This window comes from Myxocyprinus asiaticus, chromosome 50 (genome assembly GCF_019703515.2).
Source record: "Myxocyprinus asiaticus isolate MX2 ecotype Aquarium Trade chromosome 50, UBuf_Myxa_2, whole genome shotgun sequence".
NCBI lineage: Eukaryota > Metazoa > Chordata > Actinopteri > Cypriniformes > Catostomidae > Myxocyprinus > Myxocyprinus asiaticus.
In genome coordinates this window covers 17,615,836-17,742,237 of record NC_059393.1, presented here as the reverse complement: position 1 = coordinate 17,742,237, position 126,402 = coordinate 17,615,836, and the positions used below count along the sequence as shown (strand labels likewise).

General features: G+C 38.3%; 6 protein-coding genes across 9 annotated transcripts; 1 reads left to right on the top strand and 5 right to left on the bottom strand.

Moving 5' to 3' along the window:
- Positions 1 to 1,463: 1,463 nt before the first annotated feature.
- zbtb37 (zinc finger and BTB domain containing 37) lies at positions 1,464 to 9,075 on the bottom strand. Of its 2 annotated transcripts, XM_051694324.1 has the most exons (4): positions 8,445 to 9,075; positions 4,501 to 5,501; positions 3,016 to 3,115; positions 1,464 to 2,573 (listed from the first exon to the last, which is right to left on the bottom strand). In XM_051694324.1, exons 2-4 carry the CDS (start codon positions 5,445 to 5,447, stop codon positions 2,058 to 2,060), a joined length of 1,563 nt encoding a protein of 520 aa, XP_051550284.1. In that variant the 5' UTR covers positions 5,448 to 5,501; positions 8,445 to 9,075; the 3' UTR covers positions 1,464 to 2,057. The 2 variants fall into 2 exon arrangements, with proteins under 2 accessions (XP_051550284.1, XP_051550285.1); XM_051694325.1 differs by lacking the exon at positions 8,445 to 9,075 and having other exon boundaries at positions 4,501 to 5,569.
- Positions 9,076 to 11,412: 2,337 nt separating this feature from the next.
- LOC127438629 (sphingosine 1-phosphate receptor 1-like) lies at positions 11,413 to 14,365 on the bottom strand. The gene is made up of 2 exons (XM_051694330.1): positions 14,203 to 14,365; positions 11,413 to 13,440 (listed from the first exon to the last, which is right to left on the bottom strand). Exon 2 carries the CDS (start codon positions 13,240 to 13,242, stop codon positions 12,154 to 12,156), a length of 1,089 nt encoding a protein of 362 aa, XP_051550290.1. The 5' UTR covers positions 13,243 to 13,440; positions 14,203 to 14,365; the 3' UTR covers positions 11,413 to 12,153.
- Positions 14,366 to 39,894: 25,529 nt separating this feature from the next.
- Positions 39,895 to 55,504, top strand: LOC127438630 (diphthine methyl ester synthase-like). 3 transcript variants are annotated; one of them, XM_051694332.1, is made up of 7 exons: positions 39,895 to 40,158; positions 45,268 to 45,392; positions 48,265 to 48,373; positions 50,433 to 50,553; positions 52,586 to 52,625; positions 54,144 to 54,247; positions 54,455 to 55,504. In XM_051694332.1, the coding sequence occupies exons 2-7, from the start codon at positions 45,292 to 45,294 to the stop codon at positions 54,685 to 54,687; spliced, it is 708 nt and encodes a 235-aa protein (XP_051550292.1). In that variant the 5' UTR covers positions 39,895 to 40,158; positions 45,268 to 45,291; the 3' UTR covers positions 54,688 to 55,504. The 3 variants fall into 3 exon arrangements, with proteins under 3 accessions (XP_051550292.1, XP_051550291.1, XP_051550293.1); XM_051694331.1 differs by lacking the exon at positions 39,895 to 40,158 and adding an exon at positions 44,066 to 44,427; XM_051694333.1 differs by lacking the exon at positions 39,895 to 40,158 and adding an exon at positions 44,502 to 44,846.
- A 140-nt stretch (positions 55,505 to 55,644) lies between these two features.
- slc30a7 (solute carrier family 30 member 7) lies at positions 55,645 to 95,807 on the bottom strand. Its single transcript, XM_051694328.1, has 11 exons — positions 95,631 to 95,807; positions 95,020 to 95,121; positions 84,218 to 84,331; positions 83,777 to 83,864; positions 83,545 to 83,674; positions 83,238 to 83,384; positions 82,998 to 83,048; positions 69,149 to 69,284; positions 57,880 to 57,970; positions 57,239 to 57,388; positions 55,645 to 57,142 (listed from the first exon to the last, which is right to left on the bottom strand). Exons 1-11 carry the CDS (start codon positions 95,708 to 95,710, stop codon positions 57,095 to 57,097), a joined length of 1,137 nt encoding a protein of 378 aa, XP_051550288.1. The 5' UTR covers positions 95,711 to 95,807; the 3' UTR covers positions 55,645 to 57,094.
- A 15,255-nt stretch (positions 95,808 to 111,062) lies between these two features.
- On the bottom strand, positions 111,063 to 121,076 carry LOC127438624 (vascular cell adhesion protein 1-like). The gene is made up of 10 exons (XM_051694323.1): positions 120,923 to 121,076; positions 119,608 to 119,880; positions 118,499 to 118,804; positions 116,424 to 116,684; positions 115,823 to 116,098; positions 115,032 to 115,301; positions 113,919 to 114,230; positions 112,798 to 113,073; positions 112,296 to 112,556; positions 111,063 to 111,850 (listed from the first exon to the last, which is right to left on the bottom strand). Exons 1-10 carry the CDS (start codon positions 121,068 to 121,070, stop codon positions 111,693 to 111,695), a joined length of 2,541 nt encoding a protein of 846 aa, XP_051550283.1. The 5' UTR covers positions 121,071 to 121,076; the 3' UTR covers positions 111,063 to 111,692.
- Positions 121,077 to 122,964: 1,888 nt separating this feature from the next.
- On the bottom strand, positions 122,965 to 124,717 carry LOC127439064 (probable G-protein coupled receptor 88). The gene has a single exon (XM_051695098.1). The coding sequence runs from the start codon at positions 124,641 to 124,643 to the stop codon at positions 123,594 to 123,596; it is 1,050 nt and encodes a 349-aa protein (XP_051551058.1). The 5' UTR covers positions 124,644 to 124,717; the 3' UTR covers positions 122,965 to 123,593.
- Positions 124,718 to 126,402: the final 1,685 nt, after the last annotated feature.

Genomic DNA, 126,402 nt, shown 5'->3' with positions numbered 1-126,402 from the left:
GATACAAAAAGGCAGAAGGTTATGCCATGTGGGAGATCCCTTCCCCCTGTTCTAACACATTCTACAAACCAAAAATCGTCAGACCAGTATAACAAGTTGGAGAGACTTGGGAATCTCCTAACGATGTACATGAAAAAAAAAAAAACAGTGAACAAATTCGGTTGAGTGCATCCACTTATCTGCGTGTGACAGATCGGTATTGCGTAGCGATGAGAGAGAGGTAACTGTGCGGTATTGTAGCTTATCTGAGGTTGAAAATTTTTTATATCACTGTATCATTAACATTCAGCAGCTGGGCTTACGAAGGCCTTTATGGGAAGTAAATTTGAATAAATACATTTGTTACTGCTATATTCTACCATCGTTTTTCCCCAGCATGCCTATATCACAGTATTACCACCAATGTTAAAGGAAAAGTTCACCTGAAAATAAGAATTTTGTCATAATTTATCCCCCACGCCCCCCAAACCCATAAGACTTTCTTTCTTCCGTGGAATACAAAAGGAGAAATGTTGAATGGTGTAAATGGGGGCACGGGCCCTGAAGATTTACTTTCATTATGTGGAAAAGAGCGGCTTCTGTTACACGAAAGTCATTTGAGTTCGGAGGGACATCAGGGTTTATAATCAGAATTTCTATTTTGAGGCGAACTGTTCCGTCAAATCAGGAAAATTATATGCTGTGAGTGTTTCTTAAACTGAGGCCATGTCCACACTTCTAACTTTTTCGTGTGAAAACGAAATTTATTTTGCTACGATTGCACCTCTCATCCACACTAGAAAGACGTTTTCCGCCACCAAAAATGGAGCATTTCGAAAACGCTCTCCATTACCAAATATTTAGTGAAACAATGACGTTAGGAAACTGAAAACAGTTTTCAGACAAAAACAGATTTGTGTGGACATGGCCTTATGAACCCGAAATTATACGGCTATTTTCCATGCATTCTCTTTGAGGCCTTTAGGATAAGTGTGTTCAATACGTTTTGATTTTATGGCAGGCCGTATCGGCACTTAATACAAAAACAAAAAACAAAAAAAACTAAAAATCTGGTGTTGGGTCAGACCTGAGGGTCCCTAATAAAAACTGAACCCGTTTTTCTAATCTTGCCATGGCAGGGGAGCGTGATGTCTAGCTCCGGATTGATTTATCAAGATTGTCTCAAGGCAGAGAAGCGAAGGACTACGACGTCCTTTCGTTTTTATAATTCACCATCTGAAACAAAGTAGTTTGGCAATTTCAATGCAATTTGACCAAATCGTAGCTAGAGCTTCTCTTTTGTTTGTCCTGAATTGACGTTCTGTAGTAGTACAAAAATATAAAACAATGTAACATATATATATATATATATATATATATATATATATATATATATATATATAAGACAGGAAAGGCAAAAAAAAAAAGAAAGAAAACTGAAGAAAAAAAACTTAAAAAAAAAAAAAAACAAATCACTGCATCCAGTGGTGTGTGAGGTTGTTGGAGTGTGGCTTGTCTTCATTTGCTGACGTCCTGTTCAGTTTGTATGGTGAAGGTAGATGCGGTTTAAAGCGGAAATACCATTTATAAATCCCTATAGAATACTAGTCCAAGCAAACAGTTCTTTGCATTTTTGCTGTCAATGAAAAAAAAACATTTGTCCAAAACTTCGTCCAAGTATAATGCAGAAGATTCTCCCTTTTTTTTTATCCGTTCCTTGTTGACAGCAGCAAAGAGAACGTTCTAATTCCAACTCTACTGCGATTTCTCAGTGTGGATGGTGGAAGCCAGGGGACATAGGGGTCTCTGAAGACAAGGTCCTGTTGGACCCCATTGTCCTCTGTCTCCATGGACTCTTAAGGCTAGGGTATACTTCGTTTTTACATGTGCTGTTCCATCTCTTGCACAGTTGAGCACTCAGCCTTTCAAAGTATACGCGTGTAAGCATACGGCCAATGACGCAAAAAGACAAGGACTGTCCTGGTGTCTAGGAAAACTACGCACTGTGCGCAAGACATATCGGCACGCAGAAAACTGAAGTATACTTTGGCCTTCAATATTTTTCCCCTCAGAAGCCATCAATCTGGCCCAGTTGTGGAGACTGAAGGTTGTACCCCTTCTCCAAAGGTCGAACCGGCTCCTCCACCGTTGCCCTCAGGCTCCTCCTGGGTGGGTGACTCATCTTCGTTCTGGCCTCCCCGGGAGGTGACTGTAGTGGTCTCGGGCGAGGCACTGTGGGACACCTCCTGTGGGGCGCATCCTGGATGGTTCTTACGGAAGTGCTGGTTGAGAATGGCTTGGAAGGGGAAGCTCTTGCCACAAACGTGGCAGTGGAAGGGCTTGTTTCCCGTGTGCTTCCGAATGTGGTACTCGAGCTGGTCCTTGCGGGTGTATTTCTTCCCGCAGATGCGGCAAACAAAGGGGGTAATGCCCATGTGCAGGCGCATATGGCGATCTAGGCTACCCTTCTGGTTGAAGGACTTGCAGCAGTAGATGCAGGTAAGACGGGGGTTGTAGCGGAACCACCGATCACCTACCTGTTCTCGGAGGTACTCCTCGTATCCTCCCATGTCAAACACAGCTTGTTCTTCTCCCTGTAGGGAAAAACTGATTGGTTATGGTCTGTTTCTTGATCGTGCAACTTTAAAATTAAACATGAAAACCCAATTGAAAAATGCTGTAGTAACTTTGCCAATACTGAAGCTGAGAAAATGGCTTCAAGGTATGCCTTTAGAAGAACTGGAATATACCATGTGAGCCACATTGTCTACTTTTACGATACTTTTGGATCCTTTCTAAGCTTTAAGGTGAGACGTTGTACACTGCAGCTGTATTGAAAAAAATACTAACGATATTCATTAAAACATCTCCATTTGTGTTCTACATAAGAAAGAAAGTCATACAGCAAGATGAAGGTGAGTAAATTATTACAGAAATGTCCTTTCTGGGTGAACTATTCCTTTAAAAAGTGAAACGAGGGATATAAGTGTTAACGTCAAGTCTTGATCTATGTCTTCTACATCTAGGATGGGTTACCTGTGAGGTGGGATGTCTCTGGTCATCAACTCTTCCTGGAGACTCACTCTTTGCTCTTTGTCGGTCAGCCATCACCACCACACTTCCTGTTGGACTAAACCTGATGATAAAACACAACATGGCTTAAAATTAAACATTTTAAACTGAGCTTGTATGCAGAGGTAAATGGGGTATTATTGGGGTAACAAAATGTTGCGTCACACCTGGATTATCCAAACCTTAAAGTCAACGTGAAATGAAGTTTGTGACACATTTTACATCCATAATATGACACATTTCAAAGTGAAATGTAGGGCCGGACTTGATTTTATCCACCTTGAATTGAGAAAAAGTGGTCTTTAGACAGGTGGTTGGAGGGGATGAGTTGGAAAGGAGAGGGCTTGGTGACAACAGTCGAAAAGGAAAGTTGTTTTAGGGGCAGAGAAAGTTATTACATTTTGATGAATGATTACTAAGGCAAACATTGTTTTTCTTTAGAATAACATGCACCAATGACTCATATTAACCTCTTGCGACCCCCGTCCACATGTGTGAATGTTGTATTTTGGCATAAGTTCAATTAATTTAAACCGAATTTATACTGTTCACAAGACTCTACACTGTCATTTAATGGTTAAACTTTTGCTGCACTGCGACACGTGACACAACAGCATAACGTCGATTTCCGTTAAGCTCTACCATGGGCGCAGCACCAACAAAAGTGCCTCTGGTAAGAAACCTCAAGTTTTTTCATTGAAACTTGTTTGGTTGAGTAGCGTCTCTAGTTTTGTTTGATATTCTGCTTTAAAAATTCATTCATTTTTCGCGCATCAGCGCGCTGATAAACATGATGTCCACATATGTGGAAATTGGGACCTTATTCCCTCAAAAGTTGAAACAGCATGTTAGTTACTTTGATTAACTTTCAACATTAAAGGGATAGTTCACCAAAAAATTACAATTCTCTCATTATTTACTCACCCTCATGATATCCCAGGTGTGTATGACTTTCTTCACCAGAACACATTTGAAGAAAAATAGAAACATTTCTTAGCTCAAAGGGTCCTTAAAATGCAAGTGAATGGCGATTTCTCGCCATTTGAAGGTCCAAAAATAACATACAGTCAGCATAAACTTCATCCATACGACACCAGCTGTTAAATTAATTTCTTCTAAAGTGACACAATTGCATTTGGTGTGAAAAAGATAAATATACTAAAGAGAAAGTACTTTTTTTTTTTTTTTTTTTTTTTTACTTTAAATCGTGCTTCCGGCCGGCAGCGGTACGCGCGTGACGTAATTGAATTGGCATTTGAAACACGTGAGAACTGACGCACGTGTGTCACAGCTGGAAGAGCAGTAACATTAGACCAGGAATGTGCATTAAGAAAGTAAATGGTGTTAATTTTCATTTCAACATTTTCATTTTGACTTTATAATATAAGCTATATAAATGTTAACATAATAGAGAAATAATAAACCATACTTCTGTAAGATTTCACACACCTCTCTGTCTCACTGAAGCTACTGGAAGGCTGGGAACTTTTCCCCCCTCTTCCCCCATCCTGCACCAGTGTGCTACGTCCTGAGGTTTCAATCATCACCGTTGGCCCCTCCTCTGCCCCGCTGCCCTCTTCTGCCGACGCCCGAGTCTCTGCCCCCATCCACTCCTCCATCCTTTCCGTCTTAATCCGAAACCCATCCACTACCCTCACGGTCTCCTCTCCGCCCCTGTCCACTTCAGTCCCTGTCTCCACATACCACTGCCCGGCTCGATTGATACGGAGAATGGGCACTTTCCCAGATCCCACCTCTTCTGAGCCAATTCCACTGTGCTCCACGATCTGAGGGCTCATGGACTCACCAGGAGGACTGATTTCTCGGACTTCCCTCACATCACGGATGTTGATCACCCCTCCGGTGTTGCTGATCAACCTAGAGCTGCTATGTCTGGGACTTAGGGTACGGGACCCCGCTAGTGCCATTCCGCCTTTTCCTGACTCGATTGTTTGGTTGGTGGTTCTGTGGGCTCCGCCCCCAAGCTCTTCCTCCACATCCGATAGGCTGATCTTAAAGTGGATGCCCTCTAAAATCTGGGTGCAGCGATCAATAATATGCTGCATTTGTAGGAAGCTGGCTGCCGTCAGGTAACTGATTATATCCGTGAGTTGCAAGCACAACCGACCCGTGTAGCAGAACGAAAGTAGCTGCTCGAAAACGGAAGGATTACGGATAACCGAGATGGACACAGTGCTCATCTCACTGAGCGACATGTGGTCCCGGAAGTAGGGGGAGCTGGCGGCGAGGACCACTTTGTGGGCACGGAAACTGTGGCCCTGAACGTTGACCACGATGTCGCACAAGCGGCCCTGCATGCGCAACTGGTTCAGGTGCGACAGGACGGAGTTGCTGAAGTCCGGAATATCAAGTTGGATGTTCCCTGCTCGTTCCATGCGGGCTGCCTATTCTGCTGCAGTTCAAAGCTGTTGACAACAAACAAGAAAAGTCTGTTGAAACACAGCGCAACAATATACATTACAACTCCACACAGAAAAAACAATTGGCAGAAGTTGAATTTTCCAGGCCTTCGCTACTATTTCCAGGTTTTACGTGACCATGGGAACCCTACATTTTGGTAACACTTTACAATGTTACTTGTTGAATAACTTGAATAACATACATAAATTATAATAAACTACAGTGGCAATAACAATAACAGTGTGGAATTTGAAGCAGTTCTACAAACTAATTTTACATCAACCCTCTCATGCAAATATAAAGGTAATTTTTACTTTCCAGGCTGTGATGTTACATCCAAACCACCACTGGTTATTACATTTGGCACATTTTCACAATTCTATATGACCATCCTATTTAACTGTCTTCGTGTTTTTTATTTGTTAAACCATAAATATAAAATGGCTGATGAATATGATGATGCACCAATTACATATTTGGAATGTTTATCACTATCTTCTATTGCAATGGACAGATTTGTAACTCTCTCAAAATACTTATAAAATAGACAGTACTGTGCAAAATTGTTAGGCACTTAAGATGTATCACAAAAACATTTGTCTTAAGATGGTTATTTATATCTTCAGCTTTAGTGTGTCAATAGGAAAAATACATTTTAGACTCCTAAACATTACTTTTGCAAATAGAAAAGATTAGAATAGGAGAACAGGGCGCTCTGTAAGAGATAGCATTGCCCCCATAAAGCCCCCCACTGAACATTGTGTCAGTCTGGGATTACATAAAAATACAGAAGCAATTGAGACAGCCGAAATAGATAGAAGAACTGTGGTGAATTCTCCAAGAAGCTTGGAACATCCTATCTGCCAACAACCAAGAAAAACTGTGTCCAGGTGTACCTAGGAGAATTGGGGCTGTTTTAAAGGCGAAGGTGGTCAAACCAAATATTGATTTAGATTTTTTTTATGTTTACTGGACTTTGTATGATGTTAATTGATAAATGAAAACTATTTGTCATTATTTTTGAAGACATCCTCACTATGCAACATTTTTCACAAGTGCCTAAAACTTTTGCACAGTACTGTATATATGTGTGTGTGTATATACACTATATTGCAAAAAGTATTCGCTCATCTGCCTTTAGACGCATATGAACTTCAGTGACATCTCATTCTTAATCCATAGGGTTTAATATGACGTCGGCCCACCCTTTGCAGCTATAACAGCTTCAACTCTTCTGGGAAGGCTTTCCACAAGGTTTAGGAGTGTGTTTATGGGAATTTTTGACCATTCTTCCAGAAGCGCATTTGTGAGGTCAGACACTGATGTTGGACGAGAAGGCCTGGCTCGCAGTCTTCGCTCTAATTCATCCCAAAGGTGCTCTATCGGGTTGAGGTCGGGACTCTGTGCAGGCCAGTCAAGTTCTTCCACACCAAACTCGCTCATCCATGTCTTTATGGACCTTGCTTTGTGCACTGGTGTGCAGTCATGTTGGAACAGGAAGGGGCCATCCCCAAACTGTTCCCACAAAGTTGGGAGCATGGAATTGTCCAAAATCTCTTGGTATGCTGAAGCATTCAGAGTTCCTTTCACTGGAACTAAGGGGCCAAGCCCAGCTCCTGAAAAACAACCCCACACCATAATCCCCCTCCAACAAACTTCACAGTTGGCACAATGCAGTCAGACAAGTACCGTTCTCCTGGCAACCGCCAAACCCAGACTCGTCCATCAGATTGCCAGATGGAGAAGTGTGATTCGTCACTCCAGAGAACGCGTCTCCAATGCTCTAGAGTCCAGTGGCGGCGTGCTTTACACCACTGCATCCGACGCTTTGCATTGCACTTGGTGATGTATGGCTTGGATGCAGCTGCTCGGCCATGGAAACCCATTCCATGAAGCTCTCTACGCACTGTTCTTGAGCTAATCTGAAGGCCACATGAACTTTGGAGGTCTGTAGCGATTGACTCTGCAGAAAGTTGGCGACCTCTGCGCACTATGCGCCTCAGCATCCGCTGACCCCGCTCTGTCATTTTATGTGGCCTACCACTTCGTGGCTGAGTTGCTGTCATTCCCAATCGCTTCCACTTTGTTATAATACCACTGACAGTTGACTGTGGAATATTTAGTAGCGAGGAAATTTCATGACTGGACTTGTTGCACAGGTGGCATCCTATCACAGTACCACGCTGGAATTCACTGAGCTCCTGAGAGCGGCCCATTCTTTCACAAATGTTTGTAGAAGCAGTCTGCATGCCTAGGTGCTTCATTTTATACACCTGTGGCCATGGAAGTGATTGGAACACCTGAATTCAATTATTTGGATGGGTGAGCGAATACTTTTGGCAATATAGTGTGTATATATATATATATATATAATATTGAATTATTACGTTTAATGAAAATGACCTCTTTTGTTTCAAAGTAAAAAGAAACATCAAGACACTTTTTTGGTGATTCAATAATTCATGCAACAGAGGGTTAAAATGGTAAGTAGTACTCAATACCTAGTTATGTAATATTGTAACACTGTAATGTAAATTACATTTTCATTTAAAATTAACTTACTTTTGCATTTATATGTTGTAGAAATATTTGTACACTGAACATGTTTTACCTCTCTTTTTTTAAATTATTAGTAGTACCCAATACTAAGTATTTAATATTGTAACACTGTAATGCAACACTGAAACATTGTAACAATGTAACACTGCACTCTACATTGTGGCCCCCATTTTCCTTTAAGAAAGTTGCATTTGGATGTTGTGGAAATTTTTGATCTCACATTTTTTACACAATTAGTAGGACTAACTGCTGAGCTGCGTAATACTGTAACAATGTATTGTAAATTGTGACATATTCAAGATAGTTACTGTATAATAAGGTACTTATTATTAATGCCCCCTATCCTTTTAAGAAAGTTACATTTGCGTTGACATGTTGTTGACATTTTTGAAATGTTTCCATTTTGACCTCACCTTTTTAAAATCGGGCACAAACACCACTCCAAAACAGTTGTCTGCACACTTGCACTTCTTTGTGGCTACAAAACACAGCCGTCAGAGACCAAAGTTGCCATTTTTTCATTGCATAGATCAGCAGGATTGATTCGCAGTGTTACTTTGTCTCTGTCTGTTTTTGACATAGTATCGGCCGACGGCGCAGCTGTAGCCGGCGGCGTGGCACCTATGCACGGTTACAGTAACGCACTGCAGCGCGGTGATGCGATGAAGCCTTCCCGAAAAACACGCACACACCGCGGCGCAGGGCAGGCAGGGAGGTGCCTCCACGCCAAATTTATACCAAAAAAAAAACTATAACACCTAAACAGATTTGTCCTGTCTTTCGCGACAGCCAGTTTTTAGCGATCTGGCATTACACTTCGCCCGTTTCGCAGTCATTATTTATCGTTATACTTATAGCCAGGGCTGCTGCTGTCGCTTTCGGTTCCTCCGCCGCTCTCATATTCCCCCATGTATAACATGAGCCAATGTACAGAAAACGCGAGTCGTTGTGTGAACTGTAGTTCTACAGCGCCGCGGCCATTGCAACCAGCAATGAGGTGCATTGGCGAAAAGGACTCATGCTCCCATAATGCACTTGCGTTACCCTTACGGTGAAAGTGGGAGTTTGGTTGCATTTTTTTGGGAACAGTTTTCCCCCCCATTGTATGTACAGTAAGATTTTTTTTACAAAATATAAATGGAGATATACTGGCTTAAATATATTGCATGGATTCTTAAACAAACATTGGTTGCACTTCTGAAAAATAAATAATGACATAAATATATAAGAAATGTAGTCTTGTTGCATGGCAATGCAGGCACATCTCATGACATCAGTAACACTGAAACCACGAAACAATTATCACATGCCCTTAACAATAAACTATTTACATAGTTACCGCGTTAATCGTTGAAATATTATCCGTCATTTGCAATGCATTAACACAATATAATAGCCTTGCACCATATAGCACATATGCGAGTAATTGCACTACATGGGAGTAACACTATACTTTTTTCATGGTAGGCTATATAGGCTTAAAATAATTGGAAAGGGATTGCAGTTTGCATTGGTGGAGATAAATAGAACAGCTTGCTATTAGCCTATTGTGCAATTCGCTGTTGACTACTAATAATAATAATAATAATAATAATAAAATGATTCATATCGTTGAGAGCTTTAATCCCAAACTATAATAACACATATTAAAGCTTAATTATGTATTTTAAACTTGCAGAATTGTCAATGTACGTTTACACCCATAGCAGTGTCTCCTCTCTGCCCAGTAGGTGGCGATATACTCGATGAATGTGAATCGGCAAAAACAAAAGAAGAAGAAAGTGAAAGTGGAGATTGATATTAAAAAGGACTTAAAGAAATAATTCACCCAAAAAGGAAAATTCTCTCATCATTTACTCACACTTGTGCCATCTCAGATGTGTATGACTTTCTTTCTTCTGCAGAACACAAATGAAGATTTTTAGAAGAACTTCTCAGCTCTTTTGGTCCATACAATGCAAGTGAATGGGTGCCAACATTTTAAAGCTCCCAAAATCACATAAGTCAGCATAAAAGTAATCCATAAGACTCCAGCAGTTAAATCAATGTTTTCTGAAGTGATTTGATAGGTGTGGGTGAGAAACTGATCGATATTTAAGTCCTTTTTTTTTTACTATCATTTCTCCTCCATGCCCAGTCTATCTCACTTTAACATTCTTCTTGTGTTTTTGGTAATTCACATTCTTCATCCATATTGCCCTCTACTGGGCAGGGAGAAGAATTTCTTGCATAAAAGGACTTAAATATTGATCTGTTTCTCAACCACACCTATCATATCACTTCTGAAGACATGGATTAAAACACTTGAGTGTTATGGATTACTTTCATGATTCCTTTATGTGCTTTTTGGAGCGTCAAAATGTTGGCACCCATTCACTTGCATTGTATGGACCAACAGAGCTGAAATATTCTTCTAAAAATCATAATTTGTATTTTGCAGATGAAAGTCATATACATGTGGGATGACATGAGGGTGGGTAAATGATGAGACCATTTTCATTTTTGGGTGAACTATTTCTTTAATAGGACACAGTAGTTGTTTTTGGTTATCTAACTTTTGTTTTTTTATATACTTTTGTTAAAATAAGAAATGAAACCATGTGCATTAGGAAACTGTATTTTGATGTCATCTTTTTTTATAGGTAAATTTGTGTTTTCCATACTGCATGTATTTTTCAGCATGAATCCTATTAGATGCAAAGCCATTTCCACATTTTTGTGACCATAATAATAGGATCAGTTTATAAGAGAAATGAAAGACAACCATTTATATGACATGTACACTCCCACAAAAAAGGAAAAGAAAAAGAAAGTTATGTAAAGATCTGAGATAAAGGCCATAACATTTCTCTTTTTCTGATTTGGTAGAAATCTTACTGACAGTTTAATAATCGAAAGTTATTCTCTCTTCTCTCCCTGCACCTTTTTGCCTGTGCATTTTTCATATTTATTTTAATAATGCATGTGAGAGAGAGAAAATATCTTCTGTATTTCACTTCTATGCAACAAAAAAATAAATAATAAAAAAGGAAAACATCTTTTGTGGAACATTTTACATCTGTGAAAAGACTGTGTTCATACATTTTAAAATGTTTAATAATAATCCAGTAACTGGATTATTATTAATGCAAGTCCGCATCAGAATAGATATGAAATTATGGAAACGCCATTCCAGCAATTGTCCACCAGGTGGCGCTCCTTGCACAGAAATGAAAAAATAAATAAATAAATAAATAAATAAATAGATAAATAACTTTTCTAACCTGGCAGTAGAGTAGATCCATGTGCACAAGCTATAATACTTCAAAGTAAAATAACAAAATGCTTTGTTTATGTTTTTTTTTTTGTTTGTTTGTTTTTTACAATAAACACAACACTTCATCCAAGTTTCAAATTTATTGGAACAGTTTCAAAGATAAATTAATATTGACAGCTAATGTACATGCACAACTTCTACAACAATTGTTTATTTGTCAAAAGGTGAAGAACAACAACTTCATTGAAAAAATACATTCTCGATCAGGGGCAAAACAATATCCTAATACCGCAGTGTTAAGTCAAAGAAACACAAGTACCTCTCGACAGCATTTCTTTAATTTAATTTCCATAATGTAGTACAAACGACCATGACAAGCTAGTATGTTTCAGATCAATGCATTTTAGAGAGTCAGTAATGCCAATTTCATGAATAGTGCTTCTCTAAAGGTTTCTCAAACTGATACATGGTTTTCATTTGACAGGGATCAAAAAAAAAGTTGATGAATAACACTGAATAATGGTTGGTTAAGTGCTTTCCTAGCTTGCTCTGATACCAAAGGGTGGAAAAGTTTCAACACTGGAGGTCCATCAGAAATTGCAAAAGAAAAAGTCACGAATGCAAGCGCTATCTAGAGCAAGAGTGAGACTTCAACAAATCTTTATTTCTCCCAGTTCGCCTCTTTACAGCTGGCCCTCTAATTCCATTACGGTTTGCTGACAACCAGTTCAGACAAAGAGGACACTTAAGACTTCAAGCAAACACACTGGTCACAAACTCATTCAAGCAAACATCCATATAATGTGCACACCAACTCACAAACATTCACTATGTATGTGAAGACAAAAAGTAGTCTGCAAGGCCCTTTAAGAACAAGAGGTGATATTTCCAGAAGACACTATGGTTTCCCTGGGTGAGTATTCGGGTTCTTCTTTGTTGGGGTGGGAGGAGTTATCCGACTTGCTTCGGCTGAATTCGGCACCTATGATTGGTCTTGAGAACTTGCCAACCTGATGGCCACAGATTCCACAGTTGAGCATCTTGATGAAGGCCCGGCGCATCTCGTTGCTGGTCAGGGTGTAGATCAGAGGGTTCATGGCGGAGTTGAGGACGGCTAAAGCCAGGAACCACTCAGCCTTGTAGAGGATGGCACAAGTGCGGATCTGGCAAGCTACATCGAGAAGTAACAAGATGAAGAGTGGAGCCCAACATGCTATGAAACAGCTCAGTACGATGATGACGGTCTTCAGCAGGGCCATGGACTTCTCCGAGCTCTTGTTGGAACCACGGCCGTTGGCGACCTTGCGGAAGACCAGCTTGCTGCTCCGTGTACGCACCAAGGCGTAGATGCGGGCGTACAGGATGACGATGGCCATGAGGATGACGCTGAATACGGTGGTGCAGAAGAGGATGTAGGTCTTGTGGTAGAGCGGCAAAACTGTGGAGCAGTTGTTCATGCGCTCGATACAGTTCCAACCCATGATGGGCAAGCCACCCAAGATGGCAGCGATGAACCACACGGTGCTGATCAACATGAAGACACGACATGTCTTCCCGTTATTGTGGAGCTTCATCTTCAACATGGTCAGGTGTCTCTCAATGGCGATGGCAAAGAGGCTGAACACGGAAGCAGCCAGGGCCACAAACATACTTCCTTCCCTGAAGAACCACTGCGTGGGAGTCAACTTATACGTGTTGGCTCCCGACAGCAATATGTTCGCTGTGTACACCACTCCAGCCAGCAAGTCTGACAAGGCCAAGTTCCCAATGAAGTAGTACATGGGCTTGTGGAACTTCTTGGTCCTCCAAATGGTGAGGAGGACCAGAACATTTTCAAGAATGATGAAGCAGCAAACGATGATGAATACAACAGAGTCCGCTCTGAGTCCAGGGTCTTTATCGACCTTGCGAAATTTCCCAGTGAAGTTGTAGTGTCTGGCTATTAGGTCATCCATGGTTCGCACTGGCTTGGTACTTTTAAATCCAATGTGCAATCCACCACAGGACACAGAGGGGTGCTGGTGGACTTGGGAAGCTGAGTATCCAGTTCCCCTCTTAGGATGATGTCATTACCAACGTTTTTTCAAGTCAGGTAAAAATCCTTACAGAGGATGAATGCCTTCCACAAATCCAAAAACTGCATCGCGAATAAGCTGGAATAACCAAATAAGCATTATTAGCAAAATTAGGATGAGTGAGAGTCGAAATATATAACTTTACTCAGAAATGCATGTTATGATATTAAAAATATGAAAACAGTGTTCTTCAATTATCTAACCTATTCAGTCTTTTAAAAATGCTAAAAATTATTAGAAATAGAATCTAGAAACTAATGATCGATTTTAAAATAAAATAAAAATCCAAATAGATGAAAACTTTGACATAAAAAAAAAAAAGTTTTGGTAAACCAGAAAACATAATGAACACAAGAGTTGCGATAATTTAGTTTATTCGCTACGCGAAAGTCAATTTGCCAATATATTGTATAAAATAATGTTTGATATAGTTTTATATAAGAATTTAATCTCGGGACATTTTTTTTTTAAATGATGGAACCATGAAAAGAATTGCGATAAAGAAGTTTAAATAATCGCGGCAAATTATAACCGTTATATTCGCTATGCGAAATTCAATTTTCAAATATACTGGCTAAAAGAATGTTCGATATCATTTAGTGAACAAATTTCATCACTGTTAGCCTAAATTTGGATGATGTGCAAAGAGATGCCACGATCGAAAAACAGACCTATTTGTCGCTAAACGTATTTGATTAAATCGTACGCTAAAGTCTGTCGCGATATTGCGAACTTTCGCAATATCGCGACAACTTCGTAAGAATTTTTGACGGTCAAGATCACTGACGCTTGACATTCAGAAAGTTAGAAAAGGTGGAAAAGAAGGGAAAAAGTTCTTACCTTTAAACTCCAGACCAAACAAGTAATCCTGCAATATTGGTGCAATATGTCCAGATATCAATGGTATAATATTTATTGCATCCCGCTTGAGTCTCGTGTCAAGGATTGTAGAGGTATTTTCTTCTCTGACTGGAGAGATCTGCTCTGGCCAATTCCACCTCTTCTGTTCAGCCCACCAATTTCATAGCCCTCCTCCTTCGCTCAGTCTCATTGCCCTCTTATTATTCCACAATATCCAAACCTCTCCAAAACATTCCAAGACAATATGCTGCAAACAGATTAGCAACAGAATTTCACACACAGAATAAAACAACATGGATATCCAAGGGCCACTGAAAAGGATAATAAAATAAATTTAATCATCTATTGGAAATGTATTGTCTTTTATGACATCTTTAGTTAGTATTTTTGTTTGTTGTTATGTTGGCAATTGTTACGATATAGTGTAATGTTTTATTTAGTTTTATATGTACTTTTAATTTTATTAGCTGTATATAAATTATATAAATATTGCAATTAAGTGATATATTTTATTAAAAAATTGTTTAGAATTGTAACATTATTATGAATTAATTGAAATATAAAAAGTAATTTATAATGTATTAAAAACTGTTAAATAAATTATCACTATAAAAAATAATTAAATTATTATTAATTATATATATTTATTATTGAGTTAGAGTTGATTTGTATTACTTCAAATTAAAATTTGTGTGCATTCAACTGATCACAAAGTATAGTCAGGACATTACTGATGTAAAAAACAGCACCATCACTATTTGAAAAAAGTCATTTTTGATCAAATCTAGACAGCAGCCATCACTCCAACACCTTATCCTTGAGAAATCATGCTAAATTGATAATTTGGTACTAGAAAATCACTTGCCATTATATCAAACACTGCTGAAAGCTATTTGGTTCATTAAATGAAGCTTAGTGGAAGGCCAGATGTACAACTAAACAAGAGGATAAGTACATCAGAGTCTCTAGTTTGAGAAACAGACATCTCACATGTCCTCAGCTGACAGCTTCATTGAATTCTACCTGCTCAACACCAGTTTCATGTACAACAGTAAAGAGAAGACTCAGGGGTGCAGGCCTTATGGGAAGAATTGCAAAGAAAAAGCCACTTTTGAAACAGAAAAACAAAAAGAAAAGGTTAGAGTGGGCAAAGAAACACAGACATTGGACAACAGATAATTGGAAAAGAGTGTTATGGATCTTAACCCCATTGAGCTTTTGTGTGATCAGCTAGACTGTAAGGTGCGTGAGAAGTGCCCGACAAGACAGCCACATCTATGGCAAGTGCTACAGGAAGTGTGGGGTGAACTGTCATCTGAGTATCTGGACAAACTGACAGCTAGAATGCCAAAGATCTGCAAAGCTGTCATTGCTGCATGTGGAGGATTTTTTGATGAGAACTCTTTGAAGGTAGTTTCTTTTCCATGTCCTGACTATACATTGTGATCAGTTGAATGCCGCTTTGGTGAATAAGAGTACCAGTTTCTCTCCATAAGAGCAAAATCTGTCCATTATTCTAAACTTTTGGCCACCAGTATATATATATATATATATATATATATATATAAATTAATTAATGATCTTTTTGAGTTTCCTGTAATTATGAATGTTGTGTATTATTATTATGATTATAAGTTTAATATGTGTATTTTTATTATACATGTACAAAATATATAATTATTATGTATTATCATCATTATAAATGTAGAGCTGATTTGTCAAACTCAGATTAACCCCATCTCCCAAGTTCTTTTGTTTCTTCCAATGGGAATGTCTCAGCTGTGGAAAGACTCACCCCAAACATCACAACCTGAGCCGGGTGGGCAGGCCAACCGTGATCGATCCTCTACACTCCATTTGCCCTAATTTCTCTTCTGCATTACTCACATGTGCTGCCTGGTCTGTTCAGGTCTGCTGCACTCGATGGCCCATGCCCCTAAAGCACTATGGCAAGTTCAAAGGCCAAATTAGGCGCTATGTCTCCCAGCGCAAGGAATAGGGTGAGTGAAATGGTAGGTGTGTCTGTGTATGTGTTAGCGATTTACACCATCAATGGACATCTTTAAAGTTGGATTGATAGTGTGCAAAGGTAAGCATTTTGATCACTATCAAGGATAGTCTGCAGTCCTGTGAATTTACTGCAAACTGAACTGAGGACAGCCAATCAGAAGAAAGTAGTAGCACTGAACACTTAAAAAAAAAAAAAAAAAAAAAAAACTACAGGAATTAACTGAAAGGGAAACCACAAAACAGCCTTGAGGCTCTTTAAATAACAGAACATCCTGCCCACTGAGACAACCTGTGTTTAAGACTTTTGAATGAAACTCTAATATGATGCAGTACATCTTGAACCAGAGAATGGTCACTCATCTGATTCTTGGGTGTGGTTTTTATTTATTTTTTTTTTGACCACTGCTACTTTGAAGTAATTCATACACCCATAAAACCCTCCATTCATGTGTGGCAGGCCAAGCAAAGGTTAAGAAAATAAAATACAAGAGGCTGTGAACACTTTAATGATCACAATTGTTTGGACAAGAATAAGCACAAACTACATTTTTAGTGGCGTTTGTCATTTTGAAACTCGTCCTCAGTTATGTTAGGGTGTTCTGTGCGGTTTCCAGTGCATTGCTAAGCAGTTGCTAAGGTGCTCTGGTTTTGTTAGCAGGTTGCTATATGGTTGCTTGTGTGGTCCAATCAAAGGAGCCCACCCCAAGTTATTCTGATATTCTTGTACCCAGAAATGGAGTCCCTTCTTCAATTTTTTTGCCCATTTTATCATCCACCAGGCAAAAATCGAAGTCTGATCGCTTAGAAAAATTATTGCACACCTTTCCTTAACAAGCTGCACGAGTATAGATATCATTATGTCAGTAGCACAAAGAGTTACGCACTGAAATGTACAAATTACGGTTATGCATTTTTTAGAAACCACTAATGAAGAATTTAACTGTGATATGAGCATCACAGTTGCAGAATCTAAAAGACACGCCCTCAATAGCGATTGTTCATGTTAGAGCAACTTCTTCAAAGATTCGACTGAGAGGTCAAGGTTGCTGAGGTCAAATATTACACGCCTGTAGCTGAATATATATATTTTATTTTTTTTGCCATCTGGCACCAACAATCCTGCAATGGTAGAAATCACTGAGATCACATTTTTTCCCCATTCTGATGGTTGATGTGAACATTAACTGAAGCTCCTGACCCGTTTCTGCATGATTTTATGCACTGCACTGCTGCCACATGATTGGCTGATTAGATAATCGCATGGATGATTGTTGGTGCCAGACGGGCTGGTTTGAGTATTTCTGTAACTGCTGATCTCCTGGGATTTTCACACACAACAGTCTCTAGAATTACTCTGAATGGTGCCAAAAACAATAAACATCCAGTGAGCAGCAGTTCTGTGGACGGAAACCCCTTGTTGATGAGAGAGGTCAACAGAGAATGGCCAGACTGGTTCAAACTGACAAAGTCTATGTTAACTCAGATAACCACTCTGTACAATTGTGGTGAGAAGAATATCATCTCAGAATGCTATTCTGAGATGTGGGTTGGTGCTGTTTTGGCGGTACGAAGGGGACCTACACAATATTAGGCAGGTGGTTTTAATGTTGTGACTGATTGGTGTATACAGCAGGGGTTCTCAACGGGGGTGGTATCGCCCCCAAGGGTGCTGAGAGCAAATTAGTAGAGGAGGGCGTTTATCACTCATAATAATCAAATCTATCCTCAAGTTCCTCTTTGCATTAAAACGTTTATCTAGACTTTGAGTATATCAGTTGGTTCTCATTTATACAGGTTGGTACGCATTTGTACCGCAGTTTATCTGATTTTGAAGTCTAGCAACGCATCTGAAGTATCTGGTTTAGCAGCGTCAAATACACAGGTGGTGTATTTTATGTCTTCGCATTTTCATTTTTATAGGCCCCAGATATAGCCATCCATCTGCTTGAATTCAAGAAACACAAGGATTGGTGTCACATTCATGATGCGTAAGCCTGATGAATTTATTAACAAAACTTTACAATTATGCAATGCATCGAAGTTGCATTGAGCAAATAACACAAATATAGATTTTTGTGTTTTAACGTTTTTTTCTTCTTCTTTTTTTTTGGTACAACAAAGTCTCCGCTTTCAAATTATGTCACATAACTGGGGGGGCTGGGGTAAGGGAATGATGTGGGGGGCGTTCATCCAAAAAAGGTTGAGAACCACTGATATACAGTATAGACTTAAATAATTATACTGACAAATATAGGAAAAGTGACTGATAAAGAGATATGTTGTTCTTAGAAAGAAGGAAAGAGGAGAGAGTTATATGCAGTTTCTGAGGTCAACCTGCCTGCCCTGAAAACACTGCACAAATAGCTCTTCTTTCTGTTATTCCAGACAAATTTGTTTGAAAATCAGTTTAGGAAAATTAAACAGCTCGACAAAGTCCGCAAGCATGTCAGGTCAGTGACATTTCAAACGATGAGAGTGGAATCTTTGTCAATCGATTAATCAGAATGTGCTCAGATTTGCCAAAACACCAAAGTCTGCAATTAAAAGTCAAAGATTTCAATATAAATGCAAACTCTTGCAGGATCGATAACAATTGTCTCATTTGCTTCTATTTTCATTTATCCAAAGGAATTTTAAGAGAAACATCTGAGACAAAGTGGATACTTAAATAAAACTTAACTGAGAGCTCAATTAAGCCTCGTGAGATCTGAAAACTTTTGAGCCATACAAATTTCCATTTTTCCATTGTCCAAAAAGCCTGCACCTTACTTCCTTCTGGTTCTCACTGTGACTATAGCTAGATCCCATGAACAACACATCCCCCTTCCAGCTAAGCTAGTACATCACATCGACATAAACCATATTAGCACTCATGCAATAGTGGCTTCGTTAGTGCATTGGCTTCATCCACTTTCTTTAAGTCATTAATAATCAATACACAGCAATCAATATGTCTTTACTGTGCACAATTGTTTGCTTTGATGGCGCCAAATTAAGCTTAGCATCCAATAAGCCTGAGACAAGAAAACGCTCGTAACAATGTTAGCATGGCTGCCTCAGTGATTCGTATACAAGCTCTCTGACACGCAGCACATGTTCTCGGTTTCACTTTCTGTGTAAATTCCTTGCGAGTAATTAGTTCCACATGCCCAGCTGGTGCAGTAAAGGAATTTGACTAAACGTTTTCCAAATAATGACGTTTTTTTTGCATGCTCTTGTTGAGGTTGACTTGACAAGATAATTGCTAAACTTCGATTGAAATGCATTTACTGAATGCAGAGAATATGATGCTAAATGTAGAGATGGATACTTCTGCAAAGTGTGAAAGAATGTATATTATCAATATGTTTGTAAATATCCTTGTGTTCATGTGAGCAGTTTTTAAACATATTTCAAGATAATCGACAAAATGTCAAATAATTATATGAGTGAATCTCACGAAATCTGTCCAGAGCATGTCCAAATCTCAAACATTGCCAATAAGCAAAAAAAAAAGAAAAAAAAAAAAAAATTCTTTTTTTTTTCCCTTTTAATTTTGGGACAATACACAACATACAGTACACAAATTTTCATGTGATTCACCTATATAAAACTCTAAAGCAAAACCAGTAAAAGCTATACGGTATAAAAATTGCTGTATTACAGTAATGATAGTCAAGTGAAAATCACCACCAATATTAAGAATGCCAAAACAAAAACACACACACACACACACACACACACACACACAAAAAAGAAAACTCAAAGGCAAAATGCCTGGATGCATTATGGTAATTAAATTTAAAATTACAGTTATTTTACCTCATTACCATAATGGTTCTTTAGTATATGCAAAATATAATATAATATAATATAATATAATACAAAAATAGATTTTGGGGTGAAATGTGACATGGACATATTTTTGTGTGATTCACCCATAAAACTCTTAAGTAAAACCAAAGACAGTAGCCTATATATAATATTTAAATACTCAATCAAGACATCACAGAGGACAGAACTCTCATCAAACCCCACTGAATTCTGAATGACAAAAAGCATGTAAAATCATATTGGTGTCACTTCATGGTTATCAACGCAAACACACCCATAGCTATATGGGCCAGACAAAAAGTGCAACATGCGTGGAGATCGGAGTCTAGAAAGCCACCCGCATGGTCTTTGTTGTACAGGCTAAATCCGACCGCAGCATGATTCAGCTCAGTCTAAGCCTTTCACCGGTCCTGTTTATTAGAAAGGCTTTGAACAATAGAGGACTTTGTATTTTAAGCACTGAACAAAACATACACACATGATTTGGGCAATGTTATGTAAGGAGATATTGTACACTAGTCAGTGTACAGTGAAGGAGCAGGGCAAATTACAGTAAAATACATTGTTACATTCTGAATATACTGTACAGCAGAGAAGTTTCCCACGTCCTCTCAAATTTCAATACAAATCTCAGGTCAGGAAATAAGGAAACGCTTTAAAACCACTAAAGGTCAACCAAGGTAACCATGTTATCACCCTGCACAATCCAGTTGCCAAATCTAGTTATGATTGTAAGCATCTACATTTTGAAAAGGCAAGATTAAAGAACAACTCTGGACTTTTACTCTAAACAATTTAGGCAGGTTATTAATAATTTAAATTTAGACCGATAACTTCTATAATTTATCAGTTTATAGGCACATTGAAGAATAAACTTTATGCTTTGTCCTCATTTCTTAGGTCAGAACCATACCCTACGCAAGAATGCAAACATAGATGCAAATATTTGGCCAATGCACTGCATGCATCTATCCCAGTGTGCATTCTTATTGTGCCGGTTCCTTTTGAAATGTTTTATTATTCTGGTAGCTGTCTTTAATATGTGAAATTGCAAGCAAGATTCTCTTTAAATTTAATTGTCTTGCAATTATTATAGTTGACTTGTTAGAGACCGCCACAGGTGCCTTGAGATGCAATTTTAACAGTTGAAAGTCCTTTTAACTTGTCATGGCATCTAAAAATCACAGCAATGCTATCGCCCCCTTAAGTAACACAAGGAACAGAAGAACGCATGTTAGATGTGTTCAGCCGGACTGTGTGTTGACCAAGCGCTAGCATATGCCTATGTCCACTTGTGTAAAGAATGTTCTGGCTTTATAATTTTAATGCGTTGTGTTATGAAATGCGTCAGAACGCAATTCATAATGCAATGACACGTAAAATCAAGCTTGCGCAGTTAGAAGCTCCTGAGTTCATGCTTTTGTGACTGCAGGGCACATGGAATAACACTGAAATAACAGAGGTCCGAACACTGAACCTTGTGGCACATCTTTTACGGATTGTACCAAAAGAAAGATTACAAATTTTTTATCAAGTGCAACACAAGTGCTGGGCGGACACTGAGCTAATATTACAAAAGACTAAGTAAGTAAATGACAATAGGCTAGTGTCTTGAGTTAATCTAAATAGTTGTTGAAACAGCTGAGTCAGTTCATTCATGTCAACTGCCAGTCCGGTTGGTGATTACAGGGAGAAAACAAAACCAGTGAATGTATTATGAATGGAGATGACAAAAGAGGGATGCTGTGGTTTCATTTTGCCAATAGTTCCCATAAGCCAACCCTCCCCTGAGACTGTGTCCTTTTGGAGATATCACAGCTGTTTATTTTATGACTTGGATTATTCAGAGGGGGAAAAAAAAATATCACTCTGAGTTTTCTCTTTCATAGCTCAGGAAACTTAATGAAAATGCCAGTCATGTTCCATTTAAGTATCAATTTCATCTCAATGCAGTCATTTTTTGGTGAACTATCCCTTTAAGCAAAAGGCTGCATTTGCTTTCCATTTATTCCCATTACAGTCTAGGTGAAACAGATCAAAGAGATTTAATTTGTGATTATTCTTTCCTATGGATAACTTTTAGGAAGGAGAGGCTGAACCAGAATCAACATAAAGGGGAACGGACATATTCTCGAAGTACCTCATTTGGAACTACAGGGTCGGTGAGACACAGAAGCAAAGGCTGGTGCTTAGAGATCTCAGTGCTCTAGTCTATAGACTGGTTGTCATGGGGAAGGGAATTCTATGCAGGGTCTACACTCTGTTCCCTCTCTTTTCTTCCCCTCTCATCTCCATTTGAGATCTCCCATAGTCCCTCAAAAGACTGAGTCATGTGTCTTGGTGTATGGTTGACTACATAGAACTCTACAATGATTTCAGACAACTTTTTGAATGTCACTTGTTTGTGAATATTGTATTATATCCTACAACAATTTTTGCTAAATGTTTTTCATGTGGCTTGTTGTAAATATCCTGGCAGTTTCATGATTAAATTAGCACTAGAGGCACTAAAACAACAATGACTTTTATTCACTTTCACAGAAATCACAAGTAAAACGGCAGATAATCAGTGCATAAAAACATACTTTTTGCCCTGTTCCTCACACAATACTATCTTAAGACATCAAAATACTTTTACTGTAGCACATGGCTTCAAGTGAAGCTGGGTAATGTACCCAGTCTGGCATGGACACCACATGTCTGTGCAAAACCTGATGGTCTATATACATTTTTCAAAGAGCATATCTAACTGTGTCATAAACACAAAAACAATATGACTCGCTTTTAGCGCCACACAGTTGACATTTCGCCTCGGAACTGCCTCGATATGTGTAGGGAATCACGCAATATCATTTTGCAAAAATGTCAACACAGTCACGTAATTTGTGTCAAATTTTATTTCTTCTTTTTAAATACTTTGTATTTATGTAATTATGATGACTAACAATTACCTAAAATATAACTTTCATCTTCATCTCAATACAATTTTATTTTCTGAAGAAAGTGGTGCTTGCCCATGAAAAGTTTGTCAGCGTGATGCTAGGGTGTTTTTATATGCCATATGCTGTAAGTGTTCCGAGTATTTTTATTTTTTTGGCACATTATTATGTGGTTGCTAGGGTGTTTTGGGTGGTCTCTAAGTGGTTGCTTACTGTCCTTTGTTAAAAAAAAACACACCTTTAAGTCTTTATGATAGTCCAGTCCATAAATATGGCTCAGCTCCCTCTTTCAATGTAAGTATATGGGGTGTTTTAGCCTGTTTTATCATCCGCCAGTTGAAAATGTAAAGTCTGATCATTTAGAAAAGTAATAGTACACCTTTAGCAAACAATCCGCACAATTTGAGGCATGATTCGTGTGCACAAATGGTCCAATATGTACACACCTTCACAGTTACCTTCTAGAGGCCCCATGCTGTCACCATCTTTCCCTTTACAATGACTCATTCCTTACACTTATCTGTCACAACTCCCGAACCGTTCCAATTGATATTCTGCCACACTTATGAGGATGTATAAACACAGCATCCATTCTATCAACAGTTCTGACTCATAGTGAGTTGTCAGGGTTGTGTTATTAGGAGGAAGTTAAAGTAACGTAACAGCCACTGCTGGATGGGACAATGACCAACCAATGAGCAAATGCTGCAGTTTCAGCCAGGGTTACTCAGGCCATTCTATCTGGCTTTAAATCTTATAATCCACAAACCTGGGTGTCACATAAGGACATAACCAACACTGATTGATTTTTCATGCTCTCTGCCGAGGTCAGCTAAGGTCCTAATCTAGGGCTTCCCAGACCCTGTGCCCTCCAGTTATGCATTGCCATTTCAGAGGCTTAGATTAAAGACTTGCAACATATAACTAGAATAAAACCAGTTCGCTGTCCTGTAAATGTGAATTTGAACATTTTGGTTATCTCTTCAGTCTCATCGACAATGCCAGCTGGACCATATGATTATTTGGACCTTATAATATCAGACTTCATTTTATAGAACAAATGAAACTCACACTTGCGACCACACATTATTTGAATGGTATATTAATGTACCCATTCTGGCATGGACACCACATGTCTGTGCAAAACCCGATGGTCTATGTACATTTTTCAAAGAGCATATCTGACCTTTTGTATAAAGGTGTTAACATTGTCATTTTCATAGGTTTGGTCATTTGATTATTAAACCTTGAAATCGTGCAGACTCTTACATCTTTCTAATTCATTTTACATTGCTCATAAAACATTTTTTTTAATTTTTTTTTTTTAATCTTAAATCGTTCTTTTATTTCCAGGTCTAAGAGTTTGAGTCCCATATTTTCAATGTGGTCTCATACTCATACAGTCTCTTAGCTACGGAAAACCCCAAATCCCATTATTTTAAACCTCACAAACATGCAGTTCTCAACCAATTGTCTAATTTCCTCCTGCAGATTGACTGTTCAGATAATAACTTTAGCCCCCCTGCTGAGACTCTAAAGCTTTCCTTTAGTCACAGACATGGTTGTTACAGCTGCAGATCTCCACTTACCCAAATCTAATACTACACTCAAGCCATAGGTTAAAAAGCCAGTACACTTAAATGCAACACTGTATGCATTATAATCCTATGAGTCTGAATTCTTGAGTTTTGCTCATTAACGGATACATGTTCCAGGATGTACTGTAAGTATACGACTAAACCATTACCCATGGTAGTAATGAGTGTCTTGTTGAGGGATTTGGTGTCATTTTCCAAAATCCTGTTTCCTACACTTGGTTCCTTTGGTATCTCCATCCAGAATAAAAGCGCGCCACTGTCCCATCAGCCCTTGTAATCATGTAGATAGTACCATATACCAAGTGGAAGAGGGTTCACATCCCAGTCAACAGTCGGGGAGTGTTCAGCAGGTAAATATGTGCCAAAAAGACTTATTTTGGAAGAACCATCAGCCACACGGTGTCCCATCAAACCATTATAATACGAGGGACACAAGTGCAATCTTTCATCCCAATGAGCACATTAAACCTGTTTTGAAGTCTGGCTGATCCTATAAATCTGACTGCCACAATTCCTTTCAATTCATTTATATTAGAGAACAAGTATAAATAGAGACCAAAAGATGAGCATATAACTAACAATTCCTATCCGGCAAAAGGTGCTGGTAGAACAAATGGTCCTGACTTCATTATTACACAAACAAAATATCAAGTTATTTAAAATAATTTGCCAGGGTTGTTTTGATAAATGTGTGCTTAATTCATTAGATGCCAGTGGGCATGATACAGCAGCTCTCTTAATGGATAATACTTGTGAGATAATTTACATATTTTTGACATTTGTTTGAAGGGAAAGCTTATTATAATATGAAAGAGTGCACTTGACACAGAACGCTTGGGTATGCAATCATCAGCGCTTCAAGTTGAAGCAAAAATGTCAATGCTCACAAAACACATATGCTGTGTATGAATTGAGCATAAATCATCTATACAGCCATCAAAGTTTCATTTACATTGCACAGAGGAGGTCTGACATACAAAGAGAACAAGTTTTATTTTTTTTAATGAGGCACGCGGGAGGGATCCTGCATGGGGAGAATATAGGAGAAACTAGAAGTTTGTGAACAAAGGAACCCAACTGACTTGAACTCCAATGTTTTTCCTTCCAAACTTCAGTTAAGTTGTATTATTTATTATACTAATCTGATGGTTTGTTTTGTTTTGTTTTGTTTTGTTTTTTGTTTTGTGTTTGTTTTGTTTTGTGTTTGTTTTGTTTTGTTTTGTGTTTTGTGTTTTGTTTTGTTTTGTGTTTTGTTGTGTTTTGATTTGTTTTGTTTTGTTACAAGGGTTGTATTTCAGGAACTATAAGGTTTTGAGTAAAAGGTCCAGAGTACATAAATAGGTGTTTTCTCTAGAAGTGATTTTCTATGTAGCTTTCAAATACATTATTCAATACTGTCTAAAATTGGAATAAATTTGGTAAACTGTATAGCTAACACTTTAAAATAAGGTTCCAGTAGTTAATAACATTAGTTAACATGAACCAACAATGAACAATACTTTTACAGCATTTATTAATCTTGGTTAATGTTCATTTCAATATACTGTATTTGCAACACTAAAAGTTGTTTTCGTTAACATTAGTTAAAGCACTATGAAGTAAAATAAAATTCCAAATTCATCATATATTTGTAATAGCTTTTTTTATGGTTTTATGGTCCTACTTTTTTGGTTTTATGGTTTTTTATGGTTTTATGGAGTTGACAAGAATATATATATATATTCTTTGACTGTTTTAGAGAGTGACATTAGGTATGGAATGACGGCATGGTATGGGAATCTTTCTGTTAAGTCAAGGGTTAACTTTGTATGAATCGCTATGAAATTGACAGGTCAGAAATATAATAACAATACCCAGTCTCTTTGGAAGCAAGAAGAATTTTGTGTGATCCTTCCCATGTACTTCATCCTTGTTATGAACTGTTACCTTCTGGTAGATGCTAAAGGGTTCCGCGATGCAAATTAAATAGGTTTATGAACTCATTTGTGCCTGCATCAGTTAGAATGCTTAATGATAATTTTTTTAACATACTGTAGGTTATTGTATTGGATGCTTGCATGTTTACATTGTGTGTATTGTATGTTGGTACTGTATGGTATGTAATTTTATGTTGGTGATGTAAATTACTGTAACTTTTAACGGGTGTCTTGGAAGTAACAAACACTCTGTCCAAACCAAATTTCCCCATTGGGACAATAAAGTATATTCCATTCCATTCCATTCCATTCAGGATAATCAAGTGTTTTGTTTTTTGGTTTTTTGGTTTTTAATATACAACATCATCTAAAATCTGACCTTTGCACAAACCTATTTGATACTTCCGTCTCTTTTGTTTAATTAGTCCTAATCTCAGGGCACCAGCCATCATTATTCTATTTCAGTTCATTATGAATTTAGATTAAATCACTGCATAATCAATGATGGGCAAATCTAATCAGCCACACTCCAAATAGAAGCAGGCAGATGGCCAGATGTACTGCACCTTCACCTGTTCTACAACATCATCGAATCCTGTGTATCTGTCATCTTTGGTGATGCACAGTGACAACAAGCTCATCTGATTACTGTGGCTCACTTCAGAGAATGACAATGATTCAAGCATGCCTTTGGAAAATTTACAAGACTTAGACTTAGCTTTAGATGCTTTGAACGTGTCTTTGGTTGAATTATAAGAATTGATGGAATGGCTCTATATCCAATCAAAGGCAGGCTGTTTTTTATACTTCGCTTTAGGCTTAACTTTAGACTTAGCTTAAGACTCCACTTTAGACTTAGCTTTAGAGACTATGAACATGTCTTTGGATGAATTACTATAATTGATGGAATAACTCTGTCCAATTTAAGGGAAGTGTTTTTTTCTTCAGACATAGCTTTAGATGCTTTGTACATGTCTATGACTGAATTACAATAAATGTTGGAAATTCTCCATGTTTAATCAAAGGCAATTGTTTTTTAGACTTAGCTTTAGACTTAACTTTAGACTAACTTAAGACTCCACTTTAAAATTAGCTTCAGATGCTTTGAACATGTCTTTGGCTGAATTTTAATAATTTATTAAATAACTGTGCAATTAAAGATGTGTTTTTTTTTTAGACATATCTTTAGGCTTAACTTTAGACTTAGCTTTAGGCTTAACTTTAGACTTAGCTTTAGGCTTAAATTTAGACTTAACTTAAGACTCTTCTTTAGACTTAGCTTTAGATGCTTTGTACATGTCTTTGGCTGAATTACAATAACTGTTGGAAATTCTCTATGTTCAATCAAAGGCAATTGTTTTTTAGACTTAGCATTAGACTTAACTTTACACTAACTTAAGACTCAAATTTAGAATACGTTTTAGATGCTTTGAACACATCTTTGGCTGAATTATAATTATTGATTAAATGACTCCATATCAAATTAAAGGCAGACTGTTTTTAGACCTAGATTTAGGCTTAACTTTAGACTTAAATTTAGACTTAGCTTAAGGCCCCACTTTAGACAATTTGAACATGTCTTTGGCTGAATTATAAGAATTGATGGAATGACTCTACATCCAATCAATAGAGGACAAAACGTTTTTTAGACTTCACTTTATACTTAGCTTTAGACATAACTTTAAAATTAACTTTAATCTTACCTTCAGATCTAATTTTAGATTTGTACTATAGACTTAACTTTATACTTAGCTTGAGACTTAAATTTAGACTTTGATTTAGACTTTTTTTAGACTTTTCTCTAGACTTACTTTTAGACATAGGTTTAGAATTAACTTAAACTTAATTTAATTAAGACTTCACTTTATGTCCATTTTTACACGGTATTTTCTTTATTAATTTTTCTCTAGTCTGGTTGAGTATTCCTGCAGCTGTGGGACCCAACTGCTAGGTCTAGTCTAATAAAAAATCTCATACTCTCCAGGGGGAAGGAAACAGAATGAAGGAGGGACAAAAAAGGGAAGATGTGGGAAGGCGGAGGACATCGAATGGAGTCTTGTATCCCTTTGTGAGTATATGCATGTGTATTTTTCTGTGTTTGGTTATCAGAAGGCTGTTAGTGAAGGGGCACTTGGAGTGGGGCTCCTTTAGGGGGAAATTGAGGGTGGCTGGGGGGATTGGTGTGCCTTTGAATGGGTGGTGTATTAAGGGATCCAACCAAATGTGCTGTGGGAATAGAAATGGGATTTTGCTGAAGTGGAGCGAGCAGAGCACACCCACTGGGAGGAGATTCCCTCCTAGCTCACTTGGAACTGGAGCCAGTAATTTACTAATGAGCTATCCACACTGCGGGAACCCACAGACACAAAGTGAAACATGCTTTCACTCGTAAGATAATGCATTGCATCTCTATTAATCACTATGCCAAAATTTTCACTCAAAGCAGGGATGGCTTTCCTGAGAATCAGAATCATGGTTTTTCGGATGTGCCAGACAATACGTGCCTTGTAGACATGAACGCTGAAGGACAGTGGTGATGTAAGCCATGATGTGTATTGTGGCTCTGAAGTCATCTATAGATAGTTCCTCTCAGCTGCATGGTTCTTGGTTGACAGAGGAAAAATGGCTTAACTATAGTTTTGCCCTTTAAATGGTCATTTCCTGGTGGCCTCCCTGAGAGGCACTTCTGGAAAAATGGTGGACGCAAGAGAGGCAACTTTTCTTTTTTTCTTTCCTTTTTTTCTAAAGAAGACATAAAGGATGCAGACATTAACAGCTCAGAGAAAGTGAAAGAGATAAAAAGCGAGAGGCAGAGAGACTGAGTTATGGTGGATGAATAGTGGATGGTGGAGTTATGTACCAAGGTGTACCAATGAAAATGTTTTTTCCCAAACTGTAGAACAGTGAAAAGGGAAACAATCAAGGGATGTAAGTCTGGTCATTAATGATTGCGGAACAGATTTTATCATTTATTTGTCCTTCTTTTTCCTGCATACCGAATTGAAAGGGGTCTCCTTAAACAAACAACTGCAAAGCAGCTGAATTCCACATTGTACTGCAATTTATGAAAGAAAGAGTTGAAAATCAAGAAAAGCAAAAGTAAATCAGGTACAAAGGGAACTCTTTGAAAAAATGTAAGAGAATTGGAAGGGAAATCTCTGAGATCCAAGACGGGACTCCCCATTCATCCCATTGCAGCAGCTTGCCCATTTCTGGGAAAAGGGCAATTTAAGTGAAAAAAACAACTCCACTTAAAAACAGGACTGAGGAAGTTCAGAACTGCTACAAGTGCCTTCTGATCGAAATTAAATTTAATAATGGTTCGTGTATTTTGCCGGGTTGTCTGGAGTTTCTGTGAAAGTATAATCAAGCAAATCAACGGAAACCTTTCAGACAAATAAACAAACAAGAGAGAGGGGTGTGGCCAGTGCAATGCTATTTAAACATGCCATAATTAAAGCATCTCATTGGTCGTTAAAATTCAATCCACTCTTACGACAGCGGAAAGCACTAATGGCCAGATGTTCATGGTGGAAAAGGAAAGGATATCATTTTTTTGACAATGTTACGAGCTAATGATAGTCATAGCCAGCGCTGGGAATGCATTGCTTCTTTACCGTTGAGAATGGAAAGATAATGAGATTAATAGATGAAATAGAAGATAATTAGAATGTAATAGACAATTATAGAGGAATATCTAACTGATGAAAAAACTGGTTCAAAAGATGTAATTTAACAGATTATTGTTCGGAAGGTAGCATGTTCATATCAGATGGACACTCTCAGGTTTCATGTTCCACTCCAAACATCACACACTTATGACATGGCAATAAGAGGCCTACTGTATTATATTGATCATATAACACTGCAAAGCTTATAATTCAAGGAACAGTTTTTCAATTGTTTTTCTATGTTAACTATGTATTACTTCAAAAGTTCAGGGCAGTATAAAGTGACTAGGAGAAAAAGTCATTCCCAGTTAAATTACAGACAGCTTTTCAGTGCATCAGATAACAATGATCAAGGCATATTTCGGAGCAATACTGCTTCCTGTTGCATACTTTGTTAAGCCTTCCTGTAGCATACTATAGGAAACCCTGCAGAGGGTTTTTTCCATTTCAACTTGATATCTGTAGTGATTAAATTCAACAAGATGCAACTTCTTTTCAAATATTAATGCAGAATTGCCCCAAAAGGTATTTGGACACTTAAGCCACACTGTTAGATAACAAAATATAAAAACCAAGTGGCATCTGCAAATAATTGATGCAACAAGAAAACTCGAAATCTCAAGACAACTTGTAATAAATTGTATACGAGATTGCAAAATTTTGAGATATCGTACAAATTGCCTCGTACGAAATGATACAACTTTTCGACCAACCAAAACAGACTTTCAAATAAATAATATTTTTCTCTATGCACTGAAAACCCTAATAAGTTGACTTAAGTTTCAACGTTACTCTAAGTTCAAAGAACTTGACATTTCAAGTAATGTTTAATTACAGTAAGACAGCTTGACTTTTCCTGTAATGACAACATTAGGGTTTACAGTGTGGGAGTAAAAGTAGGACTAGCTTGAATTTAATTGGTTGTCCATAAATAAAAGTTACCATAAATTAAGGCTGAGCAGTCTATTGTCTAGTATTCTTCTGCACAGTTGGCTAGCTCAAATGCCCTGTTGATTCAACAAACTAATGGCATAATCCATTGTTGTGGCTAAATTAATGTTCATTCATTGCTATTTAACACTCACGCATATCAAATTGCCTTTGTCATTCTACATGACACAGGTAGTCAAGGTTTCTTAGCAGTTTCCTGGACATTGAAAGATGACTTCCACCCTGAACTTAAATATTGAAACATAAACATAAAATGTATATTTGTTTAAGGAATTGTCCTGCTGTCTGTTATCAGTCATCTCAGTTTAATGTGGACACTGTCTGGTGGGAGATGTACACACTAACTGGCTTGTAGGTCTCAAAGTATTCATAACAAACAAAAAGAAGTTTAATCTGTGCAGACATGCAGATTTGTACAAAGTGCTGTCGAATCTCTCTGCAAAAAAATAAATAAAGTTATATGGTGCAAAGTGCACCAATAAAGACAAATGCATATCATTTAGATCCTCTGAAACTGTTAAATCTACATGTTATATTCTGATACACCTGTAATTTTGTAATTGCACTTGTAGTTTTAAAGGGATAGTTCATGCAAAACTTAAAATTCTGTCATCATTTACTCATCCTCATTTTTTTTCAAGCAGTATGAAAGTGAAAGAGGGGCTGCTAGTAGTTATGTCTTTTGAACCGAATCTTTAAATGACTCGATCAAACTGTTTTACAAAGCTTTTCTAGATAACCCAACTGTATGGGTGTGTGAAATGGGAATGGTGTTGTTGTTCTGTAAAAAAACATAGTTATTTAGTTTTATGTAGATCAGTGGTTCTCAATTTTTCTTTGGTCACGCCCCCCTTTTAATCCGCCTCAGCATTTTCTATAAAAGCATTTTTAAACTCCAGTAAACTTCCAGTAATAATAAATGACTGTGATTGGCCCATCCTGGCCAGCACTAAGAAAAGTAACAGGTACCACGTGACAGTGCCATCTTCACGCTGTTTCGTAAGTGGACCTCTGGACAATAATTTATCCTCATGGTGGCATAGTGACTTGCCTCAATCTGGGTGGGGGATGATGAATCTCAATTGCCCCCATGTCTGAAACCGTCAATCCGCACATCTTATCACATGGCTTGTTGAGCACGTTACCACGGAGACATAGCGCGTGTGGAGCTTCACGCTATTCTCCGTGGCATCCACGCACAACTCACCATGTGCCCCACCGAGAGCGAGAACCACACATTACAGCGACCACGAGGAGGTTACCCCATGTGACTCTACCCTCCCTAGGAAACATGCCAATTTGGTTGCCTAGGAGACCTGGCTGGAGTCACTCAGCACGCCCTGGATTCGAACTCACGACTCCAGGTGTGGTAGTCAGCGTTTTTACTCGCTGAGCTACCCAGGCTCCTACCCCTGATTAATGATACTGATAAACTCTAATAACCACTGAAATAAAAACGGACCTGAGACCAAAGCCGTCATGTGGTGTCTCTGGGTACGTGCCTAAGCCCACACCAAAAGGTCCACCAACTGCCCTTCTTCTCACGTTATATGTTATTGAAGGGCCTATAGCGGTCATGGAACACACTCTCTGCCAGACGGTCGACCGCCCCTGCACATCTCCCCGTCAGAAAACTGCTTCACGCACACTCACACCCATCTCAAAAAAGTAATTCAAATCTCTCGTGCCTTAATTTAAATTCTTCTGAAGCCATTCGATAGTGTTGTGTGAGGAACAGACCAAAATTTAAGTATCAGTTAATCTTGTCCCCCATTTGAAACTGGTGCGCGCGAGACATCTTTGTTTACATAAGTGCAGCTGTGAGCACACCTGACACTGACTATGTGCTTTGGGCTGTGGAAAGTTCCATGCAGGAAGTGCTGCGGTGCCTGGTGAAAGTTTAAACAAGGCAGGAAAAAATGTAGAGGAGAAGAAATCACGCACATTGGTTCTTGCGTGTATTGTCACTAATTTTGATGAATGTGTGTGAAATGATTTGAGAATGGGTCAGTCTTTCACAGCCCCCCTACAATACCTCCGCACCCCCACCCCTACGGGGCACACCCCACACTTTGTGAACCACTGATGTAGATGACCTAAAGACCATGCAACCTAAAGTAACAGGAAAATAAACTTTTAAAACACATTGTTTGAGACAGTATGCAATGTTACTGAGACACACTGCAGTGTTTGTTTACAATGTGCTTTTCTTAATTTCCTTCTAACAGATTGTCCTGAAATTCAGGAAACTTTCAAGTCATTTAGGATTTCAAATTCTCTGACCGCCCTAGCAAAAACAAACAAACACAAAACATGCAGCGATTAAGCATAAACGAGGACAAAAGGCTGTATGAAATAAAATTAAAAAAAGTTTGAAACACAAAATTCCCTACAATTTTTCAGCTGTTGGTAAACAATAATCTTTAAATGATTGTTAGTGACATTCATTGGATGGTTTTTTTATGACTTCTGACAATAACAGACTCTCTTATCAGTTTAGCTGCTACCAGCTGAGAATTTCCTAAATTATGTTGCGAAACTATCTACATCCATATGGACACAGTATAATTTATGGAGGATGATCAAAAATAGGGTCAAATTTGAGCGGTATGTCTACAGGTGGCCCTTTTGAAGACAAAGTAACATACTGTAGATACCGGCCCGTACAGATCAAGAGGAACAGTATGTTACTGTGGCAGCCTCATACTCCGTGGCTGAATGACTCACTGTAATGACTTCATGGGGGTTGAGAGATGATTGTCAGGCATGGCTTAATGATTATAATGATTGTGAATAAGAGGCATGGGGAATATCAGATCGAAACTATCTCAGGCAGTGTCTGAAGCAGTGACTGAGAAAGTAAGATAATGGCTACATGCTCGCTGCAAAGTTATTTGCAAGAGTGAATCCCCTCAAGTTATTTTTTGTATGGGTCAGTGGCAGTCTGCAAATGAGTTAACCGGAGAGGGTGATATGTTAGTCGTTGTTAATGAAATCAACAAATGATTGCAGTATGGTTTTATTTGTAACTTTTTTTCTGAGAATTATGCTCCCAACATCAGTTATATTTATTGTCTTATAATTGGAATTCCTATCTGTCTATTTGTATATTTAAAAGTTGGTTCAGGGGGTACTGTATTTTGCAGATTTTCCATTGTCTTATCCATGGTCAGATCAGTACCAAAATTATGTATTTTAAACAGAGAAACCTCAATGTCTGGGACTCAGATTAACCTCCATACAAGGTCTGTAAAACAAACATTAGATAGGAACGGACAGGGACTTGAGCATAATGCGAACAGCTTTTCCTTGTGTTTGGTCAGCTGGGATTGTGGAATTGCATAGTCTCCAACTGAAACTGCAGAAGCCCGTCGATTAAAGCAAATGGGGGAAATGGTGAACCACAAAAACAGTGCATGGATCCAATAAATGCTATGAAAGTATTCTGACATGAAGATTGCAAAGCCACTCTAAATGACCTCCTCGAACAATACAAAACAGATCACTTTAAACTTGCAACAGGGTAATTATAGTTTTCAATTTTTAACTTAAATCCTATTTAATTTTTAATCAGTCAATTTTAAATTTAATTTAATTCTGACTCTTAAGTCAGTTTTAGTTTATTGTTTTATTGCTTTAGTTTTAGTTCTTAGATTTTATTTTAGTTTCTTCCAACATTATTTTGTTATTTAATATCGTTTGTTCAAAAACAACAACAACAAAAAACAAACAAACAAAAAAGCAAAACAACTTAAACCAGCCTAGGACAGTTGTCTGGTCTTAGCAGGTTCAAGTTGAGCAGTCTATCAACCTGACTTGCTAAGTGACCCAAAACCTTCTCAAACTAGCTAAATGATTATCTAAGACCAGAAAACCAGCTAGGAACGGTTTTAGCAGGTTTTTTGCCACACAGGGCATGTAGATGTTTAACTGCGTTAAATTTCTCAGTGTCCTCTGGCATTATCACTATTTAGTGGCATTTTTATGAATCCTGTTTAAAGAAGTTTCAAATTTTACTTGTGGTCATTTTTGTTTTATTTTAGTTAGTTTTAGAGCCATAAAAGTGTATTTTAGCTAAGTTTAGGTTTCCCCATTAAGTAAAACGAAAATATTTTCATTTAGCTTTGGTTTGTTTTCATTTTCGTTTTTTGTTTAGTTTTCATTTTTCTTCAGTGTTCATTTTCGTTTTCGTTAACTATAATAACAGTTGTCTTTATATCAGTTAATTAAAATGTTTTTGTATAGTTTTTGGTTTAGTTTAGTTTTTTTTTTAGTTTTCATCTAGTGTTCCTTTTAGTTTTCGTTAACGATAACACTTGCCTTTTTTCAGTTAACGAAAATATTTTCGTTTAGTATTCATTTTAGTTTTCATTAACTATCAAAGCACTTGTCTTTATATCAGTTGATGAAAATGTTTACATTTTGTTTCCTGTTTTAGTTTTCATTAACAATACTAAAGTTTGTTTTGCACACATGCATATCTTTATGCAATACATTACACAAGAGATAAGAGACCGAGGCGTAATGAGGAGGACAGGGGTGAAAAAGATGGGAGGAAAATAGAGAGTGGGTCAGAGAAGAGAGGCCCAGCAACTCTTTGTTAACCACACAGAACGATCTCCAATTACAGCACAAAACGAGCTCATTCAGGAGGCATGGACTTGAACACTAGGGCTTTGCATGGGAATGAAGACTACACAGAATGCTAAAAAGAGCTCTCCGTGCAGGAAAACACTCACACATACACATCCACTATGCAATGTGATGCCACTATGTCCCGCATCTCAATGACATTTATTAATTTGTTTACCATCCCCACCAAAATCAGGTGTGGTTTATTTCCTAAGGAGTTTCCCCGTTAAGTTAATAGTTGACCCAAAAAAGGAAAATTCTGTAATCATTTACTCACCTTCATGTAAACAATAACAGAATTTTCATTTTTGGGATGAACTTCCCATTTAAATCTGAATATTTCATGCTGCCTTCAGCCAAAAAGTCTACCATGGGAATTTCCAACAGTGCTGAACCAGCATCCTGCACCTGGCAACCCAAGTATATACTTGGCACGGCATTGAAGGTGTTCTCTTTGTTGTTTAGATATTTAAGGTGTTGACACATCCGAAATATTAGCCAACTCTTAAATCTCACTTTTACTTTGGATCTGGCGGGTTACAGTGGAAGGATGTGTTGATGTCTATGGCATTTATAGGGCACACTTGACGGGACAAAGGTCAGCTACTGAGGAAGTGACTTATTTTATCTAGCGCATCCCTTGACTGGAAGTGGACGTGCATTCCACAAGTTTTTTCTGGTCACTTCATACTGTTGTTTTCTAGCCCACTCTGGCAAAATTGAAAAAGATGTTGTCGAATTGCACCACGGGCATGACCTTACATTGTTTATACATGCGGCATATCCATAATGATGGATTCTCATTACTCTTGAGGAACTGAATTGCTGCCTTATACTTGGTTTTGCAATGTATAAAAATTCTCAGATTCCCGCAGGTCTGATTAAAGCAGGACTTGTCCATTTACACATGTGATGTTATCGGAACCGAAGTGAAATGACTCGATTTGCCATAAGTTCCCACAGTAATTGTAGCTTTCCATATTAGGTTTTATCAGCCAGTTATCATGTGATGACACTGAGTGCATTAACATGCACGTTTCTAAAACTGATTATGCTTAATAAGCCGACAACGTGCATGTGAAGTCACATAAATAATCAGCACACATAGATTTTTGCCTATCGCTACGATTTCGTGTTGCATGTAAACACCTTTAACGCCGTTCTTACTGGTTTATCCAAAGTGGACGTCAAAAGCAGAGAATAACCAGACTAATGAGTTCGGAAACAGCAGATTGACTTTTCTTGAGTTAAACTCAACCTGTGCTTACCAAAGTTTGAATCACTACCCCCAGTGGAAGTAGCGGGAAATGTTTTTGAACTTAAGGGAATGTGTGAGCTCCAGTTTCCAGGTGAAATCTCCACAGAGGGGTGCCGAAAAAGAGTTGCAAAATGAGTTGTTTTTAGCTGTAAATGAGTAATAGAGTGAAGAGGAATGCATATTTTATTAACTCTTACCCCAAACCTGACCCTAAACCTAACCGTCAGCGGAGTAAAAATGTAATCTTAGTGGGAAAATGGAATCGCTGAATTGCGCACGTAACTGGTTAAGCGATTTGATTACTTTTTGGTTCTATCGTCTGATGCAGAAATGACAAAAGAGTTCAGACACTTGGTCATATGACCCACATTAATGACAGTGAACCTTTACAACTTCACAGTGGAAAGCACATTCAAATGTTTCTCTTCCTTAAACTTGGTATTCTGGTCCTACTTGTTATTAGCGGCTATTCAAAACTCCATGTTGTCAACCATGTGTATCCTAGGGGGAGCATTATGAAGAAAAGGTGGGGAGTAAAACACAACAGACCCCCAAAAAAGACATTCTTTAACATTCCCCTGACACATCTGCCTCACAGCGATGACATATGCAGGGGACCAGATACTGCCCACTGAGAATCGTGGGAGAAGGCGGTGGACACTGGGGGAATATTCTTGCCTGAAGCACAGGAATAGGAAACAGGGGTGGTCTTCCTGTGGGTAGTTTATTTGAACAGATCTAGGCATTATCAGATATTTGTAGTTTGTGGTTTTATATTGTTGTCATCTATGAGGCAATAAACTTGACTAAATATTTTCATGAGTCGTCATATAAAACAGTGACTAGGACTTCAAATGTATGATCAGAATTGCTTGACACGTGCTACAAAAAGCAGAAATTTGAGAACCCGTAGGGACAGATACACAAATGAGTTCATAACCTCCAAAGAATTCCAATTGTTTCTCAAGGACACCAATGAGATTAAATGGAGGGCAAATGGAAACATTTACTGAAGTCTCCTGCTTCTCAGATTTTTCTCTCAGTAAAAAGACCCTAGGAACCTTCTCTGGTGTTTCAGAAGAGATCTCAACGATGTCTCAAACTGTGTTCAGACTTTCTAAGATACCACAGTCTGCAATCGATATTCAGAGATTTCAATATTATGAACTCAATGTAATTTCAAATCAAATTCTTTCAAGACCAAATTCTCTGAACTATGCATATTAATTTGACTGCTTTGTACTAGGCCAACAATTGTCTTCTTTGTGTCTAATTATATTTCTCCTAAGGATTTTTAGGAGGAATATCTAAGACAAAGTTGATACTTAAATTAAACTGAAAACTCAAAGTCTTCAGAACAATAAAAAAGCAATACATTTTTCCTTGGGGATGGTACAAAAAAAACTGAACATTTGTGCAAAGAATTGTTGAAAGAAGAAACAGAGCAAGGAGCTCAATGTGGTGAGTCTCACGAAACATGTCACGAACATGGTCATATTTCACCCCAAGAAATTATATTCTGATTTTAAAAAATTAACCTATTTTTGGAGCTATTAATAATTGTTTTCATGTCAATCAAGCACCCCCACCATTCTCAAATAATATAATTATTAAAAGTTAGCAGTTATTAAAATATATATTATAAAAATTTTACAAATACTTATATTTCTCGGTAAACCTTTAATTTATGCTAAGTTAAATAAGAAAATAATTACCATATTTTGTTTAATAGTACAACAGTTTTTTTTTTTTTTTTTACAAAAATGCATAAAAAAATAAAATCAAAATAAATAAATAAAAACCAATAAAGATTCATTCTCATTAACATATTTGTTTGTAATGTAATAAATTCAAATTTGATTAATAATAATTATTGCATTATATTGTTACATAATTATTTAAAAAAACTAAATACATATTACAACTGATCTTATTCAAAATGTAAAATATTTATATATCTTTAATTTATGCTGATTTAAAAAAGGTATTGCAGAATTTTATTTTAATAGGCTACTGTAAAAAAAAAAAACTGCAAAAAATATTAACTAACCTAAAGTTTTAAAAAGAGGTTTCTTAGTTATGCTAATAAGTGTGAAATGTGGTCCAATAAATATATAAATAAATACACATCTATCTCAACCTCTCCTCTTCTCCTCTTCTTGTGCCAGGTCCTCAGAGCTGGTGTAAAAGTAGTTAGACCAGTCGCTGGCAGTGAGAAACAGTGTTTTTTGCTGTAAGGTCTTCTCCTAACACAGTTCAACCAGATTGGCTCTTGCTGCTGGGACAATTTGCTACTGGCTGACTGGACTCAAACAAAACCAGGGAAAAGAGAGTAGGGGCACAAAGGGGGATCCCAGGAAGCTGGCATAATTTCCCATCCAGCAGAGAGCTGAATGCCCCTCATACACAGAACCATTACATAATATTGGAAACTAACTTGGAATTTTTGTCAAAATGTATCTAATTTTTCAAAATGTTTTTTTTTTTTTTTTTTTTTTTTCACAGCTTAAGAATACAATGAGGGTTTTCTGGAGAAAATCCTTAACTGGTTTGCTGGTCTACCAGTCAGGTCATGCTGGTCTGTTTGCTGGTTCTAGAGTGGTTTTGGGCACTTGTCAGCTTTGGCTGGTTTAAGCTGTGTTTATTTATTTTTTTCCAGCAGGGAAAAAAGAAAAACACCCCCTATTAAAGTGGGGATATTCCTCTAGCATGCCTGGCAAGTGCGCAAGATCCATGGCAAGTATGCAAGTTCCAGGCACTTCATTCCTTCCTTCTTTTTTTCCTTTCGTCTCTTCCTCTCTTTCACCCCCAATTTTCCCACCATTTGCGGAAAGTAAATTCTCATTAAGAACCAGCTTGTTTTCAGATGCTGGCCTGGTCTGGTTGCCCCAGCAACAAGCTGAGAGGCAACGAGCAGCCCTGGCAGTGGAATGGACAGTACCGGATCCAGAGCCCACAGCGTGAAAAAAAAAACCTCTCTTTGCCAGGCTCCACTAAGCCCATTCTGCATGGCACAATCGGGCTGACGAAGTCCATTCTACTCTTTATAAATGATGAGGAAGCGCAACTGGAGAAGGCCAGGGACAAGTCATTCATTCCACACACACCTCGAGCTGAGATGCACTTAACGCGTCAGTTTAAGCTGAGGTACTGTAAACAACTACGCCTCAATGCATGGCCTACTGTTGTGTTGTCTGCTGTTTTGTTAGTGTAACGAGAGATCAATGTGCAATAGAACTGCAGTGTACTTGTACACATGGCAATAAAGTACTGTATTCTACTCTATTCTACTCTACCATACTCTTTTGTACTCTCCATTACTCTGTTCTACACTCTGTTTCTCTATTCTACTCTACTTCATACTCCATCGCTCTGTTCTACTCTATATTTCATTTCTATATTCTACTCTACACTCTACAGTATTTCTCTATTCTACTCTATTTCATACTCCATTACTCTATTCTATTCTACATTCCATTTCTATATTCTATTCTTCTTTATATTCCATTACGCTACTCTAATCTACTCTACACTCCACTACTTTGTTCTACTCTACATTTCATTTCTATATTCTATTACAATTTCGCTATTGTACTTTACTATATACTCAATAACTCTATTCTACTCTACCCTACTCTACTCTGCACTCCATTTCTCTGTTCTACTCTACCTTACAATCCATTGCTCTAATGTGCTCTACCTTCCTCTACACACCATTTCGCTATTTCACTCTACTTTCCTCTATTCTACACTCCATTTCTCTATTCTTCTCAACTCTACACTCCTTTATTCTACTCTAATCTATAATCCATTTCTCTTTTCTACTCTACTCTATAATTCATTTCTCTGTTTTACTCTACTTTGGACTCCATTACTCTATTCTACTCTACTCAATACTCTTATTTTCTGTTCTACTCTACATTCCACGTCTATATTCTACTCTATACTCCATTTCTACTCCATTACTCTACTCTATACTCCATTTCTCTGTTTTATTCTACATTGCATTCCATTACTCTATTCTACTCTACTCTACACTCCAATTTTCTGTTCTACTCATTACTACAATCCATTTCTATATTCTACTCTACTTTCCTCTACTCTAAACTCCATTACTCTACTCTACTCTACACTCTATTCCCACCCTACTTTACACTCAATTACTCTACTATACTCTATACTCCATTTCTGTTTTAATCTACTTTGCACTCCATTACTCTATTCTACTCTACACTCCAATTTTCTGTTCTACTCGACTCTACTTTCCTCTGCTCTACACTCCGTTACTCTACTCTATATTTCCACTCAACTTTCCACTCAATTACTCTACTCTACTCTATACTCCATTTCTCTATTATATTCTACTCTATGCTCAATGTCTCTATTCTACTCTACACTCCATTACTCTTTTCTATTCTACTCTACGCTCAATTTCTCTATTGAACTTTACATTCCATTACTCTATTTTACTCTAATCTCCATTTCACTATTTTACTCTATACTCTATTTCTTTATTCTACTCTACTTTATACTCTATTACTCTATTCTAGTCTTCTCTTCATTAAATTTGTATAATGTATTCTACTCTATACTCCATAACTGTATTTTACTCTCCTCTCCATTTCTCTATTCCACTCTACTTCACTCTACACTCCATTTATCTATTATATTCTACTGTTCACTCCATGTCTCTATTCTACTCTATATTCCAATTATATATTGCACTCTTCTCTACACTCCTTTATGCTCATCACTCTACTTTGCTCTACCCTCTATAACTCTATTCAACTCTATTCTACATTCCCTTACTCAGTTATACTTCACTTTACTATACAGTCCATAACACTATTCTACTCTACTATACTCTACATTCCATTTCTCTAATCTTCTCTACTTTGCTCTGATCTACTCTGCACTCTGTTACACATCTCTACTCCATTCAACAGTCCATCACTCTACACTGCCCAACTCTACTTTAACCTACCTTACTTTACTATATGTTGCCCTACTCTATTATATTCTACACTTCTCTATTCTACTCTACACCACTCTTTTCCAATCTTATTTACTCTAACCTATCTTACTCTATTCCATTCTACTTTATTCCACTCAACTCTGTCCTACTCTACTTTATAATACTCTATTCTACTCTACTCCTCCGTGCCTTCTGTAGAACACCATTCTAGTCTAATTAACTCTTCCATACTCTATTTGAATAGAAGAGAGTAAATCAACTGAACCAGATAGACATAAATAATTATGATTATGTGTTTATCAGCTAGTCGTAAAAGCCTGGTGAAAAATCAGAAATCTGTTTGTTTGACTTCTCAGTGTAAGTTCAATGGGGTGGAGACCAGATGGTCCACAAGCCTTAAGGGCTGGTAAGCCTTATATTTAGATTAAGGACCTTTGACTGCAGTCTGTGTTCATTCATTACAGGTATCAGCTGCGTCTAACAAAAGGTCATCACCCTAATTCACAGCATATTAACCTGCAAATAAAATAGGTCAAGCTCAAGGTCTGCTAAACCATGATTATTAAGTACCATGGATTTACCCTGACTCACATTATGAGTCACAGTTGAACCCTGTGGTTTTACAATTGTCTTCTCTTTGCCTTCACTTTTTCTCTTCCATTCCATGGGTGGTCTTTTCCCAAATACAGGCACTAATTATCAAGACTGTTAAAACTCAATTAATAATCACTTAGTGTGAAGCAAACAGCATTAGACAATCTTTCCACTCAATACCATGGTGGCTTCAAACAGTCCCACTCACATAAGTTCATTATTTGCCCATTTGGCTTTGTCTCAATACTAACAAAGCCAAATGTGCATTCTACACATTGTTTAAAATCTGCATGACATTATTTCTTCCATGGAACATAAAAGGGGATGTTAGGTAATATGTTAGTCTCGGTCACCATTCACTTTCATTGCTGTTTATCCATACAATTGTGTGTTGTCTGAAAAAAAAAAAAAAAAAAGTAATATGGGTTTAAAATAATATGAAGGCAGGTAAATTACGACAGAAATTAAATTTTGAGGTGAACATTTTTTTTTTTTTAGGTCTTTTTTTATTTATCACTATATTTAATGCTTTATAAAATAAACTCTGTATTGTAGCTGTGTTCTTTCTGATGGTCTTTATACAGAGCGTTATTAAGGTTTATGCTAGTAGTTCCCCATTCCAAGTTATCCAAAGAATTATGATAGGGTCAATAAATTATCTTGAAAAGCATAATGGAATCCATAACATCCAAACATGCCATGTGCAATGCTGCATATTATATAAATCAAAAACATAGAAAGTCATAAATAGTTATATGGTATTTGGGAAAGACTGCACATCTATCCTCATAATGTTTCTCTGCAACTTGAGATTGAAATTGATGGATTTACAGCGCTAATACACAGCAAACAGTTAAGTAATCAAGGAAACAGTTAATATAACTCTGTGAACACACCAGTGACCCACACTTTTGCATGTAATTAAGCAATATGACTGAACTTGCATAATGTCTAAACTTATTGTTTTTGGTTTAATGAGGCTTAATCCTTAAAAATGGAGGAAGCAAGAATTTATTCTTAATCAATGTAAAACATTTGAGGTATGTGGCAACAATAGATCAAGCAAAGACATGAATGTGTTAATTGAATGTGCTAAAAAAACAAATGCAGCAGAGAAACACAAACAGAACATAATATAAACATAATAAATTATATATTACAATACACACACACACACACACACACACACACACACATATATATATATATATATATATATATATATAATATTATATTATATTTAATAAAAAAAAATTTTTTTATATTATTTGTAAGTTTAAATGGGTTCTTAAGCAAATATGAACTGTCCAGAGCTTCGTAATCACAATTGATTGAGCTTCTGAATGTGTACTCCTTGTTCACCCCAGCCAGTTACAATTGGTAACTGCTTGTTTTGTTTCAACGGCAACCACTCAGTTAAAAACCGCGACATTGTCGTAAATTACTCTACAATTTACGGCAACCGGTTGTCAGTTCCTCCTTATGGTACCACATGAGTGCAGCTGACAGCTATCAGTGATGCATTTAATTCTGCAGCCTGAATAAGATATTTTAGGAACTACTTTTGTTTTAGATAAAACAAAATAAACAACTGTATTGACAGACATTTGTTTTACATTTCTTTAAAGGGTTTATAAATGCCAGTAATATTGTGATTAGCTTTTTTATAGCGAGGTGTAACTGTGCAGTCTGGTCTCTTCGGTGATTTAAAGATGTTGTATTTTATCGGTCTTGGTCTCGGTGATGCTAAAGACATCACTGTCAAGGGTTTAGAGATCATCCGACAGTGCAGTCGGGTTTATTTGGAGGCTTACACGTCCATAATGACCGTCGGGAAAGAAGCGTTGGTATGTGGATGATCAAACAGATAGTATCTAAAGCATGACAGTTACAGTTTAGATCCATGTTTTGATGAGGATCATAAAAATGCATGTTGAAATATTGCAGTGTTTTGTGATAAGACTTCAAATGCAAAGACAATCCAAATCTGAAATCTGTATTAAAATAACAGTTCACCACCCAAAATGAAAATTCTCTCATCATTTACTCACCCTCATGCCATCCCAGATGTGTATGACTTTCTTTATTCTGCTGAACACAAATGAAGATTTTTAGAAGAATATTTCAGCTCTGTTGGTCCATGCAATTCAAGTGAATGGTGACCAGAACTTTGAAGCTCCAAAAAGAACATAAAGGCAGCATTACAGTGATCAATAAGACTTCAGTGGTTTAATCCATGTCTTCAGAAGCGAGATTATCGGTGTAGGTGAGAAACTGTTCAATATTTAAGTCCCTTTTTTGCTATATATTTTTTTACTACTTCCACATTCACACTTCTTTTGTTTTTGGCGATTCACATTCTTTGTGCATATCGCCACCTACTGGGCAGGGAGGAGAATTTATAGTAAAAAAAGGACTTAAATATTGATCACATATTAAATGGGTGCATGACCGGTGCTGGAGCTTTGCCCACCTAGATTTTCCTTGTTTTTCCACCCTAAAGATCAAAATGCCTGCAAAAGACCACATCCTAGTTCCGGCCCTGTAAGGAAAGAGAGCGCATATACTAACAAAACAGTCAGTACAAAACTGAATTACATTTGTACAGTCTGTACTGACTCTAGTCACGTTATCATCTGAGATATATTGCACTCAGGTTCATGGTGTCATTGTGTTCTTGATGTTAGGAAGAGTATTATGGGCGTGAGCTTATGCTGGCAGACAGAGACATGGTGGAACAACAAGCAGATGAAATCCTAAAAGGAGCAGATGTCAGTGATGTGGCATTTCTGGTGGTGGGCGATCCTTTTGGGTAAGTGAGACTTCAGTAGCCAGTCTCCAGTTTCTTTGAGTCTTATATAATCCATTTTTAATTTTGGCTAACTATCCCTTTAACTATAATGTAGTCACAATATAGTCTTTTCAGACTTTAATTTATGAGGTTTCTGTGCATAATTGTGCTGTTTGGTTATGTGCTATAATAATTAATTATTATTTGTACTATTTAAAGGGATAGTTCACCCAAAAATGAAAATTCTCTCATCATTTACTCACCCTCATGCCATCCCAGATGTGTATGACTTTCTTTCATCTGCTGAACACAAACAAAGATTTTTTAGAAGAATATTTCAGCTCTGTTGGTCCATACAATGCAAGTGAATGGGTGCCAAATTTTTAAAGCTCCAAAATCCACATAAGGGTGACATAAAAGTGCTTCAAAGGTTAAATCCATATCTTCTGAAGCAATATGACAGGTGTGAGTGAAAAACAGATTTTTCCTTTTTCCTTCACTTTTACTTTCTCCTTCTTCAGTTTTTGACGATTGACATTCTTCGTGCATATCACCCCCTATTGTGCAGGGAGGAGAATCCATGAGAATAAAAAAAGGCTTAAATATTGATCTGTTTCTCACCCACACTTATCATATCATGTCTGAACACTATGATGCCTTTATGTGGATTTTAGAGCTTTAAAATTTTGGCACCCATTCACTTTCATTGTGAGGACCTACAGAGTGGATCTGTTACGTATTCTTATACGTAGCTCAGGCTTTTAGGAAAGCTGTAGTATTGCTGGCCTGTAACTTTAAATATATATTAGAGAGGAAAGATAATAAGTGGGTGAGTCTCAGAAATGTAACCGCATCAGCTCAATTTGAAAAGAAAAACATTATTTTTATGACAATAAAACAACATTTTAAAAATGCCCTGATTCTTGTTAATGTAATGCAAAAAAATCTAATTCTTATTACGGTAATTAGAGACAACAATGTTTTAAATTACATCAGTGTACTTTTTTTTTTTACATTTATACTGAGTTCACCAAAAAATGAAAATTATCGCATCATTTACTCACCCTCATGCCATCCCAGATGTATATGACTTTCTTCTGCAGAACACAAATTAAGATTTTTAGAAGAATATTTCAGCTCTGTAGGTCCATACAATGAAACTGAATGGTGACCAAAAATGTTGAAGCACCAAAAGCACATAAAGGCAGCATAAAAGTAATCCATAAGACTCCAGTGGCTAAATCCATGTGTTCAGAAGTGATATGATAAGCGTGGGTGAGAATCAGATCAATATTTAAGTTGTTTTTATACATTCAATCTCCACTTTCACTTCCACATTCTTCTTTTAATTTGGGCAATTCACATTCTTCATGCATATCGCCACCTGCTGGGCAGGGAGGAGAATTTATAGTAAAAAAAAATTGGACTTAAATATTGATCTGTTTCTCACCCACATCATATCACTTGTGAAGATAAAGATTTAACCACTGGAGTCTTATTGATTACTTTTATGCTGACTTCATATGCTTTTTCTAGCTTTAAAGTGCTGATCACCATTCACTTGCATTGTATGGACCTTCAGAGCTGAGATATTCTTCTAAAAATCTTCATTTGAGTTCTGCAGAAGAAAGAAAGTCATACCCATCTGAAATAGCATGAGGGTGAGGAAATGATGAGAGAATTTTCATTTTTGGGTGAACTATCCCTTTAACTCGACATTGACTTGACAGGAAATTTAAACCTATATGTAGCTCAGGCTTTTAGGAAAGCTGTAGTATTGCTGGCCTGTAACTTTAAATGTATATTAGAGAGGAAAGATCATTTTTGGGTGAACTATTCCTTTAAATATATGTATCACTGTCATTACTTTTACTGTTGTTAAATACAAAAATACTGTAATACAGTAAATAGAATCTAATGAGAAACATCATTGAGAATAATGTTAATTACAAATAAATCTAAAAGAAAAACTCAATGTCCGGATGCATTAGAGTAAGGAGAATTGAGGGGAATATATGGTTAATTGTCATGAAAATAATAATAATATTTTTATTGAAAATAATGTTTTCTTTTTGAGATTCTCCCCTGTAGAGTATTTGTATGCATAGAACAATTCACTCTTACTTAAAGTTCCTCACAAGTTCAGAGTTACTTGGCCAATACACTCTTTTCTGATTTTGATAATGCCCTCAAGTTGAGTGAAGTCCACTTAAAAGCATGCATACCGCAAAGTAACCACAAGTGTAATGTATCAAAAACAAACATTTATCAGAAACCATATCTACAGTCTAATAGACGGGAAATAATGGAATGATTCCCATCACTCTGACTATTTGTGCCCGAGGAACCACTGAGAAACACCACAGTGTGGTTGAGTGGCGATGTCCCGGGGTTACAAGATATCGGTCTTACGAGAAGTTGGATATGGACGTCTGGTACTTTGCAAATGCTCCCGAAGTGATGAGCTGATTACGCCATGCTTTCACGTCTGGGTCACTTCATTTGTAGTCACTGTTAAGCTTTGCACAGCATTCAGCTCTAGCGTTTTTTCCATCCAAACCAATGAAACCCACATAGCGGGAGGGGGAAGGGGCTCCAACAACTCATTTTCCCTCACTTAAGAATGTGCGGGTTTAATAAAGTTGAATGATTTACTACAAGATCGCAAAGATAACCCTTTTTGGTGCAGTTTGGACCACTTCCATGTTATAAACAGTGCAGCACAGTAAGAATTATGATGTAGCATTTTCGATAAGTAGTCTTTCTAAGACATTTTTCTGCTTATTTACATGTTTTTTAGCCTATAGGTCATTTCAATGATCTGTGGTTGGAGCTTGGGTTGGACGATAGACCGCTATGTGTGCATAAACTTGCCTTTTTTGCTTCTCTCCAGTGCCACAACTCATAGTGACTTGGTCCTTCGAGCGTTGAATGCTGGGATACAGTATCGCGTTATACACAACGCCTCCATCATGAACGCGGTAGGCTGCTGTGGATTACAGGTAGGCTTAGGCTAAGAAACACCTCCCTAATAGCTCTGTTCCAAGATCTAGTGTAACAATTAAGATACATACCTTTTGGAGTAGCCTTCAAGTTGTGAGGGCACTTAAAATGCTGCTTTTGTAGGCAGCTTACTAGATTTGGAATAGGGTGATTGTCACCATGAACAATAACCTTTTCAGTTCTTCACTGAGCTTTCAGGAGAACGTACTTCTCCTTTGCCTGCTATTGCTAGGCATTCATGGCTAGTCTCTGGTGAGAATGATCAAACAGCATTATGGCCTTTGTGCCAAAGATGTCCCAATGGAATCTATCAACGAAGCCTAGTGGCCATCAATAACAGCCCCCTGTATTGACCTGTCAGGGCATCTTTGTGTACCCAGAGGCCCCAGCTGCCCGCCATGCACACCATGCTGCCCCAGGCCCTCGGGGGCCTCTTCAACAGATCTCAGACCAGCGATGCCCTTTCTAATGGGTATTATTTAGATGGGGAAAGCAGATCCTAAATCAGAGCAAATAGAAAACTTTGGCACATCTACCACAGCTGCCACTCTCAGCTGTAGACGGATTTGGTAGGTTAACACACACTTAGCAGGACGGTCATTAATGTTACTGTTTGGGTGCAGATCGAGACACACTAATTGGAAGCAATCAACAACCTGGGCTGCCACAAAAATGTTACCAGTAAATAATAACACAGACGAGACTTTCCCCGCCCCAAGCGCGTGTTTTTCTTTGCCACCATCTGTTGCCTACAACACATCTGATTTTGTTTTCAGAGACAAGGGAACAAAAATGAAAGTTCTATCATCATTTAGTCACCCTCATCTATTATATTCACTCATACAACTTTCTATCTTTTGTGGAACACAACAGGAGAGTTTAGGCAGATTGACAGTTTTAGTCACCATTGACTTTCATTGTATGGAAAAAAGATGCAATAAAAGTGAATAGTGACTGAGGCAAATATCTCATTTTGTGTTCTATGGATAAAAAAAAAAATCCATACAGGTCTGGAACAACAGTCTCTGTACATTGCATTCATTTACTTTTGTTTCAAAGTTATAAAATGAAAAAAATGAGATTATATTTTGAATGTTGTTGAGATCACATTTTTTCCCCATACTGATGGTTGATGTGAACATTAACTGAAGCTCCTGACCCATATATGTATGATTTTATGCACTGCAATGCTGCCACATGATTGGCTGATTAGATAATCGCATGGATGATTGTTGGTGCCAGACGGGCTGGTTTGAGTATTTCTGTAACTGCTGATCTCCTGGGATTTTCATGCACAATAGTCTCCAGAATTTACTCCGAATGGTGCAAATTTTATTTTTTTTAAATCCAGTGAGCGGCAGTTCTGTGGACGGAAATGCCTTGTTGATGAGAGAGGTCAACAGAGAATGGCCAGACTGGTTCGAACTGACAAAGTCTACGGTAACTCAGATAACCGCTCTGTACAATTGTGGTGAGAAGAATAGCATTGCCGCTGTTTTGGCGGCACGAGGGGGACCTGCACAATATTAGGCAGGTGGTTTTAATGTTGTGGCTGATCGGTGTAGGCCAATAACTGAAAAACATTTCAGACTGAAATACAGTAAGTTGCATCTTAAATTCATCCCCTTTAAAGCACTGTTGCTAAAAAACTAAATCTGCATAAACTCATTAGCTGAACTTACTAACTGACTAATCAACCACCCTGACCTGTGTTGGGGCATGTCACATCAGTAAATGCTTTATGGGGTCTATAGGACAGAAAATAACTGGTAATGAGTTCTTGCACTGCAATGACACTAATTTGTTGTGTCAGCTGTGCCGAACTCCAATGTTTAGAATGATGTCATGCTTTCTGAATAACAGGAAGCACCTTGTCGGTGGCACTCAGAGTGACCAATCTGCTGTTGCGCTCACAACACTAAACAAAACTGGACTACTGAAAATGGGCTTCCTACTTTCAACACACTGACCCACGCAAAAATGACTAGCTACTGTTAGACCCCTTTTTTATGGATGTAGGGTGAGTAAATTAAAGTTGAATGTGATTCCTCTCCTTAGCTGTACAACTTCGGGGAGACCGTATCCATTGTCTTCTGGACAGACACATGGAGACCTGAGAGCTTCTATGATAAGATCACAAAGAACAGGGATATGGGCCTGCACACGCTGTGCCTGTTGGGTAAGAATTTTGTTTACACCTTCATGTGACCTGGCTCTCCGGTCTGTCCCTTAAATCCCACACGTTTGTTGTGTCTGTAATGGTCGCTACAGCAGTGAATGTGTCAGTCAAACCAGACTTCACCCAAGGGACTCGACAACCCCCCCGATTTTGAGCAAAACCTCAAATAGCCATTTCCCCTCAGGTGCACATTAAACTTGGACCCAACGCAAATGTACTAGGGAGGCAAAAGAGCAAGTGTGTCTCCCTGGTGGGGGGTATTTTTGCACAATATCCCCCAAAGGCAGATGGTCGCAAATAATTTTCGTTTCGTTTATCTGCGTGCCATGGAGGTTTAGGACCAACATAAACCCCCACCTTCCAAAGTACCAGTGGGATTTCCCAGTAGAAGCCATCTTTGCTAATGAATGTTGGTAAAAACTTAGACGCCTTGTTGGGGGTCAGCTCACATTGGCTGGTGTGCCCTGAGCGGGAGGGGCTGGAGTCCCCAGGTGTATGCCAGCTGAGGATAAATACAGAGTCGAAGAGCAAAAACGAGGAGCAAAATAAGCAAGAGGGGGATCAGTGATATTAACCTCATTATTCTAAAGCAAACAGAGAGAGGCGGGGATTGGACACCTCCCCATTCATCCTTGGCCGCAAGAGCGCTTATCTAACACAATAACCCGCAGACACAACAAAAGCACGCACAGACATTCTCTCATATACATAGACAACACCACAGTGACTATACACTGCATCCATTCATCATACCTTTGCTAACGAGACATGGGCTATTAGTCAGACTGAATGAATGGTCAGTTTATTTCCTGATGTTTTTAAATTAAATCCAAAATAAAATCAGATTTCCACAATTAAAATTTAGCCTGATACTGTGTCTACAAAGGATGTTTTAGGCGTGTTGCAAAGTAAAAAGATTAGATTGCTCCCATTATAATCAACAGAAAAGTCTACACTAGAAGCGCCCATTGCAGTGCGTTAAAAAAAAAAAATGCCTTCAGCTGATGAATAACATGTTTCTATTTTTAAAGTGTTGCACAGTTACTCGAGCAATTTTATTTTCATCGTCCAACTGAATACAATTTTATAAGCAAATATCATAAATTGTTTATGAATTTATGTGTTATATTTATATCATTTCTGACCATTACGCCAAGCATGCTCATAAGGTTAAATAGTTAAATCCTTGTTTTTAGCCATATTTACAGGTATAACAATTTGCTGAAAATTCACTAAAATAATTTTTGATACCGTCTTGAGTATGGTAAGCTATCTGTGCCAAGAAATCCCAAGTAGGTATAGCTGCAGGCCAGAGACCTCCAAATGGGGGTGGAATCTCCAATAGAGGATAGGGTTACTCCAAAAGGGGGCGTGGTTACTCCAAAAGGGGGCGCCACTTCCACTCATGGTTAAGTTTAGGGAAAGGGTTAGGTAAGGGGCTCCTTATATCTTTAATGGCGGTTTGGAGCTTACGCATCTTTTTGGAGCAATGCCTGCAGCTATATCCTTCTCAGAAATCCAGGCCGGGAACGGTTTGTAGTCATACTGTACTGAAATTTCTCATTTGGAATTGCCACTGGAACCATTACCATTCTCTGAACCATTTTGCACGATGGTGGGAAAGCGGCTAAAAATTCTCTCATTTTACTGTTGCTGAAGTTTTGCCTCGAGCTCTTTGCTGATTGGTCCATTGTTTGTGAACATTCCGAGGTGACTTTCCACTTAAACGCTTCCAGTGTAGACAGCTTCGAGCTCGATGCAATACAATGCGACGTTGGTCGCTTCCAGTGTAGAAACAGTGTTAGAACATGACTGATCATGATTTGTAGATTTGCTTTTGCTTTGTTCTCAAAGTGGGGCCCCTCTCAGGTACAATCTGAAAATGTACTTTTGCTCCAGACTGTAGGGTGAACAACCCCAGATGGAGGGCCGACATACAATTTATGATGTGACAGTTACGTCTAGAGAGGCCTAGTTTATAAAACCCAAGCTTATTTTATCATACAACACTTATTACTCCTTTGTTTCACAGATATCAAAGTCAAAGAGCAGTCCATGGAGAATTTAATGAGGTAAGACCTTCTCACTCTCTTAATTTTTTTGTACGGGTGGGGTTTGGGTTCCACTGATTTATATCAAGTCTGGGGTACTTTCTAGGGAGGGGCTTTGGATTGATTTGTGGTTTATTGCAGACATTCACTTAAAATTCATACATGCAAGTTGCTGGATGCCAAACTGGTTGAGTTGGAAAAAAATAACAATAAAAACCAGGGCAGCTTGTTTGACTTGGACGTATGATCTGTTATCATGAAGCTTCCCTGGGCCGCTTCCAAAACGTCTACTGTATAATGTTTCCATCCAGAGCTTTCAGAATTTTTTTTATTTGCAATGTGAATCTTTGTCCTCTACTTTCAAACTTGAACCTTCATTCCTTTCTAAAACTGTTTTCTCAGCTTCACTGGGGTTCAACTTGAAATATTTCTCATTGTAGAAGACGGTTGTTCACTCCTTGCTCTATCTGTTTTGTCTTGTAATCTTCTCCTCCCCATGGTTGCACACTTGTATATCCAATCCACATAAACCCAAATGAGTTTGTGTTATGTATGCTATAAGGAAAGGAGCATTTAGGACTGGTGCGTGCTCCCCTTGTTCAAGGCTGGAAAGTGCTAATGTCTCCCAGATTTATTGGCACTGTTGTACCATTACTCGGAAATGGAATAACCATATGCTGGATGATTTTGGTCACAGTCAAATGCTTGTCCAGTGAGGTTGGTGCCCTTCACTGCATGGAGGGGGAAATGGCCCCAAGAAGAAATTCAAAGCATACAGTATTTCCAACTTCCTTTAGTTGACTAATTTCATCAAAGACAGCCTGATGGTCAGTTAATGGCTAATGCACCTTAAGTGTGCAATGCATCTCAATCAATGCAAAGTATAGTACTTCAAAGTTCAGATGTAAATTGCATTATGGATAACATCAGTGGAAGCATTAACGGAGAGCAAACAGGCCACCCACTTGCTCAATGTAGTGTTATGGGACTACCTGATGCTTAAGTATCTAATAACAGGCAAGACTTAGTGTGTTTACATGCTCACCAATAAGCTGAGAACTACCAAAAATCATCTCATACTAAAAATCCAGTATTGCAAGAAAGACACATTGTCATGATTGATTTCAAATCATTTTATGATTTGATCATCTTCAAAATTGGATTATGATCATTTTATGATTTGAAATCATTGGGCTTTTATCTGCTTTTGACGTCAAAGCATAAACAGTCATGCGCACAACACACATTGGACAAGCTGGTAAGAAAGCAAGTAGAAGTGATTACATGCAACATGAAATCGGAGTAATGGACAAAAATCTATGCATACTGATCAATTTTTGCTTAAACCATTTATGACTGTACCCTGATAAAGAATGATAAACAGGTGTAAGATCGTGCATGTAAATGCTCTCACTATTTGCGAGTCTATTACAGGATAATTCAAAGAAGACAAGTTAAAAGAATAGACATTCAGTGCATCAGCAGTTCTTCCCCTCACTTTAAATAGTCCTGAGTTTTATTCATCCCATCTCTTTCCAGGGGCCGAAAAATTTATGAGCCCCCCAGGTACATGACCGTCGCTCAGGCAGCTGAGCAAATTCTGGAGATACTGCAAAACCGACAGGAACAGGGCGAGGAGCTAGGTAAGAACCCTTGTAAACCCTTCTGAATTGCTTGAGAACCAAAATGATCTTTGTCGTAAAACTATCTGGACATCTAGCCAACTCAGAGTCTGATGCTACAGACTGGCAAGCATTGATGGAAAATTGGATTACTTGTGAATGAAAGCTTTGTGATGAAAAAGTCGTAATTATTGCATTTCGCCGTTTATGTTCTTTGTTGTAATGCAGCAATGACTGAAGACACAGTGTGTGTCGGCCTGGCCCGGGTTGGAGCCGAGGACCAGGCCATCCGTTCTGGGACACTACGTGAGTTGGCCTCCTGTGACCTGGGAGGACCACTTCACTCCATGATTATCAGCGGACACCTTCACCCTCTGGAGGTTGACATGCTCAAACTCTTTAGCAGTCCAGAAGGATTAAAGACCTTGAAGATGACTGATAGTTCCACATACGTTTCTTGATGTCCAAGAGGCTTAAAGGAGCAGTGGTCATCAAGAAAATGGTTCCCTTGTCAGAGTTCCTCTGGTGTTTCAAAGGGTACAGAGGAAAGTGCTTCAGTAAGGGACATTTGTGGTGTACAACATCAGAGGGTAGCCCAGAGCTGCAGGAGGGTCAGGAGAGCACAAATCTGTTATTCCAGATCAAATTTGACCACTTTAACCTTCAAGCATCAGTCAGGCCAGGGTTGCATTTCATTACGAGAGATTTGGGTTGGGAGTGGACTAATTACTTTAATGTGTGGCAGTCATGTTTGTGCTGTCAAAAAAAAAAAAAAAAAAAAAAAATGGAATTATATCCAAGGAAATGGAAAGGTTATTGTGGAACCATTGCATCTGGGTTGCATTAGTGCCTCTGAAAATCGACCTTTTTGTAAAATTGGCAAAATTTGTCTGTACTACATAGAACTTTCTCAATGAAGATGTAAATATGATAAAAGTGAATTTCAGACTCTTTTGAGCATGAACCTGCCCATGTCATAATGGGCAAAGACAGAGATCGATTTTTGTGCAATAAAGACTCTCATGTCACTGCCACCGATTATGTCGAAGCCTGACGAAGTTTGTTCATTGAATTGCGTAGAAAATGAGCAAAGTTTTTGTCAGAAATAATGTGGCTCTTTGATTTATTCACAGCTACTGATTTATTTCACAAACATTTACTGGCCCCTGACTTAGGAGTCAAGGTTATGTACCTTGAAAGCTGCCATAGCAAAACTTAAGGTGGCATGTTATGTATTTATGTAAGCTAATGATAATCTTTGTTTGAAAAGCATTACAATTTTTCAAACATGCCTAATCTTCAGACGACATTTTAAGTTGTGTACTGGTATATACTGGTCCATTCTTTGTGAAAAAACGTATAACCATATCTTTAGAAATGACACGATGAAACTCATGTGATAACCAAACTCTAGAATATCCTGCTGTCTCTCAAGAAAATATGATTTATTGTTGAATAGAAGAGAAGCTTTGATATAAAGAGTCATGTATCATTTCAATAGAATGGATGAATACAAAAGTGTTAAATCCATATGTAACAAATATTATGTCTAATTGTTATTTCCACATTTATCCCAACAAGTAACAGAAAATTATAAAGCCAAATATGACTGTAGAATTTTTTTAACTAACGTTATACGTAAGGCTCAACATTTGGATTGGCATTGATTGATTTGACAAGATACTGTCCTGAAAGTCTGGCAATATTACTTTAAACCCCTTCATAATTTTAAGATGTCTAATATAATCAAAACTCTACTAATCTCCAACATCATTGCCTAATACTGAGCAGAATTTCTCTATTTTATCTCTGATTTGAGTACTGCTGAAATACACCAGGCAAAATATGGAGAAATGTGGAAAATATATCCCAAAATGGGAATGAAGAATCTCTAAAGCAATTTTACACTGCAAAATCTTGAGATATTTTGTCCAAACCATATTACCCATGAACCATTTCAACCAATAAAAAAAATATATTAATAGGCTCCAATGACAACATTTTACTACAAATATGTTGAACGTGCCAACTGAAGCTTGTACTGTCCTGTACATAAATGTAGGAAATCTTGGACTCGAGTTTTGCCATTTCCATACAATGTCAAGGTCAGTGAAAAGATTTTTGTTTGAATAGAGCCATTTGCATGTCCTTCCATCTATACAAGACTTTAGACCTTTTTCATACAAATATCACACCATACATTAAACAGCAAGCCTGATGCAAAGGAATGTTTTAATTAAAGACAGAACCCAAGGTCAAATAGGTCCAGTTTTCATGTTGGCCATTAAATATTGTTCAAGCGATTGTCCATGATTGGTTTTAAAAAGGCACTTAAGAAATGCAGACAAATCTGTATACGTTTATAATGGCATTGGCGACAAATTCTGCACCTCTTTACAACTGTGCAACAGAACAGCACATGATGTACAAAAAGTGTCAATGAATCACATACCGTTACGCAATTTTTACAAACGTCCACTGAACTGTACACACTCATCCCAACAATTAATTAAAACCCCATTCTGCTAATGGAAAGGGCGATAATTAAGAAAGGAAACATTCCGATGGGATTATGGGAAAAAGCAAATGGGAACTTCAAATGACCATGCTGGCAACATCCATGTTGCAAGTTCTTGTTTCCCTCCAAAACATCACAGTCATAGCTGGTCAGTTGGTATTTTGTCATCATTTTTCTGGTAAGAGCGGAGTCAGATTGCTGGACTACACCAGCTCCATCTTGATCCAAGACAGAGGTGGAGTGACAAAAACCCAAATAGAGACGGGTTAGGGGTGGAGAACTTCCCCACAGCAGCACAGAAGGCCTTTGGTCCCGAGACTCCCAAAGATCAGGAGAAGTGTGGTGGACTCCTACATGGCCGCCACATCAATCTGAACATACAGTTGACTGACTCCAACCTGGGCACAGGGCAGAATGATCACAGAATGGAAATTTTTAGATGTCCCTTAATTAGCAAGATGATGTTAATAGTGTGTTTTTCCACAAACCCCCACCTGTGTGAAAATGTTGTGTGTTTGGCTGAGAATCCATCTAGAATCTGCGTCGGGTGCCACAAGGAGTTTGAGAGTACCGATGTATACGTCTGTGCAAAGGGTCCAAAAATGAGGTTCTTGAAGATTATACACACCCTGAAGCTGCTGGACCTGCGGTGAACATTGCAGATAAGCAGACGCAACTTCAGTTTATTGTTAACGTATGATGGAACGAAGACTGATGTTCTGACACCCATTAGGCTGTCGGGGTCCCGTTCTTGAACTTTGCTACTTTGTTAGCCAGATACATTTAGGGATTGGCATAAAATCATTTTTATTTTTTTTTATTTTTTTTTTTTAAGAAAAGCAAAGATTATTGTTAGGAAGTGGTTTAGTCACATGGTAAGGGTCAGTGACTGACTAACAGGAGGAGCCCAAATCAAGTCACTCACCTGGGACTAATAAGGAGACTGTATTTTCATTTGAAAATGCATTGATTTTACTCCATTTACACCTCTCATCCAGACTTGAATGGTGTATTCCTCCAGCGAAAACTAAGATAAGGTTCTGAATTAAGACGTTAGGAAGCTGCCCTAAAATGTATTTGGCTAACCAAGTCACCATGTTTAAAGAACGAGACCCAGGATATGTAGAACACTCACCCTTTGGTAGCATTCAGGAAGAACGTGGTCCAGAGAAGGTGGCGTCCGTTGCATGAGAATTCCTATGGATTCCCTGAGCAGAGGAACCACACTGTATAGAAAGAGGTAAGCTTGATAAATAAGAAAAACAAACTAAAATCCTAAGTCCAAAACTTCTAAAAATAAAAATGACCACAAATTAGACTTCATTAAACAGTATTATAAAATTTCAAGCCTTTACAACTGGTCTTAATTAAAACATAAAAAATGTCACTTGGTGGCGGTGCCAGTAGATGGCACTGAAAAGTTTATTGCCTATAAACAATCAATTAATGTGTTAACTTTCAAAGCCCTAAAATCTTCAAATAAAATCTAAAAAGGCCAAAACATACTCTGTGCAAGTACGTGAACGCAGGCGCTTCTAGCTACGCAAGCTCAATTTCATGCATTGCTGCATTCCAAAAAGTGTTAGACCACAACTCATAACACAACGCAAGTATGCATTGCATTCTCAACATTTCCCAAAGGGGTGCTATAGTGTGACCCGTTCACATATATAGTGAGTTTTCTCTTTCAAACAAACTACTGTCATAGCGGAGCAACAGTTTGAAGAGACAGTCGGTCAAAACTAACAAGAACTAAACTAAACTGAAAAGGACAATCTGCAAATAAAAACCCAATAAAAACTCATTTGAAAAAAATAAAAAATAAAAATACTAATGACACTAGTTGGCAAGAATAATTTGTACTGAAGATGTTGTTCTATGAGACATGAACTCAAAATGTCACAAAAGTCTCAGTCTGGAAAAAAGAGTGGACTACATTTAAAAACGTCATTGGGTACGACTTTAGTTTAGGCATCAAGAAATTCCAAGTCACTATAGCAAGTCCTCTTATTAGCATTATTTTAGAGCACACGATGCTGTCCAACATAAACCTGTCCATCTTATGGTATGGGTGGAGTAACAAAGTGGTATTGACGTCATTCAAACAGCTGTAGTGCACCCAATTTTTAAGTCTGAAGGCAAAGCTGGAGTACACACCGATAAACATAAAATTCATTCATTTTACGGAAGAAACGGTTGACTGGTTAGGAGAGGAATAGGAGGTTAAGAGTAAACCACTTCTGCTCCATCAGAGCTAGGCCGTGACTCTGCCAGCTTCTTACAAAGTCATCAGTCCTCCTCCAAACCTTCAGACCTGACCACTGCAGCATCTGTGAACCATTAGAGGGTTCCTTGGTTTGGACTTTTTTCCCAATCCCTAATCTGCTCGATTACCCCCACATTCTCTGATCTCCTCCCTGAAACCCCAGCCTCAGTTTGGGCCACGCCAATGCGGATAAACTGTTCATCATCTTATGAAGACCACCATTATGCTGAAGGAAATACTGACATATAAACAGATCTACAAAGACATGAAAGACACGTTTCACAATTTTTGACCTTGCTAAAAACAGAGAAAATCAGAAACAATGTGCGTCTCCTAAATATCTGCCCCAAACATTGTTTTGATAAAAGATTTTAAATGGTAATCATGTTGCTCACGACGCATCTCGTCTGATTTCACAACAGTCGTCTTTTTGACCGCATGCAAGTATTCCGTTTAATATCTCCCTCAAAATAGCTGTGGTTTACCAACCAATTTTTGCAACTGAACATGCATGTAATAATTTATACCAAAACCATATAGTAACATTTTAGAAACTGGAGCCTGACTGGTCTATTTAGTTCCTCCTTTGGTTTCTTAGCAGCTTGCATACACCTGGAAAGCGGAAATAAGTCAGTCTGATGATCTTAATAATTTAGCTATATAAGATACATATTTAGGGAATTTCTAAGTCATACAGGTTTGGACCAACATGACTGTGAGTAAATGACAATTAAAATTTTTGGGTGAACTATCCCTTTAAGTAGCCAACATGTTGCTTATTAGGACTGAACATGTTTTACTCATTTCTGTAACTTACATAACAGGTAAAGTTTGACCAATTGTTTCCATGAACGTAAAGTGACAGGGCATCATAAAACTGGCCACTGTGCATTCCACTCACTAACCCGTGTGTTTGTGCCTCTTTTGTACAATAAAATGCAAACAGGAAAATACTGCATGAGGGTACCTCAGACCTCTGACATCATACCATTGTTCCACACCTTCCTGTTCAGTGAAAGAGACACACTCTTACTCAACGTTCCTTGCCTGATAACTAACCTGCCCCTAACACTCCGTAATACAGTTACATGAGTGACTCACTTGGCTAGAATACAATTACTTGTGAATGTCAAGGGTAAGTTGGCCAGTGACACAGATGAAATATCACCACCAAGGTCAGGGCGACAATCAGGATTAAATATTTCTGCAAGGACGCTTGTAATCACTTGCGGAAACCAGTGCTGCGTCCAAAACCAGGAAAATGCTGCCTTCGGAGGCTATATTGCAGGAAAACACCTGAAACACAAGGCAAAAACAGTATTCTCGTAAAAGCACAAGCACTTCTATACCACATGGAAACGATTGGTTATGACGCCCAGTCAACCTCAGCACCTACTCAGAGCGCAAAAACATTTATGATACCAGTAGAACCGCAAGAATGAGGTGGCAATAGAGCAGTCTGTATTAGAGACAGCAAAGTAGGAATTAGAGTGGTACATTTAACTCTTACTGAATGTTAATACACTATAGGACCTACCACGTTTCCATTACTGCTGCAAGAAATGTATACATGAGATTTCACCACAAAAAACTTAAAATGCTTTGCTGCACTCAAGCTATGGCTACAAACACAGGATGGTGTGGCTATTAGGCCTCATACATAAAAACTTATGCCAGGATTCAAGGGCATATTTTTATGGTATTCTACAGATGTTCAAACATCTTCGGACCACCTCCTCTAACACTTAACCACAAATGTTCTCAAATAAAACTCAAACTTTTTGTCTTGCCACAAAGTTGATGATCCAAAGAGGTTCAGTCTAATAACCTAAATGTAGAGGATAATTTGAGTAAACTTAGAACTTATACGAAACTGAGACGAGCTTGAAGAAGCTGCCTTGGTCTTAATGAGCTAGCCTTGAACACTACTTTGGCATATTAAATTCAAACTAGAATTTTACAATTAAGGAAATGTGAGCTGCGTTTGCCCGTGCAAAAGTTGCTGCCACTATGCTAAGGCATTTAGGGTGGTTGCCAATGTGTTTGGAGTGTTTTATATTACATTGCTATGGGGTTGCGAGGGTGCTGCTACGGTTTTCAAGCTGCAAAAAAAAAAAAAAAAAAAAAAATCACTGTCTAGGACTTTCACTTCAACTATTCCTTTCTGGTGGAATGACCTGCTAAACTCCACCAGAGCAGCTGGTTCTCTAACATCCTTCAAAAATCATCTAAAGACACAGCCCTTCCACAAGCACTTGACCCAACCACTTTAGTGCACGGCAGTTTTGTAGTACACGAGATCGGTCTTGGTCTTGAGACCACGTTTTGAAGGTCTCGTCTCGGAATCGACCGCTTTTTTACTCTGTCTTGTTTCGGTCTCAGACAAAGAGGACTTGGGATATTATTTCAAGACCGGTTAAATAAATACAGTTTTTTCCAGTATTTTAGTGAAGGCATAGAGACAGTAGAAGAGTTTTAAAGTTGCCAATTCAGTATATTTTCCAATACAAAGTATTTTATGCAACCAGTTTAAATATTTTGTCCATCATAACATTATTGTTCTAACAAACTCTAGTCCGCTGTCAAACGCAACTCCTCACATGCCCACAAAATGATGCTTCATCATCACACATGTAGTAAAAACATTCAGTCAGTGAACCGAATGAATAGAATACAACAGATGTATTGTTTTACTCACAGACTAAAAGCTGTTTATTTGTGCACAGCATAGAGTTATAGATGTTATGAACAGATGTGGCTTACTTTTCTTACGTTTCTCTCATGACACATAAAATGAATATGAGAAACTGTTACATACGATTGCTAAAAGCAAATTCTCCTGTTTAAAACAAGTACAAAAACACAGTGATTCGATGTGTAGATTCTGAGGTACTGTAATCTTCACGGAGCACGTCTGACATATGAACCAGTGAATGGAAGTCAGGCGGCTGCTCCCGGGTCCTAGTGCCTGCCGGATCCAACCTCTGTCAGTGTGACGTGTTTTTTTTCCTCTCCAACAACGCAATTTTGACCCGATGCGACTAATATTCAGGTATGACTTTATTTCCGGAAAATACATTAAATAAATAATAATAAAACAATTATTTGCGTGCCATTCCAATAATTATTTATTATACAGCGTACCTATGTTAATTGCATTTTTTGCATAGCCAAATTTCAAACATTATGAGTTCCCACTACTAAAACATGGATAAGTTCTTGAAAAGGAAAACTATCGACGATGGTTATGTGGGATTAGTGGTGTGCTATGGGATTTTTTAATCGTAAAAAGTGTGCCGTGGCAGAAAAAAGGTTGGGAAACACTGACCTAAACCACAAAGAGTTAATCTGCAAAAAAGCATCCAAAAGAAACACACAGCAGTATGTAAATTCTGCAATGCAATGCTTAGAGATGGCTGGGACCACATCAAACTTTTATCGGCACTTAGGAAGCATAAAGAAAGATAAGCTAAGTGTAAGTGATGCTAGCAAAGCTAGCTAGCTAACGTAAGCCATCTGCCTCTTGCTGCATTCCATTCAACTCGGAAAGTTCAGGCCCAAACATACTCTATGCAAGTACGTGAACGCAGACGCACCATGCTATGCAAGCTTGATTTCACGTGTCGTTGCGTTGTAAAATGTGTCAGCGCTCAATTCATAACAACGCAAGTACGCTCTGTATTCTCAGCGTTGCCACAAGGGGCGCTAGTGGATTTTCTTCTTTCAATCAACAACTGTCATGGCGGACTCGGGTAGCAATTTAAGCTGAATCTTTTTGAAAAATATATACTTTTTGTCCCCAGTCCATTCAAATGAACTTGTTTTTTTCTCCGTACCTCTCTCGACTCCTCAACTATCGACTCATCTACCACATCCGGACTGCATCCGAAAACGTAGGCAGCTGACTTGCTGCCTAATCAGTTAGTGGCTTAACTGACAGCTGTTTTGAATGAATGGAACTCTTAAGGAAACTGGTCCCCGAACAGTTTGAAAAGCACCTTATTTTCATTCTGCCTCCATATATAGCCTCCGAAGGCAGCATTTTCCTGGTTTTGGACGCAGCACTGGTTTCGTGGTCACGCCTAAAAAATCCATTGCCCTCTTGTGGTCTGAGGTTTGAAACTGCCAGAGCAATGCAAGAACGCACGTAATGTATGTACAACGGGACCACGCATTGGCCAAGCGCTCGCGTGTGCGTACTTGAAGTATGTTTCGGCTTTTACTACACTGTTTAAGAAAAGACAGAGAAAAGTGAAGACTTAAGTATTGAATAATTGTTTGATACATTCGGTCCTTAATGATGGTTTCTAGGTCATCCAGAAAACCTGATGTGATGCTTGCACAAAAATTTTATTGTTTTAGGTGGATGGTAAAACTTGGGAAAGGAGTGGTGAATACAGATGGTTAAGTTGATTTCAGCTCCTTTGTGTTTGTTTGTATTTGTTCGCTCATAGAAAAAGGAAAATTCACACACATAAAATTCACCTCTGCAATGCCTTTTGATTATTTATCAAGACATTTCTCATGGTACACTGATACACACACGGCGCGTGTCGTCTGCATTTGCGCCTGCTGTTAACTGTTCTAAAAGAGTATCACAAAATAGTTGTAGTGGGCATGCATCGAACATGTCCATATGGGATTCTGGTCGAAAATATATACTTTGAAAGACTGAGAGCTCGACCGTGAGCGAAACAGAATGGTACTCAGAAAAACAAAGCATTCCCTAGGCCAGCAGTCATCAATTAGCAGACCATGCTCCGGGTCCAGACCTCGGATTGGTTCCATCTGGACTGCGAGACAATATGACAACGATTGCCCCATCTCACCATTTCTACACTAGGTCAGCAGCGCGACAAAACAACGGAGCTGTGTACACCGCAAGTGCTCCGGGGCATAGATAGCACTTATCTTTTAGTGCTATATACTTGAATTTTTTCTCTAGCACCGAACAAGCTTCATTTATGCTGTTTCACGCTCCGCACGCGTTGCCTCTCTGCAGACATGGTTTTAACGACAGTAGATCGTAGTTGAGAAATACAGTGAGCATCAATACAGATGGTTACTGGCATCTTTTGCTAAAATAAACTGCAGAAAACGAAATTAAAGTGAAACAATCTTCATGTGTCTGATATGACTCCTATGGTTCAGCTAAGCAAGGTTTGTGACAGGACAATTTATCGTGGTTCCAGAGTGCCTTTAGACTAGAAACTATTTTTTTTTTTCCAGTCTAAAATTAGCTTTATTAATCAACATGCTTCGAGCCTATTAATAATAAAGAGATTTTTGTTTAAATTTAATCAGAGCAAGAGATAACATCATCTCTGGCGTGGATAACAAGACAGACAACCAAAACTTTGAAATTACGAGTTCTCTGCTTATGATGAAAAGCATTTCCATTATTTGATAGTCTTAAATATAGCAAACAGTATTTTTTAAACTGCACTGTTTAAATGTACATTGTTTGTTTTTGGTAGATTTGTATTTAAAGGAAAATATAAAAATGGTTCATTAAAACTATTACGTTACTTACATTTTCTCTCAGGGGTTACACCCTTGAACCCCCCATACAGTATCTTTCCTATGTACAGTACATATAAAAACGGTAGAAGATCCCCCATAGTCAACCACTTTGGTTGTCTTTGGGCCACAATGTCGTGATTCTTTCCCAGTTATTAAGAGACTTTTTGGCTGTTGTTTTATGATTTTTAATTTTTTTCTTATTTTACAAAGTACCAATTATTTTCCAAGCTGCCAACTTGGAAATGTATAATAACTATTTAAAAAAATTTGCATTTCTTACACATTGGCATTAGTCAGAATGGCTACGAAATGATACAAGTTATTATTGTCCGGACCTTTGTTGGGATGGAAATGTTAAGACCAGACCTCTTGGAAATGTAATTGAATACTCCTGCCCTAGGCTTTAGTCTAAATTTTATTTTTTATTTTTTTTTACTGTTCGCCAGGCAAAAATCATAAATCCAATTGCTTAGAAAAGTAATAGCACACCTCTCCTCAACAAGTGGTGCAACCTTTCCTAAACAATGTTGTGATTTTAGGAATCATTTAAGTTTGTAGCACAAATGGTGCAAGATGTTCCACACTAGATTTTAACACTTAAGGTTAGGGGTATGTTCTAGTTCCTAATCATATACACTATATTGCCAAAAGTATTCGCTCATCTGCCTTTAGACGCACGTGAACTTCAGTGATATCCCATTCTTAATCCATAGGGTTTAATATGACGTCGGCCCACCCTTTGCAGCTATAACAGCTCCAACTCTTCTGGGAAGGCTTTCCACAAGGTTTAGGAGTGTGTTTATGGGAATTTTTGACCATTCTTCCAAAAGCGCATTTGTGAGGTCAGACACTGATGTTGGACGAGAAGGCCTGGCTCGCAGTCTTCGCTCTAATTCATCCCAAAGGTGCTCTATCGGGTTGAGGTCGGGACTCTGTGCAGGCTAGTCAAGTTCTTCCACACCAAACTCGCTCATCCATGTCTTTATGGACCTTGCTTTGTGCACTGGTGCGCAGTCATGTTGGAACAGGAAGGGGCCATCCCCAAACTGTTCCCACAAAGTTGGGAGCATGGAATTGTCCAAAATCTCTTGGTATGCTGAAGCATTCAGAGTTTCTTTCACTGGAACTAAGGGGCCAAGCCCAGCTCCTGAAAAACAACCCCACACCATAATCCCCCCTCCAACAAACTTCACAGTTGGCACAATGCAGTCAGACAAGTACCGTTCTCCTGGCAACCGCCAAACCCAGACTCGTCCATCAGATTGCCAGATGGAGAAGCGTGATTCGTCACTCCAGAGAACGCGTCTCCACTGCTCTAGAGTCCAGTGGCGGCGTGCTTTACACCACTGCATCCGACGCTTTGCATTGCACTTGGTGATGTATGGCTTGGATGCAGCTGCTCGGCCATGGAAACCCATTTCATGAAGCTCTCTACGCACTGTTCTTGAGCTAATCTGAAGGCCACATGAACTTTGGAGGTCTGTAGCGATTGACTCTGCAGAAAGTTGGTGACCTCTGTGCACTATGCGCCTCAGCATCCGCCGACCCCGCTCTGTCATTTTATGTGGCCTACCACTTCGTGGCCGAGTTGCTGTCATTCCCAATCGCTTCCACTTTGTTATAATACCACTGACAGTTGACTGTGGAATATTTAGTAGCGAGGAAATTTCACGACTGGACTTGTTGCACAGGTGGCATCCTATCACAGTACCACGCTGGAATTCACTGAGCTCCCGAGAGTGGCCCATTCTTTGTTTGTAGAATGTTTGTAGAAGCAGTCTGCATGCCTAGGTGCTTCATTTTATACACCTGTGGCCATGGAAGTGATTGGAACACCTGAATTCAATTATTTGGATGGGTGAGCGAATACTTTTGGCAATATAGTGTATATGAGCAATATTAATAGTAATGCTTGCCTTAAACAAACAACACAAAATAAAGTGACTTTGCAAGTATATGGCTTGTTCCCCAACTTGACCAAGACTAATTTATCAACACCACAAATAAGCATTCTGCAGAGAAATCTCAGTTAAGAACACTGGGCTTAGCGCATTACAGAGAAAAATACAGTACATCAAAGAGTAGCACAATAACGTAACAAAAGCAGCTTTAGAAAGCAGTTTAAACACATTTCCTTTAAGGCCTAACGAATGAATCCAGACTCAAAGTCCCTGCTTAGCAAGCCTAAACCAAATGTTAATTAATGCTCATGTTCTTAAAGCACCCATTTCTCTGGCTTTAGGCCGAGACCCAAAGCGATTAGCGGTCTTTAGAAGCCTTGGGTGATGGGGGACTGCTGTAGGTCACAACAGCAGGACTCCACCACACCCTCCAACTAATCGCAAGGTATACAGACAGCTCCAGCCATACCAAGATATCCCTAAAGCAAGGCTACCGAACCTAGAGTGGCCTTAACTAAACACGCCCCGGTTCACGTACAGCATGGGGTCTTTTCTAAGAGCTGTGCAAATGGGTCATGCCTCAGGTGTGGCTGATGAGGAGTAGTCCATCACCCTAATGAAAGGTCAAACATTCAAATGGGAGCAAAAAAAAAAAAAAAATTCGCTGAATCAAAATAAAGAACTCTACTGAGGATATTAATCTCATGGTTCGGGATGCATGGGGAAAAAACTCCAAGCATATCAGTCCATCTTAACGATCAAACTAAAAACCAAAGACATTCAACACAGACAATTGAGCCATCACTCTCAACAACCAAACAATAAATAATTGTAGTGTGGTAGAACCTATGTAGATAATAGGTTTAAAACTGCAATAGAGTGAAGAGTTGCAATTGAATTCATGTTTTTGTCCACAGTCTTTTACATTAGCAGTAAGAGTTCCTACCTGACTTTTGTATCTTAACTGTATCAGGTGGTGGATCACATGAACTTTGATGTCTGCAGTGCCACAGGTACTGTAGTCACCACATTGCATCGATGTTCGTTTACATGAAGTTAAACTCTTCTTTAAATTTTTTGATTACAAGGATCCCAAAATATGATTTTTGCTTAATCAGACTGATGCAATTGTAGCTTGGCTTCGGCCTGCTTGTAAGCATGTTAATAGGACCACAACTGGCCACTGCATTCTGCTGCAGTTGAAGGAGCTGAACATTCTTAAATCCATGGATGGACAAAAAATAAATAAATAAATAATATATATATATATATATATATATATATATATATATATATATATATAAAAAAAAAGGCAACAAAAAAAAACCAAAAAAAAAAGTTACCATAAAGTTAGAAAAAGTTGGCTTTATGCAAAAGTTCAACTGAAAAATGTCTACATCTGATGTCCTTCCTTCAGATATATATTAACACATAGTGTCTTGTATACTTTGGCAGACAAATGAAGTCTGTTGCTCAACTATGCAAAAACTAGCTGTAGCTCGATTATAACTGTGCATGATAGTCACTGTCCAAACACACAATATCTACATGCAGACCACAGGAAAGTAAACTAAATGGAAAACAAGCTCCAAGAGATGCAAGTTGAAACTCTCAATGATCTAAACATGTTCTAAATACCTCTCTACTTATTTGCTATTGCTTTTAATTATCTGGTTTGGCATTTAATAGCTTTCTGTAGTCATGTAATCTCAGATCTCCATATTGCACCAGAATGAGACTATGCTATTTCAAGTAGGAGCAAACTGAAGAAATCTTCTGTCTTGTACGCCGAGTCCTTACTATCACGCTGTGATTGTGAATTCTTCAGCATTTACTATTTGGCCACTTGGAGAAAACTCAAGAAGAGGGGTAAAACTGTCCACTCCAAGCTGACGACTCAATAACATAAACCCCCATCTCTTTAAGAAACAGAGAAGGAAAATCCATCTTAAAAGATGCCTTTGTTGAAGTAACATTCACAGATCGCCACCACATTCCAGAGAGGGAGAAGAAAAGCCTCAAACACAGAGGGAGATGGAGGGAAAGGGGGTTCGAGAGACGAGTTGAATATGTGGAAAAGACTTTGCTCAAACCCGTGCATTTTCTAAAATGGGGCCATGTTCTCCATCCAAACTTTGCCTCTTCAATGAAGCACAGTAACCGCAGGGAATATGCAATTTAAACATGGTGCACACACAGCAGTGCCCCTGCTCAAATATACACAGCCTTTCACATACTTATCTACATCATTTGCAAAAACCAAAGCAACTGTCTGTAACTGTCATACAGCCGTTTGATGCCTTTCCATGATTAAAGGAATAGTTAAGGGTGAGCAAAAATAATGACAGAATGTGCACTCTGATCTAAGCACTTCAAGACATGAGAATGCAAGACAAGTATGCATTTTTCCATCTTGACTGAAGCTGTTAGAAGAATGCCACATGAGAGGAGTGGAGTCCTGTTTTTTTGGCTTTGCCACATGTTGAAAAAGACCTCTCCACCCTCTGAGCATGTATCCTGTAATTCACCCGGCTGAAGTGCCAACAGCTTCACAGGGCTTTTGGTGCAGGCCACTGTGAAGTGGCTTTCGTATGATCTGTGTTAGGTGCTGTTCAGGGTTTTTGGGTGGAGGATAAGTAAGAGTCGAGAGAGGTCAGACCTTTATAATAGCTGGGTGTAGTAGTGTGTGTGTGTGTGTGTATATATACACTCACCTCACTCCAATAAGAATTGAGATCAGCATGGAGCAGATAGGGTCTGCGATCATCAGGTCATATTTCTGCATTAGAATGGCTGATATGATGACACCGACACTGCCCAACGTGTCTGCAACAATGTGCAGGAAAACTCCTGCAATAAAGCAAGCAAGGCTTTTGATTTACGAAATTAAATAACAAGGCAAGACATTTAGCTTTGTTCCAAAAACCTAGTTGAGGATCCATTCTAGACAACATTTTAAAGGAATATTCCAGGTTAAATTTGTTGTACAAAAATAATTGACTCTTCCTTATATATACAGTGCTGTGAAAAAGTATTTTCCCCCTTCCTGATTTCTTATAATTTTGTGTACTTTTCATACTAAATTGTTTTAGATCTTCAAACGAGATATAAAACAAAGGCAACCCGAGTAAACAAAATACAGTTTTCATATATATATAATTTATTTATTGAAGCAAAAAAGTTATCCCACAACTATATCACCCATGTGTAAAAATAACTACCCCTTTAAAATGAATAGCTGGTTGTGCCACCTTTAGCAGCAACATCTGCAACTAAACGTTTCTGATAACCAGAGATCAGTCTTTCACAATGATGTGGTGGAATTTTGGCCCACTCTTCTTTGCAGAACTGCTTTAGTTCAGCCACATTAAAGGGTTTTTGAGCATGAACTGCCCGTTTAAGGTCCTGCCACAGGATCTCAATGGGGTTCAAGTCAGGACTGACTAGGCAACTCCAAAACTTTAATTTAGCTTCTTTTGAGCCATTCAGAGGGGGACTTTCTCCTATGCTTTGGATCACTGTCTTACTGCATAATCAATTGCGCTTAAGCTTCAACACATGGACTGATGTTCTCCTTTAGGATTTTCTGGTAGAGAGCAGAATTCATGTTTCCCTCAATTACTGCAAGTCGCCCTGGCACTGAAGCAGCAAAGCATCCCCACACCATCACACAACCACCACCATGCTTGACCGTAGGTATGATCTTTTTGTGAAACTCTGTGTTTGATTTATGCCAGATGTAACGGAACACTGTCTTCAAAACATTTCCACTTTCAACTCATCAGTCCACAGAACATTCTCCCAAAAGCTTTGAGGATTATCAAGGTGTGTTTTGGCAAAATTCAGACAAGCCTTAATGTTCTTCTGGGTTAGCAGTGGTTTTTGCCACACCACTCTTCCATGGATGGCATTATTGGCCAGTGTCTTTCTGATAGTGGAGTCATGAGCAGTGACCTTTATTGATGCGAGAGAGACCTGCAGTTCCTTGGATGTATGTGTCCTTGGCTTTTTTGACACTTCCTGGATGAGTCTTCGAAGTGCTCTTGGAGGAATTTTGGAGGGTCGGCCACTTCTGGGAAGGTTCACTACTGTGCCAAGTTTTCTCCATTTGGAGATAATTGGCTCTCACTGTGGTTCTTTGGAGTCCCAGAGCCTTTGAAATAGCTTTGTAACCCTTCCTAGACTGATGTATTTCAATCACCTTTTTCCTCAATTCTGGAATGTCTTTCGACCTTGGCATTGTGTGCTAATGGGCAAGACCTTTTAGCCAACTTATTGCTGCTGAAAAAGTTCTATTTAGGTGTTGATTTGATTGAACAGGGCTGGCAGTATTTAGGCCTGGGTGTGTCTGGTCCAGCTGAACCCCATTCTGAATGCAGTTTCATAGTTTTGGAGATTCAGTAACTAAGGGGCAAATACTTTTTCACACAGGCCCAGTTGGTATTGGATAACTTTTTTGCTTCAATAAATAACATTTAAATTTAAAAACTGTATTTTGTGTTTACTCAGACTGCCTTTGTTTTATGTTAGATTTTGTTTGCAATTTTGAAACTTTAGTATGAGACAAACATCATGATGGGGGCAAATCATTTTTCACACCACTTATATATATATATACACACACACACAGTTGTGCTCAAACGTTTGCATACCATGACAGAAATTGTGAAATTTTGGCATTGATTTTGAAAATATGACTGATCATGCAACAAAAAAAAAAAAAAAAAAAAAAATGTCTTTTATTTAAGGATAGTGATCATATGAAGCCATTTATCATCACATAGTTGTTTGGCTCTTTTTTAAATCATAAATGGTAACAGAAATCAGCCAAATGGCCCTGATCAAAAGTTTACATACCCTTGAATGTTTGGCCTTGTTGCAGACACACAAGGTGACACACACAGGTTTAAATGGCAATTAAAGTTTAATTTCCCACACCATTTCCCACACAATTGCAATTAATGCCTGTGTATAGATAGTCAATGAGCATGTTAGCTCTCACGTGGATGCACAGAGCAGGTTAGATACTGAGCCATGGGAGCAGAAAAGAACTGTCAAAAGACCTGTGTAACAAGGTAATGGAACTATATAAAGATGGAAAAGGATATAAAAATATATCCAATGCCTTGAAAATGCCAGTCAATACTGATCAATCACTTATTAAGAAGTGGAAAATTCGGGGATCTCTTGATACCAAGCCCAGGTCAGGTAGACCAAGAAAGATTTCAGCCACAACTGCCAGAAGGATTCAAAATAAAATAAAATCACTTTTATTGTCACACAACCATATACACAAGGGCAATAGTGTGTGAAATTCTTGGGTGCAGTTCCGAGCAACATAGTACTCGTGACAGTGATGAGACATATACCAATTTACAATAAACATCAGATTTACAACACAATTTATTATACACATAATTACACACAACACAATATACAAATAATAACATACAATGTACAGTATACAATACACACAATATAGAATACACATTACACAAAAAAAAAGTATATATAGTATATATAGAATGTACAGTAGGTTGTATTGTACTGTATTGATATTCAGGCAGTCAGTTGATAGTAAGTTGCCAGTGTGTTGTTAAGAGAGAATATAATATAATAATAATATAATTTATGACAGTCCGGTGTGAGATATAAGAGTAATAAAGTGCAGTGCTGATGTATTTTGATCGTGGGAGATCAAGAGTTAAAAAGTCTGATTGCTTGGGGGAAGAAGCTGTCATGAAGTTGGCTGGTGCGGGTCCTGATGCTGTGATACTGCCTGCCTGATGGTAGCAGTGAGAGCAGCCCATGGCTCGGGTGGCTGGAGTCTCTGATGATCCTCTGAGCTTTTTTCACACACCGCCTGGTATATATGTCCTGGAGGGAGGGAAGCTCACCTCCGATGATGTGTCTGGCAGTTCGCACCACCCTTTGCAGTGCTTTGCGGTTGTGGACGGTGCTATTGCCGTACCAGGCGGAGATGCAGCCAGTCAGGATGCTCTCTACAGTGCAGGTGTAGAACCGTGTGAGGATGTGGCAGTTCATTCCAAACTTCTTCAGCCGTTTCAGGAAGAAGAGGCGCTGATGAGCCTTCTTCACAACGACTTCAGTGTGGATGGACCATGTGAGTTCCTCAGTGATGTGAACACCCAGGAACTTGAAGCTGCTGACTCTCTCCACTGGTGCTCCATTGATGGTGATGGGACTGTGTTCTCTGTCTTTTCTTCTGAAGTCCACCACAAGCTCCTTTGTCTTACTGACGTTGAGGGAGAGGTTGTGCTCCTGACACCAGTGTGTCAGAGTGTGCACCTCCTCTCTGTAGGCCGTTTCATCATTGTCAGTGATCAGACCTACCACCATCGTGTCATCAGCAAACTTGATGGCATTGGAGCTATGTGTTGCCACACAGTCATGTGTGTACAAGGAATACAAGAGTGGGCTGAGAACACAGCCCTGTGGGGCTCCAGTGTTGAGGGTCAGTGATGAGGAGATGTTGCTGCCTATTCTAACCACCTGGCATCTGCTTGACAGGAAGTCCAGGATCCAGCTGCACAGCGAGCTGTTTAAGCCCAGAAGTTCTCATCTAGCTTGGAGGGCACTATGGTGTTGAATGCTGAGCTGTAGTCTACAAACAGCATTCTCACATAAGTGTTCTTTTTTTCCAGGTGGGAGAGAGCAGTGTGTATTGTAGATGCAATGGCATCATCAGTGGAGCGGTTGTTGCGGTAAGCAAACTGCAATGGGTCTAGTGAGGGAGGCAGCACAGAGCAGATGTAATCTCTGATTAGTCTCTCAGATCATTTGCTGATGATGGGGGTCAGAGCAACAGGATGGCAGTCATTTAAGCAAGTGATTTTGGATTGCTTTGGAACAGGCACAATGGTGGACGTTTTAAAGCATGTGGGGACTACAGACAAAGAGAGGGGAAGGTTTAAAATGTCCGTAAAAACCAGCCAGTTGGTTCACGCACGCTCTGATGACACGGCCTGGAATGCCGTCTGGACCCGCGGCTTTGCTGATATTCATCCATCGGAAGGATCGGGTTACATCCGCTACAGAGACGGAGAATGAATTAACCTCTGTAGCTTCGGCCGCGAGAGCTCTCTCCACGAGGGCGGTATTATTTCCCTCAAAACGAGCATAAAAAGTATTTAGCTCATCCGGGATAGAGGCAGCAGTGTTCACGGCGGAGTTTTTTATTCCCTTTAAAGTCCGTGATGTTAATTCCCTGCCACCTGCTTCTAGAGTTCTAGGTGGTGTTAAACTGTCCTTCAATCTTGTTCCTGTACTGACGTTTTGCTGTTCTGATAGTTTTTCGGAGGGCATAACTGGCTTGTTTATGCTCCTCCGCATTCCCAGAATTAAAAGCGGAGGTCCGCACATCAAGTGCCGCGCGAACATCGCTATTAATCCAAGGTTTCTGGTTCGGGTAGATCTGTATTGTTCTGGTCGGAACGACGTCCTCTATGCACTTTCTGATGAAACACGTTACGCTATCAGCGTAAACCTCAATGTCGTCATCAGAGGCTTCCCATTTCAGTTTCTGCCTGGAAGCGGGCAGAAGCAGAATGGAAGAGTGGTCCGATTTGCCAAATGGAGGCGGGGGAGGGATTTGTAGCCATCCCGGAAGGGAGAGTAGCAATGATCCAATACCCGGTCCCCTCGTGTGTTGAAACTGATGTGTTGGTGGTATTTTGGTGCGACTGATTTGAAACTGGCTTTTATTAAAGTCCCTGGTCACAATGAACGCGGCCTCAGGGTGCGCGGTTTCCTGCTTGCTTCTAATCCCATACAGTTCCTTGAGTGTCCGGTCTGTGTCGGCTTGTGGTGGGATGTACACAGCATTGATAATGACCGCTGTGAATTCCCTCGGTAGCCAGAATGGTCGACACAGAAGCATGAGAAATTCCAGATCAGGAGAGCAGAAAGACTTGATAGAATGTACGTTCCTCTGATCACACCAGGATTTGTTGATCATAAAACATACACCACCACCACCTCTGCTTTTACCTGAGAGGTCTTTCGCTCTGTCCGCTCGGTGCACGGAGAACCCTGCGGGTTCAATGGCTGAGTCTGGAATCTCCACAGACATCCAAGTTTCTGTAAGGCAGATAATACAGCAGTCCCTCGTCTCTCATTGGAAAGAGATCCGTGCTCTCGTTTCGCAGAGCTTGTTATCCAGAGACTGAACATTTGCCAGTAGAATACTGGGTAGCGGTGGTCGATTTGCACGACATCTTACTCTGATGAGAACGCCGGCTCTGTTTCCCCTTTTCCTTTTGAGTTTTCGCAGCCGGGCAGCCCAGACAAAGGGCTCCACTGGTGTGTTTGTAAACATCGGGTCGGCATTGAGGAATTTGAAGTCCGGTTTACGGTGTGTAATTGCTGAACCAATGTCCAAAAGTGTTTGTCTGTCATAGACAATAAGGCAGACAACATCCAATACAAAAAACATAAGAATTGTAAACAAAACAAACAAAACACTACAATGTTGTGTCGGAGCTCGCAACGCAGCAGCCATACTCGGCGCCGTCTTGAGTCCATGGAATTGTTCGGGATGCAAAGAAAAACCCACAGGTAACCTCAGGAGAAATACAGGCTGCTCTGGAAAAAGACGGTGTGGTTGTTTCAAGGAGCACAATACGACGATACTTTAACAAAAATGAGCTGCATGGTCGAGTTGCCAGAAAGAAGCCAATGCCACAAAAAAGCCCGGTTACAATATGCCCGACAACACCTTGACATGCCTCACAGCTTCTGGCACACTGTAATTTGGAGTGACGAGACCAAAATAGAGCTTTATGGTCACAACCATAAGCGCTATGTTTGGAGAGGGATCAACAAGTATTGTGCTCCTTGAAACAAGCACACCGTCTTTTTCCAGAGCAGCCTGTATTTCTCCTGAGGTTACCTGTGGGTTTTTCTTTGTATCCCGAACAATTCTTCTGGCAGTTGTGGCTGAAATCTTTCTTGGTCTACCTGGCCTTGGCTTGGTATCAAGAGATCCCCAAATTTTCCACTTCTTAATAAGTGATTGAACAGTACTGACTGGCATCAAGACTTTGGATATCTTTTTATATCCTTTTCCAACTTTATAAAGTTCCATTACCTTGTTACACAGGTCTTTTGACAGTTCTTTTCTGCTCCCCATGGCTCAGTATCTAGCCTGCTCAGTGCATCCACGTGAGAGCTAACAAACTCATTGACTATTTATACACAGACACTAATTGCAATTTAAAAAGCCACAGGTGTGGGAAATTAAACTTTAATTGCCATTTAAACCTGTGTGTGTCACCTTGTGTGTCTGTAACAAGGCCAAACATTCAAGGTTATGTAAACTTTTGATCAGGGCCATTTGGCTGATTTCTGTTATCATTATGATTTAAAAAGGAGCCAAACAACTATGTTATAATAAATGGCTTCATATGATCACTATCCTTAAATAAAAGACAAAATTTTACAATTTCTGCCAGGGTATGCAAACTTTTGAGCACAACTGTATATGTATATACAGGTGCATCTCAATAAATTAGAATGTCGTGGAAAAGTTCATTTATTTCAGTAATTCAACTCAAATTGTGAAACTCGTGTATTAAATAAATTCAATGCACACAGACTGAAGTAGTTTAAGTCTTTGGTTCTTTTAATTGTGATGATTTTGGCTCACATTTAACAAAAACCCACCAATTCACTATCTCAAAAAATTAGAATACATCATAAGACCAATAAAAAAAAACATTTTTAGTGAATTGTTGGCCTTCTGGAAAGTATGCTCATTTACTGTATATGTACTCAATACTTGGTAGGGGCTCCTTTTTGCTTTAATTACTGCCTCATTCCGGCATGGCACGGAGGTGATCAGTTTGTGGCACTGCTGAGGTGGTATGGAAGCCCAGGTTTCTTTGACAGTGGCCTTCAGCTCATCTGCATTTTTTGGTCTCTTGTTTCTCATTTTCCTCTTGACAATATGATTCTCTATGGGGTTCAGGTCTGGTGAGTTTGCTGGCCAGTCAAGCACACCAACACCATGGTCATTTAACCAACTTTTGGTGCTTTTGGCAGTGTGGGCAGGTGCCAAATCCTGCTGGAAAATGAAATCAGCATCTTTAAAAAGCTGGTCAGCAGAAGGAAGCATGAAGTGCTCCAAAATTTCTTGGTAAATGGGTGCAGTGACTTTGGTTTTCAAAAAACACAATGGACCAACACCAGCAGATGACATTGCACCCCAAATCATCACAGACTGTGGAAACTTAACACTGGACTTCAAGCAACTTGGGCTATGAGCTTCTCCACCCTTCCTCCAGACTCTAGGACCTTGGTTTCCAAATGAAATACAAAACTTGCTCTCATCTGAAAAGAGGACTTTGGACCACTGGGCAACAGTCCAGTTCTTCTTCTCCTTAGCCCAGGTAAGACGCCTCTGACGTTGTCTGTGGTTCAGGAGTGGCTTAACAAGAGGAATACGACAACTGTAGCCAAATTTCTTGACACGTCTGTGTGTGGTGGCTCTTGATGCCTTGACCCCAGCCTCAGTCCATTCCTTGTGAAGTTCCTTGTGATTCAAATTCTTGAATCGATTTTGCTTCACAATCCTCATAAGGCTGCGGTTCTCTCGGTTGGTTGTGCATCTTTTTCTTCCACACTTTTTCCTTCCACTCAACTTTCTGTTAACATGCTTGGATACAGCACTCTGTGAACAGCCAGCTTCTTTGGCAATGAATGTTTGTGGCTTACCCTCCTTGTGAAGGGTGTCAATGATTGTCTTCTGGACAACTGTCAGATCAGCAGTCTTCCCCATGATTGTGTAGCCTAGTGAACCAACCTGAGAGACCATTTTGAAGGCTCAGGAAACCTTTGCAGGTGTTTTGAGTTGATTAGCTGATTGGCATGTCACCATATTCTAATTTTTTGAAATAGTGAATTGGTGGGTTTTTGTTAAATGTGAGCCAAAATCATCACAATTAAAAGAACCAAAGACTTAAACTACTTCAGTCTGTGTGCACTGAATTTATTTAATACACGAGTTTCACAATTTGAGTTCAATTACTGAAATAAATGAACTTTTCCATGACATTCTAATTTATTGAGATGCACCTGTATATATATATATATATATATATATATATATATATATATATATATATATATATATATATATATATATATAAACAAACAAACTGCGGTTACGGTAAGGTACTTACAACTGAAGTGAATGGGGCCATGTCCATTAACTTTAAAATGCACACCATTTCAGATTACAGGGTTTACAGGCATTACGTCTCTATGGCAACAGAGTTGTAATATTGGATATAACATTAAACACATAAGGTACGTTACATCTTGTGGCTAAACTTTTTTTCAGAAAGATTCACCAATCAGAACTGCGGCCAAGAAAGCCCGCCAAACAAGCCCAAAAGCGACCAACCAATCACATGACATACTGTTAATGACGCAAATGTCTCCCGTCACCCACAAACTACTAGATTTGTTTATATCAGAATAATTTGCAATTAACGTGAACCACATTGTTTCTACGCTTAATCAACAACCTAAAATCAATAGTTTTATATATTTCCACCATTTTATTTTTGATTGCCATTCGCAATGCTTTATGGCTTAGAACTTTTTTATGAAGGATTTTATGAAAAGTCTATGGAAGAAATCAATGGGCAAAATACTTCCGGAAACAAGACGGCTGAAAAAGTGGGCGGGCACTGTTGCGCTCTAGTCAAGTCAAGTCTAGTGAGCCAAGTCTTCTGTCTGTTTTTAGTGAGGAACACAATTTGTATGGCATGCCGAGTTGCTACCTATGTAAAGAGTTTCAAATCGAAATGTTGAGATTCCGTTTCGGTTAGAAGGCAGCTCAGTATGTTTTGGAACAGAGCTTTGGTCAATTATAAATGTCCTGGTTTCATTTGACCCAGTGTGAGGTCTAATACTAAGTAAAGTTGTGTCTGAGATGAGGGTACAGCATTTGCCAGCACATATCCTCAAACATGACTACTGTGGACAGAACGAACCCGGTGCCTGGGATACCATCTCTAGCGGTAAGCCTCGAACTGATGAAGTCATTGCATAAACATTGGGGACAATGAGGTCATACCAGTCCATCTCAGAATGAATGTGGCAACCTGCAAGACTGCCCTCACTTCCAGAATATTTTAAAACACAAGCACATTTGCCCCCATCCTGATGTTTGTCTCATACTAAAGTTTCAAAAATGCAAACAAAATCCAACATAAAACAAAGGCAGTCTGAGTAAACACAAAATACAGTTTTTAAATTATAATGTTATTTATTGAAGCAAAAAAGTTTGAAGCAAAACCAACTGGGCCTGTGAAAAACACATTTCCAGAATATATTAAAACACATGCCACGAGAAGTATAAATGAGTCAACATTTCCAAACTTAAAGGTCTGTTCTGTCCTGTCTTCATCAACACTAGAGAATAGTTGTGGCATGCTAAGAGACGGTCAACTAAGTCCTCTCATTCCCCAAGAATGAGAAGACATGATTGAGGTTAGTTTCATTTTCGCAGAAAGCACAACCACAGTAACGGAGCAAACTCATTAATATGTGAAGGCCCCATCCAAATGTGGTCAAAGCAAATACTAGCAAAATAAACCATAATGCTGGAACTCTTCGACCCGAGTGCTCCTTATAAACAGACACAATGCCCATGTTCAGAATGGCCTACTAGTTTACTCCTTAAGGCCAAAGTAAACTTTGGTTTTCAGCATGCCGATACATCTCATGCGCAGTACATGATGCAAATTCCATCAGCACAAAACTGCCTGTGCGTAGCTCAGTTTTTAAGGTGTCTGTGCATGTCGTCCTGTATGCATGTGCTGTTGACTGCTAAGAGCAGTTATGGTGCATAAAAATATGGGCTCTCGATAAAAAGAGTATTCTTTTAATGGCCTATTGCGCTTGAAAGAATGCCCTAGCCTTAAGTGAACACTGTACAGTGTATGGGTAACTGACCCATAACCTGTCCATGGAATTTTCGACAAAGATTTTAGGTACAAAATTATATGAAAGTGCAAAGGAAAGTGTATTGGATGCTGGGTATTGATAATGATTTCCCAATTTGATTCCATTCCATTTCACAACCCCTTGATTCGATTCAAATTTCGCTTTGATTAAATTCTGATTCATTTGGATACATCTCAGTTATACTGTAAATTTTGCTTTAAAATTAACAACAGGCACAAACTAAGCAGATCAATTGCAGTTTTTAACATATATAATAATCAACACAATCCAAAGAAAAGTAGTCAAGTCATTTTTATTTGTATAAAATTGGTTAATGTATTGGTTAATGGAGAAAAATAACCTTGGGAGAATCAAGGTTAAATCTGGGGGCGAGTATCCTTCTGGCTAAACAGCGTGAATATAATCTAATATTAGTTATTTATGTGTAGAACAAGTCATGGTTTAAATGAGTAAACCAAGTAAATGTTAGGGGCCAATGTTAAAACAAAATGATGTTGCATGAACAGTAAGATTAGTGACAAAGTCTTTGAAGTCCATCATGTATTTAACTGTGGAAGTGCACGTAGATGCAGTGTCCTTTGTTATTTGGCTGATGAAGGCTTTGGTTGGCAGTTAATTCATTTTCTATGTATTCAACTTTAAGAGAGTATATTCCATCCTTTGACAAAAGGCTTTTGTTTTTACTTCTAGTAATCCAATAAAATGTTGAAAATGGGAGCTGTTGCAACTTCGATTCACTCGTCACAATTCATGAAATAACACGTCATGTTAATCGGACTGCATTGTGTGTACAGTATTCCACACAGTGTACTCTGTTGTATACAGACACATTTTGGCAAATGCGATAGGTAATCCAAGTATTAAAAATATTATGTACAGTACACATACAATTGACTGCAAAAAAGTAAGAGCAGTATGTTAGTGTGCCATTTAAAACAAGGGCAAAGAGGTATGGAGAAATTGTACTGGTTCAATGAGGGAAGTTGGTACAGTCTACTTGCAATTCATCACGAAGATTTGAGAAAAGGTCCCTCAACGGAATGGAGGCAGCATAACCTTTTGCACTGTCACCTCCTCCCCCCTCTCCACATGGTCCTCCCTCGGTGCCCCCTTCTTTCTCCCCCAAGCAGGCCCCCCAAAGGATTCATTCTCTGTGTGTGTGTGCCAGGGTGAAGGGGACAAACTACTTTCTCTTTTTCTACTCTTTCTCTCTGCTCTTTTCCCACACAAGCTCACACAAAGGGATTTAAAGTGACAGTGCTCCTGCACTTGCTCCGGGGTCAGTGTTAACCCAGTTAGCCCCGAGTCAAAGGTTAGAGGTTGGGATGGTCAGAACTGTCTGTTCACCACACATCAAACTCCATCATTCGGTCACGTCTAATGAAAATTAGGGTGTCATGTGACTAGATCTGTCACGATAATTACATTATAGACTTATACGATATATGGACATGACCTTGTTCATTTTTGCTGATCTCGATATTGCCCATTGTGTTTACTTGCATGTTTGTTTAAATAAGAATGAAGGTCACCAACATTTTAGCCAGTCACGCTGCTTCTGTCCTCTCGTCTGCTCTCTGTTTTGGAGGCGGGGCTGAGGCAGCTCCACACACACACACACACACACAGAGCGGACAGCGACAGGTGAAGATAACGCGTTATTCGAGGTGTTTTAATAGGTATTTTTCCCGACGACTGCATAATTCCAGCCAAATTTGGAAGAATGAGTCCAAATGGACATGGTTTCAAAGCTGCATTCCACAGCTCTGGTGTGGGAACATTTTGGCTTTAAGCCGAATGAGAGAGGAGAGCCCATTAACGTGAACGAGCCAGTATGTCGACTTAAAAACAGCAGCAACGAAATGTGACAATACAACTAACTAGGGCTGGGCGATACATCGAACACCCACGATATCATCGCAATGATTTTGCTGAAGATATGAAATTCAACAATATCGTGTATATTGCGATGATTTTAAATGAGCCTTTTATTTGGCCATTAAGTTTCATAGAGAGCATCAGTAGACTAATTTCACGATTCTTCAGGGCTGTATAATTTATCAAAATAACATCAAAATGGAGATATGATCATTTGTGATTATTTAACTGCCAAAGGCTGTGATTAAAGACAGATACAGACGCTGATCTATGCACGCGCGGGGGTGGCGGGGGCTCATGGGCTAGTGTTTTTAGCGCAGTTCACCTGCATTGTGAAGTATTATCGGTTCAAGCATTCACGCAATTCCAAACATTAGTAACCGCTAAAAAGTTATTTTCCAAATCTACAAATTGGAAACAGTAAAGGTGAGTTTGACAGCAGTTCACAAGATACTACAATTATAACTGTCAAACAAACATTGCACTTTCCTTTTCATGATAAAAGCTCCTGGTGAAGGTGAAATAAACATGACTGCACTTGCAGTGTCAAAATTGAATTAAATAGGATAGAAATATATACATTTATTTTTAACAAAACTTACCCAGAATATAATAATGATTCAGTATTATATTATAATAATAAACTTTACTGTGTTCCACAGTAATAATTTAGCATGATGCAATGTTCATCTGGTTTCCAAAAAATAAGTGAAGTAGTTTTTGCACACCTTGTTCATTCACAAAGGAAAATGTTTTTGTAAAAACATATAGAAGGTAAATAAGATTTTTATTAAGCTTCCATGCATGATTGTTTGTTAAATACAATTTTAAACATGCAAATCAATGAAAATTACATTTTACTCTCCACTGTGTTAATTTATTGAAAAACTGTGGGAAACAAGCCTTCATAATTTTTAAATAGATTTTTATTTAATACCTTTGAAATATGAATTCTACTTGGCTACAATGGCTGTTTAGATGAAATGATAGTTCCTCTGATTGAAAACAAAATACCCCACTTATGCTATTTTAGAGCAAAAACATAATTATCGAGATATATATCAAATATCGTTTTGCTGAAAATATCGAGATATAATTTCTGAAGCCATATCGCCCAGCCCTACAACTAACCTAAAAGCTCATTTAAAACATAACCATCCCATCCAGTTTTCCGAGCTGGGAACAAAAAAAAAAAAAAAAAAAAAAAAAAAAAAAAACGCAGTTGGAGATGGAGAGGGGCCTTCCCCTCTGAATATTCAAAGTCTGAATATTCTTAAGAATTAAAAGTTAATTGCTCTTTGAAAGGGTGTACTTGCATAATTATGCTATTATATTATCATTATATCAGTGGCATAAAATGGTCTTAAAATGACAATAATATAGTTTATCGGACAATATATCGTCCAATAAAAGAAGTTATCGTGGCAGGCCTACATGTGACAACTAGTTTCAAGTGGTATTCCTTGTTTAAATAATCGCATCAGTTCGGAGCTTTTGGAGTTAATATGACTACAGAACCTCATCTGCTAAGAATTCAAATTATCTATAAGAGAGGAAAAGCTGTCAAGACTTGACAGCTGTCATTACAAATATTTTCATATTTCATACACTGAAAACACTAGCTGACAGCATACTCAAAAGTCTCTAATGCCATCTGGTGGTAATCAAATAAACGAATCACAGCCATACCTTGTAATATTTGCTTGCTGGAGCCTTTTCCTGGCGTATGTGAGTGGTCATCTAAGGACACACAGATTAGAAATTAATAATTCCATACAAGACAAGATCACAATGTGTCAATATAGCTTCTGCTATTTCAATTATAACACAAAGTAACACCGACAGAACATTATAACACCAAGTAACACAACCGACTGACTATTAGAACACAGAACTAATACTAAGGAAAAAGGTTGAATTAGGTCTTACCATGGCAGTGGGGATCTTCGTGTGAATGTCCATGCCCTCCATGTGAATGCCCGTGATCATGTCCGTGCTTGGACTCATGACTGTGGCCTCCATGACTGTGTCCATGTCCCACACTGCCATTAAAAAGTGAATGACTGTGGCCATGACCTTAAAAAGATTAAGCGTCAACATATTTATCAGAAATTATAAAAATTAAGTTCTCTTGCAATCTGGCAGCGAGAGTTTCATCATTTATATGAAAAATGTAAGATCATGTGCATATTCTATACAAGAGGGAATTCCAGAAACTAAGATCAAGATACCACACCTTCATCGCCGTGCGAATGTCCATGTCCTCCATGCTGAAAAACAAATATTCCTACAAGATTCACCAACAGTCCTGCTATGGACACCGGCAGCAACCGTTCATGATGTACATCAGGGGGTTCTAGCGCCCTCTGGTGACGACAAAGCAAGACAGCAGCAACCATAAAGAACAAAATTTGTGTATTTCACAAGACACAAGGTATAGCAACTGATCTGTTTTATTTTGTGCATACCTCCACTCCCTCAGAGAAGATAAAGAAGGCTGTAAAGATGAGGAAAAGGCCGTTCACAAAGCCTGCAAGAACTTCTGCTCTGACATACCTACAAAACAGATGCATTTTTGCTCAAGAGGACTTTCATAACGCAACCCAAGACATGCCATTTCCTGTCATTTTTTCCCATTGTTTTTCTATGTAAACATGTGTTAGAAAGACGTCTTTGACCATTTTGCCAAACATTGCCCGGGAGCACTGCGTTTTTTTAGATGCGTGTTAAAAAAAAAAAGAACGTCAACTTCTATATGCATTCGGTTATAACCGCTGCACTGTATCTAGCTTTTTTCAGTGTAAGAACGTGTTGACTCTGAACGGCCCATTGTAGCACACCACAAAAAGGCTGTATTAATCCAAGTTAGTCTGAAGTACATGGCAAAATGCAATGCTATAGTCTCTTACCCGTATGAGAAGGAGTCATTGGATCGCCACCGTGAGATCACTGACGCTGCAAGACCTGCCAGGAGAGCAGTGCAGTCGAAGAACATGTGAAAGGAATCGGATATCAAACCTAAACTGAGAATCAAAGCAAGACAAAAGTGTTAAATAGTCTCAAAACTTGAGAAATTCATTACACCCGTTATTGAGGTCAGAGTCGCAAGGTTAAGAGCTTTTGTGAGACATTATTCACTCTTTCGTATAAAACACATATGTTATACAAACAGATAACAATAAGTGAATTACATTCAATTATTTAATAAAAATGGAAATAATTTATTTTGTATATTGTAACATGTTTTCATTTTCACGTATTTACAGAAACTTTTGTAATGTTAAAATAAAACAAAAAACAAAAAACTTCTGTGATGTAAAACACTGTCAATTATGAATAAAACCCAAGTTTCTGTTCAGGATTTCCATTTTATTTAATAATTAAATAACAGAATCAGCTTATATAGGCACACATCATATAGGCCTAATGAAAAATATGTAGCCTATTCAATTAAAAATGATCTAGGAATGTAGGCCTTTGTAACTAGAGGTTTAGCTACATTATTACCTGAAGCTCCTTGGTGGCTAACTTCAAAATCGTAATTGCACAATGTGCAAAATGCATGATTTGGCAGTTTTGAGGGGCGGAGGCACGGCCATTGCTCCTGATACTTTGTGAGGAACTTCTGGGGGGCATGGGCTCGCTTCTTTTTAGGAAATTATCACATTTATTTTAAAACAAAATATTTATTAGTCATTAACAATTTTGTTCAAGGTGATATTTTTTTAAAATCAATAACTGTCCAATAAGTGAAAGGATAGCATTTAGCATTGCAGGGGCTAAAGGGGTGGGGGGGGGGATTAGATTTTTAAGATAAATGTTCAAAGTGGGCTCACATTGACTGATCCAATCACAATGGAGATTTTGTTTACAGACTACTTGAGATGTTAAGAAATGTCTAATGTGATTGAAATTAACAAGAAATGATGCACCCTTTTCTGAAGAAGTTATTTTGAATAAGCAAAATCATAATTTATTACTCAAAAAAGAATCTTGCTGTCTCAAAAGTATTTTCCTAAGCTGACAAATTGTGCCCAGTAACTATTGCCCCGGTATCTACACTATATCAATATAACCCCCCTGGGGGCCTTTTACCCCAGGTGTGTATTAAAAACAACCTGCTGTTATTTCTTTTAACACAAATCATGTTTCTCCATCAATATTCAATAAAAAAACATTTTTTGAATCTTGAGACACTTTGTGACCAGAAAAAAAGCTAATTATATATATATAAAATATACATACATACATACATACACACACACACACACACACACACACACACACAGCATTCAGAAAGTATTCAGAACCCTTCATTTTTTTCACATTTTGTTATGTTGCAGCCTTATGCTAAAATGCTTCAAATTAATTGTATTTATTATTTTCACATCAATCTACACTCCATCACACGACCATCACTGCAGCACTCCACCAATCTGGCCTTTATGGCAGAGTGGCCAGACGGAAGCCTCTTCTCAGTGCAAGACACATGAAAGCCTGATTGGAATTTGCAAATAAGCACCTAAAGGACTCTCAGACTGTGAGAAACAAGATTCTCTGGTCTGATGAAATGAAGATTTAAATGTTTGGCCTCAATTCCAAGCGTCATGTCTGGAGGAAACCAGGCACCGCTCATCACCTGCGCAATACCATCCCAATGGTGAAGCATGGTGTTGGCAGCATCATGCTGTGGGGGTGTTTTTCAGCAGCAGGGACTGGGGGACTGGTCAGGGTTGAAGCAAAGCTGAAAGCAGCAAAATACAGAGATATCCTAAATGAAAACCTGGTCCACAGCACTCAGGACCTCAGACTGGGCTGAAGGTTCACCTTCTATGACCCTAAGCACACAGTCAAGACAACGCAAGAGTGGCTTAGGGACAACTCTGTGAATGTCCTTGAGTGACCCATCCAGAGCCCGGACTTGAACACAATCGAACATCTCTGGAGAGACCTGAAAATTGCTGTCCACCAACGGTCCCCATCCAACCTGACAGAGCTCGAGAGGATTGGCGGAGAACAATGGGAGAAAATCCCCAAATCCAGGTGTGCAAAGCTTGTCACATCATACCCAAAAAGACTTGAGGCTGTAATCACTGCCAAAGCTGCTTCAACTAAGTACTGAGTTAATGGTCTGAATACTTTTGTCAATGTGATATTTTCTTTTCTTTTTAATAAATTTGTTATCAAAAATCTATTTTTTGCTTTGTCATTATGGGGTATGGAGTGTAGATTGATGTGAAAAATAAAGCATTTTAGCATAAGGCCGCAACATAAAATGTGAAAAAATGAAGGGGTCTGAATACTTTCTGAATGCACTGTATGTATGTATATATATATATATATATATATATATATATATATATATATATATATATATATATATATGTATATACATGTACACAGTTCTGTGCTCCTTATTTCTTCTATTTTTGTGTATTTTTCATACTAAATTGTTTTAGATCTTCAAACGAGATATAACATAAAACAAGGGCATCCTGAATTAACACAAAATACAGTTTTCAAATAAATATTTTTTTTATAGAAGCAAAAAAGTTATCCAACACCTATATCACCCATGCAACAAAACGAACTTAAACTTAATAGCTGGTTGTATCACCTTTAGCAGCATAAACTGCAACCAAATGCTTCCGATAACTGGAGATCAGTCTTTTACAATGCTGTTGTCAAATTTTGGCCCACTCTTCTTTGCAGAACTGCTTTAGTTCAGCCACATTGGAGAGCTTTCGAACAAGAACTGCCCGTTTAAGGTCCTGTCACAGCATCTCAATCGGGTTCAAGTCAGGACTTTGACTAGGCCACTCCAAAACTTTAATTTAGCTTCTTCTGAGCCATTCAGAGGTGGACTTCCTCCTATGCTTTGGATCACTGTCTTGCTGCATGATCCAGTTGTGCTTGAGCTTCAACTCACGGACTGATGACTGGATGTTCTCCTTTAGGATTTTCTGGTTGAGAGCAGAATTCATGTTTCCCTCAATTATTGCAAGTTGCCCAGGCCCTGAAGCATCCCCACACTAGTGTTGTCAAACATACCGGTTTTTCGGTACCAAGTAGGTACTAAAATAAAAAAAGATATAACAATACCAGTGTTTCTGCAGTACCGAGCACTGACTCTGTCCGGAAACAATGCGCAATATGACTGACATACGACAGCTTTAAAATGCTCACAGGCTTAATTTGAATGCATTCTCTATTACTCCTTTTACACTGAAATGGACAACTAATCCAAGTGATATGTCCTAATGTGATTTATTAAACCGCTGAAGGCTGCAATCTTAGCGTGGATGAGCTGCGTACTTTGAATGTATAAATCCGACCGCTCATACACTGGACACTCCACAGACATTGAGAAACATTCACGTTGTTTGAGATGACAAAGCAGAGCACTAATCCACTGTGAACCACGCAGCACATGAAAACTGTATATTTTTTAATTAAATCACAGCATTTGTGCTTTAATCTCAATTCAACTTTATTTATATAGCATTTAAAACCAAGGGTGTAGCAGCCGTGGGGGACATGTCCCCCACACTCTTTAAAAAGGTGATTTTTGTCCCCTGCACTTTTCCAAGCTAAACCCATTCCGAGTCCAAATGGTGGATTTGTATACAGTATTCTTTGCGTTTTGTTACTTTGGGCTGATTGAGCAACCATCCAGCCAATCACAGATGAGTTTCATGAGCCAAAACAACCCTTACATAATAGGCCATCAGTCAGACAGTCTAATCTATGCGGCTGTTCATTTCTACAAAGTTGCTTTCAACAATGCTCATTTATCCATGTTTTTTTTTTTATCAGCATTGATGTTGATCTAAATTAATAATCTAGAGATGAGGAACACACAAATGAGAGTTATTTATCAGCATATTCTTGATTGGCAGCATTATGTGAAATGCACTGCAGAAAACAAACAAAAGAACAATCCTTCTTTTAAGCACACATTGTAAGCGGAGTTTATATCAGCGCATGAGTCTTCATTAAGTTATGCTTTTTACATTATGTTTGTGAGGTAATAGTTTGATTGGTTATTTTTGCAAATTTAAGCATATTAGTGTTAAGTATGTAAAGCTATTTTTAATATCAGCTCCTGTTTTTTACCTCTGTGTTGGCGTGCAGTCAACAAACTGTAGGAAAAAAGATAGATCTGCTGTGTTCTTAGAACACATGCGTTTTACTTAAGTACTGAAGTCTTTTTTATATATGAAAATGTATGGACATTATTGAAACTCATAATTATTATAAGACTATTGTTGTCTTTTGATGAAAGTCATGCTCAGCAGCTCACAAACTGTAGGGGAATGATAGATTTGCTTTGTTCTTTTAATGCTTAAAACCTCTACTAAAATCTCTTTGAAGGTCTGTAGACATAAAAAATTTAAAGGATTAAAAAAAATTGATTCAGTGACGAACTAATTTCACACAAGACACTCACTCACACCTTTTGGCATCACCAGAAATGGTCACTGAATTATTAAATGGATCTGAACTCATTTTGGTGAACGTAGTCAAAACACTCGAGCCACTTGGATGCATTTAAATCCCACAAAGCAGAAGCACGAAGTAAAAAATAAAATTGTACACATGCATAATTGTCATTATTGTAATTGATTAAATTATTTATTCAGGACCAGTCTTCAGTCTTTTAGTCATGTGTGAAACAGAAGCAAGTGCTCCACAAGATGCCCTTTATTTCTGCAGCTAAACTGCGAAATTTTGCAATTATTTTGCAGTACTTGAATCTTTAAAATACAACAAATATTAAAAGTAAATATGTATATATATTAATATAATACTTATATCATACTTGTATATTAATATATATATTGTAATATATTAATAATGCACTGTATTTGTTGGGTCAGTGCGAGCCACCTAATGACAGATCCCCCCCAACAATGACTGCAACGGCCATGTTTAAAACAACAGAGTTGACCAAAGTGCTTCACAGTAATACAATTTAAAACATACAATTTCAAAATTACCACATACACAAACACCAGTAATCTAAAATACAAACACTCCAAAATTGTGTCCTACATTTCATTTGTCAGACTCAAAGGGCAGTGTAAACAGATGAGATTTCCGACGAGACTTAAGTCTTCAATGATCACACTGGGTCTTGTCGTGAACTGTTTATCTGGAAAAGTGAAGCTTCCAGGAAAAAACATGTCATGATAAAATCATGATTCAAAATAAAAGCTAGATGCATGAAATTGAAGAAATTAAATAAAAAATGGAATAAAAATATATTAATACAACTGTATAGTAAAATTTAATATTCTCTGTAGTAATAATAATAACAATAATTAATCAATTTATCACAAGCAAGACAGCTGTTGATAAAGGTTAGGCAAAAATATGCAATGACGTTATAAAGTTCTATTTTCACTTATTAAATGTTTTAATAATTAATTGATTAGACACAATTTTGATGATTAAATTAAACTTTAAAACATGTTCTGGAAAATAATAATAATTATTAAACTAATTATTAAAGATAACTAAACTTGTGTTCAATAGTACATTATCATATTAGCATATTATGCTGTGGTATCGAAATTGGTATAGAGAACAGTGAAATTTTACTGGTATCGGTACCGACTACTGAAATATTGGTACCGTGACAACACTACCCCACACCATCACACTACTACCACCACCATGCTTGACCGTAGGTATAATGTTCTTTTTGTGAAATTCTGTGTTTGATTTATGCCAGATGTAACGGAACACTGTCTTCCAAACAGTTCCACTTTTGACTGATCAGTCCAAAGCACATTCTCCCAAAAGCTTTGAGGATCATCAAGGTGTTTTGGCAAAATTCAGACGAGCCTTAATGTTCTTATGGGTTAGCAGTGGTTTTTGCCTCGCCACTCTTTCATGGATGCCATTTTTGGCCAGTGTCTTTCTGATAGTGGAGTCATGAGCAGTGACCTTTATTGATGCGAGAGAGACCTGCAGTTCCTTGGATGTACAGGTGCATCTCAATAAATTAGAATGTCGTGGAAAAGTTCATTTATTTCAGTAATTCAACTCAAATTGTGAAACTCGTGTATTAAATAAATTCAGTGCACACAGACTGAAGTAGTTTAAGTCTTTGGTTCTTTTAATTGTGACGATTTTGGGTCACATTTAACAAAAACCCACCAATTCACTATCTCAAAAAATTAGAATACATCATAAGACCAATAAAAAAAAACATTTTTAGTGAATTGTTTGCCTTCTGGAAAGTATGTTCATTTACTGTATATGTACTCAATACTTGGTAGGGGCTCCTTTTGCTTTAATTACTGCCTCAATTCGGCGTGGCATGGAGGTGATCAGTTTGTGGCACTGTTGAGGTGGTATAGAAGCCCAGGTTTCTTTGACAGTGGCCTTCAGCTCATCTGCATTGTTTGGTCTCTTGTTTCTCATTTTCCTCTTGACAATACCCCATAGATTCTCTATGGGGTTCAGGTCTGGTGAGTTTGCTGGCCAGTCAAGCACACCAACACCATGGTCATTTAACCAACTTTTGGTGCTTTTGGCAGTGTGGGCAGGTGCCAAATCCTGCTGGAAAATGAAATCAGCATCTTTAAAAAGCTGGTCAGCAGAAGGAAGCATGAAGTGCTCCAAAATTTCTTGGTAAACGGGTGCAGTGACTTTGGTTTTCAAAAAACACAATGGACCAACACCAGCAGATGACATTGCACCCCAAATCATCACAGACTGTGGAAACTTAACACTGGACTTCAAGCAACTTGGGCTATGAGCTTCTCCACCCTTCCTCCAGACTCTAGGACCTTGGTTTCCAAATGAAATACAAAACTTGCTCTCATCTGAAAAGAGGACTTTGGACCACTGGGCAACAGTCCAGTTCTTCTTCTCCTTAGCCCAGGTAAGATGCCTCTGATGTTGTCTGTGGTTCAGGAGTGGCTTAACAAGAGGAATACGACAACTGTAGCCAAATTCCTTGACATGTCTGTGTGTGGTGGCTCTTGATGCCTTGACCCCAGCCTTAGTCCATTCCTTGTGAAGTTCACACAAATTCTTGAATCGATTTTGCTTGACAATCATAAGGCTGCGGTTCTCTCGGTTGGTTGTGCATCTTTTTCTTCCACACTTTTTCCTTCCACTCAACTTTCTGTTAACATGCTTGGATACAGCACTCTGTGAACAGCCAGCTTCTTTGGCAATGAATGTTTGTGGCTTACCCTCCTTGTGAAGGGTGTCAATGATTGTCTTCTGGACAACTGTCAGATCAGCAGTCTTCCCCATGATTGTGTAGCCTAGTGAACCAAACTGAGAGACCATTTTGAAGGCTCAGGAAACCTTTGCAGGTGTTTTGAGTTGATTAGCTGATTGGCATGTCACCATATTCTAATTTTTTGAGATAGTGAATTGGTGGGTTTTTGTTAAATGTGAGCCAAAATCATCACAATTAAAAGAACCAAAGACTTAAACTACTTCAGTCTGTGTGCATTGAATTTATTTAATACACGAGTTTCACAATTTGAGTTGGATTACTGAAATAAATGAACTTTTCCACGACATTCTAATTTATTGAGATGCACCTGTATGTGTTCTTGGCTTTTTTGTGACTTCCTGGATGAGTCGTCGCTGTGCTCTTGGAGGAATTTTGGAAGGTCGGCCACTTCTGGGAAGGTTCACTACTGTGCCAAGTTTTCTCCATTTGGAGATAATGGCTCTCACTGTGGTTCTTTGGAGTCCCAGAACCTTTGAAATAGCTTTGTAACCCTTTCCAGACTGATGTTTTTCAATCACATTTTCCATCATCATTTCTGGAATTTCATTCAACCTTGCCATTGTGTGCTAATGACCTTTTAGCCAACTTCATGCTGCTGAAAAAGTTCTATACAGGTGTTGATTTGATTGAACAGGGCTGGCAGTATTCAGGCCTGGGTGTGTCTAGTCCAGCTGAGCCCAATTCTGAATGCAGTTTCATATATTTGGGGATTTAATAGCTAAGGGGGCAAATACTTTCCACACAGGCCCAGATGGTATTGGATAACTTTTTTGCTTCAATAAATAACATTATCATTTAAAAACTGTATTTTGTGCTTACTCAGATTGCCTGTATTGTCTGAATTTTTTAAACAATTTAGTATGAGATATACATAAAGACAGAAGAAATCAGGATGGGGGCAAATACTTTTTCATAGCACTACACACATTTATTTTTTGACACCATCACTACTCCATCTGAACCAAGACTATTTCTTATTTTAATTCAAGTGTAATCACAATGCACAAATGGTAAATAAGAGTATAATTTACTGTGTAAAATACTTATGTTTTAAACGAGTGGCTGCAACTGAAATCATTGTGTAATTTGTAAGGGAGTGCAAATGTCACAGCCATGGTGGCATAACTTAATTTTTTTTTTTTTTTTGCAGCCTTCAATCAAGAAATCCAGATTTCAGGGGGCCTGGATAGCTCAGCGAGTATTGACGCTAACTATCACCCCTGGAGTCACGAGTTCGAATCCAAGGTAGGGATGCCGCGGTTTGAGATTTTGACGGTGAGATTACCGGCAAAAATCGCAGTTAACCGGTTTTATGATTATTTCCCATTTTTCTTATTATACAACAGCACTGATGCAAAAAATGCATAACATATAACAAATGAACGTCTTTGCAGATGTATTTCTGGGGGATGTGTGAACACTAAGGGCAGCCCTACAATAAGAAAACTGATAAATACACAACAAATACATAGGAGGTATATAGCCTAAAAAGAGATGCTCCAATCTAGGGCACGACATCGCTTATGCGCATCCCGAGCTCTATGTGCTTCAATGTAACCGGAGTGCTTTAAAAGTGTGTAAATGCAAGATTACTGTGGGTGCGCAACATGTAGTTTGAGGCATCCAACATTTTTTTCCTTCTGCAACAGTTTAAGTAATTTGTTGTCTGTCAGACACCCCAACATAAAGAATCGGCAACAGATTCTATAAAATTACTGTCCACAACACCTTACAAATAAACATGTGGACTATGCATAATAATGGGAACACTGCTCACAGCAGGCAATTTAAAGTCCGATCATGACTAAAATGTACATTTATTATTGAATGCAGTGAATTTGTACAGAAGCAATGCTTTAAATAAAGAGGACTATTTAAGACACAACTTTTTGCAAGTTTACTCGCTGATAGTAACTAAACGCAGCATGTTTAAACATTACAAAAAGTGGCACCTTTTAATTCATCACTTTGAAATCACCAAAGCTAAAAAATATTAAATTGACTAGTTTGTTGTTGGATGACTAATGGAGCATCCTGTCCCATTTGTAAGATGTGTTTCTTTCTATGACTTCTGTCTGCACAATTTACATCCGTCTTCAGTCAGTCATTTAAAAGCTGCCAAACAGACGATTTAAGTAACTTTTTTGATGGACATGAGACTGGTAGATTGAATTATATTTTGTAGTTTGTGTGTTCAAGCACTAGTTTCACGTGAATTGAAAGTTCACGTTCAGTCCGTGGCACCTGGCTAAGCAACAAGCAGCAACCGTCTGTAGCCATAGCAACAGCTCCAATACCCACATATGCACAAGAGTTTTCACATTCAGACTTACAAAATCTTATAACTCTTTTATATTATATATTTATACATTATGTATATTTTTGCCACGTCTAAATAAAGCATTTAACGGTTTTAACTGTGGATTCTAAATTCTTGCAGTTAAATTAACCGTGACATTTTTAATTGCGGTTAACAGTGAAACTGTTTAATCGCGTCGGGGCCCAGGTAGCTCAGTGATAAAAGACGCTGGGTACCAACCCTGGAGTTCACTAGTTTGCTAGCGAATCACTACGCGACCACGAGGACTTAAAAGCGCATTGGGCATTCCAAATTGGGTAAAAAAGGGTAAAAAAAAATAAAATAATACAAATTGTATAATCGCGGCATCCCTAATCCAGGTTGTTCTGAGTGATTCCAGCCAGGTCTCCTAAGCAACCAAATTGGCCCGGTTGCTAGGGAGGGTAGAGTCACATGGGGTAACCTCCTCGTGGTCATGATTAGTGGTTCTTGCTCTCAATGGGGCACGTGGTAAGTTGTGCGTGGATCGCGGAGAGCAGCACGAGCTTCCACATGATGTGAGTCTCCGCGGTGTCATGCACAACGAGCCACAGGATAAGATGCGTGGACTAACTGTCTCAGAAGCGGAGGCAACTGAGACTTGTCCTCCACCACCCGGACTGAGGTGAGTAACCGTGCCACCACAAGGACCTAGTAAGTAATGGGAATTGGGCATTCCTAATTGGGAGAAAAGGGGATTTAAAAAAAAAAAAAAAAAGAAATCCAGATTTCATTTCCTGGAAACCAACGGTTAATTTAAGTTTCCATCATCAGCCAGACTTTCCCAAGTAATACTATGGTTGTGTCTCCAAACCTAATGAGTGGCTTACCTAAACACCACTGTTGAACTCCACATGTTTGCTCAAACATTCCTATGATTTTCAAAAATGCTGTCTAGCAAGGCAGCTCAGAATGTTATTTGAAACTTAAAATGAACTTTGATCAGCCATTAGGCTCACTTCCTGTTCATTCCCTAAAAACCAATCAAAACCATTTCTTCAGCCCGCCCCCCCACCCCCCAAACAACAGAAGGCCCAAAACAAAATCACACTAGCTCCTCCCACACTTAGATATACGTGGCATTTTTGTGTTTGGCCCCCTACTGTTACCTGTTACTCCATATGCCATAGGAGAGCTCCACGAAAGCGAAGGACAGGTTCAAACACAAGAAGAAAAACAGATTGCGAGAGGTCTTATCAGCAAGAATTGATCTGAGGAGAGAATGACACACAAAATAAAAAGTTTCAGACTGATTCAAATGACCAGACCAGACAAACTGGCTCCTAAATTAACACCCAAGCAAATACACTACTGTCATTTTTTATTTTTTTAATAAAATGGTCTAGAGAAATGACATGTAGTCTAAATAAACTCTTAATACACATATTTTGGTGTTGGACCTATTTCAATACATTTAATAAAGCAAAATAAAAGATATTACATCTTATGTTAAATGTTTACCTCGCTCTGCTAACAAAAATCTGACCGGGATTAAGTTTATACAAGACTGTTTTCTTATCATGACAGCTAAATTAACTTTTTAAGGATATAAAGGCTTTCTTTTGACGAATTACATATTTAAAAAACTGTTTTAGAGTCCTTTTTACATTTTAAAACAAAGTGTCACGAGCTGACTAGCACGCTAACTCCATTAGCCGCTCCAAACCGACAGCTGTGTGAGTGAAAGTCAATGAATTATTGACGATTTAACAATCGTTACCTGAACCAGCCCGATAATTTGACGAACAGGTTAAACTTGGCAGGCTTGTACTCGTCATCTTTGATGGATAACGGGAGCATTTTCAGCGAAGTGTCTCCGGTATCCGGTATCCGGTATCCGGTATCAGATGAGCGCTGTGGTTGCACGTGCGTCCGGACGCAAGGCAAGAAACAAGTCCTCGCGCTGACGTCGCGTGCGTCCGATGATGAGCCTGAGCAAGTATTTACTACACGCCTAAACTGAAGTGATAAAGATGTCATGTGAGTCAATTCATCCATCCATTCATTCATTCATCTCTTATGCCTATTTATGTCTATAAATACCGTTTTAGATTCATTCGTCCTTTCATTTATGGCTAACTTATAATTAATATGTTTTAAACTGATTCATGCATGCATTCATTCTTTCTTGAAATAGTCATTTTAGCAGACACTTATTCAGTGTGAGCATTCATATTTTTTGACTGGCTTAATTATGTATGTTCTGTAAATTTGTATGTATGTAAAGCTTAATAGCATAATTTAATTAGGCCTACCACAAAAGGTTATGTTCCTCAAACCATTCCTCAACAATTTTTGCAGTGTGGCAGGGCGCATTATCCTGCTATAAAAGGCCACTGCCATCAGGGAATACCGTTGCCATGAAGGGGTGTACGTGGTCTGCAACAATGTTTAGGTAAGTGGCACGTGTCAAAGTAACATCCACATGAATGCCAGGACCTAAGGTTTCCCAGCAGAACGTTGCCCAGAGCATCACACTGCTTCCGCCAGCCTGCCTTCTTCCCAAGGTGCATCCTGCTGCAGGTAAACAATGCACCTGAGCATAATGTGGACCCTGCCGTCCACATGATCTAAAAGAAAACGTGATTCATCAGACCAGGCCACCTTCTTTTGGTATTAAAATATTATATGGCACCTCGGACGAAACCCACTTCAACACGCCCCCAAAGTAGTTGACGGGAGGGGTGTCTGTGTGGGTGCCTCGTGCCATACCCCCCATAATTTGGCCCTTGTCAAAATCACTCAGATCGCCCCCCCCCCCCCCCCCCTCGACAGAAGCCTGGCCCCCCATGTGCCCCCCCACTCACAGACTCCACCAGGTCGGACAATATAACACTCACACCCCTGTGCCTAATATATCCCACCCCAGGTGCCATTGTAACGAGATACTCAATGTAATTCACTTCAACTGTCAGTGGTTTTAATGTTGTGGCTGATCAGTGTAATTTTACACAGATAAGGTAAGTAAGCGATGCATAATATTTATGTCTTGTGGCTATACTTTTGAAATGGTGAGTATTTGAGTGTTTATGAACTGGCCCCATTCACTTCCATTGTAAGTGATTAACTGTAATCGCGTTTTCTTTTTTCCTTTTTTTCTTAAATAAATGAGGGTCGAGTCGAAATCTATTCCTCTAACAAGGAGTACTGATAATACATTTTAGCACCACAAAACCACCAGATGTCCCCCTTTTATTATAAGTATAATTGTTTTTAGACACTGCAGCATTGTAGTGGAAAGATATAATTTATCCTCTCTAACTGAATTTGGAGAAGAAGAAAAAACATGGATTTATGTCCTGCTAATTTTAAATATATGTTAAGATAAATGTAATCTCTTTCTATAATTTAGTGTCAAATAAATAAAGAGAAATAAAGTCTGTGATTGTTTCAATATGGCCATGTAGTCAAACTCCCACTCTTGTTACAGGAAACACTTAGTCAAATAATACATGCAACAGAAAAAATAAAAAGAAAGAAAAAAGTGAATTACACTTCTAAAATGTCTCTGGAGTTATATAATCTCTGTAATCAAATTGAAATATATTTGATCTATTTTGATGGCCTCTAAACTCAGATAAGTGTGCAATAAATCAAATATATAACGTTGAGTACTTAAAATAGTTCATAAAAATGAAACAAAGTATACAAGTACATTTCAGCACTTTTAAGGCAATAAAAAAAAACTAGTAAAGCAAGTTGAACTGGGCACAAATCTTAAGAGAACTCTAAATGCTAAACTGTGCAAGACCTGCATTTTAAATACTTCAGAACAACAGAGAAAAAAGGGTGTTCCCATGGTAACTGCTTCAGCAGACAGGAATGGGAGCTCAAGCACAGCCTGTTGCCCGTGTACCACGATAGCCAGACATTCACAATGTGTTTTCCCTGACATACAGAAATGTGAAATGGCAATTCCATTATATAACACTGATCATAAACAAATCTGTTTATTTATTCACTGGGGTAGCTGCACATTAATTCCATACGGATCCATTATTTCATGAAATGAAAGGCTTTCAAAAGCTAAATTCATGTTAAATCATCTTTTAAGTCCAAAGGTTGCAAACAGTTTTTGATCACAGCATGTTGCATGCATTGATGCATCTTGAAATTGAGTAGAAAGATCTGATCCTTATGTTGAATCACAGTTTGCCACTGATGTGCAACTTAAAGGGCATGGGAGAGGTTTCAAAGTGATTTTATTCTCAAAGACATCGCTCATTTCATTCATTAGTCTCATTAATATGTATGAAGGGACAGAGCAGGCTTTTGTAAATGCGAGCAAACTTGTGGCTTGTGCTAATAAAAACCTTTTCCAAGAGCTTCTTTCGAACACACACCACAGCGTGCAAAATATGGTGTACTGTTTACCCAAAGGTTAAAGGATATTGTGAACACTTGTGCAATATCTCCTAAAAAGGATATATGTGTTCAACATAAAGCTCTTGCGAGAATTGAAAGAGGTTTTCTTTGTATTGAATTCGCAACAAGAAGTTTGCATGCTATTAACATCACCATGTAGGCTTAAAATCCTAAAACTGTCCTGGAAGCATTCCCAATCCCAAGCTTGGTAGTTGGACCAAGTTTCACCAAAATCAAGCAACACCAATGAACACGTTCTCAACTTTCTACTGCTTATTTCCACAAGAGAAATGAATGCAGAGATCATAAACAAAAATAAAGTTGGTCAGATGTTTTGAAGTTCAAACATATGGAAGCATGACGGAAGGTTTATCCCAGGATTATAGTTTGGTGGACTGGACAATTTTTCTAGATACAGCATGTGATGTTACACCTGATAGGCCTCTATTTGGCTGCATTAACTGTACATTAAACAAGAGGAAGGTAGAACTGTTTATTCAGGCTGCATTCTATGTCAGATACAAAGCAAGAGAGAGAAACCAGTGGAGAGCAAGTGTTCTGTTTGAATTCCTTTGCTCTGAAAACACTCATTCTCACTCATGGGGGATCTTTGTCCAAAAGGGTTTGTTAAAGTGATCTAGCTCTTTTAGCTGTTCAGCAGCATGCAAACATTCTAAAGTGCTCTCTTAAAGTGCTTCTTGCACTGTAAACCCTAATGTTGCCATTACTGGGAAAATCAAGTTGTCTTAATTAAACATTACTTGGAAGGTCAAGTTTTGGGCTTTTCTCCCCGATTTGGAATGCCCAATTCCCACTACTTACTAGGTCCTCGTGGTGGTGCGGTTACTCACCTCAATCCGGGTGGCGGAGGACAAGTCTCAGATACCTCCACTTCTGAGACCGTCAATCCATGCATCTTATCACTTGGCTCGCTGTGCATGACACCACGGAGACTCACAGCATGTGGAGGCTCATGCTACTCTCCGTGATCCACGCACAACTTACCACGTGCCCCACTGAGAGTGAGAACCACTAATCACGACCACGAGGAGGTTACCCCATGTGACTCTACCCTCCCTAGCAACCAGGCCAATTTGGTTGCTTAGGAGACCTGGCTGGAGTCACTCAGCACACTGAACTTATTGTTATTAAAAAATCCATAGACTTAATATTTTACGTGTTAATAACTCAAACTATTGTGTACAAAATTGAGGCAACGGGGAATACCCACAATACCTTGTGCTTGAATTATTTCCTTATGTTTCCTTGGTCAAAGGGAACTTATAGGGGCATTTAAATAGTTGTTTAAGAATTCACAGAGGTTTAAGCTCTTAGTATTATTTATGTTATTTTGTTGCAAAGAGTTGTTTCGTGTGATGTCACTATTAGGGTAATATGTGTCCCCTTTGGTCAAGTTGGACCCTGTTAACTCTATTTCAGTTTATCTTGAGCATGTGCAACTGAAGTACAGGTGTCTATGCATTTCTGTAGAGAAATAAGTTTACTTAATGATCGACCTAGAATCAGTTATGATCTTCGTTGTTTCAGCTGTGTTACTGTATGATCTAAATTTGAGTCCTTTCAATCAAAATTATTAAGTTGAAACAACAACATTTAAATAGCAAATCTAAGTTGGCTACTTGCATCTAGTTACTTTAACTTAAATAATTTAGTTTATTCTATTTGAACACCATGTTAAGTTAACTTAATGACACAAGTTTTGGAGATGTCATTACTCAAATCAATTGAGTAGAGTCAACTTATTAGGGTTTTCAGTGTGCGATTGTCTGGTTGGATTTTGTGTAGAAAAAAGTAATGTTTAATCTTTTGACACATTGTTTTATTAATGGTATTCACAAATTATTACTTTTCATCAGTTTCTATTTGAATGTAAATGCTGAAACACTCTTTGTAAACTAGGTTTTATGGTGTTTGTCTAAACATGCAAAATGTAAAATGTGCTTTAGTGTCCTGAAAATGTCACAATGCAAAAAAGTGTAATGGTCCTAAATGTAGGCTTTATGTTCGTTTTGCAAAATAATTTAACATGCCGCACGATTTGATGTATCATTCATGTCTGTAGTACAAACAGTGTGGAATGAGTTACGCACCCAAATGTAATAATTAGGGTTAGGGGTTTGTTCAAATCCCTATCCTCAAGTACAAGCAAAAATACTAGTGAAGCACCATTAAAAATGATAGAGCTCAATACTTTTTCTTTCGAAATGTTCTGGTTAATGTGAATAAATTACCAACAAGATCCTATTTTTAGAAGACTATAATCCATTAAATACTATATTTCTGACAAGTAGCTCTTGAGGTCGTTGCATCTAAACAAAAGGCTAAATAAATGAAATGCAGTTTGTACTGATGTTGGCAACACTTGTGCTGAGGTCAGCTACTCGAGCTTCATGCCAGATGTTTCTTAATCACTGTCTTCAAGAGGTATGCAGCATGCATAAGGAGGTCAAACTGTATTCCGGAATACATTCTGATAGAGTACGCAAACCTCTGCTTCCTGTGGAACATGAGTTTGCAATGTTATGTATGTTATGTAAGAAAGGCATTATGTATGACTCATTATATCCTTAAAGAAAGCCAATAGGAAGATAAACATTTTGACATTTTCATTGTGTTGAAGAGGAAAACATAAAAGATTTCACTACAGGGAGCAAGAGGACAGAGAGGGCAGTGGATATACAAGGTCATTTGGAATTAAAAATAGACTGCCCTTGCAAATATGTGAGTATTTTTAGCAAAATGCTGTGGTCATATTGAGTGTTAAGAATTTGAACAAACCCCCTATTAAGTATCAGTGCATAACTCATCCCGCACAGTTTGTGCTTGGGATATCAGATTTGAGTGATGACTCAAATATGGCAGCTTTTTGAGGAGAGGTGTGCTATTACTGTCTAAACGACAGGATTTATGATTTTTCCCTGGTGGACGATCATAAAGACTTAGATTTAAAGGAATATTACAGTTTCAATACAAGTTGAGCTCAATCGACAGCATAAATGTTGACTTGTCCATTCATTTCTTTAAAAAAAGCAAAAATGTACACTAGTGGCCAAACGTTTGGAATAATGTACAGATTTTGCTGTTTCGGAAGGAAATTGTCAATTGGCATTGAGCTGATCACAAAGTATAGTCAGGACATTACTGATGTAAAAAACAGCACCATCACTATTTGAAAAAAGTCATTTTTTTATCAAATCTAGACAGGCCCCATTTCCAGCAGCCATCACTCCAACACCTTATCCTTGAGTAATCATGCTAAACATTTAATTTGGTACTAGAAAATCACTTGCCATTATATCAAACACTGCTGAAAGCTATTTGGTTCATTAAATGAAGCTTAATGTTGTCTTTGTGTTTGTTTTTGAGTATGCAACAGACCTGTATGTCTTAAGTTCAATATTAGGTCAAAAATGGCAAAAAAGAAACTCATCAGTCAATCATTGTTTTGAAGAATGACGGCTATACAATGCTTGAAATTGCCAAAAAACTGAAGATTTCATACAAAGGTGTACACTACTGTCTTCAAAAACAAAGGACAACTGACTCTAACAAGGACCAAAAGGCCTTATGGGAAGCATTGCAAAGAAAAAGCCACTTTTGAAACAGAAAAACAAAAAGAAAAGGTTAGATTGGGCAAAGAAACACAGACATTGGACAACAGATAATTGGAAAAGAGTGTCATGGATCTTAACCCCATTGAGCTTTTGTGGGATCAGCTAGACTGTAAGGTGTGTGAGAAGTGCCCGACAAGACAGACACATCTATGGCAAGTGCTACAGGAAGTGTGGGGTGAAATGTCACTTGAGTATCTGGACAAACTGACAGCTAGAATGCCAAAGATCTGCAAAGCTGTCATTGCTGCACGTGGAGGATTTTTTGATGAGAAATCTTTGAAGTAGTTTAAGAAGTTCTGAACATTTTTTTCAAATTTTAATAGTAATGTTTCACGTTATTAATGTCCTGACTATACATTGTGATCAGTTGAATGCCACTTTGGTGAATAAAAGTACCAATTTCTTTCCATAAGAGCAAAATCGGTACATTATTCCAAACTTCTGGCCACCAGTGAATGTAGCTGGTGGGTTGTAAAATCACACAGGATAAAAAACTGTTTTTTGGGGGTTTAATCTGACGGCTGTTAACAAAAAAGGAAAAAACAGCGGTCCATGGGGCCGTATATATATATAAGAGGAATTTAAAAAAAAAATGAAATACAAAAAAGAAATATGGTTCTACGAAATACGGTAGAGGCCAGTTCTCACATGTGTAAAATGTGGTCAAACTCCACACATGCAATCCATATGCATCCCAAGAATTCTCAACCGATAAACAAAACCGGGAGCTCTCTTGCGCAATACAAGTTCTCACGTCTCTAACCAGCACACGTGTGTAACATGAGAGAATGCCAGAAAGCAGGTGTCGCAAAACTCTTTTTCTTAAAGGGGCCACGTCCAATTTATGACTAGAGTTAATTACATGAAATTTCTCCACTTAGCTATATGTAGGTTCTAGTGAGGCATTTACAATGGAAGTGAATGGGGCCAATCCATAGACGGTAAAATACACACTGTTTTAACAGTATAGCTACAAGACATAAACAAAATGTGTGTTAACATAATTTTAGTGTGATAAAATCACTTGCTAACCTTTTCTGTGTAAGTTATATCCAATTTTGCAACTTCATTGCTATGACAACATAACGGCATAAACCCTAAAATGACCATAAAAACAGCAATTTAAACAACTTAACAGCTCAACTAATACAAGAGTTTTAACAAAATAATTATTGTAAGTGCTTTTATAAAACTATATGCTTCTCATTTCTGCCTTTAACCCCTCCAGAAAATTGGCCCCATTCACTTCCATTGGAAGTGCCTCTCTGTAATCTTGATATTTGCTTATTTGAAAGAAAAGGAGGGACGAGTCGAAATTAATTTTTGTGGTTATCAACATTATGCCACAAATGCTGTCGATTGAGCTTAACTTAAATTGAATTTGGTATATTCCTTTAAGGACTCAAGCCAAATCTAAAGAACCTCAATATCATAGCACGGGCAAGCACCGCTCATATTTTTAAAAAATACATTATTTAGTATATACAGTATAGTTTCATACACCAATCAGCCACAACATTAAAACCACCTGCCTAATATTGTGTAGGTCCCCCTCGTGCCGCCAAAACAGCACCAACCTGCATTTCATAATAGCATTCTGAGATTATATTCTTCTCACCACAATTGTACAGAGCGGTTATCCAGCCTGTCTGGCACCAACAATCATCCATGCGATTATCTAATCAGCCAAACGTGTGGCAGCAGTGCATAAAATCATGCAGATGTGGGTCAGGAGCTCCAGTTAATGTTCACATCAACCATCAGAATGGGGAAAAAATTTTGATCTCAGTGATTTGGAGCATGGCATGCTTGTTGGTGCCAGATGGGCTGGTTTGAGTATTTCTGTAACTGCTGATCTCCTGGGATTTTTACACACAACAGTCTCTAGAATTTACTCAGAATGGTGCAAAAACAAAAAAACATCCAGTGATGGAAATGCCTTGTTGATGAGAGAGGTCAACAGAGAATGGCCAGACTGGTTTGAACTGACAAAGTCTACTGTAACAACTCTGTACAATTGTGGTGAGAAGAATATCATCTCAGAATGCTATTCTGAGATGTGAGTTGGCGCTGTTTTGGTGGCACGAAGAGGACCTACACAATATTAGGCAGGTGGATTTAATGTTGTGGCTGATCGGTGTATAAGATTGTTTAAAAGGGAAAAGTAAAAATCTGGAGCAAGAAAACCAAATAACTTTTGATAAAGATAAATTTGCCTAACAGAGGCACAGTAAAATGTAAAAAGTTGACCACAGTAAAATTTAGCCCCCAATGAAGTCTAAGTTCAAAAAGCAGAGTTTGAGGGAGTCAGTGTGTTTTAAGGAAACAGGTCTGTAAAGTGATGAAAATAATACTCATCAGACCAGCCCTGATAAAAACATTGCCAGCCAAATTAAACTGTCCACGTGTTATTGTCTGCTTTTCCCAGAAGAGACAATTGATCTTTTATTTAACACACAGCAGGGGAGAAGATAGGTCTCTTAGATAGTTGTAGGAATTTGTATGCTTATAATCTGTATGGGGCCGTTCACACGGATTCAAGACGCATCTGCAAAGTTTTTTATTTGTTTGTTTTTTCTATGCTTGGTGGAGGTTTTTGACCGATGCAACGCTGTCTCGTAAAATGAAAGGTGCTGTAAGTGATATTAGCCGTTCTGGAACTTCCACGAGACTGAGTCGTTAACTTTGACACGCCCCCTCTTTCCAAAACCCCGCCCTCCACAGAGACCGTTGAGAACAGAAGAGCATCTTCTTAGGGTTGCCAAATACAAAAGTAGCAAAATAGTGCCCTCAACTGACAACTATTAGGAATCTGAATATGGCATTAAACTGAATGAACCTCTTCAACTACTACACTATGGGAATGTGCAAATTGATTGACAGGCAGAAAGCACATCAAAGACTTCTCATTCGCTGATCGAAGAATGTGACCGTGCCTGCAGACACATTTTTGTTTGCTGTTTACACAGTCTAATGCTGTCACAGAGACCTGTGAGATATCTCTGGACACTTATTTCAGAGATATCTTCCAGAGAGTAGAAACATTTTCAGCATACCATTTCCTAATCCCTGAAATGGCATTTTATAAAAAATGACAGCATCTTTAAGGTGCGGTCACATTCACCTTTGCATGACAAAATTCCATGGGTGAAACACAGTCTTAATAGGAATCGGTGCTATTAGAATTTCAGCAGATGGACTTCCAGTGGCGAAGAATTTCCCTATCTGAATTTCACACTGAGTTCATATTTGGTGAACCTTGACACGCAAATTCACTTCGTTGCTTGTTCTGGTAGTTAACTCTGTGTGGGTGGTGCTTCATAAATACGCAGCTAAACTGAATATTCGCAATGGACAAGCAAATCATTTTAGTGGTGAGTTTCTTTATAATTTTACTCTGCCAGATTTTAAAGTGTTGCATAAAAAGAGGCTGCTTAGGAGTTTTTGCAGGTTTCATATGCGCTTAACATCCGCCTTCGTCTTGTTCGCCAGCAGAATTTCGCTGTGCAAAGGTAAATGTGACCACGCCTTTAGTGGTGCGTTTTTCAATTTAACAATGGGCTTTTCACACCGAACGCATCCTTGTGCTAAAAAAAGCTAGGCAAGTGCAACGTATCCACAGTTTTTCTGACCAACCCCTGGGTGGTGCCATGATGATTCTGATTGCCGCTGGACTGTTTTTGGTTCAGGTCTTCATAAGTAGCAATGTAAAACTACCAAAACAAGCAATTTCAAGTATTATTTGGAGTAAAAATGAGTTCAGTCTCAACTTGTGCAGTTGTTTGCTGTAATGACAACTCGTAGTAGATATCAACATAACTAACCTCAGATCATCGGTTCAAGTCATATACTCACTCAAGTGAGGCGCTGTCAAAAAAACGGTCATCACGAGCCACATGTTATTTATTTGACTGTATTAAATTTGTAAAAAAATACAAAATAAATAGCATGCATGAAGAATGTGAATCACAAGAAACACAAGAAGAAGAATGTGAAAGTGATCTGTTTCTCACCCACACCTATCATATCGCTACTAAAGACATTGATTTAACCACTGGAGTCTTATGGATTACCTTTATGCTGACTTATGTGATTTTTGGAGCTTCCAAATTTTGGCACCCATTCACTTGCATTGTATGCACCAAAAGAGCTGAAATATTCTTCTAAAAATCTTCATTAGAGTTCAGCAGATGACAGAAAGTCATACACATCTGTGATGGCATAAGAGTGAGTAAATGATGAGAGAATTTTCATTTTTGGGTGAACTATTCCATTAACCTGTCACAGCATCTAAAAAACAGCCAGACGTAGTGCAACAGTCAAAGACGTCTGTCTAGCACATGTTTACATAGGAAAAGAATTGAAAAACAGCGCAAAAACGCATTTGGTGTAAACGGCCCCAAACAGTTTTACTAATTTGACCGTGCCTCAAGAGACCTGCATTTTGTTCATTTGCACAGTTTTGCTATACTTTTAAAAGCCACATTTTTAAAACATCCTCACTAATATATTGAAATATTTAAAACTGACTTGTGAGGAGATTTGAAGTGGTTCTCACTATTTTAATGGTCATACATCTGTCAAATCATGATTTGAGCATAGCAAATGTCATCACCTCCGTACAAAAACCATTGCGTATATGAGATGTCCTCATTAATATTGTAAAACCAGATGTCCCCCCTTTGAGGCACCCAAAGAGGCTAGCACATACAGTACATATAAGGGAAACAATAAAAACAAAACAGATCACTTGGACAAGAAAGCATTTAGGATGTTGTAAAAAAAAAGCTGCTGATATCCACTATTTTGATAGTGACTGCTGCGGTGGCAAAGGATGCTCTTTGAGAGAGCTCAGACCCTGGGTCAAACACTATCTGCTAAACCAGGGGGTTGTCCTCCATAAATATTTAGTCTTTCTTTATATGGTAAATCAAGCAAACAAGTTTGAGTGGATGTGGCTCGAACTCTACAGACATTCTGTGTCAAAACACCAGGAAATTCCACTGCCTTTAAAAATGACAAGACTCAGCACAAATCATTGTAGCTGTTCTTTTTCACCAAAGAGTTGCAAAAGCTTTTAAGGGGGCCCTGGGGTTAGAAAGTCTCACAGTCTTGCACAAACTGTTCATAAGAAAGCTTTTAAAATGATGGAGGTTTCACAAGCTGAATAAACTATTGAACTTTCTTGTCCTCTGAGAGATTCACTGGTAAATATCAATGTAATGATTCAAATCAAATCAAATCACTTTATTGTCACACAGCCATATACACAAGTGCAATGGTGTGTGAAATTCTTGGGTGCAGTTCCGATCAACATAGCAGTCGTGACAGTGATGAGACATATACCAATTACAATAACATCAAATTAACACAACACAATTTAAACATCTGATATACACATAATTACACTCAACAATATACAAATAATAACATACACTGTACAGATTCATTCCCCTCTGCAAAGCAACATGAGTGTGAAAACATACTGCAACTTTCAATGGAGACCCCTATAGCACTTCCCTGAAAACAAGCAAAATAAATGATGTCAGGTACCCTACTAAAAATGTGTGTTTTCCAGAACGTTTTGAGAAAGTTAGGTATTGGTTCCCAGAACAGAGCTTTATGGTAAGTTTTTGGTTTTTAAGGAAAGTTTCTACAGAAATAGAATGTTTGCTTTAGGTTGCACATGATGTTTTCCCAATGTTACCTTAACCTCTTAATTCCCAGAACCTTTATGCAACCATGCAGCAATAAATAAATAGACATTGATAGATACATTTTTACATGTACACTGGCGGCCAAACGTTTGGAATAATGTTCAGCTGTTGCTGTTTCTGAAGGAAATTGGTATTTTAATTCACCAAAGTGGCATTCAACTGATCGCAAAGTATAGTCAGGACATTACTGATGAGCAGCCATCACTCCAACACCTCATCCTTGAGTAATCATGCTAAATTGATAATTTGGTACTAGAAAATCACTTGCCATTATATCAAACACAGCTGAAAGCTATTTGGTTAATTAACTGATGCTTAACATTGTCTTTGTGTTTGTTTTTGAGTCGCCACAGAATGCAATAGACTGGCATGTCTTAAGGTCAATATTAGGGCAAAAATGACAAAAAAATCAATCATTGTTTTGAGGAATGAAGGCTATACAGTACTTGAAATTGCCAAAAAAACTGAAGATTTCATACAAAGGTGGACACTACAGTCTTCAAAGACAAAGGACAACTGGCTCTAACAAGGACCGAAAGGGGTGCAGGCCTTATGGGAAGAATTGCAAAGAAAAAACCACTTTTGAAACAGAAAAACAAAAAGAAAAGGTTAGAGTGGGCAAAGAAACACAGACATTGGACAACAGATAATTGGAAAAGAGTGTCATGGATCTTAACCCCATTGAGCTTTTGTGGGATCAGCTAGACTGTAAGGTGCGTGAGAAGTGCCCAACAAGACAGACACATCTATGGCAAGTGCTACAGAAAGCGTGGGGTGAAATGTCACCTGAGTATCTGGACAAACTGACAGCTAGAATGCCAAGGATCTGCAAAACTGTCATTGCTGCACGTGGAGGATTTTTTGATGAGAACTCTTTGAAGTAGTTTAAGACGTTCTGACATTTATTTTCAAATTGTAATAGTAATTTTTCACATTATTAATGTCCTGACTATACATTGTGATCAGTTGAATGCTACTTTGGTGAATAAAAGTATCAATTTCTTTCCATAAGAGCAAAATCTGTACTTTATTCCAAACTTTTGGCCGCCAGTGTATAATTATTATTTTCATCAAATAATTATTAAAATCAGGGTGGTTAGGGTGCTTGGTGGCTTCTAGGGTTTTCTGGGTGGCTTACTTGCCCAAATCAAAAGAGCTCAACCCTAGGTTCCGATGACATTCTTGCCCCTAGATATGGCTTTTGTCCCTTCTTCAATCTAGGTCCTCCTCAATCGAGTATATTTGACCTGATTTAACATCTGATCATTTAGAAAAGTAATGGCACACCTCTCCTCAACAAGCCGTACCATTTGAGATATCATTTATATCTGTAGTAAAACTAGTGCAGGACAAATCCAGAACCCAGAGTTTGAGCAATAATAATAGTGATGTTTGCCTTAGCAAACACCACAGGCAAAAATGGAACTGTACCTTTACAGATTTCTGGATTTCCAATCCTAAGAAAAGACGCACATACAGTATCTTCCCAAAACCCGAGAACGACCTTGAAAAGATCACTAATGAACAGACAAGAACCAGCCAAGAAGGTTAAAGCAGGAACTAAGCAGAAGCATTTTCAAGGATTAGTCACTGTAGAAGTATTTATTCAAAGATGAACCATTTTAAACTATCTAATGTCAGAAAAGACAGGCAGAGAACAGGGATGAGATGTTCTCGACTATTTTCCAAGTACACTGATGGTAGGTTCACAAGAGCGGCACTTACCACTAACACACAATTACTACATAATTGTCATGTCCGCAAACACTTAGGGTGTACTCACACTAGGCAATCTGTACTGTGCCCGAGCACATTTGACCCCCAAAGTCTTGTTTGTTTGACTAGTGTGATCGCTACATACCGTACCCGGGTGACTATCTTCGTGCTCGTGGATAACAAGGAACCACTGAGCAATGAGGTGGCAAGCTGAAAAAAGTATCTGAAGGTACGGAATGCACTCTGTAAATCTGGCAGTTCATTGGATGAAAATGATAAATTCCAGTGGTACGGTGCTGTCGAAAATTAGGCATGTTAGAGGGCCGTGTGTCAATGTAAGTAACATTACAATGATGTACTGCAATGTGCTCTGCGAGAGTGTTTTTCTTCCTGTTTTCTTCAAAACAAAAAGTCGCATCGTAATGATGTAATCATGCTCAGGCCCGGAACGTTAAGTGGAGTGTGAGTGCAGGCCAGCGGGGGAGTGGGTAGCGGGGACAATCATGCTTGGGCACGGTACAAGGCAACCGGGCCTAGTGTGAGTACACCCTTAGAGTGCAGACTACACATAAGGACATGGTCAGTGTGTAACTGGAAAATACAGAATTAAAAATGGGTAATTAATCAGTAGTGGTGCTTGCTATGGTAAGGATCACTATTGATCATATTTAGGGTTTGGGTTTTGAAAACATTTCTAATAGTATTAAATTTGATGCATACTGCACTGTTTGAGCTACAGACATGAATGATACCTCAAATCATGTGGCCTGTTGAGGACAGGTGTGTTATGACTTTTCTAAACAATCAAACTTCAGATCTGTACCTGGCAGATTATAAAACAAGCTAAAAAATATCCCCATCATCCATTAACATTGCAGGAGAGACTTACACTGACTTGGGCAAGTAAGTAACACCCTAGCAACCGCTTAGCAGTGCACTAAAAAACAATCAGAACACCTTGCCAACAGCACAGCAATACACTTAGTTATAACAACAGGGATTATATAAATAATTTACTGCTTGCTCTTTAAAAAGACTCTTCCATATTTAGTATGAGGGGGTTAAAAAAAGATATGGATAAACCTTTAGTGGCCCTCCATCTTTCTGAGAGAACATTGTTCCATTCGCACCTCTGCCTCTTCGTCTTTCCCATGAGAAACGTGAAAAAAACCACCCACCTCCCCATTCATTGCACCGGGATGGTCACCATGGCAACAGCCTATTATAGCAACACTGGTAGGGAAAAATCGATACAAGACACTAAAAAAGGAGTGAGGACTCAATTTGGCTCATTTGATGCTAATTTGCACAGTGAAATTAAAGGAAAGAAAAGGATGTTTGAATGTGTTGATTGGTGCTAAATGGACAGAGGTGCATACTGTATATACAGAGTGGTTTACTTTTGGAAGGTGTGAGTTCCAGCTCTAATTTTGATCAACTTGTGTCCATCTTGTCAGAATTTAGGAAACAAGTTGTGCTGATAACCACAATGAAAAAGTCCCCCCACATCTATCCATGAATATCTGTGTTATGCTAACAGGGAAAGTACCATTTTTAAACTGATAGTGAAAGTTCTGAAAAGTGAAATTCCATGAAGTGGAAAATAAAAATGAAGCTATAACAGATGCTGTGTGATGCTAATATTCCTGTAACTCTCAAAATGTCTTTGGACTTTCCCATATCACTCTCCCAGATCAAATGACAGACAATAGCCAGCTGCTTGTTTAATAAATATTTATGAACAAGAGAACACTTTTTACATCTGAAATATACACATCAAAATCATTTTAGAACACTTTAAGGACAATTTTTAGAACACAGCATCTTCATCAACAGACACTGAGGTTAACAGTAGGTATCTATAATGTAACAAACACTTCTTTACTAGCTTCAAATTTTGCAGATTTACTAAAATAATCAAATGGTTTTTCTAAAATAATAAAGCAGGTTTCGCTAATCCTCATCCCTTCTGCCACTGGTCAGAAAACCTAGCCCTTACCTCTAACACTTAACTCTAACTCTAACCTTAACCCTAACCTCAATCCACTCACACATTAGGATTGAAACTGCTATAGTGCAGACATGAGGTCTTAAAGACAGCTGGCACTTCTCAACAATAAGACCACAAAGAAACTGCACCAGACCGATTTTCCTTGCCTGGGGATACATGACAAACAACGGGCACATTGATTGTCTGTGGCTATGGAAAATGCAGGTACCCAACCAGCTGAGGTACTGTCACCTGACATGGTGACTGAAAATTTGTTCTGAACCTGCAGTTCTCACTTCAGGGAGGCCCTGGTAGCAAAGTGTAGCTGATTCCCAAACAGTTTGAGGAGTATAAACAGTCTACACGGTGCCTGGGTTGTGCTTCGTAAGGTCATACGATCCCTTCTTTCTAGCTCTCCACAGATATGCCACAAAACCAAGCAGTGCTGCTGCAGCTCCCAGGCAAACTGCAGTGGTTAAAAAATCATTCCAACCAGGCGGAGGGTTGAATCTTTTCTCTGTAATAGTAATAAAAACAAGACAAAGAAATTGGCAAAAGAACATTCTGATGACTTTGACACATTTTGCAAATGGTCAAAATATACTTCGATTTTCCACATGCCATTACATCTTGCGAACAGTGCGCACAACACAAATTTCGTCATCAGCACAGTATTCGCATCTAGACACGCATAGTCCTTGTCTTTGCACATCGTCTGTGCATGTACTTGGCATTGAATGTGATTAAAGACTATCGCAAAGCAGTTGTAATGTGCATGCGTCGAATATGTCCATATGGGCTCACGGTCAAAAGAGTATACTTTGAAAGGTTGGTTGCTCAATTTTGCACAAGATGGAAGAGTACGCAGAAAAATATACCCTAGCCTTAAGTCGGTCAAATAGAAAAGTATGTTCTAGTCCAGGTACTCAAAACAGTGGAAGTGTTTAACTAGTTTCACTTACCCAATACGTTAATAGTGAAAACCTCTGTCTCATAACCCAGGTCATTGGTGACATTGACCTGGTATAGGCCTGTGTCTTTGGGAGTGAGGTTGACCAGAAGGAAGACGCCATCAGGGGAGTAGATGTCTGTCTCGCTATCCAGCTTTCTCAGGACCACCGCAGGTGGAGGGAAGCTGATAGAGCGACAACAGATGGTGATATTCTGTCCCTCCTGAACCTCAGCGGATGGAAAAACCTCCACTGTCGTATTCCTGGGTGGTGCTGAGTTAAGAGAGGCATGGTATTTAATTACAGCAAAGACACACAGGAGGCAAAAATACATGTATTCATTTTTAATGAAGAAAGAGAACAAGGCAAAATGGAGAGCAAGGCACTTATTCCAATTTTAAAGAATTTTAATTAACTGTTGATATACAGTTATGAAGCAATACATCTTTTAAAAGATAAAATGTTTTAATTCAGATCAGTAAATGCATAGATGCTTTCTAGTGCAAACTCTTACCTTTAACAGTAATCTGAACACTATCATTGTGGCTTCCATACTGGTTCGAAGCTTCACACATATACAGGCCAGAGTCATCCAGCTCAACGGAAGGGAGAGTAACCAATGTTTCAGCCCCATCACTGGCCTCCAACTCTGTTACTACACCATCCACTACCCTGCTCAGTACCATCCGCCCCACTGGAATACTGTCAGACTGGCAGGAAATGCTCACAGATTCTCCGTCCTTCAACTCTGTCTGTGGGCTTACAGTAATCTTGGTTCCTCTGGGGGGATCTGTAAAAGGGAGCATAATGTCACGGAATCTGGACAAATTCCAGCAAATTATCAATTTAGGATGTGTTGCAGCCAAATGTTTCAATATGTTTGGGAACAATTTTATCTTATCCCTGGAAAAGAGTCCTTTTTAGCTTTAAGTACTAGTAGCTAACATACCTTACTATACAAACTTATATTCCTTTTTATACTATACTTATACTTCTTTGTGTAGTTTAAGATACTTTGAAGTATAATATACAGACTATACAAAGAAAATATGTGTGGTTCTTTCCCGTGTCAAACTTGCCATCACTAAGCTAGGGTTCTGAGTGGTTGCTATGGTGATTAGGGTGGTTGCTAGGTGGTTGCTTACGAGCCCATGTCCAAAGTGTCCCAAGTCTCTATGATATTCTGATCCCTATAAATAGCTCCGGTCCCTCTAGGGGTGCAAATATTTTCCCCACGAATTCAGGATGAGTGAGCATTTTACCGCTTCAAAACAGGATATTTTGCTGTTCAACAGGGGGTCTCCCATGAGTTTTTGCTGTCTAACATGAGAGGTTCCATTTGAGCATTTTGATGCTTCAATACGGGACACAATGCCTTCAGTACAAGAGGTTTCGCCATCTGTGCGGGGGCTGGTGGTTTGCAGCTTAAATACTGGACAAAAGTCATCCCGTTTGGGTCATTTTAATTTTGCAACCCTACTGAGTTGGCAACCCTAGTACCTCCTTTAATGTAAATAAAGCCACCATGTGAAAAGTCCAATCTCTCCTCAGTAAGCCTGAATTAAATGATTTAGAACAAACCCCTTAGTATGAGTAATAATAATAGTGATGCTTGCTTTAGCCCCATTGACGTACAGTGAATGGACAATGTCGTAGAAGCTGTCTTTACTGCTTGAGTGGCAGGCACACCATGCAAGTCCAGCAAGACTTTGCAGGTGATGCGTTTGTCCTGGACGTTGGCCTCTACGTGGTAAGACAGCACTGAAGTCAGATTCTGTGTTTCACTTGAAAACGACCCAGATTCTGAGAGCAGTTCTCTCTCTTCATCCATCCACAGGATTTGGAAGAGGTTGGCTGGGAAAACTTCCTGAACAGTGCAGGTCAAGTTTATCCTCTCACCCTCTAGAGAAGGTCCAAGGACTTCTACAACAGGACTTGTAGGGAATGCTGATAAGAGACAAAAATGAAATACTGAAGTGTTTCAAAGTATAAACGCACACAAAATACTGATAAATATTTAAGATTAAGAAGGACCCTAAATGAGAAATGTTGAACATCAGTTTGACAGAGTGATTATGTAGTAAAACACACAATGTAAACAGACCAATACTCCCTCGCAGACACAAAAGTTCATGTCTGCTGACAGAGCAAAAGAACATTGTAGGAAGGTCTCTTTGACCTACAAAGTACTCATGTTTTCTGTCAGAGGAGTATTAAATCCTGTCAGCATTAACCCCAATAAATCTGGGAGACTTTGTTAGGCCTGCTTCTGGAACATTTTTAATAAACCCTTTCATTCCTGTGTCTTATCAAAGTGAGCTATTTTTACAATTTCCCAAAACAAGGTTGAGTGAATTGCTGTTAACTGATGACTCACAGCTAATGGTTGGTTAATTGCAACTCAAAACCAAGATACACAGTGATCTTCTCCCTTAACAGTAAGATTAACTAATTTGCCAATTTCCTTTTTCTGAAGGATTAAATTGGGCCAGAATTTAATGAATCTAAGAATACTTAATAGCAAATTGAGTGAAAAATCAATTGGTGACAACCTTGCTGGCCTTATTTTGAGACATTTGCCTGTAATCAACCAACTGACAATTTAGAATAATGCTTGGTGATCCCATAGGCATGATGGCCTTTTTCCGATTCTAACTGTTTTTGACACAAACTCAAGGCTATATGCTACATCAATGGATAGAGATTTATTTTTTTATTTTTCAAAAGTAAACCTTTGGTGACACTTACCGAACACCTTCACTTCAGTCTGCTTGGACTTCACGATTGAGTCACATTTGACCTCACAGATGTAAGTTCCTTCTAAATCAACTGGGCTGAGCAACAGTTGGGACAAGAATCTGCTGCTTTCAATCTGACTGGTGATTGGCATGTTTGTGAGACGCCTCCAGGAGAATTCAGGATGCGGGCACCCTGAAGCCACACAGGAGAGCACCAAACTGGAGCCTCTCTCAGCCACAATATCACCATTTGGTTGTAGAGTCACTTCTAGCAAATGAGCTGCAAAACATCAAAAGACAATTTGACTTGGTCCCTCAAACTCTGAATTGTAGCATCAAGTTGAACCTCAGGAGTCACCATCTAGCCTGATTGCATACTGTAAGATGATGATGACTATTACTGTAACATGTATAAAACCTGCAGGTAAATCCAGGTTTAACTTTAGGTGGTCAAGTTGGTTTTTGGTACATTGTGGCTGGGCCACCAGCCAATGACCAGCTTGGACCAGCTAAATTCCAGCTAAAAACCATGTTCCAAAACACAGCTACCTGCTTTAGCTGGCTTTTTCAGGAGGGCAAGACTATTTTTGACAATATAGCTCATCTTTTTCTATCATTCAAGATGGGGAGCTGTACACATCATTCTCTGAGTATCTTCAAGGGATAAAGGACTTGGTTAGGGGCTACAAGTGGTTCCTCTTTTCTATTTTACCTATTATTACAGCTCATGCTGTAACTGTATTCAGCAGAGCAAATTTTGGACCACCAATATTTGCTAATACCAGACTTTCAAGGTCTTACCTTCAACGGTTAGACTGAGATTGGTCCTCTGACTCCCATACTCATTGAAAGCCTCACATACATATTTGCCAGAGTCAGTCAGCTTCACTGAGGGTAGAGTTATTGATGTTTCAGCCCCATCAATGGTCTTTAGTTCTGTTTCTTTGTTGTCCACCACCCTGCTCAACACCACACGGGTCACTGGAACACCATCAGACAGGCAGGAAATGCTCACGGATTCTCTTTCCTTTAGAACTCCATGTGGACTTGCTTCAATGATTGTATTCATTGGAGGTGCTTCAAAAGAATTTGAAGATTAGATCAATATTTCCAAATGTAAATATGGGGTCATTGAATCTTTAATTCATCTGTATTTGAAATTACTCCATATACATTACCAGAGCAATTGCGTATTGTATTGTAAGCTTTTACTGAGCTGTTTAAAACTCATAAAAACTACTAGTCAAACCACTGTTTTAAAAAAAAAAAAAAAAAAAAAAAAAAGAATAATACACCCAAAAATTGAAGTGAGGGTGAGTATATTGACAGAATTTTCATTGTCTCTCTTTGAATGTCTTTAAAAGAAAGAATTTAATAGAATGAAAAGAGATTTCCTGCTAACCTTGAACGACGACCGAAACATTGGCCTTCTTTCTTCCCAATTCATTGCTAACCTCACACTGGTAAGTGCCAGCATCTGATAAGGACACATTTTGCATGAAGAGCTCTTGATGTTTCACGATTTCAACAGACTGGCCATCTGGTTTAAGAACCATCCATGTAAACACAGGCTTCGGGTTGCCCTCTGCCTCACAGGTCAAAGTTAAACTGGATCCAAAGAAGACTGCGGTCACTTCAGATACTTTCACGTTATGTGGTGCAGCTGTAAAAGCAATGGGAAAACACAGCAGACAATGAGAAGACATCATGGGGGTCACCATCAGACAGCATCTCATAGAGGAATTGCTGTTATGGGTATAATTTGAAAATAGTTTACATAAATAGACCTACATATGGAGCTGATCATCATGAATATGCAAGAACAAGCCTGCTGGAAAATTCATCTTAAGATGGTGGCTGAGTTTTAGAATGTGGTAGCTTGTTTCTTAGCTGGTCTTATCTGGCCCAAGCTGACAGACCATCTTGGACCACCAACAAACTAGCTACCAACTGTTCATAACACCTTAAAGTGGTCAAGCTGTTTTTTGGAACATGGTAGCTGGTTTCTAGCTCCTCCTAGCTGGTCATTACTGGTTCAAGCTGGTTGACCATCTCAGGCCAGCAACAAACCAGCTACCAGCAGGTCATACCAGCTTAAGATGGTCAGTTTGTTTTGTGGAACATAATAGCTGGTCATTAGCTGGGCCAAAATGCAGACCATCTTGGACCAGCCACCACAACTGGTTATAACATCTTAAGGTGGTCAAGCTGATTTTTGGAACATGGCAGCTGGTCTAAGCTGGTCATTAGCTGGTCCTAGCTGGTAAACCATCTTGGACCGGCCACAAACCAACTACCAACAAGCAGTTTTTTTTTTTTTTGGAATATGGTAGCTGGTTTCTAAAGGCCTGGGTATATTTCGTTTTTCTGTGTTCCAGATTGGATTGTGCCCATCGTCCGATTTGCCTTTCAAAGTATACTTTTTCGACTGCAAGCAGATACAAACGCGTTCGATGCATGCCCACTGCAATTGCTTTGTGATACTCTTTTAGTACAGTCAACAAAAGGTGCATGCGCTGATGATGAGCACAGATGGTCCACACCCACGGTTTGCATTATGATCTGCAACGCAGACAACCGAAGTACAGAATATTTTGGCCTTAACTGGTCCAAGATGTTTATTAGCTGGTCCAAGATGGTCTACCAGCTTACAGTGATCAATCTTAAAGACCATATAGGCTACCAGTTTCAGGTGGTCCAAGCTGATAAATTATGTTGGACTAGCAATAAACCAGCTACCAACTAGTTATAACATATTAAGATGGTCAAGCTGTTTTTTTGGAACATGGTAGCTGGTTTCTAGCTGCCCTTAGCTGGTCATTAGCTGGTCCAAATGGGTAATTATCTGTTTCAAGCTGGTAGACCATCTCGGGCCAGCAACAAACCAGTTACCAGCTGGTCATACCAGCTTAAAATGGTAAAGCTTTTTTTTTTTTGGAACATGGTAACAGGTTTATAGCTGGTCTAAGCTTGTCATTCGCTGGTCTAAACTGGGAATTCACTGTTTCAAGCTGATAGACCATCTTGGACCAGCAACAAACCAGCTACCAGATGGTCATACCAGCTTAAGATGGTTAATTTGTTTTGTGGAACATAATAGCTCATCATTAGCTGGGCCAAACTGGGCATTACCTGGTCCAATCTAGCAGACCATTTTGGGCCAGCCACAAACCAACTACCAACTGGCCATAACAGCTTAAGGTGGTCAAGCTGTCTTTTGAAACATGGTTTCTAGCTGGTCTAATCTGGTAAATCATATTGGACCAGCAACAAACCAACTAGCTTAAGCTGGTCAAGATGTTTTTTGGGACATGGTGGCTGATTCACTACCCAACTAGACCAGGTTAAAGACCAGCTAGAAACAAGCTACTATGTTTCAAAACACAACTACTTGTTTAAGATGGATTTTTCATCTGGTAAAACTTTATGAGCAGCTTTCTATTGAACTTCAATGGATTATGGTGAAACTGAACTTACACAGAACTTTCATGAGCCCAGATGTCTCCTTGGTCCATTCATTGGTTGGTATACCTTCTACATGGAGTGATGCTCTGCAGGTTATTGCCTTTCCATCATGCTCACTTGAAGGTTTGAATGTGTAAGGAATCGACAAACCATCTTTGCCATGTTCCCCATATTCACTGTGAAGAATAGTGTCTTCATATAACCATTTCATTTCAAGAAACTCCAAAGGGTATACAGAAGACACATCGCAGGTCAAGAGGTTTTTCTCGCCCAGTATCAAACGATCATTCCCAGATATAACTGGGTTACTTGGAAAAGCTGAAACATAGATTCATAAGGTTTCAAATATAGATAAACAAGCAAAGAAAATCTTTAAAAATCATTTACATAATCGTTTATTTATTTTTTTTCATAATCATTTCAATCATATGCTGCATCAACTATGAAATTGAGGAGACAGGGGCTAGTTGTCAAATGGAGAAGTTTTACAAGGACTATATCTCAGTAAGGGTTTGAGTCAAAAGTCCAATTAACATATATTTTCTCTAGAAGTGGTTGTACATGTTGGTTTCAAACAACTAGTTCACAACAGTTACAGAATTTTGTGTTGCAATTTAACACTATTAATTAATTACAATTTTTTGCTGGTCAAACAATGGTTATCTTTTCCATTCATGCTGTTTTATGCATTATTGTGTGTCATAATTGTTCTACAATTTCAATTTGGCAGAAAATCAATCAAATACCCCATGATACATTTTAAATGCAGAAATCTTGCATTGAAGATTATACTTTTTTAAACTTTAGATAGTATTTCCCAAAAATGTATTCCTCACTAATTATTATCAATAAAAAGCAGGTTCCAATTGTGACAACATGCCCTGTCATAGGTCAAAGTGTATTAAATTAAATGTATCTTTTGTCCTTTGCAATAATGGTGGAAATGTTCAATAACTTTTTTTGTAGTCAAGACTGGAGTAAACAGTCTTACAACTAGACTCGGTCTCCCCTAATTACTTCATTATAAAAAATACTTAAGTAATAATTAACTAATAATAGCTACAATTATTTTTACTCAAACTTACTAAAAATAAACATACAATAATGGCATTGAAACTTACAATAAACTCTAATCGTTGTTTTTGCCTGTTTTGTCTCCTTCCCACAGGTTGCTTTGCAAAGTATGGTGTTTTCGTGATTTTTTGTCACATTGTCAAAGATCAGCACAGATTCTGTTTCGTGAGCCTTAACTGTGGCGAACAGTGGTTTATCTTCTAACGTGGTCCACACAAACTTAACCCTCTCTGGGCAAGATCTCATGCTGCAGATCACTTCTCTCCTGCCACCCACTTTCAACAGAACTCTGGGAGTCAGCTCCACCATATGTGAAACAGCTGGTCAAGACAAAAAAAATTTCCTTCAGTTGCAATATTAAGGGTTATCTGTAACTACAGTACATATGCAAAACTTTCTAAAATATGAGACTTTTTAAAAGTAACTGTTGGTAACACTGTACACTTTAGTTTTATTTGATAACATTAGTAAATGCATTAGATATAATGAACAATTAAATAAACAATGTTTTTAACAGCATTTATTAATGTTGGTTAATGTTAATTTATAAAAAACACAATTATTTATTGTTAGTTCATGTAAGTTCATAATGCATTAGTTAATCGTAACATAAACAACATTTAATTTAAAAAAATTATTGTGTTGAAATACATTAACCAAGATTAATTTAATTAATTTTTTTATGTTTTTAAAATATTAAATAATTTAATTTCTAAGCATCATAAAACACTATGACAGACTTTTATAAAGATTATCTATATACAGTAGCATGTTTCATACAAATAGCAATTCAAAGTGCTTTACATACTGTAGACATAATAAAGTAAAAGACAAATACACATAAAACTCCATTTTAAATCATTTAATTAAAAAATGTATTAAAAAGGTAGAAATGTAAACATGGATTAAAATGATTAAAACGTAAAGACAAAAATGTGTTTCATTTAAATTACAGAATTAAAATGGTACAATTTAAATATGTAAATTAACTACTTGCATATAGTGAATTCATACAATTATGCACTCAAAAATATTTCAATTTCATAATAAACTTCCATCAAATTGAATAGAGTTTAATAAAATTAAATAAAACTAAATATTTTAAGTTTAATTCACTAAATTTTATGAAACATCACAATTTGATGGAAATTTGTTATGAAATTGAAATCTTTAAATCTTAAAAATAGGCAAAAATATATATATTTTTCAATGTGTCTAGTCTTGTATGAAGTATGTTTTATGATGCTAAAATCTGCATTTGTGGTTAAACTATGCAGGTAATGTGTCTAGTTAAATCTTTAGCATGTTCTTAAATTATTTTGAATAGTTACAGAAAAGTTTTGATTAAAGTAATAAACTTACCTGCAATTGGCAGAAGCAAAGTCAAAAGCAAAGTTAAAGCCATGGTGCAAAATCTATGTCCACTAATGAAGAGCTTTCCAAGTGCACAGATTATCCAGTGTCCTTTCAAGGGAGCAAAAATGAATTTGAACTTCACTCTCACTTTCATCAATGGCTAGAGTTTATATGCACTGGGGGGTGGGGCCTCTCAAGTTTGACTAGGTCATGGAGGAATTCCCCAGCAGTGCTTGTGTCTTCAGTCACAGTGGGATGTAATCAGAAATGCTAGAGATCTTTCTCCACCACCAGGCTCCCTCTGCTGTTCTAACTGCTGGTCTCAATAACAGGAAGCTGTCTGCCGTCTGAACACTTTCAAGATAATTTTCATTTCCATTATGAACTGCAGACTGATATCACACTACACTGATAAGCTAATTGCAGATGTTTTTAAGATATTCTGCAAGATATTGGCAGTTTGGGCAATTATTCCTTACAAGAAATGCTAAATCCACAAGAAGTCTGTTTAAAGGGCCGGTGATGTGACAGTTTCAGATATACAGATCAAATGAATCATCACAGGACTGTAACGCCACACAGTTTTGATTATTATAATTTTTTTATTATTTGACTATTTGAATTATTTATAATATAGGTTATAACTAGGCAATCCATAGGAAATCTTGAATAGGTTTCCAGTGAGGCTTCTGTAAATGTTTAGCTCTAGATTACATTCTCATTTGGGCTATTATTTTTATGTTTGTATCAGTTATGCTTATCTCTACTGTATTCATGCCACTTTTCCTGAATCAAGTTGAAGAAATCAGAGTCATCATTTAGGCCACCTGCACAGATGTTTGCTTAGGTCTTTAACAATAGAGAGAATATTATTATGTAACGGTATTATTATGACGGGAGATGACCCAAATGAACTTGGATGGATAGTGTCAAAGTGTCAAAGTATCAAAAGTTCTTCTCCACATTTTCACTATATCTACTATGCTTTTTTAACTGCTTGCAGACAATTCCTCTTGAGAGCACTGAAAAACTGCTTGTATGTTTAATACACAAAGACAATTTGTCTTACTAGTGCACAGTTTGGACGTTGAAAAACAAGACATGAGAGACTAACACAGATTCTGCTGATGTGAATGTCTGTACACGCTCTGTTAATGGTTACTGAGATTCTGAAAATGTGACCAAAAACATCGAGGAATCTTCTTTCAGCATACTGTGAGTAATCAAGAAGCTGTAAACTAAAATGTAATAAAAATACTATCATATATAAATAATAGGCCCTGTATAAAATGTTACATTTTATATACATTTTGAAATTTTATATATACACTATCATTTTAAATATACAATACACATTTAAATAATAATATAGAATTTAGGTAAAATTTAGATGGTTCTGAAAATGTGACAAAAATATTGTGAAAACGTCCAGCATACTATACGTATACAAGAAGCTGTGAAATATTAATTAATTAATTAATATAAATAATAGGCCCTATATATGTTTAAAAAATAATTACATTTTACATTTTTTACAATAAAATACTAAAATTAAATATATACACATATAAGAATAACATTTAAATATAAAATACAAAAATAATATAAATACATAATAAAACATTTTTAAATAGATGTTTTATATACAACAAATAAAAAACCTAATATCTAAATAATTGGCCCTATCCACAATACATTTATAAAATACAATGAAATTAAACATACTATTCTGTTATACAAAATTTAGATGGTTCTGAAAATGTGAACTGTAAATAAAATAAAATTGGTATAATACAAATGAATATATAAATAATAGGCAGTAAATAATTATTTAATGTACAATAAATATAATATGCTATAAAATTAAACATACTAATATACATTTTTTATTTATTAAAGGGTTATTCACCCGAAAATGAAAAGTCTCTCATCATTTAATCACCCTCATGGCATCCCAGATGTTTATGACTTTCTTCTGCTGAACATAAACAAAGATTTTTAGAAAAATATTTCAGCTATGTAGGTCCTAACAATGCAAGTGAATGGTGACCAGGCCTTTGAAGCTCTAAAAAAAAAAAAAAAGTGGAGATTAATAGTACTTAAATATTGACCTGTTTTTCACCCACACTTATATCACTTTAGAAGACATGGACTAGAACACTGGAGTTTTATGGAGTACTTTTATGTTGACTTTATGTGATTTTAGAGCAACAAAATTTTGGTCACCATTCACTTGCATTGTATGGACCTACAGAGCTGAGATATTCTTCTAAAAATCTTCATTTGTGTTCTGCAGAAGAAAGAAAGTCATACCCATCTGGGATGACATGAGGGTGAGTAAATGAGTTGTGGATGAACGATGCCTTTAATATAATCGTTTTAAATCATAATTTGATTTTAGAATCAAATATAACAAGATGAGAAACAATCCAGTGATTTAATTCCCATTTATTCAAACACATTCATAAACACATCTTGTTTAAAAAAAGTGGCAGTGTAGTAACTGTTTTACAAATTCCACGTTAGCTCACAAAATTAGTCAAAACTGCTTTACAAAACACTGAAAAATGCATGCAGCTTATCGTGACTGGAAAATCACTGGCAGATTGTAGAAGCATCTTGGACACACAGGCACAAGCAGCATTTGGCCACATAGTTTTAAGGTTTAGTTGGTGACTCAGTTCATCTCACCCAGGAAAGCCCTGCGACTGTTTTGTCTTGGGAAGATGTGAGAAATGGTATTGATCGTGGTGGTTTCAACCCCAACCGTGGATCCCCGCAAGAAGTCTCCCCTCATTACAGACCTAAAGGACTTCCTGAACTCTTCATTCTTCCAAGTGTACAGAAATGGATTGGACACAAAAATAGTGCAGAAGAGCATCCACGTTGATGTCCAAAGAACCATGGACACTGGCACAAACAGTCCTGCAATCAGAACCCAAAACATGGGCTCAGTTGTGAGAAGAAATATGAAGCAAATGGCAAGAACGTAAAAGCCGAGGCGCTTGTCTTTTCTGGGGAAAGAATAGGGGAGATTGTTCACTATTTGGAAATTGAGGATGCTGACCCTCTTCACGCTTATCTGTACCCGGCGGAAGATTTTCAAGTAGCAGTATACCACGATGACAGTCTGTCCAATGATAGTGACCGCCAATGTGCCAGTAGTGACCCGACTGGACAGCACCGACACCGAAGTGCCCTTGGCGAAGGATGCTGATGCTGCATCCTCAGCATCCCTGCATCTCTCAGGCGGGTACCGAAAGAATGCAAGCCATGGAAACAAAGAGCCCAGTGAAATGAGCCATGATCCTGCAATCATCCATTCTGTGTTCCTCTTCTGATAAAGACTTTGATATACAGCAGGGGTTTTGGTGATCAAAACATACCTGTTCACAGCAATGAGCGAATGGGAAAGCAGCGACACGGTGATGCCCAGAAACAGCAGCGCTTCTTTGAACGCGTGGTACCCGAGCACCAGGATCCCCCCAGTGGATGTAGCCACTGCTTCGTGGGGCATCCAGAAAGCGCACACCAGTAAATCCGCCACGCAGCCGTTCACGATGAACGCATTGCTTGCCGTGCGGAGCTTCTTGAACGTTACGACCAAATAGATGACTAGAAGATTGAGGATGGTGCCCAAAACGCACATGAAGGAGTAGATGGTTGCGATGGAGATGCGCGATCCGCGTCCCAGCGCGCATTCAGACACGTCCGTGTCGTTTGGCATGATGGAAGAAGCCTGATAAAAATAATATTATCTCATCTTATCTTATCGCGAGGGAACTCTCACACTGTGGGGATAAAAATGGAGAAACGTGCGTGTGAGAGCGCGCAGCCCCCCTATGGCAATGCTGCGGTAGGCACGCGCTTTATATATGTGTGGTTTTATCGCGCGTGAAGAGGCGTGAGATCAACAAGAGCCCACGCTGTAATCTCACATGTCTGTTTCTTCATTATTATCAGTGAGCACAATAATTGCAAAGGCAATTAACTGTTCATAATGAATCGCCCTATTGATAGTGCATAATATAATGGGCTCATTCAGTGGCAGCTGAAGCATTACAATTAAATGGCTCAAGACAAAAATTTATATATATATATATATATATATATATATATATATATATATATATATATATATATATATGCTATATTTTTTGCAGTTTTGCCTTTATATATATATATTATTTTTTTATTATAACTTCTTAGTTTCTTAAAGCGTATAGGGTCATTAAAGACCCGAGATATATAGTGAACCACATTTTTATGATTATTTCATATCTGTATAAGTTTATTATCAAAGGATATCTATTTCTTTGTTTATTACAAGACAAATGAGTACTTTATTCAGACATATGACTACTGTATCATGTAGATTTTCTGCGCAATGTTGGTGAATTATCAGTACTCCATATGCATATACACCTGTGGCGTAGCTAAGGGTGGACCAGGGTGGGCCTGGGCCCTCCCAAATTAGACCTAGGCCCACACAGAATATTAGAGATTATTCTTTGACTTCAAATATATACATATGTGTAGCTTATGTATTATATTTAGTTCAATATGTCTTTGACAGTCAGTTGCCTCTCATGAAATTTCATGAATGAATCCCGTTCGATCATATGGTGCATCATCTCTTTAAAATCAGAAAAATAAAACATAAAAATATATCAGAATATATACTGTTCTAATGTATTCTAATTGCATTTTGTAGATCCATTTGTGATAGATATTTGTGCCAGTGTTGTATCGAATTGTGTTCCCCGTTGGAATCTGTTTCCCCCTAGCCCCGATAGGGTATGGGGTTATGGTTAGGGTAGGTAGGGTACGGTAGGGTAGGGAAGGGTTAGGCTTAGGTTTGTGCATGGGGGAACGCACTCTGAGAGCGGAGAATGTTACCGTCAGATACTGTTACCCCCATACAGATCTGCTGGGGGGAAGCAGATCCCGACGGGGAAACAGAGTTCGACAGAACACTGGTCGCTAAAGACCTGAGATATGGAATAATGTTTGGCGAAACTCCCATTTAAGGGTTAATGGAAAGTCTGGACGAAGAATGGTAAGAATGACCTTTTGTTAGCTTTAGAGCATATGAGCGAGCAGGCTATTTTTCGAGTAATTTAAAAGCTCCCACTCTGTTTAGAGCATTTTGCTTTTATTTATGTTATTAATTTTTTATCATTACTATTAATTATTGCTATTTTTTAAAGGCTACATATTTTTTATGTTACATAAATTGTTTTGGTTTATTTCTTAAGACTAGGGTATACTTTGGGTGAATCTCAATGTGCGTTCTTTTGTGTTCTTACGTTCTCGTGGACTCGCTCTACTTCATCATCCACTGCCGAAGTTCGATTCCAATCCTCAAGAACGCAAGTACTGAGAATGCAGGAAATGACCCGAATGTGTCCTTGAAATCAAGGATGCATCGGATGGTGACTTGTGGGCAAGAACTTGGTACTACGGTGGCAGACGGAGGACATTTA

What these genes read in the sequence shown, in the direction of transcription:
- zbtb37 (XM_051694324.1), bottom strand. Translation starts at nt 5,447, where the DNA reads ATGGAACGAGCAGGGAACATCCAACTTGATATTCCGGACTTCAGCAAC. An exon ending in AGCTTCAGTGAGACAGAGAG is followed by an intron (nt 3,116 to 4,500) that starts GTGTGTGAAATC and finishes TTTTATCATCAG; the next exon opens with GTTTAGTCCAACAGGAAGTG. An exon ending in AGAGACATCCCACCTCACAG is followed by an intron (nt 2,574 to 3,015) that starts GTAACCCATCCT and finishes TTTTCCCTACAG; the next exon opens with GGAGAAGAACAAGCTGTGTT.
- LOC127438629 (XM_051694330.1), bottom strand. Translation starts at nt 13,242, where the DNA reads ATGGATGACCTAATAGCCAGACACTACAACTTCACTGGGAAATTTCGC.
- LOC127438630 (XM_051694331.1), top strand. Translation starts at nt 44,293, where the DNA reads ATGTTGTATTTTATCGGTCTTGGTCTCGGTGATGCTAAAGACATCACT. An exon ending in CCGTCGGGAAAGAAGCGTTG is followed by an intron (nt 44,428 to 45,267) that starts GTATGTGGATGA and finishes TCTTGATGTTAG; the next exon opens with GAAGAGTATTATGGGCGTGA. An exon ending in GCACACGCTGTGCCTGTTGG is followed by an intron (nt 50,554 to 52,585) that starts GTAAGAATTTTG and finishes TTTGTTTCACAG; the next exon opens with ATATCAAAGTCAAAGAGCAG.
- slc30a7 (XM_051694328.1), bottom strand. Translation starts at nt 95,710, where the DNA reads ATGCTCCCGTTATCCATCAAAGATGACGAGTACAAGCCTGCCAAGTTT. An exon ending in AAATTATCGGGCTGGTTCAG is followed by an intron (nt 95,122 to 95,630) that starts GTAACGATTGTT and finishes TTCTCTCCTCAG; the next exon opens with ATCAATTCTTGCTGATAAGA. An exon ending in TATGGCATATGGAGTAACAG is followed by an intron (nt 84,332 to 95,019) that starts GTAACAGTAGGG and finishes TTTGATTCTCAG; the next exon opens with TTTAGGTTTGATATCCGATT.
- LOC127438624 (XM_051694323.1), bottom strand. Translation starts at nt 121,070, where the DNA reads ATGAAAGTGAGAGTGAAGTTCAAATTCATTTTTGCTCCCTTGAAAGGA. An exon ending in TTTGCTTCTGCCAATTGCAG is followed by an intron (nt 119,881 to 120,922) that starts GTAAGTTTATTA and finishes TGTCTTGACCAG; the next exon opens with CTGTTTCACATATGGTGGAG. An exon ending in TGTTTCGGTCGTCGTTCAAG is followed by an intron (nt 116,099 to 116,423) that starts GTTAGCAGGAAA and finishes ATTCTTTTGAAG; the next exon opens with CACCTCCAATGAATACAATC.
- LOC127439064 (XM_051695098.1), bottom strand. Translation starts at nt 124,643, where the DNA reads ATGCCAAACGACACGGACGTGTCTGAATGCGCGCTGGGACGCGGATCG.